This window comes from Phyllobates terribilis, unplaced genomic scaffold (genome assembly GCF_046119375.1).
Source record: "Phyllobates terribilis strain yellow unplaced genomic scaffold, ASM4611937v1 Scaffold_3__8_contigs__length_932513732, whole genome shotgun sequence".
Classification (NCBI taxonomy): domain Eukaryota; kingdom Metazoa; phylum Chordata; class Amphibia; order Anura; family Dendrobatidae; genus Phyllobates; species Phyllobates terribilis.
Window position 1 is genome coordinate 65,670,384 of NW_027362763.1, and position 144,179 is coordinate 65,814,562.

At 43.6% G+C, this 144,179-nt stretch overlaps 2 protein-coding genes across 3 annotated transcripts in view; both read right to left on the reverse strand.

The window, feature by feature from the left end:
* Positions 1-526: 526 nt before the first annotated feature.
* Positions 527-63,757, reverse strand: LOC141258810 (cytochrome P450 2C5-like). Of its 2 annotated transcripts, none has more exons than XM_073673956.1 (10): positions 63,604-63,757; positions 61,063-61,259; positions 57,387-57,549; positions 51,399-51,548; positions 50,102-50,262; positions 49,274-49,450; positions 47,331-47,472; positions 40,864-41,048; positions 25,896-26,037; positions 527-782 (listed from the first exon to the last, which is right to left on the reverse strand). In XM_073673956.1, the coding sequence occupies exons 2-10, from the start codon at positions 61,240-61,242 to the stop codon at positions 604-606; spliced, it is 1,479 nt and encodes a 492-aa protein (XP_073530057.1). In that variant the 5' UTR covers positions 61,243-61,259; positions 63,604-63,757; the 3' UTR covers positions 527-603. The 2 variants fall into 2 exon arrangements, with proteins under 2 accessions (XP_073530057.1, XP_073530058.1); XM_073673957.1 differs by lacking the exon at positions 63,604-63,757 and adding an exon at positions 63,118-63,304.
* A 32,188-nt stretch (positions 63,758-95,945) lies between these two features.
* Positions 95,946-144,179, reverse strand: part of LOC141258811 (cytochrome P450 2C5-like) — a 49,514-nt gene continuing 1,280 nt past the window's right edge. The window contains exons 3-10 of the mRNA XM_073673958.1: positions 116,300-116,462; positions 110,016-110,165; positions 107,855-108,015; positions 105,704-105,880; positions 104,941-105,082; positions 99,147-99,331; positions 97,424-97,565; positions 95,946-96,867 (exon numbers count right to left, since the gene is read on the reverse strand). Coding sequence (XP_073530059.1) covers positions 96,689-96,867; positions 97,424-97,565; positions 99,147-99,331; positions 104,941-105,082; positions 105,704-105,880; positions 107,855-108,015; positions 110,016-110,165; positions 116,300-116,462 — 1,299 coding nt within the window. The 3' untranslated portion in view covers positions 95,946-96,688. The remainder of the gene's footprint in view (positions 96,868-97,423; positions 97,566-99,146; positions 99,332-104,940; positions 105,083-105,703; positions 105,881-107,854; positions 108,016-110,015; positions 110,166-116,299; positions 116,463-144,179) is intronic.

A 144,179-nucleotide genomic window follows, 5' to 3' on the forward strand; every position in this document is an offset into this window, starting at 1 on the left:
AAAGGGAACCTGTTAAAAGAAAAAAACAAAATGAACTTGCTGATATGGGGTTAATCTGCATATTAATTGCATTATTAACATGCCTCGTGCCTGCACAATGCTGCGGAGATAAAATTGACTTTATTTCCCCCAGCGGCATTCCAGTTACGGGGACGACGTCAGCACCGGTTTAGTCATCGCTCTGAGTATACACAGTGACTGCTTTAACCATGCCCGCGGCACTGACTGACTGACACTGGCTCTGCATTGAGGCCGACTGTCAGTCAGGGCTGAGGGCGCTGTTACAGCTGCCTCTATATACTCATAGCAGTGACTGAACCAGCTCCGTTGTCGCTCTCCGTGACTAAAACTGGAAAGCCGTCGGGGGAAATAAGGTTCATTTTCTCCCAGAAGTGTTTGGCTAAGTGCTTGCGCTGGGCGGATTAATAACCTGCAGATTAACCAAATATCAGCAGGTTAATAGCTTTTTTCTGGTGACAGGTTTCCTATAGATATGGATACACATTCTTGATAGAAGTCGGTGAGATCTAGGGAATTGGTTGGTTTATGGTAGTAATCTTTCACCATTGTAAATTATGTTTTACCACAAATCTATCTAGGCAATTATTTAGGAGGAACAGCACATATCTTATGGGCCATTGGACAGGCTGTGAATCCAACTCTAGGGGTGAGGTTTAGGGTTGCTCCAGGGGGAGCCTGGAATGTGAAGTTTTGCAGTAGTTTTACGAAGAACATGAACAGTTCCATTTTGGCCAAGTTCTCTCCAGCGCAACTTCTCTTACCTATAGAAAAAAAAAAATGAAATAAAGGATAAAAACTTTATATGCTTTAAAAGGAAAAACATAAGGTAAAATATTCTTCCAAAAATTTGCTTTTTAACAATTTGGTTGGCATGGTGATACTATATTATGGTTGGACAATCGCAATCTGCCACCATGCAGTTCCTCAGATAAAACCCCAGGCATGCTTTCGGCAGGTGCCTCCATCTGTGTCCCAGATGGTTCCCCTCAGGAGGCTATGATGCCTCGATGCCCTTGGATTGGACTGCAAATCTTCTGCATCTTTACACTTATGTTAGCTTTCACCAAAAGACCAACTTTTATAAAATATAAAAGTAAAATAAGATACAAATCTATAAACATTATAATTGTTGCAAAACATGACTTATTAAAGTTAAGACGTACTTTCATTAACTTTTGAGCATTGTAATATTTACTGAAGATGAATGTACATCATTTTCATATATTGATAAGATTTTATGTATTAACCCATTCACGACATCCGCCGTACATGTACGGCGTAAGTTGAAAACCGTAGTATGGAGCTGGCGCACGGGATGAGCTCACTCCATACCCTGCAGATCATGGCTGCGTATTACAGCCAGAACCTGATGCTAACAGTCTTTGGCGGGGCTGAGCTCTGCCCACGATTGTTAACCTTTGACAGCGACATTTAACACACACAGGCAGAGGGTTGCATCATTCAATGTGCCAAATGGCACACCCGTGACATGACCGCGCATCACCGATGGGTTGTTATGACAGCCAGGGGTCTGCTGAAGACCCCTGTGCTTGTTATTATGGAGCTCCCTTGTTACCCTGCATGTGGCCTGGCTTCAAAGGAGACTGTGATTTTCACTATATACAGCTATGCTGTGGCATCACTGTATATTGCACAAATGATCAGATGATTGCAGCTTCAAATCCCCTAAGAGCAGTAGCAAATACTGTGAAAAGTAAAAAACAGTTTCAAAAGTATGAAAATAAAAAAAAAAGTTCAAATCACCCCCACCCTTTTTCCCACATTAAAAAGAAAGATATGAAAAAAAATCACGTGTGGTATTGCCGCATTCAGAAAAGTGTGATGTATCAAAATATAAAAGTTACTAACCTGATGGGTAATAAATAGTGTTGAGCGAGCATGCTTGACACTGCTCGGTACTTGCCCGAGCATCACGCTACTCGGGATGTTCGGCGAGCACCGAGCATTTCCGGGTTACTCAGGTGGGAGCTCAGGTCTCCGCCCTGCATGTTTGTCGCTCTTTACAGAGCCAATGAACATGCAGGGATTGCCAGCCAGTCACTGTAATGCGGCAGCCATGTTGGTTGTGGGCATTACAGTGATTGGCTGGCCGCACAGCGTCACCTCGAGTATTTAAAACCGGGCGCCGCCATCTTGGACACAGTCGCTCCGGATCAGACAGTATAGGGACAGTGCTGCTGATTTAGGGAGAGATGTATCCTGCGAAATAGTTAGTGTAGAGTCTGTAAAGGCTGCCAGATCAAACAAACAGTCCTTCTCAGGACTAATATCCATCCCAGATATCAGGCAGGCTGGCAGACAGGCTGTATAGGAGACGCAGTGGTTATACCAGCAAACGCTGCATTACAGTCCTGTGTGCTCCTGTTTCTGAATTTGCTGGACTTAGCTCCAGGTCTCGGGGGCCAGGAAAAATCCTTTTTTTTTCATCTAAATCCTCTTTTTTTTTTCCTCCTTCACACTGTACAAATACCCGTCTTATTAACCTTTTAGTGCCCCCCCCCCCCAAAAAAAAGTGTGTCTCTGATTTTTCAGACACAAATATATCTGTTGAAAATAGTGTGGTGTAGGTCAGAGAAATAGAAGTGTGGTTTTGCAGTTCCATGGGCCATTTGTATCTAAAAAAAACAGTTTGAGTGTGTCGCTCACTGTTCAGCCGCAAATATATATATTTAAAAAAGTCTGGTATACACCAGTAAATTATAACTGTGGTTTTGCTGTTCCACGGTAAAAAATCTCTATTATCCTGTTTTTGGCATTTTTTTGCCGTAAAAAAAAAAAAATTGTGTCTCCCTGATTTTTCAGACACAAATATATCCGTTAAAAATAGTCTGGTGTAGGCCAGAGAGACGGAAGTGTGCTTTTGCTGTTCCACAGTAAAAAATCTCTATTATCCTGCTTTTGGCATTTTTTTCCGTAAAAAAAAAAATAATAGTGTCTCCCTGATTTTTCAGACACAAATATATCTGTTGAAAATAGTCTGGTGTAGGCCAGAGAGACAGAAGTGTGCTTTTGCTGTTCCACGGTAAAAAATCTCTACTATCCTGCTTTTGGCATTTTTTGCCGTCAAAAAAAAAATAATAGTGTCTCCCTGATTTTTCAGACACAAATATATCTGTTGAAAATAGTCTGGTGTAGGCCCGAGAAATACAAGTGTGGTTTTGCAGTTCCACGGGTCAAATCTCTGTATTATTCTGCTTTTGGCATTTTTTGCCATAAAAAATAAATAATAGTGTCTCCTGATTGTTCAGACACAAATATAGCTGTTGAAAATAGTCTGGTGTAGGCCCGAGAAATACAAGTGTGGTTTTGCAGTTCCACGTGTCAAATCTCTGTATTATCCTGCTTTTTGCAATTTTTGACGTAAAAAATAAATAATAGTGTCTCCTGATTGTTCAGACACAAATATATCGCTTGAAAATAGTCTGGTGTAGGCCTGAGAAATACAAGTGTGGTTTTGCAGTTCCACGGGTCAAATCTCTGTATTATCCACTTTTAGGCCATTTGTATCTTAAAAAAAACAGTTTGTGTGTCGCTCACTCTTCAGCCGCAAATATATATATTTAAAAAAGTCTGTTATACACCAGTAAATTATAACTGTGGCTTTGCCATTCCATGGTAAGAAATCTCTATTATTCAGCTTTTGGTAATTTTTCCGTAAAGAAAAACAGTAATAGTTTCTCCCTGATTGTTCAGATTGTTTAAAAGAGTCGGGTGTAGGCCAGAGAAATAGAATTGTGGTTTTCCTCTTCCACGGTTCTAATCTACTTTTTATTACCCTTTTTCCATGGATAGTGCGAGTGTAAGCTATTTTACGTCCTTTACAATGGGCAAGGCGCGTGGCAAGGAACGTGGAAGTGGACGTTCTGGTGATGGTGCGTGCAGAGGACGGGGCTGTGACCAAGGTGAAAATGTGCAACAACCAACAGCCACATCTTCTTGCTCCCACTTCTTGACTGAATTACTAGGGAAGCACAGAACAACACCAGTATTGCGAACGGATCAGTGTGAACAGGTTATTAATTGGATAGCAGATAATACTTCCAGTTACCTGGGCACCACCACCTCCGGTCTGTCTTCCACACAGTCGACTCTTAGTAGCCGTGAGTCTCGACCGCATACTCCTCCTCACCCTGATGCTCCTTCCTCCCACAATGCCGAGTGTCATCAGACAGCAACTGATCCCACACATGGACACTCTGAGGGGTTGTTCACGTCACTGGTCCATTTCCAGATTTGTGCCCCTCGCCTGCTCCGCTTGAAGTGGTGGAAGAGGAGATCCCATGTAGCGATGCCCAAATATTTGAACAGCCACGGCCACAGGAAGTCGACGCTGGCAATTGGTCACAAGAGGTGGACGAAGACGAGACATAATTGCCAGGAAGTGAGGAGGAGGATCGTGGTGCGCAAGTGGAAGAGGAGGAGGTGGTGGATGATCTAGTAACCGACCCAACGTGATAGGAGGACATGCAGAGTGAGGCCAGCAGCACACAGGGGGTTGGAGGCAGAGTACCCCAACAGGCAGAAAGAAGCAGTGTGGTGGCTGCAGACAGAAGGTGGGCAACTGTTCCCCGTAACACCAACACGAGGGACGCTGCCAGTACAACCGGTAGGTCTTCCAGAGTCTGGAATTTTTTTAAAGACTCTGCTGATAACCCCAAAAAGGCCATTTGTACCACCTGCCATGCCAGCATCAGCAGGGGTGACAAAACTACCAGCCTGACCACCACCAGCATGATCAGGCACATGGCAGCAAAGCACCCGACTTTGTGGGGCGAACCCCAGGGTCCACGACCAGTGTCAGCGGGTGTCACCACTGCTTCTTCCGCTGTTGTGCGTGCAATAGAACCCCCTGTTTTGTGTGCAAGGCAATCCCCTGTCCATACTGCATGCAAAGATGCCCCCTCCTCTCAGTCTTTACTTGTTATGGCAGTTTATCAAGAAACAGCATCCACGTCCACGTCCCACTGCAGTGTTCATTTGTCCATATCCCAGACCTTTGAACAAAAGCGGAAATTTGCAGCTAACGCCCCACAGGCCACAGTCCTAAATTCACATTTCACGACTGCTTGCTTTGGAAATGCTGCCTTTTAGGCTGGTGGAGACGGAATCCTTCCGCAACCTTATGGCGGTGGCTGTCCCTCGGTACTCGGTCCCCAGCCGACACTATTTTGCCCGGTGTGCCATCCCCGCACTACACAATCACGTGTCCCAAAACATCTGCCATACCCTCAACAACACAGTTACTGGGAGAATCCACCTGACAATGGACACATGGACAAGTGCTTGTGGCCAGGGACGGTACATCTCCCTGACCGCACACTGGGTAAACATAGTGGAAGCCGGGACCCAGTCGGATCTTGGGATGGAACACATCCTCCCCACACCGATGATTGCGGGCCCTATGTCAGTCAGAGTTGCCCACACAGTGTACAGCTCCTGCGCATCATCCTCCTCCTCCTCCTCATGTTCAGCCTCCATCTCAGATATCAACACATCAGTTACAAGCTGCAAGCACTGCAATACTGCCTCCGCCAAGCGGCAAAAGGCTGTGCTGAAACTCCTAAGCTTAGGTGAGAAACCTCACACTGCTTGTGAGTTGTGGACAGCTGTGAAAGAGCAGGCAGATCTGTGGCTGAGACCGCTGAACCTACATCCAGGCATGGTCATGTGTGACAATGGCCGTAACCTGGTGGCGGCTCTGAGGCGAGGCGAGATCACTCACGTACCATGCCTGGCTCATGTTCTTAACCTCGTGGTTCAGCGGTTTCTTAAATCATACCCCGAGTTGCCAGATCTGCTCATCAAAGTACGCCGCCTGTCAGCTCATTTTCGCAAGTCGGCTACAGCTTCCGCTGCCCTTGCTGTGTTGCAACAGCGTTTGCAGCTTCCGTCACACCGACTGGTGTGTGATGTCCCCACACGTTGGAACTCTACTCTCCACATGTTGCAAAGGATTTGTGAGCAGAAGAGAGCAGTTGTGGAGTACCAGCTGCAACAAGGCCATCGATATTTAGGTCAGACTCCACACATAAGACCTCAGGAGTGGACCTGGATGTCTGACATCTGTGCCATCTTGACAAACTTTGAGGAGTCCACCCAGATGGTGAGTGGCGATGACGCCATCATTAGCGTCAGCATTCCACTTGTCTGTCTTTTGCAACGCTCTCTACAGAGAATTAAAGAGGAGGCATTGCAGCCAGAGTTTGATGAGATGAATGAAGAAGCCGTAGCGGTCGATTCACAGAGCCCAGCCTCATCTCATCCCAACGTGCATTAGGGGACAATGAGGGAGAGGAGGAGGAGGAAGAACAGGTGCTGGTATCATGCGCTGTATATGGTAGTACCTGTACAACTGTCATACCATCGGTTCCGCGTGGGTGGCCTGAGGACAGGGGGAGGAGGAGGAGAAGAGCATGGTCAGTCGTCATCTTGGTGAGGACACGGAAGTCTTGCCCGTTACCAGTCTGGCACGCATGGCTGACTTTACGTTACGCTGCCTTAACCGTGACCCTCGCGTTGTCAAAATATTGGGTGACAGTCATTACTGGTTGGTGACACTTTTAGACCCCCGCTACAAGGAGAACTTTTACTCTCTTATTCCTGAGGTGGAGAGGTCTACAAAAATGGGGCAGTACCAGAAAGCCCTTGCTGCAGAACTGTTAAAAAAGTTCCCATCTGAACACGCTAGCGGCTGAGGTCACAGTTCGTTGACCAACCAAGGCGTACAAGCGAGAGAGAGGCAACTCCAATCCAGCAGAGGCAGGGGAACACTGTCAATGTTCTGGGACAGTTTTCTGAGACCCGCCCAGCTTACAGGCCCTGAGGCGGGGGGTACTCTCACAAGGAGTGGAAAGTTTCAAAAGTTGGTGAGGGAGTACCTTGCCGACTGTACCAGCGTCCTCCGTGATTCCTCTGTGCCTTTTAATTATTGGGTATCCAAGCTGGACACTTGGAATGAACTCGCTCTGTACGCCTTGGAGGTCCTGGCCTGCCCTGCCACTAGCATGTTATCGGAGCGTGTTTTTAGTGCCACTGGGGGAATTATAACTGATAAGCGCACTCACCTGTCAACTGACAATGCTGACTAGCTGACCCTTATCAAAATGAACAAGGGCTGGATTGGGCCAGACTTCTCATCACCGCCAAATGACAGCAGAGTAACATAAAGTCAAATCCACTGTGTTTTTCTGGGAGGTGTATTCCCATGCACCGCTTCACACCCACACATGGGTATACGCTTCCTCATTTTGGCTGTTTTATGTTCTTCTCCTTATCCTCAGCCTCCACCACCACTATACCACCAGGGTGACCGTGGTCCGTGTTGCCATTGTTGAAAGTTCCTCCGTCCTTATTTTTGTCAGCTTTTGCTTGGAAGGCATAAGAAAAGACTGCGGGAGACCCACTCCCCAATATTGGGAATAATATTTTTAAGATGCTGTACTGTATGTCTCTTGTAAGGGGCATTGCAAGTTCCTCCATCCTAATTTTTGGCAGCTTTTGCTTGGAAAGCATAAGCAAATACTAGGGGCATTGAAAGTTCCTCCGTCCTAATTTTTGGCAGCTTTTGCTTGGAAGGCATAAGCAAATACTATGGGAGACCCACTCCCCAATAATGGGAATAATGTTTGTAATATGCTGTACTGCATGGCTCTTGTAATGGGCATTGCAAGTTCCTCCATCCTTATTTTTGGCAGCTTTTTCTTGGAAGGCATAAGCAAATACTATGGGAGAGCCACTCCCCAATCATGGGAATAATGTTTGTAATATGCTGTACTGTATGGCTCTTGTAAGGGGCATTAAAAGCGTCTTGTTAAGCTACTGCGAACTCCACCACTTTTCCGAGGGGCATTAAAAGCGTCTTGTTAAGCTACTGCGACCTCCACCACTTTTCTGAGGGGCATTAAAAGCGTCTTGCTAAGCTACTGGGACCTCCACCTCTTTTCCGAGGGGCATTAAAACCGTCTTGTTAAGCTACTGGGACCTCCACGTCTCTTCTTAGGGGCATTAAAAGCGACTTGTTAAGCTTCTGGGACCTCCACGTCTCTTCTGAAGGGCATTAAAAGCGTCTTGTTAAGCTACTGGGACCTCCACGTCTCTTATGAGGGGCATTAAAAGCATCTTGTTAAGCTACTGGGACCTCCACCACTTTTCCGAGGGGCATTAAAAGTGTCTTGTTAAGCTACTGGGACCTCCACGTCTCTTCTGAGGGGCATTAAAAGCGTCTTGTTAAGCTACTGGGACCTCCACCACTTTTCTGAGGGGCATTAAAAGCGTCTTGTTAAGCTACTGGGACCTCCACGTCTCTTTTGAGGGGCCATTAAAAGCATCTTGTTAAGCTACTGGGACCTCCACGTCTCTTCCGAGGGGCATTAAAAGCGTCTTGTTAAGCTACTGGGAACTCCACCACTTTTCCGAGGGGCATTAAAAGCGACTTGTTAAGCTACTGGGACCTCCACGTCTCTTATGAGGGGCATTAAAAGCGTCTTGTTAAGCTACTGGGACCTCCACGTCTCTTCTGAGGGGCATTAAAAGCGTCTTGTTAAGCTACTGGGACCTCCACGTCTCTTCTGAGGGGCATTAAAAGTGTCTTGATAAGCTACTGGGACCTCCACGTCTCTTCTGAGGGGCATTAAAAGCGTCTTTTTAAGCTTCTGGGACCTCCACGTCTCTTCTAAGGGGCATTAAAAGCGTCTTGTTAAGCTACTGGGACCTCCACGTCTCTTCTGAGGGGCATTAAAAGCGTCTTGTTAAGCTACTGGGACCTCCACGTCTCTTCTGAGGGGCATTAAAAGCGTCTTGTTAAGCTACTGGGACCTCCACGTCTCTTCTGAGGGGCATTAAAAGCGTCTTGATAAGCTAATGGGACCTCCACGTCTCTTCTGAGTGGCATTAAAAGCGTCTTGTTAAGCTACTGGGACCTCCACGTCTCTTGTGAGGGGCATTAAAAGCGTCTTGTTAAGCTACTGGGACCTCCACGTCTCTTATTAGGGGCATTAAAAGCGTCTTGTTAAGATACTGGGACCTCCATGTCTCTTCTGAGGGGCATTAAAAGTGTCTTGATAAGCTACTGGGACCTCCACGTCTCTTCTGAGGGGCATTAAAAGCGTCTTGTTAAGCTACTGGGACCTCCACGTCTCTACTGAGGGGCATTAAAAGTGTCTTGTTAAGCTACTGGGACCTCCACCACTTTTCCGAGGGGCATTAAAAGCGTCTTGTGAAGCTACTGGGACCTCCACGTCTCTTCTGAGGGACATTAAAAGTGTCTTGTTAAGCTACTGGGACCTCCACCACTTTTCCGAGGGGCATTAAAATCGTCTTGTTAAGCTACTGGGACCTCCACGTCTCTTCTGAGGGGCATTAAAAGCGTCTTGTTAAGCTACTGGGACCTCCACCACTTTTCCCGACGGGCATTAAAAGTGTCTTGTTAAGCTAGTAGGACCTCCATGTCTCTTCTGAGGGGCATTAAAAGCATCTTGTTAAGCTACTGGGACCTCCACCACTTTTCCGAGGGGCATTAAAAGCGTTTTGTTAAGCTACTGGGACCTCCACGTCTCTTCTGAGGGGCATTAAAAGCATCTTGTTAAAGCACTCTGAACTCCACAGCTCTTCCAAGGGGCATTGAAATGTTGTTTTTAATTAACTCTAACCTCCACGACTCTTTGAACGGGCATTGCATTTCCTCCTAATTTTTGGCAGCTTTTGCTTGGATGGCATAAGCAAAGACTATGGGAGACCCACTCTCAAATAATGGGAATAATATTTGTAGTATGCTGTACTGCATGGCTCTTGTAAGGGGCATTGCAAGTTCTTCCGTCCTAATTTTTGGAAGCTTTTGCTTGGAAGGCATAAGCAAAGACTATGGGAGACACACTCCCCAATAATGGGAATAACGTTTGTAATATTCTGTACTGTATGGCTCTTGTAAGGGGCATTAAAACCGTCTTGTTAAGCTACTGCGACCTCCACCACTATTCCAAGGGGCATTAAAACCGTCTTGTTAAGCTACTGTGACCTCCACGTCTCTTCCAAGGGGCATTAAAAGTGTCTTTTTAAGCTACTGGAACCTCCACGTCTCTTCTGAGGGGCATTAAAAGTGTCTTGATAAGCTACTGGGACCTCCACGTCTCTTCTGAGGGGCATTAAAAGCGTCTTGTTAAGCTACTGGGACGTCCACGTTTCTTCTGAGGGGCATTAAAAGCGTCTTGTTAAGCTACTGGGACCTCCACATCTCTTCTGAGGGGCATTAAAAGCGTCTTGATAAGCTACTGGGACCTCCACGTCTCTTCTGAGGGGCATTAAAAGCGTCTTGTTAAGCTACTGGGACCTCCACGTCTCTTCTGAGGGGCATTAAAAGCGTCTTGTTAAGCTACTGGGACCTCCACGTCTCTTCTTAGGGGCATTAAAAGCGTCTTGTTAAGCTAATGTGACCTCCATGTCTCTTCTGAGGGGCATTAAAAGTGTCTTGATAAGCTACTGGGACCTCCACGTCTCTTCTGAGGGGCATTAAAAGCGTCTTGTTAAGCTACTGGGACCTCCACGTCTCTACTGAGGGGCATTAAAAGTGTCTTGTTAAGCTACTGGGACCTCCACCACTTTTTCGAAGGGCATTAAAAGCGTCTTGTGAAGCTACTGGGACCTCCACGTCTCTTCTGAGGGGCATTAAAAGTGTCTTATTAAGCTACTGGGACCTCCACCACTTTTCCGAGGGGCATTAAAAGCGTCTTGTTAAGCTACTGGGACCTCCACGTCTCTTCTGAGGGGCATTAAAAGCGTCTTGTTAAGCTACTGGGACCTCCACCACTTTTCCCGACGGGCATTAAAAGTGTCTTGTTAAGCTAGTGGGACCTCCATGTCTGTTCTGAGGGGCATTAAAAGCATCTTGTTAAGCTACTGGGACCTCCACCACTTTTCCGAGGGGCATTAAAAGCGTTTTGTTAAGCTACTGGGACCTCCACGTCTCTTCTGAGGGGCATTAAAAGCGTCTTGTTAAAGCACTCTGAACTCCACAGCTCTTCCAAGGGGCATTGAAATGTTGTTTTTAATTAACTCTAACCTCCACGACTCTTTGAACGGGCATTGCATTTCCTCCTAATTTTTGGCAGCTTTTGCTTGGAAGGCATAAGCAAAGACTATGGGAGACTCACTCTCAAATAATGGGAATAATATTTGTAGTATGCTGTACTGCATGGCTCTTGTAAGGGGCATTGCAAGTTCCTCCATCCTAAGTTTTGGCAGCTTTTGCTTGGAAGGCATAAACAAATACTATGGGAGACCCACTCCCCAATCATGGGAATAATGTTTGTAATATGCTGTAATGCATGGCTCTTGCAAGGGGCATTGCAAGTTCTTCCGTCCTAATTTTTGGAAGCTTTTGCTTGGAAGGCATAAGCAAAGACTAAGGGAGACACACTCCCTAATAATGGGAATAACGTTTGTAATATTCTGTACTGTATGGCTCTTGTAAGGGGCATTAAAACCATCTTGTTAAGCTACTGCGACCTCCACCACTATTCCGAGGGGCATTAAAACCGTCTTGTTAAGCTACTGTGACCTCCACGTCTCTTCCAAGGGGCATTAAAAACGTCTTGTTAAGCTACTGGGACCTCCACGTCTCTTCTGAGGGGCATTAAAAGCGTCTTGATAAGCTACTGGGACCTCCACGTCTCTTCTGAGGGGCATTAAAAGCGTCTTGTTAAGCTACTGGGACCTCCACGTCTCTTCTGAGGGGCATTAAAAGCGTCTTGTTAAGCTACTGGGACCTCCACGTCTCTTCTGAGGGGCATTAAAAGCGTCTTGATAAGCTACTGGGACCTCCACGTCTCTTCTGAGGGGCATTAAAAGCGTCTTGTTAAGCTACTGGGACCTCCACGTCTCTTAGGGGCATTAAAAGCGTCTTGTTAAGCTACTGGGACCTCCACGTCTCTTCTTAGGGGCATTAAAAGCGTCTTGTTAAGCTACTGTGACCTCCATGTCTCTTCTGAGGGGCATTAAAAGTGTCTTGATAAGCTACTGGGACCTCCACGTCTCTTCTGAGGGGCATTAAAAGCGTCTTGTTAAGCTACCTGGACCTCCACGTCTCTACTGAGGGGCATTAAAAGTGTCTTGTTAAGCTACTGGGACCTCCACCACTTTTCCGAAGGGCATTAAAAGCGTCTTGTGAAGCTACTGGGACCTCCACATCTCTTCTGAGGGGCATTAAAAGTGTCTTGTTAAGCTACTGGGACCTCCACGTCTCTTCTGAGCGGCATTAAAAGCGTTTTGTTAAGCTACTGGGACCTCCACCACTTTTCCCGACGGGCATTAAAAGTGTCTTGTTAAGCTAGTGGGACCTCCATGTCTGTTCTGAGGGGCATTAAAAGCATCTTGTTAAGCTACTGGGACCTCCACCACTTTTCCGAGGGGCATTAAAAGCGTTTTGTTAAGCTACTGGGACCTCCACGTCTCTTCTGAGGGGCATTAAAAGCGTCTTGTTAAAGCACTCTGAACTCCACAGCTCTTCCAAGGGGCATTGAAATGTTGTTTTTAATTAACTCTAACCTCCACGACTCTTTGAACGGGCTTTGCATTTCCTCCTAATTTTTGGCAGCTTTTGCTTGGAAGGCATAAGCAAAGACTATGGGAGACCCACTCTCAAATAATGGGAATAATATTTGTAGTATGCTGTACTGCATGGCTCTTGTAAGGGGCATTGCAAGTTCCTCCATCCTAAGTTTTGGCAGCTTTTGCTTGGAAGGCATAAACAAATACTATGGGAGACCCACTCCCCAATCATGGGAATAATGTTTGTAATATGCTGTACTGTATGGCTCTTGTAAGGGGCATTAAAACCGTCTTGTTAAGCTACTGCGACCTCCACCACTATTCCGAGGGGCATTAAAACCGTCTTGTTAAGCTACTGTGACCTCCACGTCTCTTTCAAGGGGCATTAAAAGCGTCTTGTTAAACTACTGGGACCTCCACGTCTTTTCCGAGGGGCATTAAAACCATCTTGTTAAGCTACTGTGACCTCCACGTCTCTTCAAAGGGGCATTAAAACCGTCTTCTTAAGCCGCTCTGAACTCCACAGCTCTTACCAAGGGGCATTGAAATGTTGTCTTTAATTACCTCTAACCTCCACGACTCTTCCAACGGGCATTGCATTTCCTCCTAATTTTAGTCAGCTTTGGCTTTTCAATGAAAAGGCAAAAACTAAGGGAGACCCATTCCCCAATAATGGCTGGAAGCTTTTTAGTATGCTGTAATCCACGTCTGTTTCAAGGGGCATTGCAGTTCCTCATAATTTTTGGAAAGCCTTCCATTCACTGCTTAGGCCAACAGTGTACAGGAGATCCAGTTGCTATAAATGGAAAAAAACAGTTTAGTTAAGGCCCTCTGACCTCCATGTCATTTCCAAGGGGCATTGGAGTGCCTCAAAATTTTTGGTAGGCATTGCACTCACTGTATGCCCTATAACTGTGTAGCCAAACCACTCATTTTGTTACAGAAATATATCCTACAAGACATATGTGGTTGACTGGCCTGATATTGATGTGAATGGTCCCTGTTCCTCCTGCTCTTTTTCCTTTGCCACTACCTCATCCATCATTTATCACCTGAAGCTTTGTTTTAACGGGAGTCATAGAACTGGGATAGTAGCAGGAAAACATCCAGCAATCCTCGGAGGAGGTAGGATATGCGCCAAAACACTGACCACCTCAGGCCTAGCCGCTACTACATACATGCCCTTGCATTCCAAGAAAGCAAAGCAGATGCTAACTTCTATCATCATCATCATCATGGTCTTCACCTTGGCACTCTCAACTCCCCTGATGGAGAAGCCAGGGCCCACCGGAGGAGTCTGGTTCTCTGGTGGGCTCGTCCAATGCTGCCCTAAAGCAGGCCGGGCTAAGAAAAGTGTTGGGGGGGGATGTTCCAAGGAGAAATAGGGGCGACTGGGGACCGTTTATGGACACCCGGCTGCCCCCAGGCGGCTGGGGACCGTGTGTGGACACCCGGCCGCGGGGCGGCTGGGGACTGTGTATGGACACCCGGCTGCCCCCTGGCGGCCGGGGACTGAGTATGGATACCTGGCCACCTATGCAGCCATGACGTGGTGGCCAGATTCCGCCTCCACATGCCTAAAAGGCCCAATTTCAAGTGCGAGCAAGCAGTATGTTATTGCTACCTGGGGGTGGATGGGTGGCAGGCTGCATACTTGCACTTGCCTTGCAAGGAATGGGGGAGGTACAATTGAACACTGCCCTGGGACAAGAACTTGCACGGGGATAGTTGCAAGTCTGCATCTTCTGATGCGGCAAGGATGACTTCTGATAGGCACACTTTTAGGCAGTGACCTGGGTGTCAGAGATGCTTCAAGGGGTCTTCCCCATGCTGTTCCCATGTCTTTCCAGCACTGTATGCATGTGTCATACAGCACATGGCCAGATTGCCTTTGGAAGTGCATTGAGCTGTAGGGTGCATTGCTGCAAAAGGGGAAAAAAAAAAAAACTCTTTAAATCTCTTAGTTTGCGAGTGTGAACGAGCTGAGTGTGACCGGAGCGTAAGTGCGAACAAAAGTAAGTGTGTGACTTGTTTTTCAGTGAAGAGGTATTTGGGAATCCTGCAGAAAATACCTGTGTGAATTGCTGTGAGTTGCTGAATTGTGACCTGCTGAGTGCTTTTCTACCCGTTTAGTTTTATTGGGCTTTTTAAAGCCTATTTTCTCATTACAGTTTCTTAGTTTACTACCTGTGTATTTAAGGGTTTACTACATTGCACTAAAATCCTGAGGTGTAGCTATACTCACAAGGGGTTAATTAGGGGGGAGGGGTCATATTTAAGGGTTTATAAGGGGCAGCTGGTTGGGCATCCAGTCCTTTGGAAGTGCATTGCGCTGTAGGGTGCATTGCTGCTAAAAGGGGAAAAAAAAAAACGTTAAATCTCTTAGTTTGCGAGTGTGAACGGAGCGTAAGTGCGAATGAAAGTAAGTGTGTGACTTGTTTTTCAGTGAAGAGGTATTTGGGAATCCTGCAGAAAATACCTGTGTGAATTGCTGTGAGTTGCTGAATTGTGACCTGCTGAGTGCTTTTCAACCTGTTTAGTTTTATTGGGCTTTTTAAAACCTATTTTCTCATTACAGTTTTACAGTTTCTTAGTTTACTACCTGTGTATTTAAGGGTTAACTACATTGCACAAAAATCCTGAGGTGTAGCTATACTCACAAGGGGTTAATTAAGGGGAAGGGGTCATAATTAAGGGTTTAAAAGGGGCAGCTGGGTGGGCATCCAGTCCTTTGGAAGTGCATTGAGCTGTAGGGTGCATTGCTGCAAAAGGGGGAAAAAAACAACTCTTTAAATCTCTTAGTTTGCGAGTGTGAACGAGCTGAGTGTGAACGAGCTGAGTGTGAACGGAGCGTAAGTGCAAACAGAAGTAAGTGTGTGACTTGTTTTTTAGTGACTTTGGATTCAGGGAGTTTGGAAGGGAGGAATTTGGACTGAATTGCTGTCTGTATTTTATTAATTCTTTACTTTTCTTTTTACTTAACATTTCTGTCTAGTGCAATCCCCATAAGGAAATGAGTTCCATTATTGGCAATGCTATCCAGTGTACATCTTGCCACATGTATGCAATCCTTTTACAGCCGGTCGTGGGTGCATACTGCTGTGCGAGATGTGTGCACGTTGTGCGTTTGGAAGCCCAGGTACTGGATCTAAATGAGCAGCTGGCAACACTGAGATCCATTGACAATATGGAAAGGAGTCATCTGCTCACTGAGCAGCTGCTCACTGGGGTAGATGTGGGGGAGGGTGGTGGTAGGGAGCTGCAGGACAGTGAGGCCGCTAGTTGGGTGACAGTTAGAAGGGGGGGTAGAGGGAAGAGTGGCAGGGAGGCTAGTCCTGATCTGGCACACCCCAATAAGTTTGCAAAGTTGGCAGATGAGGGGAGTGACGGTACAGGGGTAGCACTGCTGCAGCAAGGCATGTCCCCTGAAAGCCGGAGGAGTGTCAGCTCCAGTAAAGAGGGAAATGGGAGAGCAGGGCAGGCCAGGCAGGTGCTGGTAGTGGGGGACTCAATTATTAGGGGAACAGATTGGGCAATCTGTCACAAAGACAGGGATTGTCGAACAGTGTGCTGCCTACCTGGCGCTCGAGTCCGGCACATCGCTGATCGGGTTGACAGATTACTGGGAGGGGCTGGTGAGGATCCAGCGGTCATGGTGCACATTGGCACAAATGACAAAGTTAGAGGTAGGTGGAAGGTCCTTAAAGATGATTTCAGGGAATTAGGCTGCAAGCTGAAAGCAAGGACCTCCGAGGTGGTATTCTCTGAAATACTACCGGTACCACGTGCCACACCAGAGAGGCAACGGGAGATTAGAGAGATAAATACGTGGCTCAAGAACTGGTGTAGGAAGGAGGGATTTGGGTTCCTTGAGAACTGGGCCGACTTCTCAGTTGGCTACAGACTCTACGCTAGGGACCGGCTGCACCTCAATGGGGAGGGTGCAGCTGTGTTGGGGGAGAAAATGGCTAGAAGGTTGGAGGAGTGTTTAAACTAGGGATTGGGGGGAGGGTATTCATTTTATAGGTTGGGAAGATAGTGCAGATAGTGACCTGGGCACAAATAAAAAAAATGGGGTGGGGTTAGTACAGTCAACAAAGTAAAAAGGAATAGAGGTACAGAGAGATACATAAAATGCATGTACACTAATGCCAGAAACCTCACCAACAAAATAGAGGAATTAGAATTAATTTTGTTGGAAAATAATTATGGCATGGTAGGGATATCTGAGACGTGGCTGGAAGAGAGTCATGACTGGGCAGTTAATTTACAGGGCTATAGTCTGTTCAGAAATGACCGTACAAACAAGCAAGGGGGGGGGTGTGTTTATATGTAAAATCATCCTTAAAACCCGTCTTGCGGGAGGATATATGGGAATATAATGAAAATGTAGAGTCCCTGTGGGTGGAGATAAGGGGAGGGGGAAAAAATAATTAATTACTGATAGGGGTTTGTTATAAGTCTCCAAAAATAATAGAAGTAGTGGAGAATATCCTCGTAAAGCAAATAGATGAAGCAGCGACTCAAGGAGAAGTCATTATTATGGGAGACTTCAACTACCCTGAAATACATTGGGGGACAGAAACCTGTAGTTCAAGCAAAGGTAATAGGTTTTTGACAACTATGAGAGACAATTACCTTTCACAACTGGTTCAGGGGGGGCACTGCTAGACCTAATATTAACCAATAGGTCAGACCGTATATCAAATATACGAGTTGGTGTTATGATCTGCTACAGGGACTAAGGAAAGACAGGAGATCTGTCCCTACAATAGAACTAAACTAGATCCCTACGATGTAACGGGAAACCTGATCCTGCGATCAGACCCGCTAAAGTCCTCGGCTAGTCTGTACGAAGACCTATAGAAGTGTGGGAGGGATCCCTACAAGAACTAGGGACTGGGATAAGTTGGACACCTCCTAGCATATATAGTAGCAGTCAAAGACAAACACACAACAAAAAGCATAGAGGTCAGAAGACCTAGCAAAACTAACAGAGAACAGCAACAGAGCACCAAGCTAGCTCAAGAGTAGTAAATACAACGAAGTCCAGCAAGGCCAGGAGGGCGGAGCCGGATTAAATAGGCAAAAATGGTCATGTGACCAGCAAACTAAAAAAAACCTAACAGGAGAGTTCTAACAGTACCCCCTCTTCTAAGAGGATCCTCCGGATCCCCTAGGCCCAGGCTTACCAGGAAACCTCCTGTGAAAAGCTCTGACAAGTCTGGAAGCAGAAACATCATCCGCCCTCACCCATAAGTTATCCTCAGGTCCGAAACCCTTCCAAGCGACGAGATACTGCAAACTCCCTCTATACCGTCTAGAATTTAGGTTGAGGGAAATTTCATATTCCCCGTCCTCCACCACCGGAGGAATAGTGGCAGAGGCGTCACCATCCGACACATCAGCTTTTTTCAACAGAGAAACATGAAACACCGGGTTAATCTTCCAGGACGTAGGAACCTCCAACCTAACAGCAGATTGGTTAACTATCTGAAGCACCTTAAAGGGCCCTACGAACTTGGGACCCAATTTTTTAGAAGGAATCCTCAATCGCAGATTCTTAGAGGACAACCAAACCATGTCACCAACAGCAAACAAAACCTCTTGCCGTTTCCAATCAAAGTACCTCTTAGATTTTTTGTTAGCCTCCTGAAGATTACCACGCACATCCGTCCAAACTCTCTCCAAATCACCGGAAAAACTCTCCTCCTCAGGCACAGCCGAAACCAATTTGGAGAATGACCCAAAAGACGGATGTCTCCCAGAACAACAAAAAAAAGGCGAACACCCAGCAGAAGAGGATGTATGGTTGTTAAGAGCAAATTCAGCAAGTGGCAGAAACTTAGATCACCCCTCTTGATTGTCTGCCACAAAACAACGCAAGAACTGCTCAACATCCTGGTTCTTCCTTTCTGTCTGGCCATTAGACTCAGGATGATATCCGGATGAAAACGACAAATGAACTCCCAACCTGTCACAAAAGGCACGCCAAAAACGAGCGACGAACTGAGGTCCCCTATCGGAAACAATGTCAGTAGGAACACCATGTAGTCTGACAATTTCCTTGACAAAGGCCTTAGCGAGTGTCTTAGCACAAGGCAGTTTGATGAAGGGAACCAAGTGACACATCTTGCTAAAACGGTCCACGACCACCCAGATGACTGTGAAACCTTCAGAGGGGGGAAGGTCAGTAATAAAGTCCATAGCCAGATGTGTCCAAGGTGCACTAGGAACCTCCAGAGGGCAAAGCAACCCCGCAGCAGGAGCATGCGAAGACTTGGATCTAGCACACACAGTACATTGGCGCACCCACTTAATGACTTCCTTCTGCCATCCAGGCCACCAAAAACTGCGACCCACAAGTCTCTTGGTCTCAGAAATTCCTGGATGACCTGCCAACCGAGACTCATGACACTCAACAAACAAATCTCTCCTAAAGGTCCTAGGCACAAACAACCTCCCATGGGGAGTGTTAGATGGGGCATTTTCCTGAGCTTTAAGAATCTCATCCTCCAAAACGGAGTCCAAAGCAGCAATCACAACACCTTCTTGTAAAATGCTCTCCTCTTCCTCTTCAACACTGACCATGGGAGAAAAGCTGCGAGACAAAGCATCCGCTTTAACATTCTTGGTACCCGGGATGTAAGTAATGGAAAAATTAAACCGCGAGAAAAATAGTGCCCACCTAGCCTGACGGGCATTGAAGCGCTTGGCAGCATCAAGATAGATCAGATTTTTATGATCAGTGAAAACCTGAATGGGAAATTCAGCACCTTCCAAGAGGTGACGCCAGTGTTCAAATGCGAGTTTAATCGCCAGCAATTCCCGATTACCAATATCGTAATTAAGTTCAGTCTCAGAAAAATTTTTTGAAAAAAAGGCACAGGGATGTACTCCATCCTTGTTTTCCTGAGACAACACCGCACCGACCCCCACCGAAGAAGCATCAACCTCAACCAAAAACGGCTTAGTCACATCAGGCTGCATAAGGATGGGAGCAGAGGTGAACCTCTCCTTTAGAAACACAAAAGCTTCAATGGCCTCAGAAGTCCACTGAACCGCATTAGCACCTTTCCTGGTGAGATCGGTCAGCGGTTTGACAATAATAGAAATTTTTTTTATGAATTTTCTGTAATAATTGGCGAAACCCAAAAACCTCTGTATCGATTTCAAACCAATAGGCCTAGGCCATTCCTGCACAGCTTGAACTTTAACCGGGTCCATCTCAAAACCTTCACTGGAGATAATGTAGCCCAAAAAACTAATTCTCTGTACAGCGAACTCACATTTCTTCAGCTTAGCAAAAAGCGAATTGTCCATTAATAACTGTAATACCTCACGTACGCTCCGCCAATGAGACTCCAGATCAGGCGAATAAATCAGAATGTCATCCAAATACACAACCACATTTTTGTCGATTAAAGGTCTAAGGATGTCATTAATAAGATTCTGAAAGAATGCTGGAGCATTGGTAAGACCAAAAGGCATCACCAGATTCTCAAAATGACCCACAGGAGTGTTAAAAGCAGTCTTCCATTCATCACCCTCCTTCATGCGCAACAAATTGTATGCCCCCCGGAGATCAATTTTAGAGAACCACTTGGCCCCCACTAACTGGTTAAATAAATCAGGAATCAATGGCAGTGGGTAAGGATTGCGTACAGTAATTTTATTAATCTCATGAAAGTCCAGACAAGGACGTAAACCGCCATCTTTTTTTTTACAAAAAAAAATCCAACAGCCACAGGAGACTTGGAAGGCCTAATGTGACCGGCGGCCAAGCTTGTCTGTATGTATTCCTCCAAAGCCTTTCTCTCAGGAATAGTAAGATTAAATAAACGACTTTTAGGAAGAGTCGCTCCAGGGACAAATTCAATGGTACAATCATAGTCTCTATGGGGAGGCAAAATTTGTGACTCCTCCTCAGAAAAAACTCTCCAAAAATCCTGAATAGGTACAGGTAATTCCCCTTTTTCCACCGCAGCAATACGTTCGTTACAACACTTGTCATAACACTTAGGGCTCCAGGACTTAATTTCATTGGTAGACCAATCCAGTACAGGATTGTGCAATTTTAACCAGGGTAACCCCAATATTACTGGAGAAGGCAAATTATCCAATACCACCAAATCCAAATTCTCTTGATGAATACCATTAATAGTGAGGGGAAATTCACAGACCTTATGAGTAACACTCTTCAAGGGAGAGCCATCAACAGAAACCACAGCAATATGGGATGACAAAGTTTTAGGTTCTAATCTAAGTTTTTCCAAGAATCCCCCATTAATCACATTCAGAGTAGAACCACAATCCACAAATACCCGAAATTCAATTAATTCATCCTGAGCAGCGGTAGTAGCAGATAGGAATACTCCCTTAGAATTTAAACAGGCAATACGTGCATGACTGACCATTTTTTTTTCTTTCTTCATACGAAGCACACAGTTCTTAATAAAATGACCAGAATTTCCGCAATAGAAGCACAAGCCTTCAGAAAGCCTGCGGTCTTTTTCCTGAGAGCGGGGTGCCATCGCCCCAATCTCCATCGGCTCTCCATTGTCAGCACAGACCCTCTCAGGACTCGGAGCTGACATAGCAGAGGATTTGCTCTCATTAACCCTTGCACGCAGTCTCCTGTCCACCCGTATAGCTAATTGTATTGCCTCCTGCAAGTTTCCAGGTGTGGGATAAGCAATCAGTAAATCCTTAACCCTTTCACCTAGCCCTGCAAGAAACAAGCTTTTCAAAGCTGAATCGTTCCACCCCACCTGGGCAGACCACCGACGGAAGTGAGAACAATATTTTTCCACATTACCTGATCCCTGCCTCAAACATCTCAATTCAGACTCAGCAGATGAGACACGATCAGGATCATCGTACAACAAACCCAAAGCAGAAAAAAAACCTATCCACTGATCTAAAGCACGGATCACTAGGTTGGAGAGAGAAGGCCCATCCCTGAGGATCTTTGCGCAAAAGTGACATTATGAACCCTATGCACTGTGATTCATCACCAGAGGATCCAGGTCTCAAACGAAAATACAATAAACAAGCATTTTTAAACGAAAAAAAATCTTGTTGTTCGCCAAAAAATAAATCAGGCAGACGTACCTTTGGTTCCACAAAATGTGCTCCAGAACAGCTACTCACGTGTTGTTGGAGCTTGGCCACCTCCAGAGAGAGTCCCTGCAAGCGTTGAGCCAAATCTTGAACCGAGACCATGATGGAAAACTGGAGGTCTATCCTTAGAGAAAATTTTTTTTTTTTTCTTTTTTTTTTTTCTTTTTTTTTTTTTTTTTTTTAGGGCTGGACTTACTGATATGATCTGCTACAGGGACTAAGGAAAGACAGGAGATCTGTCCCTACAATAGAACTAAACTAGATCCCTACAATGTAACGGGAAACTCCTCGGCTAGTCTGTACGAAGACCTATAGAAGTGAGGGAGGGATCCCTACAAGAACTAGGGACTGGGATAAGTTGGACACCTCCTAGCAGAAATAGTAGCAGTCAAAGACAAACACACAACAAAAAGCATAGAGGTCAGAAGACCTAGCAAAACTAACAGACAACGGCAACAGAGCACCAAGCTAGCTCAAGAGTAGTAAATACAATGAAGTCCAGCAAGGCCAGGAGGGCGGAGCCGGATTAAATAGGCAAAAATGGTCATGTGACCAGCAAACTAAAAAAAACCTAACAGGAGAGTTCTAACAGTTGGGGGTCACTTGGGTAATAGTGATCACAAAATAATACGTTTTCATGTAACCTTTAATAAGATGTGTAGCAGAGGGGTTACAAGAACACTAAACTTCAGGAGGGCAAATTTCCAACGGTTGAGAGATGATCTTAGTGCCATAAACTGTGATGATATCCTGAGACATAAAGCTACACAAAGCGAATGGGATACATTTATTAGCATCCTGAATAGGACCTGTGCACAATATATACCCTATGGGAATAAACATGCTAGAAATAGGAGGAAACCACTATGGCTAAATAGAGCTGTAAGGGGCGCAATAAGTGACAAAAAGAAAGCATTTAGAGAACTAAAGCAAGTAGGTAGTGATGAGGCATTAAATAAATATAGAAAAGTAAATAAATTCAGTAAAAACCCAATCAAGGCAGCAAAGATTGAGGCAGAGAGAATCATTGCCAGAGAAAGTAAAAATAACCCCAAAATATTCTTTAACTACATAAATAGCAAAAAACTAAAAAATGATAGTGTTGGCCCCCTTAAAAATAGTCTGGGGGAAATGGTGGATGAGGATGAGGAAAAAGCCAATATGCTAAATGATTTTTTTTTCAACCGTATTTACACAAGAAAATCGCATGACAGAAAACATGATCAGTGATAACAAAAATTCTCCATTAAATGTCACTTGCTTAACCCAGCAGGAAGTACGGCGGCGTCTAAAAATCACTAAATTTGACAAATCCCCGGGCCCGGATGGGATATACCCGCGAGTACTGCAGGAGTTTAGTAACGTCATAGATAGACCATTATTTTTAATCTTTAAAGATTCCATAATAACAGGGTCTGTACCACACGACTGGCATATAGCAAATGTGGTGCCAATATTCAAAAAGGGGACAAAAACTGAACTTGGAAATTATAGGCCAGTAAGCTTTACCTCTACTGTGGGTAAAATCCTGGAGGGTTTCCTAAGAGATGCTATGCTAGAGTATCTGAAGAAGAATAACCTCATGACCCAATATCAACATGGGTTTACGAGGGACCGTTCCTGTCAAACTAATCTGATCAGTTTTTATGAGGAGGCAAGTTCTGGACTGGACCAAGGAAATGCAGTGGATGTTGTGTATATGGACTTTTCAAAAGCTTTTGATACGGTTCCACACAAAAGGTTGATACATAAAATGAGAACAATGGGGATAGGAGAAAATATATGTATGTGGGTTAAGAATTGGATCAGTGATAGGAATCAAAGGGTGGTTATTAATGGAAAACACTCAGACTGGGTCTCAGTTAACAGTGGGGTACCACTGGGGTCAGTATTGGGCCCCCTTCTTTTTAACATATTTATTATTGACCTTGTAGGAGGCATACATAGTAATATTTCAATATTTGCAGATGACACTAAACTCTGCAGGGTAATCAATACAGAGGAGGACAATTTTATATTACAGGAGGATCTATGTAAACTAGAAGCTTGGGCTGATAAATGGCAAATGAGCTTTAATGGGGATAAATGTAAGGTAATGCACTTGGGCAGAGGAAATAAAATGTATTATTATATGCTTAATTGTAAAACACTGGGCAAAACTGTAACTGAAAAAGACTTGGGTGTATTGGTGGACGACAAGCTCACTTTTAGTGGCCAGTGTCAGGCAGCTTCTGCAAAGGCAAATAAAATAATGGGATGCATTAAAAGAGGCATAGATGCTCATGAGGAGAACATAATTTTACCTCTTTACAAGTCATTAGTGCGACCACACTTAGAATACTGTGCACAGTTTTGGTCTCCAGTGTATAAGAAAGAAATAGCTGAACTAGAGAGGGTGCAGAGAAGAGCGATCAAGGTTATTAGAGGACTGGGGGGTCTGCAATACCAAGACAGGTTATTACACTTGGGGTTATTTACTGTGGAAAAATGAAGGCTTAGGGGTGATCTTATTACTATGTAGAAGTATATGAGGGGACAGTACAAAGACCTTTCTACTGATCTTTTTACTCTGAGGCCAGAGACGGGGACAAGGAGGCATCTTCTAGGTCTGGAGGAAAGAAGGTTTAATCATAATCACAGACGGGGATTCTTTACTGTAAGAGCAGTGAGACTATGGAACTCTCTGCCGCATGATGTTGTAATGAGTGATTCACTATTAAAATTTAAGAAGGGCATGGATGCCTTTCTTGAAAAGTAGAATATTACAGATTATATATACTAGATTCCTTGATAGGGTGTTGATCCAGGGAACTAGTCTGATTGTCGTATGGAGTCGGGAAGGAATTTTTTTCCCCAATGTGGAGCTTAGTGTTTGCCACACGGTTTTTTTTTTGCCTTCCTCTGGATCAACATGTTAGGCTATGGGTTGAACTAGATGGACTCAGTCTTCCTTCAACCTTAAAACTATGTTACTATGTAGATAAGGTTGTAAAATGATAAAATGACATTTCCCGGTGAATGCATTTGTCACAATTGAAAGCAATACAAAAGTGCAAAAACGCATAAAAAATGCTACTTGTGAACATAGCCCAAGGTATGGAGGAGTATTTTTTTTGGGTTATTTATTTTACCTTATACACAAGTCTTTACCCTGGAAAGGAACTTCCTTAACATATTTCACAGGAAAGCAGTTTCAGTTTCGTTTTTGAACTTTTTATTGTGAGCCCTTAAAAGTGGCTTAATACCTCTGACCACGTTGTTGACAGCAGTGACCTGGGGGTCATAAATGCTTCCTGGGGCGATCCCCATGCTGTCCCCTTGTCATTTGAGCACTGTCACTATCGTTTTGGGCACTTGTTAGGCTTTTAAAAGACTGCCGGGGGTGCCGCCGCAAAAATGCTCGGGTCCCCCATAGACTAACAAAGTGCTCGTTGCTCGGGTCGAGCACCCGAGTATCACGGCGAGCTCGGCCCGAGCTTCGAGCACCCGAGCATTTTAGTGATCGCTCAACACTAGTAATAAACACCGTAAATGGAAAAAAAAAAAAATTCATTTTCGCTGCAATTCCACAAAAAATACTGTAACGAGCAAACAAAAAGTAACATATATCCCAAAATAGCATCAATAAAACATTGTCTCATGCGACAAAAAATAATCCCTCACCCAGCTACATCGTCCAAAAAATAAAAATGTTACGGTTCTCGGAAAATGGCGACACAACTCCAAAATATTTTTTTCAGATTTTTTTTTCCACCACTGAAATAACTTAAAAAACTGGACATGTTTGTTATTGCTATTATCATACTGAAGAGCAAAATAATTTTTACCAGAAAATCTACACTGTGAAAACAATTTCCAAAAGACAATGTCAGAGTTGTGCTTTTTTCACAGTTTCTCCTCACTTTAATTTTTTTTCTCGTTTTCAGAACACTATGTTGTTAAATGAATTGTATCATTTATAGTACAACTCATCCTGCAAAAAATAAGCCCTCATATGTCTATGTGAACTAAAAATATAAAAGATTTGAGGCTCTGGTAATAAGGGGAAAAAAACAAAACACAAAAACGGAAATTGACCCCACTGTGAAGGAGTTAAAAAATTGCTTTCAATTTGGTGGACTTGTCAGTGTAGAAATTCTCTCATTTCCAATTATTACTACTAAAAAAAGACAACTGAGAGGATCACTTACCAGCTGAAAAAGGTATGAACGCTTCTTTCCTTACAAAATTTCCACCAGAATCCAGAAAGTGTTCTGGGTAGAACTCGTCGGCTTTCACAAAGTGATCCTTATCATAAAGAGCAGAGGTCAGAAGTGGTATAACATATGTCCCCTGAAAGAAGTGATATGTACAATGAAACTTAATTAATTCGATTTATCACTCAGGCTATGAGCAAAATGCTGATTACTATATGAAAAATAGGTTTGCTCTACTGTATTGTAGAATGGGTGCTCAGAAGTAAGACGTAGTCTTCGGATAAGTAAAAAACCTTTGGCACTCTAATTGCAAACAAAGAAGGTAACTTTATTCAATCAACCCATGTGAAAACGGCTTAAGCCCAATATTTCGGCTGTATAAGGCCTTTTCCAAAGTATATCTGTGGGAATTGAACCAAAGGGTCTTGCTGTGCGGATCTAGTCGCTCCTTATACAGCCGAAACGTTGGGCTTAATCAGTTTTCACATGGGTAGATTGAATAAAGTTACCTTCTTCTTTTGCAATTAGAATGCAAAAGGTTTTTTTTACTTACGTACAATGCTGTTAACATCATCAGCTGCCAGTCCTGGGAGATATGATATGAGATTCTCCCCATCCATTGCCAAAAAGTACAATTAAACGTGGTAAACCACTTCACAGTTTAATGGGATCCACCAGGCACCTGTGTTATGGGAGAAATCTGACTAAGAACATATTTTACCTATCCTCAAGTTTGGTGATAAATGTGGGACTGTTTGGGGACTCACTCATGTCGGAAAAAGGGTCTCCAGTTCCCTGATTCTTGAAGCTCCATGGATTTCAAACTGAGCAGCATGCATGCTATCCTGTGTAGAGGTATACTCTTACACAAAAAAAGATGGGCAGACAGTTCAAATAAGGCTTACCGTTAAAAAAAAGAAATACTTCTGCTTGGTGTAAAGGAGTTCTCTGGCTCAAGTCCTGACAGTTCATTATCATGTGTCATTTGAAGCCTACTCAGCTCTGGAGGTGTCAAAGAGTGAAGATGAAACGAACTGCAGGGTGGAATACTGCCAAGACAGATGAGTGATGAGGTGAAGAGAATATCTTTTATTTTTTTAACTGCTTTTAGTTTGATTCTAGCAAACTAAAATTACAAAATATTTGGGTTCTGGTGAATCCAAGCTTTTTTATGTGAAATCTCGAATAGACTTAATCATCTTTCATAATTCAATGTCAATGTTGCTTTTAAAAAAAACAAAACATTTGAACGTTGCGTTAGGAAGTAAGAAAGTCCAAACACAATTACGAGCATGATGTACAGTAGGGAAAAAAAGTATTTAGTCAGCCACCAATTGTGCAAGTTCTCCCACTTAAAAAGATGAGAGAGGCCTGTAATTGACATCATAGGTAGACCTCAACTATGAGAGACAAAATGAGAAAACATCCTGAAAATCACATTGTCTGCTTTGGAAATATTTTTTTTTCAAATTTTGGTGGAAAATAAGTATTTGGTCAATTAAAAAAGTTCATCTCAATACTTTGCTATATATCCTTTGTTGGCAATGACAGAGGTCAAACATTTTCTGTAAGTCTTCACAAAGTTGGCACACACTGTAGCTGATATGTTGGCCCATTCCTCCACGCAGATCTCCTCTAGAGCAGTGATGTTTTGGGGCTGTCACTGGGCAACACAGACTTTTAACGCCCTCCAATGGTTTTCTATAGGGTTTAGATCTGGAGACTGGCTAGGCACTCCAGGACCTGGAGATGCTTCTTACAAAGCCACTCCTTCGTTGCCCTGGCGGTGTGCTTGAGATCATTGTCATGCTGAAAGACACAGCCACGTTTCATCTTCAGTGCCCTTGCTGATGGAAGGAGGTTTGCACTCAAAATCTCACAATACATGGCCCCATTCATTCTTTCATGTACACGGATCAGTTGTCCTTGTCCCTTGGCAGAGAAACAGCCCCAATGTATGATGTTGCCACCCCCATGCTTCACAGTAGGTATGGTGTTCTTTGGATGCAACTCAGCATTCTTTCTCTTCCACACAGTTCTACTTTGGTTTCATTTGACCATAGACAACCATATGGTAAAAAACCCCTAAAAAATAGCATTTAATGGTAAACTCTAAAAGGGACTGTAGGCAATCCATAGACAAACAACAAAGATAATCATAATATTAGGACATCAAAAATACACCAAAAAAGGTGGGAATACAGATTAATTCTGTCCCTATTCTGTCCCTAATTTCTTTCCCTTCCTAGCAGCAGAGGTTGGCACCCTAATTTGTACTTCGTGGCGCCCCGCTCAGACTTTTAACTCCCTCCAATGGTTTTCTATAGGGTTTAGATCTGGAGACTGGCTAGGCACTCCAGGACCTGGAGATGCTTCTTACAAAGCCACTCCTTCGTTGCCCTGGCGGTGTGCTTGAGATCATTGTCATGCTGAAAGACACAGCCACGTTTCATCTTCAGTGCCCTTGCTGATGGAAGGAGGTTTGCACTCAAAATCTCACAATACATGGCCCCATTCATTCTTTCATGTACACGGATTTAATTAAAGCTATTTTTTAGGGGGCTTTTACCATATGGTTGTCTTTGTTTATTTGGCCCCTTTTTTGATATTTTTTCTAGGTGTCTAATTTCATTTGACCATATTACATTTTCCCAATACTCTTCTGGATCATCCCAATGCTCTCTAGCAAACTTCAGATGGGCCCGGACATGTAATGGCTTAAGCAGGGGGACACATCTGGCACTGCAGGATCTGAGTCCCTGGCAGCGTAGTGTTGCTGATGGTAGCCTGTGTAACGTTGGTCCCAGCTCTCTGCAAGTCATTCACTAGGTCCCCCGTGTGGTTTTGGGATTTTTGCTCACCGTTCTTGAGATCATTTTGACCCCACGGGGTGAGATCTTGTGTGGAGCCCCAGTTCAAGGGAGATTATCAGTGGTATGTCCTCCATTTTCTAATTATTGTTCCCTAGTTGATTTCTTCACACCAAGCTGCTTGCCTGTTGCAGATTCAGTCTTCCCAGCCTGGTGCAGGGCTACAATTTTGTTTCTGGTGTCCTTCGACAGCTCTTTGGTCTTCACCATAGTGGAGTTTGGAGTGTGACTTTTTGAGGTTGCGGACTGATGTCTTTCATGCTGATAACAAGTTCAAACAGGTGCCAGTACTACCGGTAATGAGTGGAGGACAGAGGAGCCTCTTAAAGAAGAAGTTACAGGTCTGTGAGAGCCAGAAATCTTGCTTGTTTGTAATTGAACAAATGCTTATTTTCCACCAAATTTTGAAAAAAATTTCTTTCCAAATCAGGCAATGTGATTTTCAGGATTTGTTTTCTCATTTCGTTTCTCATAGTTGAGGTCTACCTATGATGTCAGTTACAGGCCTCTCTCATCTTTTTAAGTGGGAGAACTTGCACAATTGGTGGCTGACTAAATACTTTTTGTCCCACTGTAAATGCTTTTAATAAATAATCCTGAGACGTTCCAAACAAGAGTCCAAATAAAGTGCATGAGCCAGTGGCAACGAGCTGCCGCCCCAGGGAATAACCTATATGAACTATGTACAGTGAGTTAAATCAATGTGCAACAATACGACAGTTCCTCATGACCGATGTCTGAGCTTACCCATGTAGGGTGGTTCTTCCAGGATTGAATTATGTTTGAACTTTGTTCCCTATGCAATGTACAGAGATATTTATCTAATGAATTGTTCTTGTTCTTTATACGGTATTGACATTGAATTGTGATATTATCTCTGCAGTGATTTTACAACTTTGCCATATGACTACGGATGAGTGAACGTGTTCGCCACTGCTCGGTACTCGCCCGAGCATCACTGTGCTCGACGAGCTCGGCGAGTATTTCCGGGTTGCTCGGGTGGGAACTTGGGTCCCCTCCTTGCACTCTTTAGAGAGCCAATGAACATGCAGGGATTGCCTGCTATGCACTGTAATGCCGTAGCCATGTTGGTTGTGGGCATTACAGTGATTGGCTGGCCGCACAGCATCATCAGGTGTTTATAAGACCGGGTGCCAGCCATGCTCATCACAGTCTACTCCGGAAACAGGCAGGGTAGGGAGAGCTGCTGCTACATCAGGGAGAGATTTGCTTGCTTATAGTTAGTATAGGTATTCCACAACATATATCTATAGCCATCTGAACTAACAGTCCTTATGAGGTCTAATCCAACTGCATATAATCAGTGCTAGGCAGGCAGTGTATGTGGCAGACTGCAGTGTATGATACAGCACAAGAGGGTCTGCTGCTGCTGTAATAATTACAGATATTTCTAGCCATAGCCCCAGATTTCAGGGGCAAAGGCAATTTTTTTTAATCTTAATCCTGGTTATTTTCTTTAAAAGCAATCCAGAGTACACCATTTTTCTGCTATATTTGCTTGTTCTCACTGCAGAATAAAGCCAGATCTGTTCCATATTTCAGCGATAAAAATCCAGAAATTTGATCTGAACGTAAAAAATATTGGCTTCCTTTTCCATTCTTTTGCAGTGTGTCGGTGAAGCTATTCACACTAGGTCTTTGTGTAGAATAATATTAGTAAATTACAGGCCTACAATTTAAAGCCATGGTTCTCTGTCAGACATATCACCTATAAGACTGTTCAAAACTCAGCCATTTCTTTCATTTTCATTCTGTTGCAGTGTGTTGGTTAAGCTTGTCACGCTAGGTCTCTGTGTAAAATAATATTAGTAAATTACAGGCCTGCTATTTAAAATCATGGTTCTCTGTCAGACGTATCACATATAACTGCATTTCAAAATTAGCCATTTCTCGTGAATATGGAAACGTGGAAAATATTGTCCTCCATTTAAAATGGAGAAGGTGCGTGGCAAGGGACGGGGCAGTGGACGTGATGGTGATGGTGCATGCAGAGGCCGAGGACATGGCCGTGGGCAAGGTGAAATTGTGCCACAACAAACCCACAGCTTGTCGCTCGACCTTCCTGTCCCAATTACTAGGGAACTGCAGAACACCACTATTGAACACAGAGCAGTGTAAAAAGGTTATTGGTTGGATAGCAGATAATGCTTCCAGTCACTTAGCCACCACCACCTCTACCCTGTCTTCTACACGGTCAAGTCTCAGTAACCGTGAGTTTGGACTGCATATTCCTCACACTGATCCTCCTTCCTCCCACCATGCCGAGTGCCCAGAGACAACTGATCCTACACTTGGACACTCAGAAGAGCTATTCACTATTCCATTTGTAGACTTGGGCCTCTCGCCCAGCCAGCTTCAAGCGATGCCCAAATAATGGAGCAGCCACGACGGTCACACGAAGGCGACAGTGGTTAAGTGCAATTACTGTCAGAAGAGGTGGATGATGATGATGAGACACAATTGCCAGAAAGTCAGGAGGAGGACCAGGGTGCAGAAGTGGAAGATGAGATGATGGATGATACAGTAACTGATCCAACCTGGCATGGGGACATACAGAGCGAGGACAGCAGCTCACAGGGGGAGGGAGGTGTAGCACCACAACAAGCAGGAAGAAGCAGTGTGGTTGCTGCAGACACAAGGCAGGAAAGCGTACCTCGTAACGCCAACACGACGGAAGTTGCCGGTACAACTGTTAGGTCTTCCCCAGTCTTATCTTCAGATAACCCCAAAAAGGCAATTTGCACCATCTGCCAGGCCAGCATCAGCAGGGGTAGCAAAACTAGCAGCCTGACCACCACCAGCATGATCAAGCACATGGCAGCAAAGCACCCGACTAAAGGGCCGAACCCCAGAGTCCAGCAACAGTGTCTGCGGGTGACACCACTTCTTCTTCCTCTGTTGTGCGTGCATGTCAATCCCCTGTCCATGGCGCATGCCAAGATGCCTCCCGCCCTGCACCTGTCGTTGCACACTCTCAAGTAGCACCATCAGCAAGCACATCCATGTCCTTGTCCCAGCGCAGCGTTCAGTTGTCCATACCTCAGTCCCTGGAACGCAAGCGCAAATATGCAGCAAACGCCCCACAGACCTCACTACTAATTTCACACATTTCGCGACTGCTTGCTCTTGAAATGTTGCCTTTTAGGCTCATGGAGAAGGAAGCTTTCCACAACCTGATGGCAGAGGCCTTCCCTTGGTACTCGATGCCCAGCCGCCACTATTTATCCCAGTGTGCCGTCCCCACACATTTCGCGAATGCTTGTGCTTGAAATGTTGCCTTTTAGACTCGTGGAAACTGAAGATTACCGCATCCTGATGGCATCGGCCGTCCCTCGGTACTCGGTCCCCAGCCACCATTATTACTCCTGGTGTGCCATCCCCGCATTACACGAGCACGTGTCCCACAATATTAGACATGCCCTCAACAACACAGTTACTGGGAAAGTCCACCTAACTACAGATACAAGGACAAGTGCTTGTGAGAAGGGATGGTACATCTCGCTGACGGCACACTGGGATAATATGGTCGAAGCTGGGACCCAGTTGGACCTTCGGACGGAACACATCCTCCCGACAATGAGGATTGCGGGCCCTAGGTTAATCAGGGTTGCCAACACATTCTACAGCTGCACCTTCTTCTCTTCAGTATCCATCTTGGCCAAGCAGCAGCAGGCTGTGCTGAAGCTAATATGCTTGGGTGATAAACCACACAACACTGAACAGTTATGGACAGCTATGAAAGAGCAGGCAGATCTGTGGCTGACACCGCTGACCCTACAACCAGGCATGGTTATGTGTGACAATGGCCAGAACCTCTTGGCGGCTCTGAGGCGAGGCGAGCTCACACACGTACCATGCCTTGCCCATGTGCTTAACCTCGTGGTTCAGCGATTTCTCAAAACCTACCCGGATCTGCTGGATCTGCTTGTCAAAGTACGCCGCCTGTGTGCCAATTTTAGAAAGTCAGCTACATCGTTTGCCGCCCTTGCCGTATTTCAGCAGCGTTTGCAGCTTCCAGCTCACCGACTGATCTGCAATGTCCTTGGAAGCTTACATTGCAGATGTTGGGAAGGTTTTGTGAGCAGAAGAGGCAGTTGTTGACTACCAGCATCAACAAGGCCGTCATTCAGTTCAGACTCCACAAAAAAGACCTCAGGAGTGGACATGGATGTCAGACATATATACCATCCTCCAAAACTTTGAGGACTCCACCAAGATGGTGAGCAGCGATGACGCCATAATTAACATCATCATCCTGCTTCTCTGTCTTCTGAAACTCTCTGCTCACAATTAAAGAGGATGCATTGCAGGCAGAGCACAATGAGATGGAGCAAGGAACCATACAGGGTGATTACACACAGGCCAGCCTCATCTCATCCCAACATGGATTAGGTGACAATGAGGAGGAGGAAGAACAGAAGGTAGTTTCCTGCGCTATAGAGGGTACTACCTGCACAACTGTCATACCGTCTGTTCAGCATGGATGGCCTGAGGACAGGGAGGAGTAGGATGAGGAGGAGAGCATGGTCAGTCGTCCTCTTGGTGAGGACACGGAAGTCTTGCCTATTTGCAGTCTGGCACACATGGCGGAGTTTGTTATGCTGCATTTTCTGTGACCCTCTCATTGTCCAAAGTTTCGGTGACAGTCATTATTGGTTGGTGACACTTCTAGACCCACATTACATGGAGAACTTTCTATCTCGTATTCCCAAGCAGGACAGGCCTAATAAAATGGGGCAGTATGAGAAGGCCTTTGTAGTGGAGTTATTTAAAAAATTCCCATCTGAAAACGCTGGCGGCAGAGGTCACAGTTCATTGGACAACCAAGGAGTACAAGCGAGAGAGACACAAATGCAGTCCAGCAGAGGCAGGGGAACACTGTCAAAGTTCTGGGACAGTTTTCTCAGACCCTCCCATCTCACAAGCTCTAATGCGTGGGGTACTCTCTCAAGGAAGGAAAAGTTTTGCAAGATGTTGAGGGAGTACCTTGCCAACCGTAGCAACGTCCTCCGTGATTCCTCTGTGCCTTATAATTATTGGGTATTCAAGCTGGACACGTGGCATGAACTGGCTCTCTATGCCTTGGAGGTCCTGGCCTGCCCTGCTGCTACCGTTTTGTCAGAGCGGGTTTTTAGTGCTGCCGGTGGAATTATAACTGATAGGTGCATCTGCCTGACAGCTGAAAATGCTGACAGGCTGGCTCTTATAAAAATGAACAAGGGCTGGATTGGGCCAGACTTCTCAACCCCATTGAATGATAGCAATGTAACATAAACTCAAATACAGTGTCTTTTTTTTGGGAGGTCTAACTCTATCCCCATGCACCTCCATCTTCACAACCAGACAAGGGTATATGCTTCCTGATTTTCTCTATTTGCTCTTGTTCTCCTCCTTCTCCGCATCCTCATCCTCCACCACCATATCACTACCATATGTACCATATTAACATATCTACGTCTCTTGCAAGGGGCATTGGAGTTCCTCCAGTTTTTTGGCAGCCGTTGCATTCACTGTATAGGCAATCAGTATGGGAGACCCGCTTCCTAATAGTGGGAACATTGTTTTCAGGAGGTCCTCCAACCTCTACGGCTCTTGCAAACGGCATTGAAGTTCCTCCAAATTTTTGGCAGCTCTTGCAGTCACAAAATGGGTATTACCACTATAGGAGACCTGCTCCTTTATAATGGGAACATTTTTTTTACTGAGACTTTCCTCTATGTCTCTTCAAAGGGGTATTGGGTTGCGTACAAATTTTTGGCAGCCCTTGCAGTCATTGCATATGCAATAACAGTATAGGAGACCCACTCGTTAATAATGGAAATAACAAAGCATAGCCGGCTGATGGCTCTCTAACAATAGCGAGGGCTGACTGCAGGCCCTTTAAGAATAGTAAGAGCCGACTGATGACCCTATAAAAGTAGGCTTTGTAACTTTCAGAATCCCTCCATCATAAATGAAACAGAATGTGTCTGATGATGTGTCGCACACCACATGACCAGATAAGGTTGTAAAATGTTAAAATTACATTTCCTGGTGAATGCATTTGTCTGAAAAAATAACATAAAAATAAATAAATAAAAACACAGTAGGGTCTTTGTTTAGTATAAAAACCAGACTCTCCAATGTAATCTCAATGTAATCACAATGTTCAGCTCCTGCACCTCCTCCTCCAGTTTGGCCTCCATCACCGAAATGACATCAGTCACAAGCTGAAAGCACTGCAGCACTGACTTGGCCAAGTGGCAACAGGCTGTGCTGAAGATAACATGCTTAATTCTTAGGTGACAAACCACCCAGCGCTGCAGAGTTGTTGAAAACTTTAACACAGCAGCCTGATCTGTGGCTTTCACCGCTGAACATACAGCCAGGCATGGTTGTGTGTGTCAATGGGTGGAACCTGGTGATGGAAAAATGACAGCCGGAGAATATACGGTTTCCCTCTATGCCAGTCCTTTCACCAAGCTAAAGAATATGGCTGTCGTGAAATACAACTCCCACTGAGAAGCAGTTTCAAACTGAAAATATTGTGTCCACCAGAGGATTTGATTCTGAGGACTCACCTTTCTCCTCCATTCAAGAGCCCCATAGCTGCTGCAAAGTTTGCGCTATCATGAACTCTCCTGATGGAGAAGCCAGGGCCCACCCGAGGATTCTCAGTTGGGCCAGTCCAACACTGCCGAGAAGCTGTCCTGGCTAAGAAAAGTTTGTGGGAAGGCTCCCGGACACTCTATGGCTGCTTTTTTACTGATGTGGAAACCCACGCAAACACGGGGAGAGCATACAAAGTCTTTGCAGATGTTGTCCTTGCTGGGATTTGAACCCAGGATTCCAGCACTGTAAGGCTTCAGTGCTAACCACTAAGCCAATGTGCCCTCTGATATCTAACAGGCTGGACAAACTTGCACCTACTTCCACGCTATCTTCAGCTCCTCTGTGAGAATCAAATGTATTTGGGCAGCCACTCAGTCTACCAAATAAAATTCCTGAGAGGGAAATTGGGGATGGCTTCACTACTGGTACTGGGGGCATTGTTAATACCATGGCGTCGTACCATAGTTCACTGGAAATATTCCAGGCTGGTAGGAGGCAAGCAGATTCCCACAGAAAAGTACCAGCAGTAATGTTCAGGGACCCTTGCTTGTGGAAGTCGGAGATGATACCGGGAGAAATAGTGGCGGCTGGGGACCAAGTATGGACACCCAGCCGCCGACATGAGGTTGTAGATAGCTTCCTCCTCCATGAACCTAAAAGGCCACCTTTCAAGTGCAAGCAGCTGCCCAGAAATCTGTCATTTTACTATTGCGGCCAGTGGATGGCTGGCTGCATGCTTGCGCTTGCATTCCAAGTAACAGAAAACTAAGAAGATGGTGGCCTCTATCATCATCATGGCCTCCCCTCGGCACTATGAACTCTCCTGATAGAGAAGCCAGGGCCCACCGGAGGAGTCTCCGGTTCTCTGGTGGGTCCGTCCAACCCTGCCGAGAAGCAGCCATGGCTAAGAAAAGTGTGTGGGAAGGTTCCCGGACACTCTATGGCTGCTTTTTTAATGTGTATTGGACGTGCTTATGCATGTTGTCTCTCTAACCGCATTGCAGATCAGGCCATTGCTCAACTCTGTAGTCATGAAATTAAAGGACAAAGAAAGATGTTTGTGTGGCGAAGCACCACCAACAAGTGTGAGCGTGATGTTGGAATGCCTATGCGACAAGCTGCATTAGAGGACTTCCTGAGAGAAATGACACCCAAAGTAGATACTGTTTCCCTCTATGCCTGTCCTTTCACCAAGCTAAAGAATATGGCTGTTGTGAAATACAACTCTCACTGAGAGTTGTAGACAGGTGGTAGACAGCTTCCGCCTCCAAGAGCCTTAAAGGCCAAATTTCAAGTTCAAGCAGCAGTCCAAAAATCTGGCAGTTTAATATTGTCACCTGTGGGAGGGTGGCTGGCTACATACTAGCGCTTGCTTTCCAACAAGCATTGCACTGGGACAAGGACGTGGACGGTGATTGCTGCAAGTCTGCAATGACAGGTGCATGGCGGGAAGCATCTTCGCATGCGCCAAGGATCACTTATGATGGGCACAGCTTTAGGCAGTGACCTGGGAGTCACAGATGCTTCCAGAGGTCTTCCCCATGCTGTTCCCATGTTTTTTCAGCACTGTATGCATGTGTCTGATGACGTTTCACACACCACATGGCTAGATAAGGTTGTAAAATGTTAAAATGACATTTCCCAGTGAATGCATTTGTCTTGGTTGAAAGCCATGCAAAAGTGCAAAAATGCATCAAAAACACTACGTGTGAACATAGCCCAAGGTGTGGAGGAGCATTTTTGTTTTTGGTTATTAATTTTGCCTTATATGCAAGTCATTACCCTGGAAAGGATGTTCTTTAACATGTTTCCCAGAAAAATCCATTTTGGTTTCGTTTTTGCATGTTTTTTTGTGAGTCTGTAAAAGTGGCGTAATACCTCTGACAACGTTGTTGACAGCAGTGACCTGGGAGTCAGAAATGCTTCCAGGGGTCTTCTCCATGCTGTTCCCATGTCATTTGAGCACTGTTCCCATCGATTTGGGCAAATTTTAGGCCCTCTGCAGACCACCGGGGGAGCCGCCGGAAAAATGCTCGAGTTCCCCTTAAACGTACATTGGGCTCGTTACTCGGTCCGAGCACTCGAGCATTCTAATTTGCTTGACTCGAACAACGAGTACCCGAGCATTTTAGTGCCGCTCATCACTACATATCACTCCTTTCTAAAGTTTGTCCCTTTGGTATTCTATAAAGTATTTATTTCTTAACAGTAAGGTTTACTTGCATTTTTACCAGTCTGCTTTTCTGTAAAGGTATAAATTTGTATTGGGAGATAAGTTATCCATATCATGCAATCAAAACTCAAAATGTGTTCACAAATAAAACAATTAAATAACAGTAATTATTTTTACTGTTTAAAAAAAGTAAACAGTTTAAAAGCTGTTCAAAAAAATAATATAGAGCATCACCATAATTTAAAATGACTCATAGAAATTGAGTGTTGAATTAGGAGGCTTTTTTTGAATTCATATTTTATTGCATTATTTTGAAACTGAATAAAGTCACTATAAAAAAAAGAGAAAAAATCCTACACGCATACATCATCCCCTTATATCTAAATTTTGATTGTAATATATTTTATACAGTGCAGCTCGCCATTATTGGCACCCCTTCATTTTTTTCATAGACATCAGAAATAAATGGAAATGTACCAAATTTATATCCTCAGGATATTTTTATTAGTGGTCCACAGTAATACAACAATAAAACATTGTTTTTTAAATTCCATGTTGCAATTTCAAAGAAGAAACAGAATGAACAGCATGTGCAGCAATAAAGGCACCCTTAATTAATACTTGGTTACACACCCTTTGGCATTGCTGACAGCCTCCAAATGTTTCATGTAGCCATATATAAGCTTCTTGCACTTCTCAACTGGAATTATCTCCCACTCTTCCTTTGCAGTTTGTTTAAGCTCTTGAATGTTTGCAGGGTTCTTTTTCCCAATGTCAGATTTCAGCTCACCCCAAAGATTTCAAATGGGATTGAAGTCAGGACTCATTGCTGGCTATTTTAAATCAGTCCATTTTTAATTTTTCATCCATTCCTGTGTACTTTTGGGTGTGTGCTTTGAGTCATTGTCTTGTTGGGGGACCCATGATCTTCGACTCAACTCAAGTTTTCTTACACTGGCAAGGACATTTTGCTCTAAAATCTCTTGAGATTTATCGGATTTCATGATTCCTGTGAAATGGACAAGGCCTCCATTACCACATGCAGCAATGCAACCCCACAGCATTATGGATCCTCCAACATGCTTAACTGTTGGTAAGGTGTTCTTTTCCTAATAAGCTTCATTGCACCTTCTGTAAACATACTGTTGCTCTCCATTGCCAAAAAGCTTTATTTTTGTTTCATCTATCCACGGAACATTTTCCCAGAAGGATTGTGGTTTGTCAAGGTACTTTTTGGCAAAAATCAGTCATTCCTTTTTAGATATTTTCTTCAGCAATGGTTTCTTCCTTGGCCTTTGCCCATAAAGCTCTGCTTGGTTTAGTGTGCGGCATATGGTACTTGTTCAAACCATGACCCAAGACTCTTCCAGGTTGAACTTCAGGTCTTTGGATCTTTTCCACTATTTGCACCAACCTTCGAAGACATCTCTTGTCAATTTTCCTCTTTCCCCCACGTGCAGGGAGGTTCTTGACAGGTCAATGTTGGCAAATGTCTTAATAACATAGCGCACTGTTGAAACTGGGATATCAAGGTCTTTGGAGATGGCCACATAGCCTTTGGAAGTCTTGTGTTTACTAATAATATCAGTTCTGATGTCCTCAGGCAGCTCCTTTGTCTTTGCCATTGTGACAAAGGAACAGGGCCTACCATGTGGCTTTTAAAAAGACTGATGTCATTGGCTAATTCATGTCACATGGGCACTGACAATTAATCACAGGAAAATCCCTTTTGTGATTGACTACAGGCAAGTTAAAATATATTTCCATACTATATGATTGTAAAGGGTACCAATACCAGTGACACAGCAAGCTTTAGGTTTTTCTTTTTTTCCCTCCCATTGTTTTTTGTTTTAAATTATTGTTTATCATTTGCTCCTTTGTATTTAACATGAGTGCTCTATACAAAAAAACTGTTTCACTTGATTATTTTTTTTAGGGGTTATTCTACATTATCTACTTAAACGTCATGAGTGCCAATAATAATGAGCAGGACTATAAATACTGTAGTGTACAGTACAAGCGATTAAATAGGTTAAAATCTCCTAAAGGGTAAAAAAAAATCAAGAAAAACATGACAATTTTTTTTTTAAAAATCCCAAAATGTAAAACTTTAAATCAATCCCATTTCTAGTTATTTAAAAAAAAAACTAAGACATAAAAAAATGCTATTAATGCATCCATAGCTGTCCGAACTAAAACAATTTTAGAATATTTTTTCAGAGAGCAAAATGTTGAAAAGATAAAAATTTAATTGAAGAATTGCGATTTTTTTCTCCTTCAGAAAAAGTGATCAAATTTAAAATGTACCCTAAAAGGTTCCAATAAAACCTTCTGCATGCTCCTAAAACACAAAACCTAACACAACTCTATTGTCCGAAAAATATACAGTAAGTTAGGGGATCTGCACAAGATGTCTTAATTCTGAAGGCCGAAAGAATTAACCTACAGGGGTATATGCACACATTGTCTTTTTCAGGAGATTTATGCCTGAGAGTAGCCTGAAAAAGTGCTGCAAAACAACAGCATAAAATGATTACAATCCACAGCAATGTGAAAAACTAAGTTCAGGTTCAGTAACCGGGATGACGCTAGTGCGGTTTCGAGTACCGCTCTGTGTATAGACAAAGGTGGCTTGAACTACATCCCCGGCACTGACTAACAGCCAGCCCATATACAAAGCTGCAGTCAGTCAGACTCTGGGTGTGGTTGCGCTATACTAAGAGCGGTTACGGAACCCATGCTGGTTCTGCCCCATGACTAAAACCCTAAGGTTATCGGGAGGAATAAAGTTTTTTCAGAACTCTATTACCCTGCAGATTAACCAAACATCTGCAGGTTAATAGCGTTTTCTTGTGACAGATTCCCTTTTATGCTACTCATGATGATAAACAGTAGAAGAAATGCAAAAAAATTAAGGTAGAATTGTTGTAATAAAAACCATCAATATATTACATGTATCCCAAAAAGTTTCCATTGAAAAATAAAAATCATCACACAAAAACAATCTGTAAAACAGGTGAATTGCTAGAAATAATAAAGAGTTACGACTTTTGGGAAAAAAAAGAGAAACAAATGCTTGGTCCTTTTGACCCAAATATGTGAAGAGCAGTTTTGTGACTGTAAGTTTATCCTGTTGCTTTAGTGTATGGGTTTAACTCTGAAGAGTAATGGGCAGTATGGGCCTATATGTTCTATGGCCACTGAATATGACCATGTTCAAGTAGCCTTGTTTTACATGCCAAGGTAGAGCACACGTGTTCCCAAAAAAACAAGAAGACTAATAAACCTCTATATCTATTATTCTTACTTTAGGTATTCGATATCCTCTAAAATTGACATCTTGAGTGGTAGCGTGGGGCACATTGGTTGGAACAATGTTTCCAAAACGTTGAATCTCATGGATGACGGCATCAGTATATGGCATGTCTTTACGATGACTAACTTGGGGTTCGGCCAAACCAATAACTCTCTCAATTTCACTTTGGACCTTTTCTATTTCACAAGTTTAAAAGAAACATGAAATCATATGTTAAAATAGTATTTATTAAACAGTTTTTTCATCATGTTTTTCATCTGTTTTTCATCTGTAATCAGTTTACGTTGCAGATACTGCCTGTGAGCGGCACTATCATTGGCCGCTCACAGGCATCATGTGACCTCTGGCTGCAGCCGGCTCTGATATCTGCTGACGTTTTGGGCGGTGTTCGAGTCGTTCGACGAACGCGAACGATTTGCAAAAAATTCGGCTGTTCGAGGTTATGTTCGATAACTGTTCGTGCACCAAAAGCGTGTCCTGCATGTCTGGCGCTATTTAGAGCACCAATCATGCAGGGATTGTCTGCCACTCACTGTAATGCCACAGGCATGGTGGTTGTGGCATTACAGTGGTTGCCCAAATCGATGGGAACAGTGCTCACAGTGAAACATGAAAAGCCGGCAATTCAGCAGCGGCATACACCGATACCCGACAATTTAGAACAGAAAGAATAGAGTATCACACATAGATTACATAGATAGAAACATGTCAGTCACATATATAAGAAGTACAGTGACAGTGTTGCTTACTGTACTTGTCGTTTAGTGTTAAAGGATTTATTAAAAAAAATATTAGTGTTTTCATGCACCGTCTCTTTAAAAAAGCCGGCCGGCAATTCAGGATCGGTACCCGACAATTTATAACAGAAAGAATAGAGCATCACACATAGATTAGATAGATAGAAACATGTCAGTCACATATATAACAAGTACAGTGATAGTGTTGATTACTGTACTTGTCATTTAGTGTTAAAATAAAGGATTTATTAAAAAAAAAATTGGCTTGGGTTCCCTGTAATTTTAGTCTCTAGAGGAGGTTAAGCAGACGGCTGGGGCAGATGTTTGAAGCCTGGGAAGGGGGTAATACCCACGGAGCTTCCCATGCTACTAATATCAGCTCCCAGCTGAATACCTAGCCTTTACTAGCTATTAAAATGCATGAGGTGAGCTGAGTTCATTGGACATGACCTCGGCTCATCTTTATGCCGTCACAGTCAGACACTGCACAGCGCAAGCATGCCTGCGCTTCTCAGTGTCTGCCGCATGGCAAGCTGGACGGCAGCGTTCTGCTGCCATCCAGCCTGTCATGTGAATGTAGCAGAGCTGAAGCTCTCGTGGGAACCATGGAAAGGTAAGGATGATGTTGCTTTATTATTTTACTTTTATTGCAGGAGATCGTTGGCTTCAGCTGGAATGGGCGTGATGGTAAGTATGGTTTAATTTAGAACAATAAAGAATTGTGTGTTTATTTCAATTAAAGGACTTTATTCTGGGTGTTTGTGTTTTTTTGGAACTTTGACGATGGGGTTAGTAATGGGGGTGTCTTATAGATGCCTCTCCATTACTAACCTGGGCTTGATGTCAGCTGACATTATAAGCTGACATCAACCCCAACCCTATTACCCCACTGCCACCGCTACAGGGCAGTGGGAAGAGCAAGGCTAAGTGCCAGAATTGGCGCATCCTATGGATGCGCCATTTCAGGGGCGGCTGGCGGCAGGTGTTTCTAGCCTGGGAGGGGGCCAATATTCATGGCACCCTTCCTGGGCTATTAATATCAGCCCCCAGCTGTCTGCCTAGCCTTTGCTAGCAATTAAAATAGCGGGGACCGCACATCATTTTTTTGGGGGTCCCCCATTTTAATAGCTAGTAAAGGCTAGGTATTCACCTGGGGGCTGATATTAGTAGCATGGGAAGCTCCGTGGGTATTACCCCCTTCCCAGGCTTCAAACATCTGCCCTAGCCGTCAGCTTAACCTCCGCTAGAGACTAAAATTACGGGGAACCCAAGCCAATTTTTTTTTAATAAATCCTTTATTTTAACACTAAATGACAAGTACAGTAAACAACACTATCACTGTACTTCTTATATATGTGACTGACATGTTTCTATCTATCTAATCTATGTGTGATGCTCTATTCTTTCTGTTATAAATTGTCGGGTACCGATGCTGAATTGCCGGCCGGCTTTTTTAAAGAGACGGTGCATGAACACACTAATTTTTTTTTTAGAATTCCTTTAACACTAAATGACAGGTACAGTAACCAACACTGTCACGGTACTTCTAATATATGTGACTGACATGTTTCTATCTATCTATTGAGCTTAAGGAAGCGGGAGGAGAAGAAGGATATGGCTGCTAGATATGCTGGGAGTCTGCACAGCAGAGACGTGATGTCTGGGCCAGAGAGTTAGCTCTTGGTGTCATCAGTGTACAGATGGTTCTGGAAGCCATGGGATTTTATAAGCTGTCCAGGGCCAAGGATATAGATTGAGAAGAGTAGCGGTAATAGGACAGAGCCTTGAGGTACTCCAACAGAGAGGGAGCGGGGTGAGGAGGTAGTATTGGAGTGGGAGTCACTAAATGTGTGGTTAGAAAGGTATGAGGAGATCCAAGTTAGGGCAAGGTATTTAATGCCAAAGGAAGAGAGGATCTGTAGTAGGAGGCAGTGGTCAACTGTTTCGAAAGCAGAGGACAGGTCAAGAAGAAGGAGTACAGTGAATTGTCTGTTAGCTTTGGCTGTAAGTCATTGGTGATTTTGGTAAGGGCAGTTTCAGTGGAATGGTGGGTGTGGAAGCCAGATTGTCAGTTGTCAAAGGGAGAGTTAGATGAGAAGTGAGAGGAAAGTTCAGTGTGACCGTGTTGCTCAAGGAGTTTGGAGGCAAATGGGAGCAGCGATATGGGGTGGTAGCTGTACAAGGCGGTTGGGTTGAGGGATGGCATTTTGATGATGAGCATGATTGTGGCATGTAGAAGGTACTAGAAGTTAGTGATAGGTTGTAGAGATGGGTTAGGGATGTGATGAGTGTGGGGGTGAGGTTTGGGAGGAGGTGGGATGGGATGGGGTTGAGTGCACAAGTGGTGAGGTGTGATTTGGAGAGGAGACAAGTAAGGTCTCTTTCCGTAATGTTGGGAAGTGAGGTTATGGGGGAATGGCAATTGTCTGGAAAACAATGGGGTTGTGGTGGTTGGACAGTAAAGACTTGCCTTGGTTAATCAATCTTGTTTTTGAAGTGTGTGGCAAACTTCTCAGCAGTGATGATGGACGTTGGAGAGGGCAGTGGAAGGCAGAGGAGAGAGTTAAAAATGTTGAATAGCTGTTTGGGGTTGTGGAATAGGGAAGATATGAGGGTTGTGAAGTAGGCCTGTTTTGCCGAGTTGAGGGCTGATTTGAATGCGAGTGTTGCTTGTTTGAATGCAGTGAAATCATCTTGAGAATGTGCTTTCTTCGTGTCGTGGAGTGAAGATATGGATCTCAGGGGTAGAATAGAGTCAGAAAGTGTGTGGGTGTCTAGATGTGCAAGGTTTCTGGGGGGGTGTGCTAGTTGCTGGACATGGGTGACAGGTGAGGAGGACAGGGATGAGAAAGTGAGTAGATCGTGGTCAGATAGGGATAGGTGGGAGGTTGTGAGGTTAGATAGGGAGCAGAGTTGGGTGAAGATAAGGTCTAGTGTGTGTCCATCTGTGTGGGTGGCTGAGGAGGACCACTGAGTAACTCCAAAAGATGAAGTAAGTGACAGAAGTTTGGATGCTGTTTACTGGCGAGTGTCGGTGGGGATGTTGAATTCACCCATGATGATTGTGGGAATGTCAGCAGAGAGAAAGTATAGAAGCCAGGTCGAGAATTGGTCAATAAAGGCAGTGACTAGGCCTGGGGTCAGTATATGACAGCCTTTTGGAGGTTGGAGGGAGAGTAGATGCGGACAGAGTGGACTTCAAAAGAAGGGAGAATAAGGGAGGGTTGAGATTGGGTAGGGCTAATGGTGCAGTTGTTAGAAAGGAGAAGACCCACTCCTCCACCATGTCTGTTACCAGGGCGAGGAGTGTGGGTGAAGTGCCAGCCACCGTAACACAGCCCAGCAAGAAAGGCAGTGTTCGAGGGTGTCAGCCATCTCTCTGTGATGCCCAGGAAGGAGCGATTGAGAGAGGTAAAGAGGTTGTGAACAAAATTGAGCTTGTTGCAGATAGAGAAGTCATTCCAGAGTGCTCTAGAGAGAGGGAGCAGGGGGATGGGCGTCTGGGGAACGGGTTTTACATAGGAGAGGTTGCGGTAGTTTTCAGTTGTTTTGAAGCGATAGATGGGGGAATTAGTGGAAGGTGCAAGCTGTGGGGGTCCAGGATTGGGAGATATGTTGCCTGCAGTGAAAATAAGCAGAGAGAGGGAGAGCAGGTGGGAGAAGGAGAGTGTCCTGCTTGTGTTATGCTTTGGTAGGATAGATCTGAGGTTGTGGAGCAGGTCTGTAGATGAGATCAGGTGGGGAGGTAAGAGGGAAAGAGAGATGATTATATGGTTACAAGGTGCTGGGGTTTGGGGATAGCGAAGGAGAGTGAGGATTAGTGTGGCAAAAACAGTATGGGCATATGTAACATAATGAAAGTTAAGTGTGATTGAGAAAGAGAAGCTAAGTACAATTAGTAAATAGTTACTCGTACCTTCTGGTCACTTCTGGCCCCTTTCTGGCATATTTCATTTTTAGACCCTTAAAAGCGACCCTTTATAGCCAGCGCAGTCTGTGCCAGATCTGGCTCGTTGGATTTATGGAGCTCTGAACGGCACATGGGGTGGGTCAGGTGTGTGCAGGAGTGGAGGAGCCGCAGGAAGTATGCTTAAAAAATCATGGTTGGAGGGGGGGAGTAATTATTACACAGAGGCTAAATGTATTCGGGAAACAGACAGCTAGGGACCAGTGTGTATTGGGATGTGTATTGGTATATCTGTGTGTATTGGTATATCTTTTGTGTATGTGTATTGGTATATCTTTTGCAGCTGCTTCTCTCATAGAGAAACACTGAGGTTATACTTGGACAAAAAGTTCTTTGAAAGCCGTAGACATGAAACATAGGTTAGTGCTCAATTAGGCACACATTTCTGTTACGTTAACTCCTTTTTCACCTTTAATGAGATTTAATGTGACCATAGTGGCTAGTAGACCAGAAAAGGGCCAAGACTGGGCACTGCAGTATCACTCCAATTTTATCCTTTCACATAAATCACCATTAACAATAAGTGAAGGAGACAGCTCCTCCTCCTCCCTCTCGCAGTGTAGTGACCTCTGAGCATGGTAACTGTGATGAAATGGCAGCAGAGAGACCCTGCAGAATCCCACTGATGCCACCAATGTGAAGAAATGGCAACAGAGAGACCCTGCAGAATCCCACCGCTCCCACCACTTGTGATGGATCCACACCCCGCCACCTGCCTGACGTCACAATTATGTCAGATGGAGCACATGGTATTAGATAGAAACCAGCCCAGTAGCGTGTTCATTAGACCAAACAACGGACGTGAGAGTTTGTGTATCGAGATAAAAGAACAGCCCAGGTTTAAACTATATATTTAATTGCTTTAAGGGCACACTAGACATTACACTATATACATAAGGGTTATACATACACAATGATCAGCGTTGCAAACACAATAGTAGGGGTACAAAAGATATCAAGCAGATATTACGAGTCAGTTACCGGTCAGATGGACGACCTGGCTTTTGGGGGAAGAACTGCCACATGGGAGGCTTGTGGGCCCTCTCTTGGTTGACGGACTGCTTCCACATGACGTGACTTCACAGGCTCCCCAGGAAAAAAGACACTGGGCTCTATCTGCGGGGACCTTCAAACTCTCTGGGTCACTCCAACTACTGCCCTCTGGTTGCCCCCAAGTCTCCACCCCGGTCTAAACTCCAAAAAACTACAATGGGCTATACCTCCTTAATGGACGATCCCAGAGGGTCGGTATTGGAGTCATCGGACCAAGACGGCACCCTGCTACACGTGGATGCCAAGCATCGGAGCCCAAGGGGCCTCTGCAAGGCTGTGCCTGATATCTCCCCATCCATACGCTCTGGACAGTGCTGAAAGCACAGGGATTATCTTGAATATTCTTCACAGTAACCAATATACATATATTGGTTATCTGGTAATCTCCCTTCAGCTTGTGGTAGCTGCTTTTATCTGCTGCAGGATTGAGTGTACCTCTTATCAGCGCCCCCACCAATATATTAGAAGTCAGAGAGCATGCCTACTACATTCTCCCCTAGATGTCATTGGTTTTTCTGACTTTGTTATTTTCAATGTAGCTGCTGTAAAGAAAATTTCTTAACTGCAGTTCACAGTTGAGAGCAGCAGCTCAAACACTATGGAGGCCACCATAATGATGAGCAGAAGATAATTAGAGACAGAGAAGTAGATAATATGTACTTTACATGATATAATCCCACACATAAAGGCAGGTCTCTTACTTTGGATTTCTGGATATTTCATCATCAGTAGAAGGCCCCATCTCAGGGTGGTTGAAGTGGTCTCCATGCCTGCAGAAAAGAGGTCCGCAACCAGCACTGTAAGGTTTTCATTGGTGAAGTATAATCCAGGATTTGGCTTTTCCTAAGAAGTAAAATATATCACATATATCGCATTACAATAATGTGATTATTCTCATTGTTTTACACTATTATTTCAGCAAACTTTATGGTCAAATCTCTGGATTTTGCTTGTCAGCTTTTTTTGTAACCCACACTGTACTGTGTCGGCATTTAGAGATGTGTTTTTATGTGCTTGTATATTATACCATGTAAAAAAAATTTAGGTAATGAAAATTCTCATCTCCACAGTCCAGCCTGTGGCTCACTTTTTGAATTGTTGTCTTCTAAATATATTCTATATATTTTGTCTTCTTGATTCATGAAATATATCAGGCTGTGTGTTAGGCTGAGTTCACACGATGCGTATTTAATGCTTTCCGCGGCGTTTTTGCAGTTGCGTAAACGCCGCGGAAACGCATGAAAAACGCATGGTAGAAGGGAAGCAATGTTCCCCAATTGAAATCCGCATGTGCTGTGCCCATGATGCGGATTTTTCCGCAGCGTAAACGCTGCGGTCAAAAATCCGCAGCATGTCAATTAATTTTGCGGAAACGCTGCTCTTTTGCCGCCATTGACTTGCATTAGACCGCATGGAATCCGCATCACTGTATATGTTGATGCGCTTTTCATGCGGTCTAATGTGCGGATGGTACCCGGGTGTGGATGAGAGGAGTCTCATCCAGACCCAGGTACCATTAAAAAAAAAGAATAAAATAAAAAATATATATATTCTCACCTTCTGACGGCCCGCGCAGCGCTCCTGCTTGGTTCGCGGCACTTCGGGGTTGAATGAAGAAGGACCTTCGCTGACGTCAGAGTCATGTGATGGGTCACGTGACGCTGACGTCGGAAGGTCCTAAAGTCTTCAATGCCGGCAGCCGGGACCGTGCGAAGCCGGACACCGGGGGCCATCAGAGGGTAAAGTATATATTTATTTTTTATTTTTTGACATTCACACACTATATAAATCCATGCCGTTTGCATGGATTAATATAGTGTGACCAAGTTGACAAGCACTTTCCAAGTGATGCTAAAATCGCTTGGGAAGCGCTTGTCAACCCGCATGCGGAAATGAAAGTGAAGAACGCTTCACATCCGCATGTCCCTGGCAGGAAACCGCATGTACAATCCGCATGCGTTTTTTCCTGCCAGAGAGATGCAGAAACGCTCAGGAAAAAATCCTGAGCATTTCTGCATCGTGTGCACATACCCTTACTGTTTCAAAATAATCAGTGTTTTATCAACATGATATTATTACTACAAGACAATGTGACACGTGTCTCCTAGTCAACTGCACTATATAACCCTGTCCACTCCACTGAGTAGCTGCTTTCTGTCAATGTACAGTGTAAACAGGAAGCTGCCAGTAGTGGTTTGGGCAGGGTTATACACAGCTCAGCATTCAGAGAACTGCTAGATCTGCAGGAAATAAAACTGTGATTTTATCACAATTGCTGCACCCAGTAAACTAAGCGATAAATCTCTGGAATCAGAGTCTCAACCTCTATATTTTTTTTGCTGCTCTCAGATTACAGAGCAAAAACCTGATGACCTGCATTGCTCAATGAACCTCATTATCGTGACAGTGGGGTCATTTGGATCTGCTGAGATGGTCATTGTTTATATAGAACAAATAGTTTTGCATGAAGCACTATTTTTCACTAAGGAAACATTGGATGTCGCAGAAGAAGGCTCTAACTGAGTGCATACACAAAATCCATCTATATATTTGGGAAAATGAGGAAGAAAAGACACTTGATCATTGGTTATGCCAGATAACAAACTCGGCTCTGCCACATACGTATCTGTTCGTATATTAGTACCTCTCGTTGTTTCACCAGGAATGAGTCGATAAGATTCCTCTGGTCATTTACATCCAGTTGTTTCCTGTGGCTGGTGAAGGTCTCTCGAATGAATGCGTGCAATTCATCCACATTCCTGGTCACTGTTTTTTGCAGTCTGGAACACCAGCGCATCACAGATGGAAATGCGTTATAAAGCTGCAGTGAATATAAAAATACAGTAGATGTGTAGTCCTGCAAATTAAAGAGGTAATCCTACAAACAACACTTGTCATATGTATACTGAATGGGATTGCAATTGTATGATTGATGCGAGCCAGACCGCTGGAACTCCAACAAATCCATAAGTCCTGTGTGAATTGAACAGTAGTACTCATCCATGGAGTAGGCAAACAATAGCAGATTGAGTCTCAGTTTCCATTGTGGTCTTCTATGTTGCAATCCGAGTAAATTGCTTCTAGGTTGATGCAAGGCTCTAACGAGCACCAGCAGTTTTCTTTTTTGATGATCTGTGGGGATCATAAAGATGTGTCCATACACATTAGAGGAAAGTCAGCTAAACGTTTTACTATTAGCAGGACTTACCAAATAATTCAACTGTTTTGGTGTGTTCCAACTCTCTGCCAATGAGATATATTGAGGAAAGTAGGATTAGGTATGTTGGATTTCAGCATGTCTGATCCACTGTTGCCAGTGGAGTTAAGTTACTGCCAGAGGATATGCCTCCTCACTCCATCTCCAGTCATCCGAGTATGTACTGTATATAAAGATTGTCTCTCCTAAGGATTGTCAGTCAACAATATTTCCCAGGGAACCCATTTAAATACGATATGGAGTTCAATTGCTCACCATGGCTTTTGAGGATCCAAATAATTGGACATTTTCATTAACGATCTTCAACAGCTTCAGAAGTGTGGGATCTTCATAATCAAATCGATTACTCAGTAAGACGGAGATGATTATGTTGGCTACAGCAGCATTTATAATCATGGTGTTATCAAATGGCTGACCTGGAAATACAATGACTAGATAAGAGCCATAAGATATTACAGCATTAAAGTGTGTGAAACTCAATATATTAAACACAATGTGTTCTAATGTATAGAGTAAGTGCACATAATAAAGCCAATGGTCGACCATGTAGCCCCCAAAAAAAGTTGAATAGCCACAGATCTTCCAACTCTGTTTGTGAATCTCATTTTAAAAAATTATTCATGTTCTAATATATAGAGTAGGTGAACAATACATAACCAATACTTAGCCAAAAGCCAACCATGCAGCCTCCAAAATATGTTGAATGACCATGACTCTTTCCAGTCTTCAACTCTTTTCCTCCTTGCAATCAGATTCTCGTTAACACCAGAGGAGTCATGGATCATGATGTTACCTAGCATCAGGATGTTTTTTGTAGAGTCATATACAATTATTGCAGTATCAGGACATAGCATGGTGGCACCCAAAGCAGAAGAAGACCCGATTGGGAAGCAGAGATTGCTCCGATCAAGGTAATGGTGCTAACCACTCAGCCATTAAACAGTATATGGTGTTGTGTGTGATTCCATCTAAAACATTTATATCAAGTTGCCTAAATCAAGATCCCTAAACAATTAGAAAAATATTAACGTTTGAGAGTCCTCAGTGGTTGGTACCTTTCAATGGCTAACTAAATAGATGGTAACAAACTGCAAGCATTCGAGACTACTCAGGTCTATATATATTTTTCCTGTTAATAATTTTTGACATTTACTTATTTTTCAAATATAAAATATACTCATAGACTACAAACAAGATTGAATTGGTCCACCAGAGGAACAAGGGATCATACAATGGTTGGAGACCAGCCATGATAGGACCTCTGAGATCTAGCAGAAGACGACACCATCTAAAAGTGACTATAGAACCGATCCTGTGTTCCTGGGTGGTTATGACATTTTGAATTATTCAAGAGTAGTCCTTATTATAAATGGGTGCAATAACATATTTAGGTTATATATTGGTAACCAAGAAAAAAGAAGTCAAGGATGGACCTTAACTGGAGCTCAGACCTTCAGAATTATGTCCAGCATAGCCTACCACTTATAATTATAGTATTTATAGTTTTCACCCATGATTACATAAGTTTGGTACGATGGAAGCATTCACTAACCTTTGTAAGATTTGAGCTTCTTTACCAGAAAATCACTTTCCTCAGAAATCTTGTTTTCAATGGCTTCCTTGCCCATTCCAAAATCTCGAAGGGTTGATATAGTAAATCGTCTCATCACTTTCCAGTTATCATAGTTGGTAAAAATAATTCCTGAGGACATGTTTCATAATGAGGGAAAGATAATAGACATACAAGATGGCTACCAACATTTCTTTTTCAGTGGCCAATTCATAGGTAGCACTTAATAGATCCAAGAGTCAAAAATTATCCTAAATTTAAAAATTCTATTATGATCAATGAAGTGTCTCCTCAGGATGAGACATTTTTGAAGAAATGCCCAGTGAAGTTACGTGGAGTAGCAAGTGTTTCTTTAATGTATCCTCCATGGACTTAATAGTCTTCGATTGTATGATAGATTTTTAAAATAAAATATATTCCACGTCAGGAAAATAGTAGTTTTTTAAGAAGTTGGACATGAAATTATCTTAGTATACAGTATGTGAATGAATTCACTGTAATTTTAACTAGTAATATTGAACTGGTATGTAAAAGGAAGCAAAGGTCAGAAAAATGACCGATTGTTTAAAGGGGTATTCTCAATTAGTCTCTTGAGCAGCAAAGAACAGTGCAGTCTCCTTAGTTTCCTTACTTCCTGGTTTCTAGTAGGGTAGGCGCTCCTCCTTGAGCAACATTTCTGGTGAGTATCAGAGCTATGGTATTAGCAGAACTATAAAGCTCTGCACAAGTTCTGCTGTTACACGTTCAGCTATCAGTGGTTTATTCTAAGTCTACACTGCTATGACTATATTTATATGCAGAGATCATTGGATTTTGGTGCAAGTACACTTCTCCTGACAGTGAGAGCTATGATTAGGAGACCAGCTCTGAAGGCTGTGGGGTTGGTGATGTTGCAAGAGAGGATGGGTGAGGGGAAGGAAGGGAGAGGGAGGTGAGCAGAAAAATGCTGTATAGAAATTAATAAGCTGGAGAGAGCTGATTGGGATGTTAGGAGTTAACCTCTCTCCAGGAATATACTACTGTGCATTGTCTGCCAGAGTCTGCGCTCCATGGAAACGTTCCATGAAAACCAGCTCTACACTATAAAAGATAAAAGCTCTCATTGCAGGAGAATGACAGCAGGTAGAAAAAGAAAGTAAAAAAAGCAAAATTGTTTATTTTCATGCTGTCTACCTTATTAAAGCAATTTAAGAACTTCAGAATATCTCTTTAAATCAGTTTTTATGCTACATACATTTTTAAAGAGAACCTGTCAGCACTACACTGTGTTCCGAATTATTATGCAAATAATATTTTCTCAGATTTTCCCAAATTACCTATATGAATTGCAGTCATTGTAATTTTCCAGTCAAATAACTATTAGAATACAATTGAAAGGTTTTTGTACAAACTGCCTATGATAACAGTATATTTTTTAAAAAATAAAAAACTCAAACTGCACTCAAAATGCATGTTCCAAATTATTATGCACAGCAGAGTTTTCAACCTTTTCATTTTAATAAAGAACAAAAAAATTTTCATTTTTGAAATTATAAGCATTAGCAGCTTTTTACAAACTGAAATCAAACAGTTTTCAACTCAAAACTTTATTCTAGGTGATGTTACATTTGCACATTGGACCGCTTGTTCGAAAGGAGCTTCTGAACTCTCTCGTCCATTGAAATTGTCAGGTTATGAATGGTTTCTGCTTCAATTGTTTTGCATGAGGACAGAATACCCTCCCAGAGCTGTTGCTTAGATGTGAACTGCCTCCCGCCATCATAGACACTCCTTTTGATGATGGTACAGAGGTTCTCAATGGAGTTGAGGTCAGGGGAGCATGGGTGCCACACCATAAGTTTGTCCCCTTTTATGCCCATAGCAGCCAGAGATGCAGATGTGTTATGTGCAGCATGAGACGGGGCATTATCATGCATGAAATGATCTTGCTGCGGAATGCACGGTTCATCTTCTTGAACCATGGCAGGAAGTGCTGTTTGAGAAACTCAACATACATTATGGAGTTCATCTTTACCCCTTCAGGGATCCTAAAAGGGCCGACAATCTCTCTCCCCATGATTCCAGCCCAAAACATTACTCCACCTCCTCCTTGGTAGCGCCGTAGCCGTGTTTTCATCGGGTGTCCATCAACCAGCAATCCTCCACTCCATCCATCTGGACCATCGAGATCATTTCATGCATGATAATGCCCCGTCTCATGCTGCACATAACACATCTGCATCTCTGGCTGCTATGGGCATAAAAGGGGACAAACTTATGGTGTGGCATCCATGCTCCCCTGACCTCAACCCCATTGAGAACCTCTGGAGCATCATCAAAAGGAGTGTCTATGATGGCTGGAGGCAGTTCACATCTAAGCAACAGCTCTGGGAGGGTATTCTGTCCTCATGCAAAACAATTAAAGCAGAAACCATCCAAAACCTGACAAATTCAATGGACGAGAGAGTTCAGAAGCTCCTTTCGAACAAGGGGTCCTATGTGCAAATGTAACATCACCTAGAATAAAGTTTTAAGTTGAAAACTGTTTGATTTCAGTTTGTAGCAACCTGCTAATGCTTATAATTTCAAAAATGACAAAAATATCTGTTCTTTATTAAAATGAAAAGGTTGAAAACTCTGCTGTGCATATTAATTTGGAACATGCATTTTGAGTGCAGTTTGAGTTTTTTATTTTTTTAAAAATATACTGTTATCATAGGCAGTTTGTAAAAAAACCTTTCAATTGTACTCTAATAGTTATTTGACTGGAAAATTACAATGACTACAATTCATATAGGTAATTTGGGAAAATCTGAGAAAATATTATTTGCATAATAATTTGGAACACAGTGTAGTGATGAGCGAGTATATTCTGTTATCCCTTTCAATGAGCATACTCGGGTGTTTTCCGAGTATCTTCAGCGTGATCGGGTGTTATGTTTGAGTCACTCCGTGTGCATGATTTGCGACTGTTTGATATCTTTAATACATGTGAGGAATGCCTAAGAAACAGGCATTCCTCACATGTATTAAAGCTGTCAAACAGTTGCAAATCGTGCACACGGAGTGACTCAAACATAACACCTGAGCATGCTGAAGATACTTGGAAAACACCCGAGCATGCTCGTAAATCTCGAGTAACGAGCATGCGCGCTTATCACTAGTCAGCACCATTTTGTAATGAAAAGTATGGACATGGCTTTAATAGCTCTGTAATACTGATAAATTTATATATTTACTGAAGGAATTTGCTTTGTTATTCTTCTCTAATTAGCATTCCAAATTTTGACTAATTAGGTTTCAATAAACAGGAGCTGAACTGTGTGTTAGAACCCTCCTGTTTGTTTTTTTCCATCTTGTGTTTTGTGGTCACGTGACCATCTGCCTTTATATTCCAGCTCCACCCTTTTGGCTGTGCTGGACTTTAGTGTTTGACTGTTTCTCTAGCCAGGTGCTTCGATGCCTTTCTCTATCAGTTTACTTGGTCCTTCTGGGACCTCTAGTACCTTTTTGTCAGTTTGTCTTTTTGTGTTCTGCAGCAACTTCTCTGTTTAGGAGGTGTCCCATTTTTGTCCCAGTCCTTAGTTCTTTTAGGGACCCCTCCCCTTATGCTATAGGTCTTCATTCAGACTAGCCGAGGACAAAGGCGGGTCTGTTCGCTAGGAACAGGCAGCCCGCTGCATCGTAGGGGTTCAGCTTAGTCTTATTGTAGGGACAGCTTTCCCCTATCTTTCCTTAGTACTTGTTGCAGATGATAACAGTGGGCACTATCTGCAATTACCCGACCCCTCTTCCTGTTTCTGGTGTTTGAAGAGCAGATTTCAAATGGAGGACGCAGGTCACTGAAAAAGCATTGAACTGTTATTCAAAGACCAGGGGCAGACAGAGGGGTGAAATTACAGACAGTGAGGAAAAGATCACAGTCCAGCCCCCATGCACCGATATCTAATTAGCAGAGAATTTCAAATGCTGAATACAGAAGTGCCACAGAGCAGATTCCTTCACCAAAGGTGTCAATTTCATCAGTGTTACAGTGTCATTACAGCCATGCCTTTACTTTACATTGCAAGATTGTGATGACAGGTTCTGTTTAATACAAATGTGGATTTTTTTTTCATATCACTATATTTATTAAAACACAAAATTCTTGCAGTTTTCACAGTGATCATAGAGGCCTTTATAGACTCACATTTCCTCTCTTTTCAGCAGGCTCCTTATCATCAGAGCAAGTATTACAATGACAAATAACATCTTTATACACAGCTTAAAACACAGGATTCACCAATCGTAATAGGCGATATCATAACTTTCCTTGTTCCCCCTCCCTTCACAGTGATCTTTGCACATGCTCATAAGGATGCTTCAATAAAAAAAATATGTTCGGGGTATGATCATGGAAGCTATGTACATGTGTTGTTTCCTGAAACAACTGGAAGTTGGAGTCCAAAAAAAAGCCCCAGTTGTCAGTGTGAAAATAGCAAGATTTCTATTTTTAATTGAGATTGTTATATGGAGAAAAATATATATTAAATATATGACAATATTTTTCTTAAATTCATTTAACCTAAAACCTTATTTAAAACTAGGTCATTTTTTAATTTTTCCTTAACATAATTATAAAAAAAGAAAAGACTAAAAACAGTCCACACACCTATTGGTCATTTTGTTGGACCTTATGTAACCTCTTGGATTCCTATAGTTGTGTAGAAACCTAGCCAGGAAAGGTTTTTTTCTCTCATAATTCTTACTCTGGTGGGTATTTTAGATTGGGAAAGGCATAATTGAGTAGGTTCAGTAAGTTTTGATCTCAGCAGTATGAGAGACAGAATACCTCCAAACTAACATGTTGCCTAAGGCTTCCTGATTGAATTTCTTGCTCATATCATCTAAGCTTGGGAAAGAAGAAAAAAATTCAGAAAAATGCAGAACACTTTTTACCTATTGATTTTTAGTTTTTTTTTAGTCCTTGTACCGCACAAGTACAGTACACCAAGGAAAATGTTGATTTTTCTGTCATTAAGGGCCCTTTCACACAGTGTTTTTGTCCACGTTCATTGTGCCAATGGTGCTTGCGTCCAAACCTCCCCCCATATAATGGTGCTGACATTTGCTCTGTTGTGCATCATTTTCAGACGTATACACCTACTGGAAGCAGACATCCAGACGTAATATACTACATCTTGGTGTCCACACATTGCCTCCGTCATTTCATTTTACATCATTTGATGTCTTCCGCAGCGCAGTTAAAGATCCATCCTCTATGGTTTTTCTCTCCTTCTATGTATCCTGGATCTTCAGCAGCCATTTTTTCTGAGATTTCTATGGTTTTGTGGTCCTACAACCCTTCCAGGTGAGCACATCCCTTCATCCATCATTCTCATATCCTCTATCTGGGTAAGACCCTATTTTGTGCCATTGTCTTCCAGTTTTCTCCTATTGAACCTGATGTAGGAGAATCCTAACCTTGAGCTCCCTACGACCAGATTGTTTATTGGGAAACGCAAAAATTAAGCTGAGGTTTTCCAAAGCAGAAAACCTATTTAATACTGAAATGAAGAAGGAGTAGAAATTAAGTGATCAATGGTGTAAAGTCTATACAAGAAAAATGTGAGAAGCCTCACCGTGCTGTTATTGCTGCTTATATGAGTGAGTACATCAATCCATAGTGCTGACAAACAGTGTGCGATAGCCAAAACTTTTGGTACATCAAAAGATAAAACTGTCTTCTATTTAATCTGTTTAAAATGGAGATATCCATAGTTAAAAATGAGAACGATTCTGACGCGGTTTTTGTATAGCTCCCCCTAAGTCATTAAATATGAATTATTCTACCACTAAGTGAAGATATGCCAGAAACGCTTCAGAATCATTCTCTTTTTTAGCTATGGATATCCCCGTTTTAAACAGATGAAATAAAAGACAGATTAATCTTTTGATGTACCAATCCTCCTTTCCTTTTGGCGATCAATGGTGTAAGTTTATCATCTTTACCTTTTCCTTTAGTTACGTCAAGAAAAATTGGCACGCTTGGTCTGCCTGAAAATTCATCTGCATGATTGACCAGGGCGTCTTTTATGGCGTCGTATCCACATAAGACAACAACTTTCTCTACTCCTAATTTTATGGTGTACACGGGTCCATACTTCTTAGACAGCTGCAAAGTACAAGATGTTATTGATAGTGTATTTCGTAATGATACGTCTCCAAGTGTTTGTGATAAGCAACTTTTAACAGAAGAACAAAATTTCTTATAGAGGTTTTCCCATTTTATGTTCGTAAACCTTAAAGGAGATGAATACTTTGGGGGATTTTTCTTCTACTTAATGAGGACCTGTCATCAGTTTTTGCTCTTATTTTATCACCACTACTCCTCTGAGTATTCCACTTTTTGTTTTATATTAATCCACCTTATGGTTTCAGAAATATGGGCCTTTTTATATAGTGCTAATTTTTATGGTCTATATCCAAGGGCCATGGCTCAAAGGTTAATTATGCAGAGCAGCCTAAAGGCACGCCCCTGAGGATCCTGAGAGCCATGACCAATTTGTAAAGACTATGAAAATTAGCAATAAATAATAAAGCGTCACATCTCTGGAAACATATCTCATATTTAGGACTTTGGGGAATAGAGGGAATAAAATAATAGAAAAACTGGGCACTTTTCCCTGGTGACAGGTCCGGTTTAAATGAATATAGTTTTGGCTAAAACTAATTTTTGCAAATGTGACCTATTTAAAATTTACACTCTTGCCTTATATAGCCTTTCTGTTGCACTTTCTATTGCTTGCTGCAGAATGAGTTGCCTGAGAATCTGTCAGTGAGATGGTTCTGGAGAGACAGTATGTAACATTTATCTTTAATTTTCTGAGCTCTCCCAAGATGATTTATGAAGACTTGAAAGTTGAGCTGAGCTTTGTGGTCATAAATCAGCAGAGGAGCTCAGAAGAGCAAAGATGAGCAAAGAATGAGCTCACTGACGGTTTCTCAAATAACACATTCTGCAGCCGACAATAGACAGTGAGTCAGAGCAGCAAAGAAGCTATGGAAGGCAGTCAGGGCAAAATTATTAAAAAAAGCATGATTAAAAAAAATGGTTTTAGACCAAAGCACATGCATTTAAAGGGAACCTGTAATCTCCCCAAAGGCAATTAATCTGCAGAAATAGGGTCAATTAGCAGATTGCTCAACACAAATTTGCTGTGAGGCTGGCTGTCACTTAAAGCGCCGGTCACGCCTCTATGACGACTGAAAGCCGGTGGCTCCTGAGGGGAGAGAAGTTAATTTTCTAACAGTAACCGCGCTTTCAGAAAGGCATCAGCGTTGTAACGTGATTAACCCTATATATGAAGGTTAACAGAGTTTGAGGACATGACAGATTCCTTTCTAGTCTTGATGAAGAGTATGCGGGGAAAGATTTTCCAAATTTATTAAGAGCACAATTCTGATGTAACTTATACTATTTTTGTAGAGTATGATGAATTTATCAGCCACGCCCATCCTGCTAAGCTCCTCTTCCTCTTTTAAAAGAGTTGTTGTGCTGGCCAGGAGAAGTGTAGAACTATCAAAAGATACAAAATGTTTCCACAACTGCCACAACTGCAAACTTTGCAACATTTCAAGCAGTTTTGAGACAGAAAAGTGGTGAAAATTGCTCAAGAAATCAGCCCCTTTATGTTTCACATCCTCAACATTTTCTCATAAGGCAGCAAACCTTAACTCCTTAGCATGATGGTCTTTTTTCCATTTTTCATTTTCGTTTTTTACCTCCCCTTCTTCCAAGAGCCTTAACTTTTTTATTTTTCAGTCAATATGGCCGTATGTGGGCTTTTTTTTGCAGGACAAGCTTTACTTTTGAATGTCACCATTGATTTTACCACATAGTGTGGTGGAAAATGAGAAAAAAATTCCAAGTGCAGTGAAATTGAAAAATGTAAAAAAAAAATGCAATTCCACAATAATTTTTAAAAAAAATTTTATTTACCATGTTCAATATATGGTAAAACTTATCTGGCAAAATTATTCCCCAGGTCAGTATGAGTATGCAGATACCAAACATGTATAGTTTATTTTTAATTAAGTGGTGAAAAAAAAATTCAGAAATTTGCATGAAAATTTTTTTTTGCCTTTGCCGCCATTTTCCGAGACCGATAACATTTTCATTTTTCAGGATTTGGGGCTGCGTGATGGCTTATTTTTTTGCACCTTCAGCTGACATTTTAATTTATATCATTTAGGTGTAGATGCAATATTTTGATCGCCTCTTATTGCATTTAATTGCACTGTTACGTCAGCCAAAAAAACACAATTCTGACATTTTGGTAGATTGGACATTTCGGAATGAAGCGATGCCAAATATGTGTATTTTTAATTTTTTTTACATTTTTTTATCTTCATTTGGGCATATTGAGCTTTTGTATTTTTTTTATTTTTTCACATTTTTAAAAACTTTTTTTATATATATTTTTACTGTATTTAATAGTCCCCTCAGGAGAATTGAAGCTGTGATTGTCCCGCGATCATGTCACGGATGAACAGATGGAAGCGTGGAATTATGTGTGCCCCTGTCAGCACATGTTAAATTCCACTTTCGGAGATTGACAGCGGGCTCAACTGATGACCCCCATACTTGCCATTACAGAGCTCCTTTGAAACCCGGCCTGTGGCTGGGCTTCAATGGATACCAGAATTTCTGCTATATGCAGCGATGCTCTGGCATTGCTGTATATAGTACAAGCGATCGCATGATCGCATCTTCAAGTCCCCTAAGAGGGCTAACAAAAACAGTAAGAAGTAAAAAAAAAAAGTTTTTTAAAAATATGAAAAAATAAAAAATAACTAAATGTTCAAATCACACCCTTTTCCCCCATTGAGAATAAAGATATTAAAAATAAGTAAAAAATACAGATATGTCTGTATAGCAGCATTTAGAAATGTCCGATCCATCAAAATATAAAAACAATTAACCCTATCGGTAAACACCGAAAACGGGAAAAATTCAAGAACGTCAGAAATACGTATTTTAGTCACAGCAATTCCACAAAAAATCCTGTAACAAGCGATCAAACAGTCACATCTATTTCAAGATAGTACTAGTAAAATTGATGCTTCACAATGCAAAAAATAAGCCATCACACAGCTCCATCAGCCAAAAATTAAAAATGTTATGGGTTTTGGAAAATGGCAACAAAACCCCCCGATTGTTTTTTCAAACTTCAGATTTTTTTTCAGCCATTAAAATAATTAAAAAACTGGACATGTTTGGTATAGCCATAATCATATTGTTGAGGAAAATCATATTGCATGGTTATTTTTACCACAAAAAGTACACTGTGAAAGCAATTCCCCCAAAATTTTGTTTTTCACAATTTTGTCGCATTTGGAGTTTTTCTCCTATTTTTGAGCAAACTATGTGGTAAAATGAATAGTGTCATTCAAAAGTACAACTTGTCCCACAAAAAACAAGCCCTCAAATGTCTATGTGGACAAAAAAATAAAAGAGTTATGGCTCTGGGAAAAAAGGGAGAAAAAAACAGAAACATAAAAACAGAAATTGGACATGTTGTGAAGGGGTCAGATATCTGCACTATATGTAGCTTATTCATTAAACCTTCCAAGAAACAGAACCAAAACCCTTCAGGATAAAATAATCATACAATCTGAATGTTACCTGATGCATTGTCTGATAAGGTCTTTTCCGGTCTAGAATGTGCAGATTTCCTATGATTGGAAGAGGCCGCGGTCCGGGGGGCAGGTTGTAAACATTTTTTTTCCTTCCATAGAAAAACAGGGCAAAAAAAACACAGAGAATAATGGACAGAACCAGTGTGATGGGATCTGAGATGTTCATGGCGCCGGGAAACGTTTCTACGGGAAGACAGATAAAAACTTTTAACCTGATTTTTTATTGAGGATTTTCTTTTTTGTCTTGTGGTATTAGTTCATGTTTTTTTGCACCAAAGTCATCAAATTGCTAACGAGGTTCAATAATTTTGTACAAAATAAAAAACATTCCTTTTTTTACATTTCCTGCCTTTTTGTGAGGTTTTAATGCAAAAAAATGCATATTTTGGTGAAAAAAAGGGGCAAAAATAGCACAATTCTGACAGAACAGCTTCTTATCTAATCAGCCAGACGTCTAGATTTGTTAAGCCAAGAGAAATGCACTATTGTATGTGTGTTGACTTTAGAACTTGCGTCTGTTTCTTTGGTGGATCAAGAAGGACAGACCAGTATTTGTATAACCCTGAATGTTGTCTTCACTTGGTTCTGAAACAATGATGTTTGTTACTATGCCAATTGCATATTGTACTAAAGCCATCTAGATGTTTATTTACAAGAGCCCCCTGCTTTACCAACTGTGAAAAATGATTAAATGCTCAAACAATGAAACCTGAGCCCTGTGGAATAATACCTTCCCTAACCCTTGAGCTGTGGACGTGTACTTGAAAAGACCGTTTTAACTATTTAAGGGACATATGCCTCTGTAGCAGCAGAATTTAAAGAGAGAGAGAGACAAGGAGAAAAAAAATCAGACAGATTCTTCAGGACCATTAGTCTTGGTAGCATGGCTCAATCCAGAGAGACACAGATTTGGATTCTACATGATTCTGGCCTAAGGGTATAAGGCCCTGACTAGAAAGATATGGATCTGCTTCATTGACCATAAGAGAGCCCATGGATGCATTTGGGGATACTAGGTTGGGACAATGAAGTCACCTGGCCCCTGTTGCCAGGTGTGACCCTCCCATCACCTGGAACCCATGGAGACATTCAGAGAAGCCAGATTGGGACCAGCCAGTCATCTGGCCCCATGGAAACTCTCAGAGAGGCCAGGATGGGACCCTTGGGTCTCCCGGCCTTGTACCTCAATGGACTGTCAGCTTCCTAAGTTTGCCACTACCTTCACTCTGTGGGGGCTCGCCAAAAGTGGGGGCCCACTAGTTGAGGTTTTTGGCCCTGAAAGTCCTAAAGTCACAGCTGTTCTATCCCAGGTGGACCAGCAGAAGGGTGAGACTGTGTAATGTTTTACCATCTTGGGTATTTGCTGCGACTGTTCTGTGTATCTATTGTTTCATTTAGTTATTCAATAAAGTATTACCACACTGTTTTACCCTCACCTGGTGTTGTCTGGGTAGTATTATGCCCACAGAAGACCCTCTTTCTTCACATCAATAAAGTCTGATGTACATGAAATCACTACAGGAGATGGGACTGGAGTACATTAGTGACAAATGTTGTGAATTTTCAAAAAGTTGCAATTAATGAGTAAGGAAAAACATCAGAAAAACTTTAAACCTCACCAACTAAACAAAAAAAAAAGAAAAACCACCATCCAAATACATGTAAAATAGACTTAAAAAAGGCACAAATGGAAAGATAATTTTGGTGCAAAAACTAAAGGTGCAAAATACCCACAGAAATTCAGCAAAAACAGGTGCAAATGTAATAATGAATAATGTCCTTCATGTCAGACAACATTTGATGCACCGTATGTAGAGGTGAGTGTCATTTATTTATATATACAGTATATTTATTTTACTCGCTTAAAAAGCACCATAATAGTCATCCTGACTTTACAAACATCATCATGACTGTCTCGATTGAGGCTCACAATGTAAATTCCCTATCAGTATGTCTTTGGAGTATGGGAGGAAACCGGAGAACCCTGAGGAAACTCACGCAAACACTGGTAAAACATACAATGGACTTCAGATAAACTTACTACATTGCCTTCCTGAGTCACAGTTCCTTGCACACAGGTATTAATTTCCTGGTCGTGTCTGGCATGGCACCCTCTTTTCACACTTAGGGATTAGCTTACAGTCTCCTATGATCTCCTTCACCCTCACACTTGGTTATCCCTTGACCCCTCATATATGATACAGGAGCCATGAGAACTGAGAATGTATTCGTGGTTGATTATTTGCTGTCCCATTACTAGGTCATCTCACCATCAGCCTAGTGCACATTCAAGAGTGCAAGCCCCTCACCCACTACATGACTCCCGCTAATTATAAAACAGAGGTGTACACGAAATGTTGGGACTTTTTTTGTAAAATAGTGATGGATTATTCTTCACCTCACTTTCAAGCTTTGCTCTTTAAAGCTATTCTTTCAAATGTGTTCTATCTATCGTCTATTTATCTTCTATCTATCCATCTTGAAGTGACTCTAGTAAATGTAATGTTTCTGCTCTATCTTATCTTACCTTTTATCTTTGCAGTGGACAGAGTAAAATCTCCCTTTTAGCCCCCAGTAATGTTTAGATTGTAGGCGGAAGGTCCAGGACTGGATCCTGCTCTTCTGTGTGATTTCGCAGTTCTGATAACATTGCCTCACACCAAAGCAGTTATCAGATATTTATAAGCCTCTCAGATTCTCAGCTCATAAAGACTGCAAAGGTGTAATACTGATATGTGATCACTGTTCTGTGTGAAGTTTTACTTCATTTAATTATAAACTAAAATATTTCAGTTGAGTTTTACATTAGAAAAAAATCCATTGTTCGGATCCTCCACTATTATCCAGAACAGAGGGATAGTAGAAATAGTTTCTCTCTGTCTGGAGGACCAACAGTCCATAGTGGTGGAGAAGAGAAATCACAGATTGTGGCTCTTGAGTTATAATCCTCTCCCTCTCTGAAGAGACAATTTGCATATTTAATTTCCCAGAGGAGCATGCATTGCTTTTAAGTCTCCTCACTATTAGTGATGAGCGAGCACTAAAATGCTCGGGTACTCGTTGCTCGGGTTGAGCAAATTGGAATACACAGGTGCTCGACCCGAGCAATGAGCCCAATGTAAATCTACGGGAACAGTGCTCAAATGACATGGGAACAGCATGGGGAAGACCCCTGGAAACATCTCTGACTCCCAGCTCACTACTGTCAACAACGTTGTCAGAGGTATTACGCCACTTTTACGGACTCACAATAAAACATACAAAAACGAAACCAAAATGAATTTTCCTGGGAAACATGTTAAGGAACATCCTTTCCAGGGTGATGACTTGTATATAAGGCAAAATAAATAACCAAAACCAAAAATACTCCTCCACACCTTGGGCTATGTTCACACATAGTGTTTTTGATGAGTTTTTGCACTTTTGCATTACTTTCAATGGTGAAAAATGCATTCACCAGGAAATGTAATTTTAACATTTTACTACCTTATCTGGCCATGTGGTGTGTGAGACAAGACCAGACACATTCATACAGTGCTGAAAAGACATTAAACAGCATGGGGAAGACCCCTGGAAGCATCTCTGACTCCCAGGTCACTGCCTAAAACTGTATTCATCTCATCAGACATGATCCTATATTACTGCGGTAATGATACAAACATTTTTGTCAACGTTGCAAATATTAATCTCTATTTTAAAAGGGCAAGCTGTGTATCAAGGGACGGGGAAGTGGACGTTATGGTGATGGTGATAGTGCACGCAAAGGCTGAGGGAGCACAACAAACACCCACGTCATGTCGAAGTACCTTCCTGTCCCAATTTCAAGGGGGGCCACGGAAAACCACTATTGAAGCCAAAGCAGTGTGAAAAGGTTGTTGGTTGGATAGCAGATAAAGCTTCCAGTCAGTTTGCCACCACCCCCACTCTGTGTTCCACATGGTCCAGTCTCAGTAGATGTGAGCTGGACCACATTATTATTATTACTTTATCACCATTTATTCCATGGTGCTTTACATGTGAAATCCCAAAAACAATTGCAATAATCTTGAACAAAAATGTGACAGTGACTGGAACAATAGAAGAGAGGAGAAGACCCTGCCCACAAGGGCTCAGTCTACAAGTGATGGGTAAAGATACAGTAGGTGAGCATACAGCTGGTCGTGCCAGCGGTATGGTGGACCGAGGGTTACTGCAGGTTGTACGGATGTCGAAAGAGGTGGGTCTTCAGGTGCTCTTTGAAGGTTTCAACTGTAGGCGAGAGTCAGAAATGGTGGGGTAGAGAGTTCGAGAGAAGGGGGGATGCACAGGAGAGGAAATAAGAGGGGAGAAGAGAAGGAGATCTTATGATGATTGGAGGTTGCGTGCAGGTAAGTACCAGGAGACTAGGTCACAGATGTATGGAGGAGACAGGTTATGGATGGATTTGCATGCCAAGGTTAGGGTTTTGAACTGGAGTCTCTGGGCAATGGGGAGCCATTTCTGACATTTAAAAAAGAAAACGCAACCACCAATCTAGCGATAAACATAGAGGAATCGCTTTTCTGTCCACTGCTGGGATGATTCAGTCTCGCCTCTTGCTCAACCACCTCCTCCAGCACCTTGAGTAAGATTTATTAACTGAAATTCAGTGTGGCTTCCATGCTGAATGTAAGAAGGCTGATATGCCTTTAGCTACTTCGAAGCCGAAATCCATGTCAGGTACAAGACTGACTGTATGCTATTCAACCAAAGGGGCCAGGGGCCTGAAGACTGTTACAAACGTTCATGCATCTGTCATCCATGATTACTTTTTCTTTTCTGCTGACTGCACACTCAAGGCCAGCACAGAGCAGCACATGCAATGTGAAATGGTCTGTTCTTCACAAACTTGCGACAACTTCGGTCTCTTTGTCAATACTAGAAAGACCAAAGTTATATATCAACCTGCTCCAGGAAAACAATATGAGGAAACATTATGCTGAAGTAACAAAACCTCAAAGTAATCAACAACTTCACCTACGTGGGCAGCACACTCTCCCGCGTAGTGACCATAGATGCTGAGGTGAACAACAGAATTGCTATGGCCAGCACTGCCTTCGGGAGACTCTATAAGAACATCTGGATCAAAGGGGACTTAGCCTTACCATCAAGCTAGTCGTTACCACACTTCGCTATGCTAGTGATATTTAGGCTGTCTATAGCCGGCATGCCAAACAGCTCAATTGCTTTCACAGTAGTTGTCTCTGCAGAATTCTCTACACAGATGGCAAGAAAATGTCTCCGACATGGCAATCCAGAACAAACTGGCCTCTGCGGCATCTATACTGTCCTGCTGAAAGCCCAAGCCAGGTCGGCTAAACGCCAGACAGCCAATGGCCTAAATTACTGCTGTATAGAAATCTCTGTCAGGGAAAGAGATCAGTTTGGGGGCAGAAGAAATATTACAAAGACTGCCTTAAAGCGTCCATCAAAATCCTCAGAGTCTACATCAATGATTGGGAGAAGCTTGCCTTGGACCATCCAGCTTAGCGAGACAGGATCACCCCAGGAGCACATGCAGCTGAAAACAGGAGAATTATTGAGACGAAATAAAGTGAGCTTTGCGCAAGGCGCAAGCAGTATCTACTATACTGACTGTGGAGACACGAGGGTCAGTGGGTGCTCTCGTCCGCTGGCCTTGCTGTCTTTAGAAAGACCATACAGAGCAGTGCTCATCCTACTGAAATTCTGTTCTCCTTCCCCATGGGCAGAACACTACTCAACAAAACACACAGTGAGGGTACCACACTCTGGTAAGACTTTATTGGATCACCAACAGTTATCAGCATATAGCACATTCCCAGCAAGGACACAAGATGATGCAAGAGACAGAGTCTCCACCTTCTGCTGGCTCACTAAGGATAAGAACCTCCATGACTTTGGGTATCCAGGGCAAAATACCCAACCAGCAGCACTCTACTTTTGGTGGGCACCCACTGAGATGAGGTAGCAGCAAGCTTAGGAAGCTGACCGAGCACACAAAGGCCAGGTGAGCAGATTGTCCCAACCTGCATTATCCAAACAAATTTGTGGGCTCCGTGTCGGGCAGTGTAGCAGTTTTGCAATCCTTCAGCTGGAACCATGGTCCCTAGGCTGAAGTCCTGTAGAGTCACACCAGTGACAACAGTAGGCCCCTTTTATTATCCCTTAGCTCCCATTTCAGGGCTTTGTACCCCACAGGATTGGGGTAAAGATTATCATGTCTGTTCCCTCATTGTTCTCTAGTTCAAATAGACTGCATAATTGTCCTCCAAATGATGCAGACTAGCACACCTCAGGGGGCTGATGCAATCAGTAATCAGTAGGAATTACACAAATTAGCATATAACAAGGGGCACAGGACAGTTTCACATGAAGCAATGGCTCATGTCCATTAACTTACTAAAGACAGGAATAATACATCTGGCATAATTATGCATAACTCACTACTGGGCCAGATTTTCCTCATTGATGCTGAGTTGTCACACTGACTACATCTACTTATGTCACATATGTGGGTGAGCCTTCAGTGTCCGGATTGGCCTCATCAGTCACCTCTGGACCCACAGCCACTCATCCTCATCTAAACCATGAAGTCTTTGTCATCTTCGACTACGAAGGACGAGCAACAGCTTCAAACAAAGGAGCTGTTAGTCAAGCAGAAAGCAGCACTGGACAGGGAACAAAGCTGGGATGACAGAGGATTAGGAAGTGCTTCTATACTGCAAAAAGCCAGTTGGCCTTATTAACAAATTGATTCAAATTTTGATTTCTTAGTAATGCAGGAATGAACTGTCAATGTAAAGGTAGGACTGAACTTGACTTTTCGATAAATACAGGTACATATAAATAATTTAGGGGATGACATCCTGTTGACAGGTACGTACTCTTTAAATAAGTCTACTGTGTTTATCCAATAGTGCTGATTTTGAACAAAAGGCAAATATATCTAAGATCACAGTGCAGTTTTCAATTTTCAAGAGCAGATTACAAAATATAAATTTGATTTGTTGCTTTTGAAAACCAAGGAGATTTTTCTTTTGGACAATTTTATAAATCTCCTGCAAGAATTTCCAAAGAAGTTAACTGCTAATAAAAGTTGGAGATTAAAAGTTAATTATTGCATAAAGAGATGTTCTATGTGTTTGGATCATGTTGCCAAAGCAAACAAAAATAGATAAAAAAAAGAAAAAAGTCCATAAAGGGTAAACGAGGTTACAGAACAAATGAGTTCAAAACTTTTTTTTTTACTTTGTCTAAAGATACATTAATTCTTTCCTCTTAGCCAGTAAGCTTGTCTAGAGTCTGGTTCATACAGGCCTTAATTGTGTTTACCCAAAAATGGTGTGTGCGGGCTACATCTACTGTAAGTTTGCCATCACCTAGAGGAATTTCATTGCATTCAATTTCTTTAGGCATCTTTTAAGCAACTGCAGGTTACAGTTTCCCTGCATCAAGAGACGTCCAAAGTACTCAAGCTATATGAGCCTATGAAGGAGAAATGCGACTTTTAGAATTTAGACTCTCCTTTCGTTTTCTTTACAAAAGACTTTGAAGAAGTCTCATTACTACCAGTGGCAAGATTACAAAGACAGGTAACACCTCTGCACACAGTTGATAACATATGATCCATCATTCACAAGAGGCAATGTCACAGCTGACCCTGCCCCCAAAAAGTCACAGAAACCAAACAGAAATTTGTTTTGGAAAGGATACTTATATTTTTTTTCCAGACCTGCGCAGGGTCCTACATGGGGAATTCACCTCAGATGCTTCCATCCAAAAAATTATTTTCTCTAAAATTGAGGGGGAAGCAGAAACGTACAGGTAGTTTGAGTAGGAAGAAGGAGAAAATTCTATTTTGTGACCAGACTTGGCAGGGGCTCAATACTGCACACGGTCCAACCCCAGATGCTGCCCCACAAATTGCCATTTCAATTAAAATGAGGATGAAGATGAGACATATTAAAAATTTGAGTCAAAGAAGACAAAATATACAGTTAAAAAAAAAGTTGTGCCAGCCTTTTTTTGTGTCATTCCATTTAATGCTTATAAAATAGTGATCTTTCCTCCAAGCACAGATGAAAGTAGAAAATAGCAGCCATTGAAGAGCATTCCTTTTTGTTTTATTAAATTATTAATTTTTTTATTAAATGACTTTATCCTATCTTGCTAGGGAAACTTGGATGGTAACCAGAGGAAACCAATAACATATTTAACAGAACATTGAAGTATCCATTCATCCAATTTTTGGGGTCGGTAGCTGGTTTGCTAATAAAACAAAATCAGGCAATTGCATAGGTTATTTTTATCAATGTTTTTAAAGCCATCCAAAAATTATCCCTTTTTTTTCAGGAGACAAAACTGTTGCACTGTTTTCAGCATGAAAAAGTTAAGCTGTCATTAAGGCTTTTTAAGAATTAGCTTGAGAGTTTGAGAGCTGTTTTTTGGGGGGAGTGCACCAGCAACATAAAACACTCTGTGCAGCCAAGAGGTCTATGGCTGTCTTGGCTGTGCAGGTGATGCGGCAGGAGCAGTATGGTAGAGAGTTTTAACAGGGTAGTGATGGAGATGTTTGACAGTTTAGGGCCAGCAATGGAACCCCAGCACCATCAGTACAGTTTAGGAGTATGAAACACAGTGGACAACCTTGAGATGTGTGTGAGCAGCACGATAGAGCGTTAAGATGGAGCAAGCAAGGACATGCTTGACAGTGTAGGACCAGCAACGGCTGTCGTGGCAGCATAAGAACTACAGTATAGATAACATGAAGGACAGAAAGCAGATGCCCAGCAGAGTGTGGTCTATCAGCAGAGCGGTGTAACGAAAGTTAATGTACAGTCTGGCAGGCAGACAGATTTTAGGGTCGATTAAGTCATTATATTGACTGATTCATTTTAATAAATGTTAGGTTTTCTATGCCTCTGGCAGATATCTACTGGCAGCATTGAATACTCTGACAAGGCATTATGAGCTGGGAAAGATAGCAATCATAAAAGAAAATGGACTAGCTCTTGACACAGGTCCATTTTTTTTACCCAGAAATCAATTGGATCAGAGTTCAGGGCATTTTCCTAAGAAAGGAGTAGGTGTTGCTGCTACTTGTTGTAGCCATAATGCTGGCACAGACACATTGAGTCTGCATGGATTCCAGAGGAGTCTGTTGACTAGTTGTGCGGGCGGTTGGCATTTTCTCAGCAACAACTTTGCAGAGCAGCTAACAGAGCCAATTTGGACTCCCTTTCAGTAACTGGAAACATTTCCCCATTTTGCTTTTAAAGCAAGTGCCTAAAAGAGTGGCTATCAAATAGTTATCACTTGCATTCATGTTAATAATATGTCCATATTGCCGCATATTGCTTGTCATACTGTACATGCCAGCACATCATAGAGCCACATTGTTTCATTGTCATAACCTTACTGCGCAGTGGCGTAATGAAAGTCCGATGGGCCCCTGGTATATATATTTTCCTTAGTCTGAGCCACTTCCTGGTATAATTGCATGGGCAGCACGGTGGCTCAGTGGTTAGCACTGCAGCTTGCAGCGCTGGGGTCCTGGGTTGAAATCCCACCAAGGACAACATCTGCAAGGAGTTTGTATGTTCTCCCAGTGTTGTGTAGGTTTCCTCTGGGTTCTGCGGTTTCCTCCCACACTCCAAAGACATACTGATAGGGAATGTAGATTGTGAGCCCCAATGGGGACAGTTCCCATAATGTCTGTAAATTGTCTGAATTGTAAAGCGCTGCAAAATATGTTGGCAGTATATAAATAAAAAGATTATTATTTTATTATTATATATATCACCCATCCTGGTATGTATGTTCCCAATTCTGGTATATTTATTCTCCATCCTAGTATATATCTCTCCTTCTAGTAAAGATATCCCCCATCCTGGTATATATCCCTTATCCTGGGCTTCAACCTGGTATATATATCTCCCATCCTAGCATATATGTCCTTCATCCTTGTCCCCATCCTGGTATTTATACCCCCCCATCATCGTATATATGTCCATTATCCTGTGTCCTTCCTGGTATATATATATTGTAATGCAGCGACTTGCTGGCATTACGGTAATGGTCTAGGATGTGTTTTACCTGACCATATACCTTCCCCCTCAGGTGACTGGTCACATGACTGTGACATCACACAGGTCCTGTATGCACAGTAAGGTCTGTACACATGACTGGGACAGCACACAGGACCTATACACACAGCTGACTGATCACATGACTGTGACATCAGCAAGGTCCTGTCAGTATGTGTGTGTGTGCACAGGATATATAAACCCTGGTAATTTGAGACAGGTGTGTTCGGTGTGAGGCGTGAGGCCTGTGCTCCGTGTGTGTGGGACACCGTTTGTGAGAGGCCTAGTGAGGCCGAGAGTGAAGCCTGGCAGCCTGGAAGGCCGAGCCTGGATCCGGTGCGTGGATGTCAGTGGCCTTTGAGGGAGAGCCGGCTTGGTGCAGAACCCTGAAAGGCGCAGGCTGGATGTCAAGTGTGGAAGACATACCAGTAGCCTACGAGGGGACGACGGCTAGAGACCCCCACCTGGGAAAGCCGCAAAGCCACAGTGGTGGCGGAATAAACGGACTGTAGCAGCCAAAACCCGCTAAAGGTAAAAACACTGCGTTATATGGACATTTATGTTGTTGCCTAGCCGAGGGCTATAACGGGAGCCAAGTGGACGTATCTGTCGCTGGAAAGGCTCCCGAGTGTGATGTATGTAATATGCCGGTCTGCCACTTGAGAAGCTCCCGGAGGTGATAACTGTAAACATGCCGGGCGTATACTAAGATGGACTGTGTGATTAGCGGTTTATGACGAAATAATAAACTGCATTGTGAAATATCGGAAGGACATTGCTTTTGTGCCTTAATTGACCCGGTGCAGCAAGTATCCCCCACTATGATGACTAGCGCTGCCTTACAATATCCCCCATCCTGGTATATAAGTCGCTTATCCTGCGTCCTTCCTTGTATATATATATCCCCCATCCTCATGTATGTCCCCTATTCTGCCGCTTTTCTTTAGTGCATAGAAAAAAACAAAACAATTATACTCACCTTATCTCCACTCCCCCACCGTGCGGTATCCTCTCCAGAAGCCGGTAGCTGACTTCAGCATGCAAGCGACGTAAGTGCATGATACCACTGCCATGTGCCCCCAGTCATGTGCATGCCAACATCAGCTGCTGGCCTCTGATTGGCCGGAAGCGTGTATTGCCATGCACGAACTTGACGGGTCTCTTCACTGCAATACACTTCAGCTGAATGTGCGCCCAATGACACCAATCCAGTTGAAGATTGTGCTGACGTAGGCGAGCCCTTAACCCCATCGTGGTTGTGACATCTGTGACCTCAGTCTGATTAGTCCCCTGCCTGTGTCAAGTCTTTGTCCTCTTCTACTTTCACCTTCTCCTTCTCCTCTTCCTACTGTTCCTTATCCTCCTATAAATCCTACAGAATGTGACATGGACCTTGAAAGTCCACAATAGGCACAGGGCAGCACTGAACAAGTGCAAATTGGTGTTCTTCCTCTATCCTCACTTGCATGTTGGTGAATGTTTTTTTTTAGAACTTCCAAAATGAAGTCTAAATTGGCTTACTTCCAGGATAAGCTGTGTTATCTGCTCTGCAAAGCTATCACTGAGCAAATGCCGGCTAACAGCATGAATGACCAGCAGACTTTCTGAAATCAATACAGACTAGTGATGAGAGAGCACTAAAATGCTCTAGTACTTGTTGCTCAGGTCGAGCAAACTGGAATGCTCGATTGCTTGGTCCGAGTAACGAACTCAATGGAAGTCTATGGGAAACTCGAGCATTTTTCCGGCGGCTTCCCCCGAATGTCTGCAGAGGGCCTAAAAATTGCACAAATTGATGGGAACAGTACTCAAATGACATGGGAACAGCAAGTGGAAGACCCCTGGAAGCATTTATGACTCCCAGATCACTGGTGTCAACAACGTTGTCAGAGGTATTACGCCACTTTTGCGGACTCACAATAAAACATACAAAAACAAAAGAAAAATGGATTTTCCTGGGAAATATGTTAAGGAACATCCTTTCCAGGATAATGACTTGTATATAAGGCAAAATAAGTATACAAAAACAAAAATGCTCCGCCACACCTTGGGCTATGTTCACATGTAGCGTTTTTGATGCGTTTTTGCACTTTTGGATTGCTTTCAACCAAGACAAATGCATTCAACGGGAGATGTCATTTTAACATTTTACATCCTTATCTGACCATGTGGTGTGTGACATGGGAACAGCATGGGGAAGACCCCTGGAAGCACCTCTGACCCCCAGGGCACTGCCTAAAACTGAGGTCATCTCATCAGACGTGATCCTATATTATTGCGGTAATAATACAGACAGTTTTCGCAACGTGACAAATCTAAAACCCCATTTAAAATAGGCCAGCTGTGTGTCAAGGTACGGGAAGTGGACATTATGGTGATGGTGATAGTGCATGCAGAGGCCGTGGGCAAGATGAAACTGTTCCTGCTGAGGGAGCACAACAAACACCCACAGCATGTCAAACTACCTTCCTGTCCCAATTTCTAGAGGACCGCGGAACACCACTATTGGAGCCAGAGCAGTGTGAAAAGGTTGATGGTTGGATAGCAGATAAAGTTTCCAGTCAGTTTGCCTCCACTACCACCCTGTGTTCCACTTGGTCCAGTCTCAGTAGATGTGATTCTGAGTCACATTATTGTTATTACTTTATCAACATTTATTCCATGGCCCTTTACATGTGAAAAAGGGGTATACATCGCAAAAATAATTACAATAATCTTGAACAAAAATGTGACAGCGAGTGGTACAGGAGAGGACCCTGCCCGTGAGTGCTCACAGTCTACAAAGCATGGGTGAGGATACAGTAGGTGAGGATAGAGCTGGTCTTGCAGCGGTATGGTGGAGCAAGGATTACTGCAGGTTGTACGCATGTCGCAAGAGGTGGGTCTTCCGGTGCTTTTGAAGGTTTCAACAGTAGGCAAGAGTCAGAAATGGTGGGGTAGAGAGTTCCAGAGAAGGGGGGATGCATGGGAAAAATCTTGTATGCGATTGTGGGAAGATGTGATAAGAGGGGAGTTGAGACGGAGATCTTGTGAGGATCGGGGGTTGTGTGCTGGTAAGTACTGGGAGACTAGGTCACAGATGTATGGAGGAGACAGGTTGTGGATAGCTTTGCATTCCAAGGTTAGGGTTTTGAACTGGAGTCTCTGGGTAATGGGGAGCCAGTGAAGGGATTGACAAAGTGGAGAGGCCAGGGAATAGCGAGGGGACAGGTAAATAAGTCGGGCAACAGAGTTTAGGATAGATTGGAGAAATGCGAGATTATTAGAAGGGAGGCCACAGAGCAGGAGGTTGCAGTTGTCAAGAAGGGAGATGATAAGTGCGTGCACTAGGATTTTTGTAGATTCGTGGTTGAAGAATGTGCAGATCTAGGAGATTTTTTTTACTTAAAGTTGGCATCTTCCTCACCCTGATCCTTCTTCCTCCCACCATTCCGAGTGCCCTGAGACAACTGATCCCACACTTGGACACAGATCTGTTTTGTCCATCTTTCCATTTATAGTTTCTGGCCACTCACTCGGTCCTCTCACAAGTGGAAAGAGCTTGGATATGTGGTTTGAAGGAAAGATTAGAGTCCAGGGTTACCCCAAGAGCTGTTCACTTTTCCATCGATAGATTCTGGCCTGTCGACAGGCCTGCTTTGAGCAGGGCAACAGGAGATTGCATGTAGAGATTTGAGCAGCCATGGCCAGCTGAAGGTGATGGTGGGAAAGTGTAATTACTGTCCCAAGAGGTGGATAATGATGAGACACAATGGATAGAAAGTCAGGAGGAGGACCAGGGTTCGGAAGTGGAAGATGAAGCAGTGGATGATGAAGTCACTGACCCAACTTGGCAAGGGGACATACAGAGCAAGGACAGCAGCACAAAGGGGGAGGGAGGTGTAGCACCACAACAGGCAGAAACAAGCAGTGTGGTGGCCACAGACACAAGGTAGGCAACTGCTCCCCAGAACACCAACATGACGGAAGTTGCCAGTGCAACTGTTAGGTCTTCCCGAGTCTGGTTGTTTCTTAAAGACTGTTTAGATAACCCCAAAAAGGCCATTTGCAACATCTGCCAGGCCAGCATCAGCAAGAGCATCAAATCTACCAGCATGCTCAGGCACATGACAGCAAAGCACCTGACTAGCTGGGCCAAACATCAAGGTCCAGAAACAGTGTCTGCGGGTGACACCACTGCCTCTTCCACTGTTGTGCATGCACGCCAATCCCCTGTCCATGGTGCATGCGAAGATGTCTCCCGCCCTGCACCTGTCATTGCAGACTTGCAACCATCACCATCCACATCCTTGTCCCTTTGCAGCGTTCAGTTGTCCCTACCACAGTCCTTGGAATGTAAGCGCAAGTATGCAGCCAGCCACCCACCCAACCACAGGCCGCAATACTAAACTGCCATATTTCTTGACTGCTTGCACTTGAAATGTTGCCTTTTAGGCTAATGGAGGCAGAAGCTTTCCAAGACCTCATGGCGGCGTCCGGGTGTCCATACTCGGTCTGCAGCTGCCAATATTTCTCCCGGTATTGCCTCCGCCTTCCACAAGCGCAGGTCCCAGAACATTACCAGTGCACTTAAGTGGGAAGGACCGCCTAACCACAAACACCTGGACAAGTGAATGTGGCCAGGGACGGTTCATCTCACTGACGCATTCCACTGGGTTAATATTGTGGAAGCCGGGACCCTGGGACGGAACACGTCCTCCCGATGCAAAGGATTGTGGGCCCTTGGTCAATCAGGGTTACCCCTACATTCTACAGCTCCTGCAACACCTCCTCCTCCTCTTCAGCCTCCATCTCCTTCACTTGATTCATTTTTTCAGAACATATTCCAGATTATTTACTTAAACTTCGTGTGTGCCAATAAAAATAAGCAGGACTGTATGCTTAGGTGACAAACTTCACACCATTGCAGAGTTGATGAAAGCTTTATCAGAGAACCTGGTGGCGGCTCTGAAGCTAGGCAAGCTCGCACATGTACCATGCCTGGCCCATGTGCTCAACTTAGTGGTTCTGCAGTTTCTCAAAATGTAATGAATCTGCCAGAGCTGCTTGTGAAAGTGCACCGTGTGCCCATTTCAGAAAGTCAGCTACAGCTGCCACCGCTCTGGCAGGGCTTCAGCAGCGTTTGCAGCTTCCAGCTTACTGACTGGTGTGCGATGTGACTATGCGTTGTAAATCAACATTGCAGATGTTTGGAATGATTTTGAGCAGCAGAGAGCAGTTGTTGAGTACCAGATTAAACACGTCCGTCAGCATTCAGGTCAGCATCCGCACATAAGAGCTGAGGAGTGGGCATGGATGTCTGACATCTGTGCCGTCCTCTAAAACTTTGAGGACTCCACCAATGGTGAGCGGCGATGAAGCCATAATTAGTGTCACCATCCTTCTCTGTCTGCTGAAACGCTTGCTGCTCACAATTAAAGAAGAGGCATTGCAGACGGAGCAAGGAACTATACAGGGTGATGCGACCCAGCCCAGCCTCATTTCATCTCAACGCGAATTGGATGATAATGAGGAGAAAGAAGAGAACATAGACAGTCATACTCTTGTTGAGAACAGGGAAGTCTTGGCTGTTGGCAGTCTGGCACAAAAGGCCGACCTTATGTTCCCCTGCCTTTACCATGAGCATCGCGTTATATGCATTATGGGCATTAGAGAAAAATGGCACGGCACGAGAGAATTCTTGGAGAAGAAGGTGTGAGGTTTTGATTAATGAGGATGTCTGTCTTAGATCAGTTGCAGAATGGAGGGCACAGGAAGGGTGATGCACAGAAATGAGGGAAGAGATATAGGCCGCTGCAGAATTGTGGACAGCTTGGTGGGTGAGAGAGATGAGTTTGTATTGTATTCTATAAACAAACTGTGGCCCACATAATAAGTAGTGCAGGTTGGGGGTCTGGAAAAAAGACTCATCCCCCATCCCCACACAATAGTGCCTACTCAAAAATATATATAAACAGGAGAACCAATGAGTATAATGGCATAAGAAACTTTATTTGATAAATAATTCATTAAAATTAGTGTATCACATCAAATATATAGGATATTGCAAAAATGGAGACATGCAAATAGGTGAGCCATATTCCATTGCTGGCCTCTGCAAGGGCCCCCCAAGGGGGTAATAGTGTACAGTGGTATAGTGACAGAGAAAGGATCTGTCATCAGTTAGTAATCAATACTGATGACAGAAAGCCAACCTAAATTCACCAAAAATGCAGATTCATGCTACTGCTGTTAAAGTCACCCCTTCCCATAAAACCCATTTCCTTCCTTTGTCAACCATGACTCAGTCCATAGGGCTAATTTTTACAAACCCTATGCACACTGTGCAGTCGACAAACCAGTACAGTATTCCTACTCCAGCCTTACTACTATTTGTGATTGGAGGCCCTTGGGATGGTGGCTTCCTGCATCAACTATGACTCAGCCCATAGGGCTAATTTTTACAAACCCTATGCATATTGTGCAGTAGACAAATCTGGAATGTATAGTGGTCCTACCAAACTAATATTTGTCATTGGAGGCCTTTATCACAGGTTGTGCCACATTGTGACTGAGATAGGGAATACAAATTCAATAGAAATGTACTGTCAGTCACCTTATTTGGCAAAAAAACATGCCTGGCATGTGCCACATTGTGACTGAGATAGTGTAAATTTCTATAGAATATGTATCCCCTGACTGTTGATGACCGACTGATGGCCCTCTGAAAACTTGAATTGAGGGCCACAACTACTACAGTACTCCATCGTAGATAATGTTTTTCAAGGGAGGCCCTTGTCATGGAATCTTCCTGCACCTATGACACAGCCCCCAGGAGTAATTTTTGGAAATACGATGCACATTCTGTACTTGACCAAGTAGTACAGTATCAAGAAGTTTTCTCTTGCTATATAATCTGGGGAATTTTGACAATCAAAATCTCTGAGCCATTTATAGAAGCTTCTCCAACCCATCCTCAAGGAGGGGCACCATATATCCTTTGTCCATTGACTTGCACTTGTGATATATTTGAGATCGTCATCCATTTGACTAGTACAGCTTTATTTTTCCGGTTCACAGAGTTCCGCAATACTTGAAGATCGCAGGCCGCACTCACTCCTACTTTCTAGTACTCCATGTCTCTTGGCCTTTTCCTCTGTAGTCTCTTAAATGAGTTAAATAATAGAGTGAGAGCCCTACAATATGAATTAGTGAGGGCACTTTCAAATGTACACAAGAGAGACCTCCAAAATTTCTAGGAGAGGGCACTTCAAAATGTATGTTACAGGGCCACACGAAGGCTCTCACAAAACTCAGCTTTTCTGCCTACTGCAAGCCCTCTGAACATTTGAATTTAGGGCCGAAGTATCACATGGTGGTGGAGGAGGAGGAGGGTCAAGCCCAACGCTACAATGGGCACATTTTAAACTGCTATGGAATATGTATTCCACTATCTGAGTGTCAATGATGGAGGGACTGCCCAAATGTCTAAGTAACAGCTGTCCCTCCAAAACGAATGTTACAGAGCCACCTGAGGCCTCTCAGGTTAAAGATCAACATACCTATTGGTGCATTCTAGCTGTGCTTATAAAGTGCTGGGGAATAGCGAAATAAAAATAATGTATGACTGTAGCATTGGGGTCTCTGCCCCCTGCCAGGCAGAGACACCGTCCGCCTTACCGCCGTGGTCCTGCTCCAGCGTCTTCCAGCCTCCCTGCAGCTGCTGCTGGTGCATGAAGCTTCCCTGGCTCTGTGCTTAGGGGGCGCGCGCACTCCCTCCCTCTTAAAGGGGTCACGAGCGCCATCCTAAAAAGTCCCCGGCCAATCACCGGAGGGCTTTCCCTATAAGAGGCACCTCCTCCAATATGAAGGTGCCCGTGAAAGGTTGTTGCTTTGTGATTCTTACTTTGCTTCAGCCCCCAGGTCCTCTGCAAGTCAGTCCTGTTCGCCAGTCTGATCTTCTGCTCAGTCCGCTAGCCTGACTTCTCTTTTGCCTGACAGTCTGTCTACAGTCCAGTCTGCCAGCCTGTCTATGGGCTCTGCCCACCTGCTTACCTGGAAGCACCTGCCTGTTACCTGCCGTGCCTGCCTGCCCGCTTACCTGGAAGCACCAGCCAGCTACCTGTTGTGCCGCCAGCTTGCCTACCCGGAACACTCGCCTGACTATCTGCTTAATCAGCCTCTTTGTCTACCCGGACCATCCGTCAGCCTGCCAGCCAAAGCTCATCCGCTGTACCGGTCAGTTCCTGCCTTCTGACCCGTGGGAGTCACCTGCTCTCATTCAAGGTCGGTCCTAGAGTGGCGCCTGGTCCCTCTGCTTGGTTCCCCCCTGGTTCACGGAGTCAACTGAGCTGCCGTGCGACCTTCGTCGGACCGAGTTGATACTTAGTCACGCCCCTCTGGCCCCTCCTTGCACCGCAGCACAGAGCTTCCACCACCCAGATCCATAACAGTTTGCATGGGCCATGGAACCCGGTGGCCCCCAGACTCCTTTGCTTGCTGACCTGTACCAGGAGGTTTCTCATCAGAGATCCCAACAGGAAACCATCCTGACCTACCTGCGGCCTGTCAACTCCCGCCTGGACATGCTGTCCGTCCCACCTGTGTCCGCCTTGAGCCGAGCGGCACCAGCTCCAGCGGCGCCTCAGCCTACTGGTGCCATGGCATCCAGCTCTGGACCCTGCTCTCTGCGCCTCCTTGTTTTGGGGGTGACCCCGTTTTATGTTGGGGTTTTCTGAACCAGTGCATGCTGCACTTTGAACTCCTGGCACATCAGTTTCCCTCCGACCTGGCCAAGGTGGCGTTCATCATGTCTCACCTCACCGGGGAAGCATTGGCATGGCTAAACCCTTTATGGGAGAGAGGGGATTCCCTGGTGTCCGATCTTCCGGCTTTCCTCACTGCCTTCCAGAAGGTCTTCGATGAGCCCAGACGAAGGACTTCTACTGCCTCCTCATTTCTCCGTCTCCGCCAAGGGAGTCTCACCGTGGGCCAATATGCCATACAGTTCCGTACCCTCGCATCTGAGCTTGCCTGGAACAACGAGGCCCTGGTGTCCACCTTCTGGGAGGGTCTTTCCGGATGGAACAAGGACGAGCTAGCTGGCCGGGACATGCCTACCACCCTGGATGACCTGGTGTCAAAAGCGACCCGGATTGACATCCGTTTCATGGAGCTAAGGAGACTACCCGGGTGAGAAGATTTCCTCGTCTTGCTCCTGTTTTCCAGAAACCTGCCTCCCAACCGGCAACTCCCCGGGCACGCTCACCTGAACCCATGCAAATCGACCAGACCAAGATGGTCAAGTCTCGCCAAGAAACACGCCGTGCCGAGGGGAGCTGTTTCTACTGTGGTAGTAAGGAGCATCTGATCTGTTCCTGTCTGGTGAAGCCGGGAAACTCCAGTGTCTAGAACAGCTCGGAGAGGTCATCCTAGGCAGGAGTAAATCCTCTCCGTCCTTGACTCTATCCGTTTCTATTTACTGTGGAGAGACCCGCTTCTTTGAAACTGCCCATCTGGATTCCGGAGCCCCTGGGAATCTCATTTCTCAGTCCCTTGTGGAGAAGTATCAGATTCCCACCAAACATCTGGCTGAACCATTGGCAGTCGCTTCCATGGATGGAAGACTCCTTCCAGTGACCATCTTGCTCATCACAGAACCTGTAACTCTTCAGATGGGAATGCTGCCCTCGGAGAGGATCTCCTTCCATGTGCTATCCAGACTCTCTCACTCCCTTTTGCTAGGTCTACCTTGGCTACAGAAACATGAACCCGTTCTGAATTGGCGACCGGTGAGGTGCTCCGTTGGGGGCAGGATTACCATGAGACCTGCCTGGTTATGGTTCGCCCGGCTCGACCTCCGTCTACTCCGGCTAATCTACCCGGTCTGCCAGCACCCTACTGGTCCTATGCGGACGTCTTCGACAAGAAGGAAGCCGAGACACTACCACCTCATAGGCCGTATGATTGCCCCATCGACCTGGTACCTGGCGCTTCACCTCCCAGCGGGCGTATCTACCCCTTGTTGCTGGCTAAAACCCAGGCTATGGCTGAGTACATTGAAGAGAATCTTGCTAGGGGATTCATTCAGAAATCTACTTCCCCGGCTGGAGCAGGATTCTTCTTCGTTAAAAAGAAAGACGGCTCGCTACGGCTGTGTATCGATTACAGGGGGCTTAACCAAATTACCATCAAAAATAAGTACCCCCTACCTCTCATCTTGGAGCTGTTCGACTGCCGTAAAGGTGCGAGGGTCTTCGCTAAGCTCGATCTACGTGGGGCGTGCAATTTGGTCCAGATCCGCCAGGGAGACGAGTGGAAGACGGCATTCAACACCCAGGACGGTCACTATGAATACCGCGTGATGCCCTTTGGTCTCTGTAATGCCCCAGTCATCTTCCAGGAGCTAGTTAACGACATTTTCCGTGACCTCTTGTATTCTTGCGTAGTGGTGTATCTGGACGATATCCTGGTCTTCTCTCCGGATCTTCCCTCACACCGGAGGAATGTTCGTCAGGTTCTGCTTATGCTCTGGCAGAATCGTCTCTATGCTAAATTTGAAATATGTCTCTTCGAGCAGACTTCCCTTCTGTTCCTGGGATATATTATCTCCGAGACTGGTCTTCGGATGAATCCCGATAAGATTTCTGCTGTCTTAAAATGGCCCCGACCGGAGGGGTTGAAGGCGATTCAGCGATTCCTGGGCTTTGCAAATTATTTCCGCCTCTTCATTCCTCATTTCTCCTCCCGGACCGCTCCTATCTCCGCGCTCACCCATAAGGGAGCAAATCCCAAGGAATGGACTTCCCAAGCGGAGGAGGCCTTTGTCTCCCTAAAACAAGCTTTCTCCTCCGCCCCTGTGTTGCACCGCCCGGATTGCAACAAGCAGTTCTTCCTGGAGGTTGATGCTTCCTCCTCCGGAGCCGGAGCGGTGCTCACCCAGAAATCCCCATCCTGGAGAATGGTAACCTGCGGCTTTTTCTCCAAGCTCTTCTCCTCGTCTGAGCGCAACTACTCCATAGGAGATCGTGAGCTGCTTGCCATCAAATTGGTGCTGGAGGAGTGGAGCTTCCTGCTGGAAGGGGCTCTGAACCCGGTGATCATCTACACAGATCACAAAAACTGGCCTATCTACAAAACGCCCAAAGACTCAATCCACATCAGGCCCAGTGGTTTCTGTTCTTTGCCCGATTCTGCTTTTCTCTACATTACCGCCCTGCTGACAAGAATGTTAAACCCGACGCTCCCGCTCATTCCTGTCCTCCGACCAAGAGGAAGAGCCTCTGCATATCATCGACCCCTCCAGAGTAATGACCGTGGCCCCGTTTGATCTGTCTCGTCTTCCACCCGGTAAGACTTTTGTTGCGGTTCTGGATCGTAAGAAGGTTCTTCTCTGGGGTCATTCATCCAAACTAGCAGGCCATGCTGGCCAGAGGAAGACCTTCCTGCTCATCACCCGGCATTACTGGTGGCCTTCGCTACACAAGGATGTTGCAGATTTCGTCTCGGCTTGTTCCTCCTGTGCCCGTAACAAAGTTCCTAGGCATCTGCCTGCCGGCCGTCTCCTGCCTCTACCCGTACCTTCCGCCCCTTGGCAACACATTGCTATGGACTTTATTATGGATCTCCCTGTTTCTGTACCGACATTTGGGTGGTTGCTGACCTCTTTTCTAAAATGGCCCACTTCATCCCTCTGCCTGGTCTCCCATCCGCACCTGTGCTGGCTAAGGACTTCATCCTTCACATCTTTCATCTCCACGGCCTACCCCTCCACATTGTGTCTGATCGTGGGGTCCAGTTCACTTTGCACTTCTGGAGAGCTTCGTGTAAGCTGTTGGATGTCACCCTGGATTTCTCCTCTGCTTATCATCCTCAGTCCAATGGTCAAGTGGAACATATCAACCAGGTCCTTACCAGCTTTCTCCGGCATTTCGTCAATGCTCACCATAATGATTGGGTTGAGCTCCTACCTTGGGCTGAGTTCTCCTATAACACCATGAGAGTGAGTCTTCTTCCAAATCCCCGTTCTTTGTGGTCTATGGTCAACACCCCCGGATCCCATTTCCCGTCTCCACTTCAGTGGACAATCCTGCCGTGGAGTCTCTGGTCAGCGAATTTTCTACTATTTGGCAAAACACTAGATTCGCACTTCTTCAGTCCTTTGAATGGATGAAGAGACATGCTGATAAGAGACTTCTGGATCCGCCTCTTTTTCGTCCAGGAGACATGGTCTGGCTCTCCTCCAAACATGTTCGGCTCAAAATTCCATTGTATCAGTTGGGTCCGCGGTTCATCGGTCCTTTTGAGGTTCTCAAACAAATAAATCCCGTGGCTTACAAGCTAAAACTCCCGGCCACCTTACGGATTCCCAACTCCTTCCACGTATCTCTCCTCAAACCAGTTGTTCTTAATTATTTTTCTGACGATCCAGGTACCACTCCAACTCCAGTTTCTGCTGAGGACGTCTATGAGGTAGAGAACATTTTGGCCACCAAAAGGGTAAGAGGAAAAACCTTTTTTCTGGTGGATTGGAAGGGGTTTGGCCTGGAGGCGAGGTGTTGGAAACCCAGGGAGAACATCCATGCCCCTCTTGTTCCTAAAAAATTTCTTGCTGGCCTGAAAAAGAGGGGGCATAAAAGGGGTGGGGCACTGTAGCAACGGCGTCTCTGCCCCCTGCCAGGCAGAGACGCCATCCCCCTTACTGCCGCGGTTCTGCTCCAGCGTCTTCCGGCCTCCCTGCAGCTGCTGCTGGTGCACGCAGCTTCCCTGGCACTGTGCTTAGGGCGCGCGCGCTCCCTCCCTCTTAAAGGGGCCATGCGCGCTGTCCTAAAAAGTCCCCGGCCAATCACCGGAGGGCTTTCCCTATAAAAGGCACCTCCTCCAATGTGGAGGTGCCCGTGCAAGGTTGTTGCTTTGTGATTCTTACTTTGCTTCAGCCCCCAGGTCCTCTGTAAGTCAGTCCTGTTCGCCCGTCTGATCTTCTGCTCAATCCATTAGCCTGACTTCTCTACTGCCCGACAGTCTGTCTACAGTCCAGTCCGCCAGTCTGTCTATCGGCTCTGCCCGTCTGCTTACCTGGAAGCACCTGCCTGTTACATTCTGTGCCTGCCAGCCCGCTTATCTGGAAGCACCTGCCTGTTACCTGCCGTGCCTACCTGCCCGCTTACCTGGAAGCACTAGCCAGCTACCTGTTGTGCTGCCAGCTTGCCTACCCGGAACACTCGCCTGACTATCTGCCTAATCAGCCTGCTTGTCTTCCCGGACCTCCCGTCAGTCTGCCAGCCGAAGCTCATCCGCTGTACCGGTCAGTTCCTGCCTTCTGACTCGTGGGAGTCACCTGCTTTCATACAAGGTTGGTCCCAGAGTGGCACCTGGTCCCTCTGCTCGGTTCCTCCCTGGTTCACGGAGTCAACTGAGCCGCCGTGCAACCTTGGTCGGACCGAGCTGATACTTAGTCACGCCCCTCTGGCCCCTCCTTGCCCCGCATCACAGTGGTTCCACCACCTGGATCCGTAACAATGACAGAGGGGCCTACAAAATGTATAAGTCAGGGCCCTCCCAATTGTAAAAGGCGAAAAAAAGGCACAACAGTATGTGTGAACAAAGGCTAAAAGGGATATTTTTTTGTTTCTCAGGTTTATTTAGCCTTATATACAAGGGATTATACAGGGAAAAATGTTTCTTAGCCTTTTTGGCCTATTAAATGCAATTCATGTTAGGTTTGGTAGTTGTTCGTGCGTGTCTGTAAAAGTGGCATAATACTGCGACAAATTTATTCCCAGAAACCATATGTGAGTCAGAAATGCATGCAGGCATATTCTCCAGGCTCTTTCCATTCTGTTTCATCACTTTCCCATCCATTTCAGCCTTTTCCTCAGGCCCCCAGACCACTTTGTAGGCTCCAGCCGAAAATTACTCGCATTTCCCATTGACTTACATTGTACTCGCTATTCGGAACAAATGCGCGATTATTACAAAGTACTCGTTCCGAGTATAGCGATTACGAATATTACGGTATTCGCTCATCACTACTTGTGGCTGATGTGGTCATTTCGAAGATGGAGGTCGTACTGGAGGAGGAGGTGCAGGAGCTGAACAATGTGATTACATTGAGGTTACATTGGTGAGTCTGGTTTTTATACTAAAGAAAGATCCTACTGTGCTTTTATACAGTTATATGAAAAAGTTTGGGCTCCCCTATTAATCTTAAGCTTAATGTTTTATAAAAATTGGTGTTTTTGCAACAGCTATTTCAGTTTGATATATGTAATAACTGTTGTACACAGTAATGTTTCTGCCTTGAAATGAGGTTTATTGTACTAACAGAAAATGTGCAATCTGCATTCAAACAAAATTTGACAGGTGCATAAGTATGGGCACCTCACCAGAAAAGTGACATTAATATTTAGTAGATCCTCCTTTTGCAAAAATAACAGCCTCTAGTCGTTTCCTGTAGCTTTTAATGAGCTCCTGGATCCTGGATGAAGGTATTTTTGACCATTCCTCTTTACAAAACAATTCCAGTTCAGTTAAGTTTGATGGTCGCCGAGCATGGATAGCCCTCTTCAAATGATCCCACAGATGTTCAATGATATTCAGGTCTGGGGACTGGGATGGCCATTCCAGAACATTGTAATTGTTCCTCTGCATGAATGCCTGAGTAGATTTGGAGCGGTGTTTAGGATCATTGTCTTGCTGAAAGATCCATCCCCTGCGTAACTTCAACTTTATCACTGATTCTTGGACATTATTGTCAAGAATCTGCTGATACTGAGTGGAATCCATGCGTCCCTCAACTTTAACAAGATTCCCGGTGCCGGCATTGGCCACACAGCCCCAAAGCATGATGGAACCTCCACCAAATTTTACTGTGGGTAGCAAGTGTTTTACTTGGAATGCTGTGTTTTTTTGCCGCCATGCATAACGCCTTTTTGTATGACCAAACAACTCAATCTTGGTTTCATCAGTCCACAGGACCTTCTTCCAAAAAGAAATTGCCTTCTCCAAATGTGCTTTTGCATACCTCAGCCGACTCTGTTTGTGGCGTGCTTGCAGAAACAGCTTCTTTCGCATCACTCTCCCATACAGCTTCTCCTTGTGCAAAGTGCGTTGTATAGTTGACCGATGCACAGTGACACCATCTGCAGCAAGTTGATGCTGCAGCTCTCTGGAGGTGGTCTGAGGATTGTCCTTGACTGATCTCACCATTTTTCTTCTCTGCCTTTCTGATGTTTTTCTTGGCCTGCCACTTCTGGCCTTAACAAGAACTGTCCCTGTGTTCTTCCATTTCCTTACTATGTTTCTCACAGTGGAAACTGACAGGTTAAATGTCTGAGACAGCTTTTTGTATCCTTCCCCTGAACAACTATGTTGAATAATCTTTGTTTTCAGATCATTTGACAGTTGTTTTGAGGAGCCCATGATGCCACTCTTCAGAGGAGATTCAAACAGGAGAACAACTTGCAAGTGGCCACTTTAAGTAGCTTTTCTCATGATTGCATATACCTGGCTATGAAGTTCAAAGCTCAATGAGGTTACAAAACCAAAAAAAGTGCTTTAGTAAGTCAGTAAAAAGTAGGTAGGAGTATTTAAAACAAGAAAATGATAAGGGTGCCCATACTTATGCACCTGTCAAATTTTGTGTGAATGCAGATTGCACATTTTCTGTTAGTACAATAAACCTCATTTCAAGGCAGAAACATTAATCTGTCCAACAGTTATTACATATATCAAACTGAAATAGCTGTTGCAAAAACACCAAATTTTATAAAACATTAAGCTTAAGATTAATAGGGGTGCCCAAACTTTTTCATATAACTGTATATTTATTTTACGTCTCTTCAAATGTGTATTGGAGTGCGTCCTAATTTTTGGCAGCCCTTGAAATTGTTGCATATGGAATCACAGTATAGGAGACACACTCCTTAATAATGGGAAGGACAATTCAAATAGATTCTATATTCTAGAATATTAACTGTCTTATCTGAAATCCTTTTTAGGGTGAGATATCGCAGTATGGGTAGCGTATTACATCGACCCAGCCAGGTATTATTGCCTTATACTGCGTGCTGTTGGTGCTGCCCTAAAAAATTTTAAATCTATTCTATTCCCTATCGATAATGCTGTTAGATGCATTTACAGTAGGAACAGGTGCTGCTGCTAGGTGGTATCATCACCAGCTACAGATGTGTGTTCTTTCTGGTCGCATAAATGTCTTCCATAACTTTATTCTTTTTTATTTCTTTGGCCTTATATACAAATCATTACCCTGGAAAGAATGTTTCTTAACATTTTTTCCATTCTAGCTTGTTTTTTGTATGTTTTTTTTTGTCAGTCCACAAAAGTGGTGTAATATTCTAACAACATTGTTCACAGATATGCTATATGTCAGCGGCCAACTGAGAATAGGTTTGCACCCATAACTGCAATACTTTAAATGGAGTGTAATATTTGACACGCTCACAATAATTGATGGATTATTAGGGCAGTCATATGGGATAACATTTGATAGCCACTGTTTCAGGCACCTAATAGTATGGTATTTGTCAGCGACCAAGTGTCAATTAGTTCAACAAAACACAGGTGGCTGACTTTAAAAGGCGTGGAATATTTGGCATGCTCCACAAATTTTCTGTATTATTACGGCAGTCATATGGATCACGTGCGTCTGATCATTGAAAAAACTTCCTCTGCTTCCACAATACCGTAATATGAATAAAACTAAAAAAATCTGGCTGTATTCTGCAAACAAGCAAATGGAGCAGTAAAATGGTGTACACTGACACACTGCTACAATCTATAAATGGAGGACAATATTTTCCACGTTCACTACAAATGGCTGGATTTGACCGCAGATATATGTGATACATCTGACATAGAACCACGTTTTTAAATAGCAGGCCTGTAGTTTACTAATACTATTCTTCAGAGACCTAGTGTCAGTAGCTTGACTAAAACACTGCAACGAAATGGAAGGCTGAAATGGCTGATTTTGGAACACTGTTATATGTGATATGTCTGACAGTGAATCACGGTTTTAAATAGCAGGCATGTAATTTACTAATATAATAATAATAATAATTTTTATTTATATAGCACCACCATATTCCACAGCACTTTACAATTAAGTGGGGACATGTACAGACAATAAATTCCATACAATGTAAGACTGTTTAAACAGTCAAATTAGGAGTGAGGTCCCTGCTCGCAAGCTTACATTCTACAATACTACTGATATTATTCTACACAGAGACCTAGTATGATTAGCTTGACTGACACACTGCAATGAAAGGAAAATGGAAGAAATGGCTGATTTTGGAACACTGTTTTAGGTCATATGTATGACAGAAAACCATGGTTTTAAATAGCAGGCCAGTAATTTACTAATATTATTCTACATAGAGACCTAGTGTGAATAGCTTGACCGACACACTGCAACAGAATGGAAAAGGAGGCCAATATTTTTCATGTTCAGTTCAAATTTCTGGATTTTTATTGCTGAAATATTGAACAGATCTGGCTGTATTCTGCAGTGCTAACAAGCAAATGGAGCAGAAAAATGATGTACTCTGGATTGCTTTTTAAGCAAATGACTAGGATTAACTTAAAAAAAACCCTTTGCACTGGCCCCTGATATCTGGGGCTATGTCTACAAATATCTGTAATTATTACAGCTACAGCAGACAGGATCAATGGACCTTCTTGCGCTATATGCACTGCAGTCTGCCACATACACTGCCTGCCTGCCTAACACTGATTATATGCAGCCGGATTAGTCTTCAGAAGGACTGTTAGTTCAGATGGATGTATATACTGTATATATATATATGTTGTGGAATACCTATACTAACTATAAACAATCATATCTCTCCCTGACTCAGCAGCACTTCTCCCTACTCTGCCTGATTCCGGGGTAGACTGTGATGATCATAGCAGCGCCATATCTTATATAGACTTGATGATGCTGTGCGGCCAGCCCATCACTATAATGCCCACAATCATCATGGCTACGGCATTACAGTGCATGGCAGGCAATCCCTGCATGTTCATTGGCTCTCTAAAGAGTGGCAAACATGCAGGGAGGGGGCCTGAGTTCCCACCCGAGCAACCCGGAAATGCTCGTTGAGCACCGAGCTTGTCGAGCACCATGATGCTCGAGCGAGTACCAAGCAGTGGTGAGCACGTTCGCTCATCACTTTTGCAGTCACAACATTCTCCACACTGTGCAAGCATTAGTGCTTAACAAGTAGCCAAGGCAGCAGGAGCATCATCACCTACATTATATTTGACACAATGGGCCTGATGTTTTTCCTGCAATTGTGATAACCTGGTGCAGTAAAGCAAACACAGGAGTACCATTGGAACAACCAGGTCAGTCATACCTCGACTGTGTCCTTTCTCAGGTGGATACCCAGAGCTCCTATCCCATGGTTTTCTGGGAAAACAAATAGAACCAGTGGCAAGAACTGGCCCAGGTTGCTGTGGGAGTTCAGTTGTGTCCAGCCTCCAATATCGTGAAAGAGAGAGTATTCATTGCCGATGGTGGATTTGTCACACCAAAGCTAACCTTAAGCTAAGTTATCTGCCACAAACCTAAAATGTGTCAAAATAAATTAGGCATGGGTCAGTGTAGACTTTTATGCACTGACGGCACTGTTGATAATTAAATCATACATACCATCTACAGTGGTGGCCAAACGTATTGGCACCCCTGGAATTCTGTCAGATAATACTTAGTTTCTTCCTGAAAATGATTGCAATCACAAATTCTTTGGTATTATTATCTTCATTTAATTTGTCTTCAATGAAAAAACACAAAAGAATTGTCCTAAAGCCAAATTGGATACAATTCCACACCAAACCTAAAAAAGGGGGTGGACAAAAGTATTGGCACTGTTTGAAAAATCATGTGATGCTTCTCTAATTCGTGTAATTAACAGCACCTGTAACTTACCTGTGGCACCTAACAGGTGTTGGCAATAACTAAATCACACTTGCAGCCAGTTAACATGGATTAAAGTTGACTCAACCTCTGTCCTGTGTCCTTGTGTGTACCACATTGATCATGGAGAAAAGAATGAAGACCAAAGAACTGTCTGAGGACTTGAGAAACCAAATTGTGAGGACGCATGAGCAATCTCAAGGCTACAAGTCCATCTCCAAAGACCTGAATGTTCCTGTGTCTTCCGTGCGCAGTGTCATCAAGAAGTTTAAAGCCCATGGCACTGTGGCTAACCTCCCTAGATGTGGACGGAAAAGAAAAATTGACAAGAGATTTCAACGCAAGATTGTGCGGATGGTGGATAAAGAACCTCGACTAACATACAAACAAGTTCAAGCTGCCCTGCAGTCCTAGGGTACAACTGTGTCAACCCGTACTATCCGTCGGCGTCTGAATGAAAAGGGGCTGTATGGTAGGATACCCAGGAAGACCCCACTTCTTACCCCGAGACATAAAAAAGCCAGGCTGGAGTTTGCCAAAACTTACCTGAGAAAGTCTAAAACGTTTTGGAAGAATGTTCTCTGGTCAGATGAGACAAAAGTAGAGCTTTTTGAGAAAAAGCATCAACATAGAGTGTACAGGAAAAAAAAGAGGCATTCAAAGAAAAGAACACGGTCCCTACAGTAAAACATGGTGGAGGTTCCCTGATGTTTTGGGGTTGCTTTGCTGCCTCTGGCACTGGACTGCTTGACCGTGTGCATGGCATTATGAAGTCTGAAGACTACCAACAAATTTTGCAGCATAATGTAGGGCCTAGTGTGAGAAAACTGGGTCTCCCTCAGAAGTCATGGGTCTTCCAGCAGGACAATGACCCAAAACACAGTTCCAAAAGCACTATAAAATGGTTTGAGAGAAAGCACTGGAGACATCTAAGGTGGCCAGCAATGAGTCCAGACCTGAATCCCATAGAACACCTGTGGAGAGATCTCAAAATGGCAGTTTGGAGAAGGCACCCTTCCAATATCAGGGACCTGGAGCAGTTTGCCAAAGAAGAATGGTCTACAATTCCAGCAGAGCATTGTAAGAAACTCATTGATGGTTACCGGAAGTGGTTGTTCGCAGTTATTTTGGCTAAAGGTTGTGCAACCAAGTATTAGGCTGAGGGTGCCAATACTTTTGTCTGGCCCATTTTTGGAGTTTTGTGTGAAATGATAAATGATTTGATTTTTGCTTCATTCTCTTTTGTGTTTTTTCCTTGCAAGCAAATTAAATGAAGATAATAATACCAAAGAATTTGTGATTGCAATCATTTTCAGGAAGAAACTGAATATTATCTGACAGAATTGCAGGGTTGCCAATACTTTTGGCCACCACTGTATGTGCCTGCTTGACTGTTTGATAACTGTTTGATACCATTCTGCTTTTGCCAGAGCACCATAATCTGCTGGGAATCTACTCCCTGTCTATCATGTTATCTATACCGTTGTACTGCAACTGCCGATGCTGCTATTTCTGACCCTAAATTGCCAAGCATCTCCTTGCCTGCCCCATAGTAACTCTCTACCATGCAACTCCTACTGCAGCCACTGCACAGTCATGGCAACATCACATCCTGGCTGCCAACTGAATTTCATAGCGCTAGATTGCAATGCTGCTGATGTTCTGCTACTGCTGCTAGCATTGTCGGCCCTAAACTGCCAAGCATCTCCTTTAATTGCCCCATCTTAACTCTCTATCATGCTGCTCCTGCCACAGCCACTACAACCACACACCTTCTAACTGCCCACTTATTTAAATTGTGTTTGGCTATGTGCCCACGTTGCGGAAAATCTCCGGATTTTTTCCTGAGCGTTTCTGCATCTCCCTGGCAAAAAAAACGAATGCAGATTGTACCTGCGTTTTTCCTGCCAGGGACAAGCGGAAGTGGAGCGTCCTTCACATGCATTTCCGCATGCGGGTTGTCAAGCGCTTTCCAAGCGATTTTATCATCACTTATAGTGTAACCGAAAGAATGGTAAAAAATAAAAAATAAATATTATACTTACATTTTGATGGCCCCCGGTGTCTTTATCCTATGCGCCTCGGCTTGCCGGCAGCTCGCGGTACACTAAAGGACCTGCTGACGCGTGACCCATCACATGACTAAATGACATCATGGCAGGTACTTGAGTCCACCGCTATCTGCCGGCAAGCCAGGACAAACAAGTCCGGCAAGTATAATGTTTATTTTTTATTTTATTCTTTTTTTTACAGGTACTATGGTACCCGGGTCTGGAGGAGAGTCTCCTCTTCTCCAAGCCCGGGTACCATCCGCACATTGAAACACATGGATTCCGCATGTACAGATGCAGTGATGCAGATTCCATGCTTTCCAATGCAAGTCAATGGCGGCGAAAATGCAGCGCTTTCGCAAAATAATTGGTAGTGCTGCGTATTTTTCCGCAATGATAATCCACAGCGGAAATTTCCGCAGCATGTGCACAGCACATGCGGATTGTCATTGGGGAACATGCCAGACCTTCTACCAAGTGTTTTTTAAGCATTTCTGCAGCGGAATTGCTGCTGCGGAAACGCTTAAAAAACGCATCGTGAGCACACAGCCTTTGATAGTACTGCTGATGCAGGAAAATATACTCCCATATTTGTGTTCACTCAAGAAACAGCTCTAAAAACAGGGCTAATTTTTGAAAGGCTTGGTATCAACAAGCCATAATGTCTTCACGTTAAAAACACTGTAACTCTTTTGTTTCCAGAAAGAAGAGGATAATTTTTGGACTGCTTGATAAAAAGCCTTTGTAATTGCCTAATCATTTTTTGATTAGAAAACCTCTTATGGACCCTAAAAAGGGATAATTTTTTCACTTCTAGTTGAGAGGCAATTACTTTTAACACATTCAAAATCGTACGGTACACGTGTTTGAGCTCAGTATCACTGAAACACCAGCAATTGAAATAGGTACTCAATTTATATTAAAAAATACAGTCATTGGTCCTCTGGAAAAGTAGAGGTAGGTAATAATTATTGATAAGTGATCATGTGCTTTAACAAATAGTCTTACATCTTCATAATCAAATTTAAACCAACAATATATCCCTGAAATGTGGTCATAGGAATTGTAATGGCCCATTTATATGTGCCAACAATTGATGAATGAGTGTATGTAGAAAATTCTGTAGAGGTCTCTAAACAGCCTGGTGATCACCTGACAAATGAGCAAATGGACTGTGCACATCAGCAAAGGGAAATCCTATTTATAAAGCTTCCCTGGGCTGGTGCCCACAGTTTGGGAACTGGTCCATTGTCTGCCCTTATTCACACACTGAGGTCAACTTTGACACATGGTAAGGTTTTAAATATTAGACAGAGTAGGACCATCCCGAACATGGGGTTACCATGTCATGGTGGGATATTTTTTATACTATTTTTGATCAACAACAGTGTTACTAAGAACCCTATGTTATTTGAATGCATTTTTGCTTTTTATTTTTTTACAGCAGGGTTTTTGTTAATTTTTGCTTCTTGTAGGTTTTTTTCTGAATTATGGCCAGTTTAAACGTGCATTTATGTAGTGCATGCATACCAACTTAAACCAAGCTCAGTTTTTGTGTTTTTTTTCTTTGTATCTTTGCAATCTGTGCAAGTCAGAGTGTGGCCTCCCTTCCTTGAGCTGGAAATCACATTTATATTGCTTCCCTGGGTTGGTGTCCACAGTTCAGGACCCGATCCATTGTCTGCCCTTATTCACACACTGAGGTCAACTTTGACACCCGCGAGTACTGCAGGAATTAAGTAACGTCATAGATAGACCATTATTTTTAATCTTTAAACATTTCATAATAACAGGGTCTGTACCACAGTACTGGCGTATAGCAAATGTGGTGCCAATATTCAAAAAGGGGACAAAAACTGAACTTGGAAATTATAGGCCAGTAAGCTTAACCTCTACTGTGGGTAAAATCCGGGAGGGTTTCCTAAGAGATGCTATAATAGAGTATCTGAAGAAGAATAACCTCATGACCCAATATCAACATGGGTTTACGAGGGACCGTTCCTGTCAAACTAATCTGATCAGTTTTTATGAGGAGGCAAGTTCTGGACTGGACCAAGGAAATGCAGTGGATGTTGTGTATATGGACTTTTCAAAAGCTTTTGATACGGTTTCACACAAAAGGTTGATACATAAAATGAGAACAATGGGGATAGGGGAAAATATATGTAAGTGGGTTAAGAACTGGCTCAATGATAGGAGACAAAGGGTGGTTATTAATGAAAAACACTCAGATTGGGTCTCAGTTAACAGTGGGGTACCACAGGGGTCAGTATTGGGCCCGCTTCTTTTTCACATATTTATTAATGACCTTGTAGGGGGCATACAGAGTAATATTTCAATATTTGCAGATGACACTAAACTCTGCAGGGTAATCAATACAGAGGAGGACAATTTTATATTACAGGAGGATCTATGTAAACTACAAGCTTGGGCTGAAAAATGGCAAATGAGCTCTAATGGGGATAAATGTAAGGCAATGCACTTGGGCAGAGGAAATAAAATGTATAATTATATGCTTAATTGTAAAACACTGGGCAAAACTGTCACTGAAAAAGACCTGGGTGTATTGGTGGACGACAAGCTCACGTTTAGTGGCCAGTGTCAGGCAGCTGCTGCAAAGGCAAATAAAATAATGGGATGCATTAAAAGCGGCATAGATGCTCATGAGGAGAACATAATTTTACCTCTATACAAGTCATTAGTGCGACCACACTTAGAATACTGTGTACAGTTTTGGTCTCCGGTGTATAACAAAGACATAGCTGAACTAGAGAGGGTGCAGAGAAGAGCGACCAAGGTTATTAGAGGACTGGGGGGTCTGCAATACCAAGACAGGTTATTACACTTGGGGTTATTTACTGTGGAAAAAAGAAGGCTTAGGGGTGATCTTATTACTATGTACAAATATATGAGGGGACAGTACAAAGACCTTTCTACTGATCTTTTTACTCTGAGGCCAGAGACGAGGACAAGGGGGCATCTTCTACGTCTGGAAGAAAGAAAGTTTAATCATAATCACAGACGGGGATTCTTTACTGTAAGAGCAGTGAGACTATGGAGCTCTCTGCCGCATGATGTTGTAATGAGTGATTCACTATTAAAATTTAAGAAGGGCATGGATGCCTTTCTGGAAAAGTACAATATTACAGGTTATATATACTAGATTCCTTGATAGGGCGTTGATCCAGAGAACTAGTCTGATTGTCGTATGGAGTCGGGAAGGAATTTTTTCCCCCAATGTGGAGCTTAGTGTTTGCCTCATGGAGTTTTTGCCTTCCTCTGGATCAACATGTTAGGCTATGGGTTGAACTAGATGGACTTAGTCTTCCTTCAACCTTAAAAACTATGTTACTATGTTACTTTGTTACATGGTAAGGTTTTAAATATTAGACAGAGTAGGACCATCCCGAATATGGGGTCACCATGCTGTGGTGGGATATCTTTTATACTATTTGTGATCAAAAACAATGTTACTAAGAACCCTATATTATTTGAATGCATTTTTGCTTTATATTTTTTTTACAGCAGGGTTTTTGTTCATTTTTGCATCTTGTAGTTTTTTTATTTTCACTATGTCTGAGTGTTTGCCTCCAGTAGGCGTATATGCTCAAAAATTCTGCACGAAATAGCACACGTTGACTCTGTTGGCATCATTATAGTCTATGGCCCCATAGGCGCATACTACCAAATCCCATTTTGCGGGGGAGTTTGGATGCAAACCCCGACTGAACAAACTGGTGTCTGAATGCAACGTGAAAGCACCCTGAGAAAATAAAAAACATGCCAGGTGGTACAATAACCAGTAGAACCAATATTTACACACAAGAGCATTTTTTATTTAAATTTTCCATTTGAAAAAATTGTTATGTAATGCATGATTTTGAGAAATTAATATTGATTTGTGACACAATTCTTTTAATTAATATATCAATGAATAGATTATTTTAATTCATTTTATTTGTAGCTGAATTTTATTACAGTCATACCAGATACACGTAAATTTCAGCATATATTACAATTTTATTCCACTTTATACTAAATATACAAACTGTTTTTTGGTGGACATGAAAAATTTTAAAGTAAACATTAAACATGTCCTATCTGCAGACAGCATATTATAAGGCAGAAGGATCGAATACTTGCCATTTATGTTACTTGGTGTATACAATGGGTGGCCCTACTCAGTGATTGACAGTTATTTCTGTATGCAGGCCTATGAAAGTAAGGCTGTCAATCACAGAGTAAGACCACTCACTGGACTCTAAAGTCTTTACGTTTATGATCTTGAGTTTTTAATAAAATTAATTCTCATACAGCTTAAAAAATGTGCTCTTGCATACAGTGTAATGGATTATGGATGAAACCAGGCTAAACTTTTGTTTCTGAGGAACAAATTGTTCAGTAAAGAAGGAAGATGTTCCTTCATTATCTAAAACATTGTTCCTCTGTATGTATTTATAGAGTTCAACTCTCAAGACTTTCTAAGGAAACCTTCATAAATGATGTTTTACAGCAAATCTATCTAGTCAATTCTATGAATTTTAGGTGACTAATAGGTTACACACGAGGAATAGCACATATCTTATATGCCATTGGACTGGCTGTGAGTCCAACTCCAGGGGTGAGGTCTAGGGTAGCCCCAGAAGGAGCCTGGAATGTGAAGTTCTGCAGTAGTTTTATGAAGAACATGTATAGCTCCATTTTGGCCAAGTTCTCTCCAGCGCAACTTCTCTTACCTAAAACAAAAAATGAGGTAAAGGATAAAAAGTTCATATTCATTAATGCAAAAATCACAAGGTACTGTATACTTCCAGCATGGGCTTTTTAACACTTCAGTGGACACAGTGATGTTATATTATGAGGGGAATATTCAAATATTCCCAAATTAAGGGGTTCTTTAGATAAACTCCCAAGTGTGCTTTCCACAGTTCATTCCACCTGTTCCCAAAATGTTCTTGAGCTGGAATGAAAATCTTTTGCATCTTTACACTCATGGTTAAAATGGCCATGCCACAAACAGGACAACTTTTATAAAATTTAAAAATATAATAATATACAAAATAGAATAAGTAAAAAAAGTTTAAAAATTATAATTGATGCAAAACATGCCTGATTACAATAACTGCATACTTTGATTTACTAAGCATTGTAATATTTATTAAAGATGACAACAGATCAATTTAATATGTTGATAAGATTTCATTGCTTTCCATTTGGTACGCATAACAGTGGAGAAATTCTCTCACTTCTACACATTACTCCTAAAAGATGATATCTGAGGGACCCACTTACCAGCTGAAAAAGGCATAAATGCTTCTTTCCTTACAAAATTCCCACTGGAATCCAGAAAGTGTTCTGGGTAGAACTCGTCGGCTCTCGCAAAATGATCTTTGTCATAAAGAACAGAGGTCAGAAGCGGTATCACATGAGTCCCCTGAAAAGTTCAAGATTTGCACAAGTTACTTCATTATATTTATCATTATGCCGATTACCATCCATCTCCAGTCCTAGGAGATATGATGGGAAATTCTACCCATCAATTGCCAGAAACTACAACTGAATACTTTGAATCACAATTCATGTTACTGAGATCCATTAGGTACCTGTGTTATGGGATAAATATGGATAACAACATATTTCACCTATCCTCAAGTTTAGTGATAAATGTGTGACTGCTGGGGGACTTCTATTGTTGGGATGCTCACTGATCGCAGAAAAATGGGGCCCCAGTTATCTTTTCCTTCACATCATATTTGTTTCTGGAAGCCTCATAAATTTTGAATAGAGAAGCAGCATGCTTGTTATTTTGTGGATAGATGTTCTCCAACTCAGAAAAGTAAAGCTGGTCAAAATAAATATTTTATTGTATCCAAAATTGACAAATTTTAAAATAAATCCCATGTAGATATCTCCACAGACACAGAGGATTTGAAAAGTAAAATAAAAATTATACTTATTTCACCCCTCACCTGCCCTGGTGTCAATTGTCCGTGCCCGTCCTCTGCTGGCTCACTTTCTCTCTCCAACTCCAGTCTTCTCTTCGCTCTTCAGTCTTCTTCACTCTTCAGCACTCACTAGATCTCACACTACATCATGTTGTCACTTGAGGCTTAGTTAGCACCGGAGAGGTGCCCTAAAGAGTGAAAAAGACCGAGGGGAAGCTGGACCTAGAGGGAAGAAACGAGTCAGTGGAAGACCAAGCTGAGCTGAGGCACGCTAAAACGCCATTTTGATTGAAGCAAATCGAATTGTAAAAAATTCTGGTTCTGGCAAGTCCAATTTTTTTGTGCCATGGATTGCTATTCATTAAAGCACCATGACGTCTGACTATTTAATGCCTTAAATGCTGTGGTCAAGAGTAACTATAACATCGAAGAAGCATCACAAGGGAGGTAGCTCTTTCTGTTTGTTAATTACTGTGATGAGTTGCAAAAGATTTTACTGCCTAAGAATAGTAAGCAGTAACAAAAAATATGTGGGGCATTGTGGCAAATTAGGAATTACTCAAACAAAAAAGGCATGGAATAAGATTATTTTTTAAATTCATATTTTATTGCATTTTTTTGTAATGGAGTACAGCTACCATAAAATAAGACACAAATAAAAAGCAGTAACCCCTTAGCCATATCTAAAATATATATTAAATAGATTTGTGCACAAGATTTATGGAGCAGGCTCAGGATTTGAATGTTCTGTAGTTCAGCAAGAGTTTAACCCATAGATTCCACTGTCATACTTGGATATGGGGGTTGTCACTTCAACCACTCATTACACTACCACTATACAATAAGGAGGTGCATATTTGGTTACCATGGCTGCAATGGGCTTACTCAAGTCTCCTTTGGCTTCAATATTAGCTCTCTTATGCTGCCGTGTGGCAGAGTTTCATAAGAGTTCTGTACAATGATAATACACGGCAGTATAAAAGTATTGCAGTGCATTGTACAAGTAGTCAAGCAGGTTCAAGTATCCTACACCAAGAAGATTAATAAGCATGAATTTCTATTTTTCTTACTTTGGGTAGAAGATATCCCCTGAACTTGACATCTTGAGTGGTAGCGTGGGGCAAATTGGTTGGAACAATATTTCCAAAGCGTTGAATCTCATGGATGACAGCATCAGTATACGGCATGTCTTTACGATGAAACACTTGGGGTTCGGTCGAACCAATAACTTTCTCAATCTCACTTTGGACTTTTTCTATTTCACAAAATTCACAAAAACATAAAATCAGAAGTAAAAATACAGTTTTTTTTACACAGTTTTGTCATCATGTTTGATCACACCTGGGCTATGGTTTTTGGTCTTAAGATGATCATGGTTAGAGATGAGTGAACCTTTCAAGGTTTGGTTCAGTTACGATTGGCAAACTTCCCGACGTTCGCCAAACAGTTTGCCGAAGATTTCAGAACCCCATTGAATTCAATAGGGGGCAAAACCAAACGCATAGACAACACCTTCATGGGGGGGCCAAAAGCTGCCAAAAGAGCTCAAATTGTGGTCAGACACCAGGAAAAGTGGCATAAATTGACCAAGAGTTCAAATAGTATAATTATTATTATTTATTATTATAGCGCCATATATTCTATATTGCTTTACATGTGAAAAGGAGTATACGTAGTAAACACCAAGTACAATAATCTTGAACAAAAAATGAGTACCTGACTGGTACAGGAGGAGAAAGGACCCTGCCTGCGAGGGCTCACAATCTAAAAGGGATGGGTGAGGATACAGTAGGTGAGGGTAGAGCTGGTCATGCAGCGGTATGGTGAAGCGGGGGTTACTACAGATTGTATGCTTGTTGGAAGAGGTAGGTCTTCAGGTTCCTTTTGAAGGTTTCCATAGTAGGCGAGAGTCTAATATGTTGTGGTAGAGAGTTCCAGAGAAGGGGGGATGCACGGGAGAAATCTTGTATGCAATTATGGGAAGAGGAGATAAGAGGGGAGTAGGGAAGAAGATCTTGTGAGATTCCGAGGTTGCGTGCAGGTAAGTACTGGAGACTAGGTCACAGATGTATGTAGGAGACAGGTTTTGGATGGATTTGTATGCCAAAATAGGGTTTTGATCTGGAGTCTCTGGGCAATGGGGAGCTAGTGCAGGGATTGATAGAGGGAAGAAGCCAGGGAAAAGCGGGGTGACAGGTGGATTAGTCTAACAGCAGAGTTTGGGATAGATTGGAGGGGTGCAAGAGTGTTAGAAGGGAAGCCACAGAGCAGGAGGTTGCAGTAGTCGAGGCGGGAGATGATGAGTGCATGGAATAGTGTTTTTGTAGATTCATGGTTGAGGAATGTGCGGATTTGGTAGATATTTTGGAGTTGAAGTCGGCCTGAAGTGGAAAGTGCTTGGATCTGAGGTTTGAAGGAGAGATCAGAGTCAAGGGTTACCCTGAGGCAGCGAGCCTGCAGGACTGGGAAGAGTGAGCAACCATTGACTTTGATGGATAGGTCAGTTGGGGGGGTTGAATGGGATGGTGGAAAGATGATGAATTCGGTTTTATCTATGTTAAGTTTAAGAAATCTAGCAGAAAGACAGTGATGATATGAGAGATGACAAGTAGGTTTGTTTTGCTGCAGTGAGTAATTTCGCAGCATTTTGACAACTTCTGTTACTGGATGGGCTACTCCACTCCCTTTCTTTGGCAGCCACACAGCGGTATGCCTTGTAGATGAGGGCCAGAAAGAGCATGTGCTCCAGTGTATAGCAAGCGCTGCATAAAGTGGCCTCTCCTCCTTCTTCCACCTTAATATTACACACAGTACAGTCCTCAGAGGTGGCACCCCAATTACCCTTGTTTCCCCGTGTCACAACTCTTCAACCAACCAACTGACTGTGGGGAACCACAGATGGGTGAGTCTGCAGAGCTGGTATCAGAGGTCTGATGCAAAGATTCACAGATTCAAGAGAAAGAAAGCATCTGCACCAATGCCCAAAATTTTTTTCAGGTGGATCCGGGGCCGGACAAAGTAGGCTCCAAGCAGAATACAGACCCTTGTCACCAAACATTAACTCCCGGGGGGTGGAGGTGATTCTAATGAGACTCAGATACATTAGGTTCACGCGGACTGTACTGTGCTCTCAGGGCAGGAAGAAGAGGCGGGTGACTCTCAGGGCGAGGGGTGGAAGAACAGAGAGGGTTACTATGAGGTTGTAGATCCCACTTGGTGTGAACCTAGCTGAGTAGCTCAGCAGAGGAAATGTAGGAGGAGGAAAACAAAAAGGTTACATTGCGGCTTCCCGCAGAAACACAGAGTGATGCAACCACGACAAGCACTGCATCCTTAACCACAACTCTGGCTGTAGCCAGCAGTAGTCTTGGGTGTGCAGTTCACAAGGGTGGCAAGGGTTGCTTAGCCTGGGCTTTTTTTGAGATCATAAAGGATGATCCAACTCATGCTATCTGACACCTTTGTAAAAACTGCTCAGTAGAGGCAAAAATTGCAATAATTTGACTACTACATGCATGGACCGGGCCTCTCCAACCACTGACCACTTCATCAACTACACCGGCACCTTCTTCCTCCTCCGTCACTGTGGCAAGTGTTCTCACACAGGTATCCGAATGCAGAACCTCCACTTGTTTACCCGCTACAGTCAGGATGAGTGAGAGCCCGTCAGCTGTTATGGAAGTAGACACCAATCTCAGACACCAAGCACATCACATCTTCCTCAATCCATCATAACATTTCCATCTCACTCACAGTCCAGCAGTTTGTCATGTTCACCCTACTCCACCCTCTATCAGCACAGCAGCCTGCCCTCAGTCTCCCAGTTGTGGGCACGTAAAAAATTATTTCTTCCTTCACATGCCAGGTAAAGAGCTTCAACTTCACCATCTCCAATCTGTTGGCATGGAAATGCTGCCTTTCCGCCTAGTGGATATCGATGGTTTCGAAAGCAGATGGCTGTCGAAATCCCCCAGTACCAGTTGCCCAGTCACCATTACTTCTCTAAGAAAGCTTTGCCTACACTAAACCAGCATGTCTCAGACAACATCACTTGATCCTTGAAAAAATCTATGTCTGACACCTGGATTAGCAAGCATGGCCAGGGGTGTTACATTTCACTGACTGGGCACTGGGTAATTCTGGTGGCTGTTGTGGCATGCGGGAAAGGGGGCTACTCCACAAGTCTTGGATCCCCAAGGCTTGCAGGGCCCTTGGGAATGGAGAACTAAACCACTACACCAGGGGATGAAGAACTAAACCAGTAGACAACACAGGATGGGGAACTAAACCACTAGACATTAGGGGATGTAGAACTAAACCACTAAACACCAGGGGAAGGAGTACTAAACCACTACACACCAGAAGATGGAGAGATAAACTACTAGACAACAGGAGTTGAGAACTAAACTACTAAACACCTAGGATTGAAGAACTAAACCACTACACACCAAGGTATTGTGAACAAAACCTCTAGACACCCAGGTGTCACTAGATACCAAGTCTTGGCATCCCCAGGGTTTGCAGGACAAATCTCTGTATCTTAAGGCCCCATCACACATAGCGAGATCGCTAGCGAGATCGCTGATACGTCACGGTTTTTGTGACGCAACAGCGATCTCGCTAGCGATCTCGTTATATCTGACAGGTAGCAACGGTCAGGCCCCTGCTGTGATATCGCTGATCATTACAGAGCTTCCTCGACCATTCCTTGGTCATTGCGCTCCCGCTGGGCAGTGTGCATCGCTGTATTTGCCACCTTATCAATGACCTCGTTAGCGATTCAGAACTGAGATGCGTAGGCGTGCATAAATTGGACTTTTCCGTGCCCCTCGTCCCTGATTGGTGGTCGCTACAGCGTTCTCATTTTCCGCCGTGCATAAAGAAGGCAATAGAATAGCGATTCCATCCTTTGTTTCTGACCTCCTGCTGGATTGCAGATCTTAGCAGAATTCTCCGGCCTGTTGATAGCCGGTCATTCGACTGAGTCCTGATTTTGCGGATCGTTGTAGCGTTCTCCAGCTGTGACTGGTCGTACATCTGGTCTTGTTCCTGACTGCGTCCTTGTTTTTTCGGATCCCACCAGCGTTCTCCGTTCACCAATCGGAGATGAGGGGGCGCGGAAAAGTAATTTCATGCACGCCTTTGTGACACAGTACATTCCCTATCAAGGTGTGGATCGTTGAAACAGCTGCTGTGTGAAAGCGTCCCAACGACCGCCGAGATCGTTAGTTAGATCGCTGGGGTGGCCGAAATCATTGGGAAGTTCTGCATGTTTGACAGCTCCCCAGCGATCACGAAACGACTCTCCAACGATCCCAAAACCGTGACGTAATAACGATCTCGCTAGCGATCTCGTTATGTGTGACGGGGCCTTAACACTTTCTCCACTGCTTCTGCTTCCTCCACCTCCTCTAGGGCCTCCACCTGTGTCCTCAACCTCTCCCTTAATGAGACACACATTCCATCAGTGCAGAGACAATCCCCCCCACCTCCGTACTGCAAAGCCAGAGCTCACAGCAATCAGGCAGTGTTTAACTGCTTCCTGACGTGGAGCGTAATAGTACACCCCACATCAGATCCCTCTGTTTAGTGTGGGCCCCGGTGCTGAGCCCGCACCTTTCCGGGTACATGTCAGCTGATCTATACAGCTGACATGTGCCCGCAACAGCCGTGGGTGGAATCGCGATACACCCGCTGCTGTTAACTAGTTAAATGCCGCTGTTGGCAACCCTGTCACATGATCTCGGGTCACCGATGGGTTAGCATGACAACCTGGGGTCTGCAGGAGACCCATGTGGTTGTCATTTCCAGATTGCTCTGAGTGCCGCTCAGTGGTCAGTGCTCATAACAAGAGAGAAATTCTGATACACACAGGCGATCTGATCATCGCCTGTGTGTAGCAGAGGGAATCAGACAACTCTATGGAGACGACTGAAGTATGTAAAAAGTGTTAAAAAAAAATGTAAAAATACAAAAAAAATTGAGAACTCCTGGCTAAAGCACACTATTAGCACAAAAGATTTTTATCCTGAAATGTGACCTGGTTTCTTAACCACTCTATTAGCAGAAAGGGTTTAGATTCTGAAATGTGGACTGGTGTCTGGACCACACAATTAGCACAAAAGATTTTTATGCTAAAATGTGGCCTGGTTTCTGGACCACACTATTAGTACAAAGAATTTATATTCTGAAATGTGGACTCCTGGTTGGACAAAAATATTAGCACAAAAGATTGGCCTGGTCTGGCCTTGTTTTGGGATGTTGTGGATGGTTTCTGTGCCCTGATTGGCTGCTGGAGTGTCCACACATTAAGTTAATTAAAAAAAAAAAAGAATGAAAGTCTGCACACCTCTGACTCCCCCCCCCCCTCCCCCACCCCCCGCTCATCATACAGCACCACTATCCTAGCCAAAGTCTTAACAAAAGCATTAGTGGAAACTCGATCATTTACCAAACTTTGGCCAAATTTTGCAGATTTTGAGTAAAATGCTCGGGGATCAGCACACAAATCCGAACGAGCAATGTTCGTGCCAACTTTAATATTGGCGAATGTTTTCTGAACAAGTTCGCTCATCTCTAATAATGGTAAACTTGCTGGTAACTGCAATCATCATGAATGATACCTCAATGCCTACCTGTGATTGGACGTTTTGCATTTGCTACAAATTTTTTGTGACTATTTCTCCCATAGAATAACCTTGAGATTCAAAGAAGCAGTTTAGGCAATAATGTGGCCACCATAATGATGCATAGAAAATAAAATTAAGGATGAAAATAGTCACTATATCACTATCCGGCATAAATTACTAAAATCAAAATAAAATGTACATGATAAATTGCCAGACATAAAGGCAGGGCTCTTACTTTGGATTTCTGGATATTTCATCATCAATAGAAGGCCCCATCTCAGGGTGGTTGAGGTTGTCTCCACGCCAGCAGAAAAGAGGTCCGTTACCAACATTGTTAGGTTTTCATTGGTGAAGTATAATTTAGTATTTGGGTTTTCCTAACATATAAAAATATATTCCATGTATCACATTACAAAAATTGTATTACTTTCATTGTTTTTGCATCATTTTTTTTTAATTTGCGGAAAATTTTCAGCTTCTATTTTCTTTATTTTTTTGTTATTTTACACACACTGTACTATGTTGTTACACATATATGCATTTCTATCTACTGGCATGTTATGTCTTTAAAGAAAAAAATAATTTTGATTTTTAGGCAGTGAAAATTCTCTTTTACGCCACAAAGCAGATTGTAGCTTGTTATTTAAGTTTCTTCCATCCAAGCTCGAGGAATTAAATATGAGCCCCAAAAATGGCTAGTTACTAACTGCTACTAGAAAAAAACAATTAATAAATTAAATATATAAAAGATAAATAACTCAAAACTACAACATGTCCTGCAAAAAATAAGCTGGTATACGGTTATGCCGGTTGAAAATTAAAAAAAGATGGGACTCTTGGAGATTGAGGAGGAAAAAACTAAAAATGGACAAGTAACTGAACAAAAAAAAAATCTAAATATATTTAGGGAAGTTAGAAATTGGAAGAAACATGTTAATTGATTGTTCCAGATAACAAACTCGGCTTTGTCACATAAGTACCAGCTTATATGGTAGTACCTCTCGCTGCTTCACCAGGAATGAGTCGATAAGATTCCTCTGGTCATTTACATCCAGTTGTTTCCTGTGGCTGGTGAAGGTCTCTCGAATGAATGCGTGCATTTCATCCACATTCCGGGCCACCGTTTTTTGCACTCTGGAACACCAGCGCATCACAGATGGAAATGCGTTATATAGCTGCAGTGAATAAAAAAAACATATCAATGGTCCTGCAAATTAAATAGATAATCCAACAAAAAACTCTTGTAATTATACAGAATAAGTAATCTGGATGATGGCAATGTTGCTGATATGATTTATCTCGACTTTGAAAAGACACTTTATACTGAACCACATAACAGCCTTATACTGAAGATCCAGTAGCAGGGACACTATTTGCAGGTGGAAAAACACTGTTTAACCCCTTCGCAACCTTGGGTTTTGTCGTTTTTGCTTTTTTGTCTTTTGCTCCCCTTGTTCCCAGAGCCATAGCGTTTTTATTTTTTGGTCAATATGGCCATGTGAGGGCTTATTTTTTGCAGGATGAGTTGTACTTTTCAACGCCATTACTAGTTTTACCATATCGTGTACGGGAAAACGGAAAAAAAATTCCAAGTTGGGTAAAATTGCAAAAAAAGTGCAATACCACAGTTGTTTTTTATTTATTTTTTTTACCACGTTCACTGAATGCTAAAACTGACCTGCCATTCTTATTCTACAGGTCATTACGAGTTTATAGACACCAAACATGTATAGGTTATTTTATATTTAAGTGGTGAAAAAAAAATCCAAAATTTGGTAAAGAAAAAAAAAAATAGCGCCATTTTCCGAGACCTGTAGCGTCTCCATTTTTCGTGATCTGGGGCTGGGTGAGGGCTTATTTTTTGTGCGCTGGGCTGACGTTTTTAGTGATAATATTTTGGGGTAGATCCGATGTTTTGATCACCCGTTATTGCATTTTATTGCAATTTTGCGGCGACCAAAAAACTTAATTCTGGCGTTTGGAAATTTTTTCTCGTTACGCAGTTTACCGATCGGATTAATTCTTTTTTTATATTGATAGATCGGGTGATTCTGAACGCGGCGATACCAAATATGTCTATTTGGGTTTTTTTTTTTTTTATATATATATTTTATTTTGAATGGGGCAAAAGGGTGGTGATTTAAACTTTTAGATTTTTTTAATTTTTTTTATATTTTTAAAAACTTTTTTTTTTCACTTACTGCATGCTTCAATAGTCTCCATAGGAGACTAGAAGCAGCAGTTGTCTGATCGGCTCTGCTACATACAGGGGACCAGCAGATCCCCTGCATGCAGCAGAAATGGTCCTGTGCGACCAGATCATGACAACCACAGGCGTCTGCTGCAGACCCTGGGTTGTCATGCCCACTCATCGGTGACCCGCGATCACGTGACGGGGTCGCCGATGGGTGGGGCTTATGACGCGCTACCCAGAAGCGCGCGTTAAATGCCGCTGTCGGAGATTGACAGCGGCATTTAACATGTTAACAGCCGCGGGTGGATCGCGATTCCACCCGTGGCTGATGCGGGCACATGTCAGCTGTAAGAATCAGCTGACATGTGCTCGGTTCAGTGAGGGCTTAGTGCAGCAGCCCTCACTGAACCAGGGGATCGCAAATGTGCGTACTAATACGCCATGGGTTGTAAAGGGGTTAAGGGAAAGAAATAAAGATTATTAATGGTACATTCTCTAAATGAGAGAAAGCAGTGGGGACCACAAGGATCTGTACTATGAGCAGTGGGCACCACAAGGAGCTCTACTAGGAGTAGTGGAGACATCAGGGATCAATATTAGGTCCAATTATTTTTAATCTTTTTATTAATGACCTTGTTGATGGGATTGAGAGTAAAATGTCAGTCTTTGACACAAAACTATGTAGGATAATAAAAACTGAGCTTGAGAGTTTTAACTAGTGGAAAAAGGTTGAACTGGATAAACTTGTGTCTTTTTCAACCTATATAACTATGTAAGACACTGTTGTCTTTCATCATGCCTGATCCTTTGTTCCAAGAGGAGATAGGTTTCTGCTAGAGCATATGCTTCCTCTCTCAATTGAATGGCAGCTCATCCTAGTATTCATATATAGATTGTGTCTCCTGTAATTTCCTGGGGAACCCCTTTAAATATAACATAGAGTAGAGCTGCTCACCATAGCCATTGGGCTTCCAAGTAAATGGATATTATCATTAACGATCTTCAACAGTTTCAGAAGTGTGGGATCTTCATAATCAAATCGATTACTCAGTAAGATTGAGACAATTATATTAGATACAGCAGCATTTATAATCATGGTGTTATCGAAGGGCTCACCTGGAAATACAATAACTAGATAAGGGTCATAAAATATTACAGCATTAAAGTCTATAAGCATTTTAAATACTTTGGCCCCAATTCATTAAGACTGGTGTTTCATAGGAATAAGAAGCAGATAATTCCTTAAGAGGCGCAAACCACTTGAATGAGAGGCCTCTTATCAGTGGCATGAGTTTTGCTAGAAATATTACTTCAGTCACGGTCAAATTCAATGAATTTGTAGAGCGATCATTGTCACACCTTAGCCTGCTCCACCTTCGCTCATTTTAACAGAGCTGGCTAAAAGTGAAGTGAGACTGGCAAAAGTTTAACATTTTTTGTGGAACTTCAAAAATGTTCATAATTTCATGTCGCTTTATGCTAGAATTCTGTGGTAACCATCATGTTGAATTGTGGCCTTTGTCTCAGAACGTATAAAGTAACTGCACATAGCCGATGGCTGACCATGTAGCTTCTGAAAAAAAGTTGAATAGCTATTCATCTTTCAAGCCTCCAAAAAAGTATGAATGGCTAACGATCTTGCTATCCTTCAACTCTGTTTGTGAATCTCAATCTATAAATTCTTTCAAATTTTAATGTATAATGTAAGTGCACAATTCGTAAGTGCACAATACATAGCTAATGGCTGACCATGCAACCTCCAAGAAAAATTGAATGGTGATGGCTCTTTCCAGCCTTCACTCTTTCAGTTACTTTTTCTCTTTGCTACCAGACTCTCATTAACACCAGACAAAATCACATGGTCATGAGTAATCATGCTGTTTATCATCAAGACATTTTATGTAAAGCCAGATATAAAATGTCTACCGCATCAGGACATAGTGTGGTGGTACCGAAATCAGAAGACCTGACCAAGGAGCAGAGATGGCTCTGATCAGATATAATGTTAAAAAAATAATAACTACGAGGCAATTGTGATAAGTTTAACCACTGTGCCACTAAGCAGTACATGGTCATGAGTGTGAATCCATCTAGATACATTTGTATCAAGTTACTAGAACTGCAAACAGAGACATTTTCTTATTTTCCAAATGTGAAATTATACTCAAAGGCTACAAACAAGGTTGGATTGGGCCACCAGTGGAGCAGTGGTCAGAGACCAAACATAACAGAGCCTCTGAGATGTAGCAGAAGACAATACCATCTATCAGTGACCATAGGACAGATCCTGTGCTACTGTGCTGTGCTACTGTAGGTTATGACTTATGAGTAGATAACTAAGCAAATAGAAGTTAATAATGCACCTTAGCCGGTTATCAGACCTTCAGAATCATCCAAGTCCAGCTTAGGCTACCACTAAAAATTATAGTAATTATATTTTTAACTCATGAACACACAAATCCAATCCATCCTAAACTCTGCTGTCCGACTCATCCACCTGTCCCCCCACTATTCCCCGGCCTCTTCTCTCTGTCAATCTCTTCACTGGCACCCCATCGCTCAGAGACTCCAGTTCAAAACCCTAACCATGACATACAAAGCCATTCGCAACCTATCTCCTCCATATATCTCTGACCTAGTCTCCCGTTACATACCCGCACGCAACCTCCAATCCTCACAAGATCTCTTTCTCTACTCCCTTCTTATCTCCTCTTCCCACAATCGCATACAAGATTTCTCCCGTGCTTCCCCCCTGCTCTGGAACTCTCTACCCCAACACATCAGACTCTCGTCGACCGTGGAAACCTTCAAAAGGAGCCTGAAGACCCACCTCTTCCGACAAGCCTACAACCTGCAGTAACCACCACTGCACGACCAGCTCTACCCTCACCAACTGTATCCTCACCCATCCCTTGTAGATTGTGAGCCCTCGCGGGCAGGGTCCTCGCTCCTCCTGTACCAGTCGCTGTCACATTGTGTTCAAGATTATTGTAATTGTTCTTGTATGTATACCCCTTTTTCCCATGTAAAGTGCCATGGATTAAATGGCGCTATAATAATAAATAATAATAAATAATAATAATAATAAATAAAGTATGATGGAAGCATTCACAAACCTTTGTAAGATCTGAACTCCTTTACCAGAAAATCACCTTCTTCGGAAATCTTGTTTTCGATGGTTTCCCTCCCCATTCCAAAATCTCTAAGTGTCGATAGAGTAAATCGTCTCATCACTTTCCAATTATCGTCAAAAGCAAAGATAACTCCTGGGGATATGTAATATAACATGGAAAAAATAAGAAACATGCAAAATGGCTACTAACAATTTCCTCTTCAAAGGCACCCAAGAGTAGTGTTGAGCATTCCAATACTGAAATATCGGGTATCGACTGATATTCGCGGTATCGGAGTTCCGATACTGAGTTCCAATACTTTTAGAATATAAAATACCGGAATCGGAAGTTCCCATAATGCCTGCGCTCTGCAGTGTCTCTGAAGGATGACAAGCTGGATGGCAGCGCTCAGCTTACTGTACTTGTCATTTAGTGTTAAAGGATTTATCAAAAAAAATAATAGTGTTTTCATGCACCGTCTCTTTAAAAAAGCCGGCCGGCAATTCAGCATCGCTACCCGACAATTTAGAATAGAAAGAATAGAGCATCACGCATAGATTAGATAGATAGAAACGTGTCAGTCACATATATAATAAGTACAGTGATAGTGTTGATTACTGTACTTGTCATTTAGTTTTAAAATAAAGGATTTATAAAAAAAAAGTCCTTTAATTGAAATAAACACACACTTTTTTAATGTTCTAAATTAAACCATACTTACCATCACACCCATTCCAGCTGAAGCCAATGTCTTCTGCAATAAAAGTAAAATAATAAAGCAACCTCATCCTTACCTTTCCATGGTTCCCAGGATGGCTCCAGCTCTGCTACATTCACATGACAGACTGGATCGCAGTCGAAAGCTGCCATCCAGCTTGCCGTGCCGCAGACACTGAGACATTGGTTTCAGCTGGAATGGGCGTGATGATAAGTATGGTTTAATTTAGAACAATAAAGAATTGTGTGTTTATTTCAATTAAAGGACTTTATTCTGGGTGTTTGTGTTTTTTTTAAACTTTGGCTATGGGGTTAGTAATGGGGGTGTCTTATAGACGCCTTTCCATTACTAACCTGGGCTTGATGTCAGCTGGCATTATAAGCTGACATCAACCCCAGCCCTATTACCCCACTGCCACCACTACAGGGCAGTGGGAAGAGCGAGGCTAAGTGCCAGAATTGGAGCATCCTATGGATGCGCTATTTCTAGGGCGGCTGACGGCTGGTGTTTCTAGCCTGGGAGGGGGCCAATATTCATGGTACCCTTCCTGGGCTATTAATATCAGCCCCCAGCTGTCTGCCTAGCCTTTGCTAGCTATTAAAATAGGGGGGACCCCACAACATTTTTTGGGGGGGTCCCCCATTTTAATAGCTAGTAAAGTCTAGGTATTCAGCTGGGGGCTGATATTAGTAGCCTGGGAAGCTCCGTGGGTATTACCCCCTTCCCAGGCTTCAAACATCTGCCCCAGCCGTCTGCTTAACCTCCGCTAGAGACTAAAATTACGGGGAACCCCACGCCAATTTTTTTTTTTAATAAATCCTTTATTTAACACTAAATGACAAGTACAGTAATCAACACTATCACTGTATTTATATATGTGACTGACATGTTTCTATCTATCTAATCTGTGTGTGATGCTCTATTCTTTCTATTCTAAATTGTCGGATACCGATGCTGAATTGCCGGCCGTTTTTTTTAAAGAGACGGTGCATGAAAACACTATTATTTTTTTTAATAAATCCTTTAACACTAAATGACAAGTACAGTAAGCAACACTGTCACTGTACTTCTTATATATGTGACTGACATGTTTCTATCTATCTAATCGATGTGTGATTCTCTATTCTTTCTGTTCTTAATTGTCGGGTACCGGTGTATGCCGCTGCTGAATTGCCGGCTTTTCATGTAATACATTCTACATTATTCTTAGTTGTTTTCCTTCATGTAGAATTAACCTACAAGGAAAGAAAGGGTTTATTTTCATTCCGATATTTGTGTCCCATTGACTTGCATTGGTTTCCGGTATCGGAATCGGCGATATCCGATATTTTTTGGGTGTCGGTCCGATCCAATCCGATCCGATATTTCCAGATATCGGAAGGTATCGCTCAACACTACCCAAGAGTCCAAAATTCTCAATGATTCAAAAATTATGTCATGATCAATTTCCACTGATGTTACTTGGAGTTTGGAAATTTCTATATTGTATTCTCCATCGACTCAATAGTCTCTCAATATATGATACATTTTTAAACAAAAATGTGCTCCAGGTTGGGAAAGTAGCAGTTTTTGAAAAAGTTGAGTAACATGAGACAATAATCTTAGCATTTGGTATGGGAAGAAAATCACTGTAGTTTTTGTAAGTAAAATTGACCTTGAGCTTATAAGGAAGTGATCACAAGAAAATGACCCATTGTTTAAATCAGTTTGTTGTTACATGTATTTTTATTTTGGGGGCAATTTCTTGATTAAAAAACAAAATTAGTAATCTTGCAATTTTTATACTGTCCACAGGGACTTTTTTAGACTCACACTTCCTGTCTTTTCAGGAAAAAAATTAAGCAAGCCCCTTATCATCAGAGGCAGGATTACAATGATTACCTGTATATACAGCTGATACTAAGGATCCACCAATCACAACAGCTCATTAGATGTGTCAATAAAAAACAGGGTCAGAGTGTGTTTATTGTGGCTAATGTACATCTATTGTTTCCTGAAACAATAAAAATCTAGAGTCTAAAAAATTCTCAGTGGCCAAGGTGACAGTGAAAAGATTTCTTTTTTTATTGTAACTGTTATATGGATGGAAAAACACTGTAAAAATAAAAAAAAATAACACAGAAATACGATTTAAACAATAGATCATTTTCTGATGAAAGCTTCCTTTAAAATAGTTACTAGTAATCCAAGAAAAAAAGTAAAGAATGAAAACAGTGCACAAGCTCTTGCCTATTGGTCAATCTGCAAGTGCTTGTGTAAGATCTTGATTCATGTAGTCTTGTACAAACTGTTTTTCTCCCATAGTCTATGCTCTTGCTATGCTCTTGCCAGTATATTTTTATGGGCAAGGCTAAATTGAGTGGGTTATGTTTATTTTGGAAGTCAGAGCAGTATGGTAGATCGATTTGTAGGGATGATTGAACGTTTTCAAACTCAGGTTTGGCAAATTCTGCAAATTTTTCAAACAAATTAAGTTTATTTCACATGTATTTGTGACAAAACTAAAGTAATCCAATTCATCATAAAGGTTTGTAGAACAAGTGAGTAGAACGAGAGAGAGAGAGAGGGGGTGTCATCGACAGAGAAAGAGAAAGCGGGTGGGAGTGGCCATGGGCAGAGAAAGAGAGAGAGGGGGGTTCTCATCAACAAAGAGAGAGAGGGATCTCATTTGCAGAAAGAGAGGGAGGGCTCTCCTCGACAGAGAGAGATAGTGAGAGGGGAGGCTCTCATTGACAGAGAGAGAGAAAAAGTGGGGATCGCTTCGACAGAAAAATAGAGAGCGTGAGAGGGGCTGTCATCAAGAGACAGAGAGAGGGTTCTCTCATCAACATTGAGAGAGGAGGCTCTCATCGACACAGAGAGGTCCCTCATCAACAGAAAGGGCTCTCATCAACATAAAGAGAGAGAAAAAGAGAGAGAAAAAGAGAGAGATAGGGGTCTCTAATCAACAAAGAAAAAGAAGGGGTCTCTCATTGACAGAGAGAGAGAGATGACTCCCATCAACAAAGAGACAGGGGGCTCTCATTGACACAAAGAGAGAGGGAGGTTTGCATTGCCAGAGAGAGAGAGAGGGAGCTTTCATCAACAGATACAGAGATAAGGGGTTCTCATCGACAGAGAAGACAGATGGGAGGCTGTCATTGACAGAGAGAGAACGTGGGTCTGTAATCCACAGTGAGAGAGAGGGGATGCTGTCATTGACAGAGAGGATAAGAGTGGGGGTTTTCATCACCAGAGAGAAAGAAGCTATCATCAACAGAGGGAGAGAAAGAGGAGGCTGTCATCAACAGATAGAGAGGTGCTATCATCAACAGAGGGTGAGAAAGAGGAGGCTGTCATTAACAGAGAGGCTAAATTGAGTTGGTTAGATTTATTTTGGATGTCAGGGCAGTGTGGTAGATCGATTTCTAGGGATGATTGTAGTTTTTGAAATTCAAATTCGGCAAATTCAGCAATTTTTTCCCATAAATTAAGTTTACTTCACATGTATTTGTGACAAAACTAAAGTAGTCCAATTCCCTTGGAAAGGTGTGTAGAACAAGAGGGAGAGAGAGGGTGTCATCAACAGAGAAAATCCTCCTCCTCCCTAGGCCTCAGTCTGCACTACCAAGAGGTGAAGTTCTTGCTGTACACAGATGACATCCTGCTACTCTCCCCAACGGAGAGAGGCCTCCAAGATAGCCTGGCAGTGCTGGAAACATTCAGCACCACATGGGCGCTGCCCATCAACCAAATGAAGACCAAAGTCATGGTGTTTCAGAGAAGGAACAAGGACAAAACCCCCACTCCCTCTCTCACATTAAATGGCTACATGCTGGAGAAGAGCAGCAGCTATACCTACCTTGGTCTGGAGCTAAGCCAAACTGGGAGCCTCAAGCAAGCAGCAGAAACCCTGAAAACAAAAGTGTGCCGAACCTTCTAAGTCATCAGAAGACAACGATACCACCGGTGAGAGTCTGGCTCAAGATATTTGACAGTGTCGTCACCCCTATACTGCTGTACGGTAGCAAGGTATGAGGCCCAGGGACCTACCCAAACCAGACAAAGTGGGATCTCAGCCCAACTGAAGTCTTATACTTGGAGTTCTGCAAATATCTCCTCCTGGTCCATCGCAGCACCTCAAACATAGCCTGTAGGGCAGAGCTGGGCCGATTCCCCATTTGGCTCACTATACACAAGAGGGCGCTATCACTCCAGGCACGCATACAGAGCAGCAACCCCAGCTCCTATCATTCTAAAGCCCTGCTGAGCCGGAGCCCAGAGCAAGCCAGGAACCCCAACTGCCAGTCCAGCCAAAGTCAGCAACACACCCTGACAAAAGGCCAATTAAAGGGGACCTCAGAGACTTGCAAGAAGCATTACATAAAGAGATGGAAAAGTGAACTAGAGAAAGCCCAGAAACTCACAATCTACCGGGCACTGAAGAGGGAGTATACTTTGGCCCCATATCTGGGGAGGTTACATCACCCCAAAGACAGGCAGACCCTGAGAATGTACAGACTGAGTGCACACAGCCTAGAGGTGGTAACAGGGTGGCACCGTCAGACATACAAGCCATGGGAGAACAGACTGTGCCAGCACTGCCAGCAGGGGGCCCTGGAGGAGGAGACACACTTCCTGCTGCACTGCAGCAAATACTGAGCAGTGAGGGCCTCTCATTTCTAGAGACTCTCCACTCACATCCCAGACTTCCCATCTATGGACAAGGAAAGGAAACTCTGCATCCTACTGGAGGAAGAGGAATCAACGGTGGAGATTGCCGCCCAATATGTCACCACATGTCATAAACTGAGAGGAACGTAAGACCCCCGAATGGTCTATTACTGCCCAAATTGAACCCTCAAACATTCCATCCCCACAAGCCCCCTCCCCTGTGACACTTACTTTTTCTTGCTTTGGCAGCACTATAATTGTATTTTGGTCCTGCCAATAAAGCCTATTTGTATTGTATTGTTGTATTGTATTGAGAGAGAGGGTGGGATCTGCCATGGACAGAGAAAGAGAGAGAGAGGAGATTCTCATCAACAGAGAGATGCTTTAGCCTGCTTTACGATTATTCAGCAGGGTGTGAAATGGCACTGGGCCTTATTTGTTTTGGACGATCTGTGCAACTCAAATTGCAACTGTCCTGATTCACAAGCACATGTGAATTTCAGTACATTCTACTGGGATCTAAGGGGTAACGTTTCTCCTTGTGGAGAGTGACAAGCCTGGCCTGGCAAGTCAGAATCAGGAGACTTATATGCCATGCATGCTCCTCAGGGAAACTAAATATGTAAATTGACTCTTCAGAGAGGAAGAGGACTAGAACTCTAATGCCACTTATTAGAGGGAGCGTTCCTAAATAGTCAATATCAACCCTTTAACGAGCCTTGCCATATGACTTAGGATAAAAGCCAAACCACAGTCTCAATTTGCAGACACAGTGCTTTGGGGTTTTGACCAATTCTGTGTCTGAACTTCCAGCTACATAAAATTTGAGCTGAGGTTTTCCAAGCCGGACGTCTTATTTAGAATTGAAAGGAGCAAGGAAGAAAAACGAATCTAACAATAAGTCTATAATCTTTACCGTGTCCTTTAATTATTTCATGAAAAATTGGCACTTTTGGTCTGCCTGAAAATTCTTCTGCATGATTGACCAAGGCATCTTTCACGGCATCGTATCCACATAAGACAACGACTTTCTCTTCTCCTAATTTTATGGTGTACATTGGTCCATACTTCTTCGAGAGCTGCAAAGTACAAGGTGTTATTTTGTAGTGTATTTTTAGTGATTTTTTTCCCAGTGTCTGCGGTAATCATTTTATAATGGAAGAACATTCTCATTGCGCTCATGCTGACGTTAATGAGGTGAACAAAGTTCATCAGCTATGAACTCAGCTCGCCTTATTTCCGTCTCTGATGGATGTTAGGCTGAACGGTCGCATTATGCTAGATGTAGCAGAGCTAGACTCGTCAAGGGAAAAATGGATTAATCTTCTGGTCGGACAGGTGAGGAATATGGTCGTTTATTATTTTTGGCTTTTTACATGGGGCCCATGCGGTTCATTGGAATATGATCTTCAGGTGAGTATAAGTTTACTTTTTTATTTTTCATTTTTCTGATTAAATGGGTAAAAGAGGGATGGGGAGTGTTTATTTCAATTAAGGAGTCTATATCATTATTTCAAATAAAGGACTTTTTTTTCTGGGTGTTTTTTATTTACAATATGAATATGGAGTTAATAATGGGGGCGTCTTATAGACACCTCTTCATTACTAACCCTTGGGCTTCATGTCAGCAGCCAATACAAGGCTGACATCAACCCTAATACTATTACCTCACTTGCAAGTGGGAAGAGTGTGGGCTAAGTACCAAATATGGCTTTCTCTTATGAGAATAAACTATTGAGGCGTGTCCTGATAGAATGTCCACTGCAGCCTTATTAATCAAGGCTATATACTGCATTGATATATTATGACCATTATGAATGTGTTTTGGGTGATATTGATCTCACATTTTCTTATATAGTAGCATCTCATAAATGCCCCCATGCACATAATACTCAACTGAACTTACAATACTGCAGCAGGAGACCTTGTCATCAATATAAAGGGACTCTGTCAGCAGAGAATGACTGCTCGAACCAAGTACAGGGTGGGCCATTTATATGGATACACCTAAATTAAATGGGAATGGTTGGTGATATCAACTTCGTGTTTGTGGCACATTAGTATATGGGAGGGGGAAAACTTTTCCAGATGGGTGGTGACCATGGTGGCCATTTTGAAGTAGGCCATTTTGGATCCAACTTTATTTTTTTCAATGGGAAGAGGGTCATGTGGCACATCAAACTTATTGAGAATTTCATAAGAAAAACAATGGTGAGCTTGGTTTTAACGTAACTTTATTCTTTCATGATTTTTTTACAAGTTTATGATCACTTATAAAATGTGTTTAAAGTGCTGCCCATTGTGTTGGATTGTCAATGCAACCCTCTTCTCCCACTCTTGACACACTGATAGCAACACCGCAGAAGAAATGCTAGCACAGGCTTCCAGTATACGTTGTTTCAGATGCTGCACATCTCGTATCTTCATAGCATAGACAATTGCCTTCAGATGACCCCAAATATAAAAGTCTAAGGGGGTCAGATCGGGAGACCTTGGTGGCCATTCAACTGGCCCACGATGACCAATCCACTTTCCAGGAAACTGTTCATGTAGGAATGCTCGGACCTGACACCCATAATGTGGTGGTGCACCCTCAACGGATACTGGAAACCTGTGCTAGCATTTCTTCTGCGGTGTTGCTATCAGTGTGTCAAGAGTGGGAGAAGAGGGTTGCATTGACAATCCAACACAATGGGCAGCACTTTGAACACATTTTATAAGTGGTCATAAACTTATAAAAAACTCATGAAAGAATAAAGTTACGTTAAAACCAAGCACCTCATTGTTTTTCTTATGAAATTATCAATAAGTTTGATGTGTCACATGACCCTCTTCCCATTGAAAAAAATAAAGTTGGATCCAAATGGCCGCCATGGTCACCACCCATCTGGAAAAGTTTCCCCCCTCCCATATACTAATATGCCACAAACAGGAAGTTGATATCACCAACCATTCCCATTTAATTTAGTTGTATTCATATAAATGCCCCACCCTGTACAGGCACTTGGTGCACAAAGGCATGGCCAAACATTTAAGAGCACCCACCAGGCATCACAGTGGCTCAGTGGTTAGCACTGCAGCCTTACAGCGCTGGGGTCCTGGGTTCAAATCCCACCAAGGACAACATCTGCTACGAGTTTGTCTATTCTCCCCGTCTTCTCGTGGGTTTCCTTCCACATTCCAAAGATATACTGATAGGGAATGTATATTGGGGACAGTGTCACTAATGTCTGTGAATTGTAAAGCGCTGTGGAATTTGTTGGTGCCATATAAATAAAAGATTATTATTATGCTTGTATTACAACAATCTCAACCCTTCTCTGGCTGTAGAGCCAGAGTTGTCAATCAAAGAAGAGGGAGGGGAGGAGATAGAGGGAAAACAAACAGGTGAGAATTTGGTTTAAACAGTCTTTCTGTGCTGACAGAGTCACTTTAAAGTGCATATTCAGACCTACTTATTTTCCCTTTTTCAACACCCCCCTTTTTTGAATGACAGCTCTGGTTTCATAGATCCAGAGAATGGTGGAGATAGATGGAAAACAAATAGTAGGGTAGGTACATTTGAGTGATTGTCCCCGCCATGAAGGACTGAGCACCTGTACTTGGTCATTGGGAAAGCTCAACATCTTTAGGAATGTTTTGTCTTTGTCTTTGCTTAAAGGGAATCTGTCAGCAGGTTTTTGATACCTCATCTGAGAGCAGTATAATGTAGAGAAAGACACCCTGGTTCCAACTATGTGACACTTAAGTTTATTGGGTGCAACAGTTGTGATACAATCAGAATTTTCCATGCTGTAGATGCTCAGACCATGCCCACACCACTGATTAGTAGTTTTCTATATACATTCTATATTGACAGTAAGCAGTAGAGATGAGCGTTGTTCTACTCGAACTGTTCGCCAATCTCAAATTCGAGCTGTTTTGGGCGGTGTTCGAGCTGTTCGGCGAACACGAACAATTTGAGAAAAATTCGGCTGTTCGAGGTTATGTTCGATAACTGTTCGTGCACCAAAATCATAACTGGATTTTTTCTCAGTAATGATGAAAATTAATGTTAATACGCAGTTTGAGTGTACAGCGGGGTGGGGGGAGGGGCAGGGGATGGATCTCTGCAGGAACAATGAAGATCTCCATTTTTTTTTCTCTTTCCCGCATTTGCAGTGGGGAGGTGCAATCTGTCAGCCTATCAGCAGCGCACACACGGAGCGAAGTGCTTTTTTTCACACAAGCAAGGGCATGTGTCATTGGCAGTGTATGTCACATGTCCTTGCCCTATAAGACCAAGCCATTTTCCCCGTCGCCACCATTTTCTCACTGCTGCAGCTGCGTGTTAGACGGCACCGCTGTTGCTGTGTGTGCTATACCTTGTTAATTTCAAGCCAATTTTCGCACAAATATACAGATAGCTTGGGAGTAGGGAATAGTTGTGATTGCAGTCCTTTTAAGGACTAGGTTACAGCATTTCCTACGACTTTTATCAGGCAGGTCTGTGCTCTTAAATAGATAGGTTGTGGGAGTAAAGACTAATTGTAATTGGAGTCCTTTTCAGGACTAGGTTACATCAGTTCCTATCAGTTTTTGCCAGGCAGGTCTGTGCCAGTGCTGTGCAAGTTTTTTTCACAGCATTTGGCTGAATCTAGCAAAGCTAATCCTTTTTGGCCTATTGCAGAGTGTGTTAGTCAGTGGAGTAGCCTATCTGTGTTGCAAGATATACCACCTGTGTATAGAATACCAATTTTTTTACTGCACCTAGTGAAGTAAAATCTTTTGGGCATAGCATCATTCTATTAGTCCATCTATACTGACCTCCATCAGGTTGCAAACTGAATCTAATTTTTTTCTGCATCTAGCTCTGAAAAAATATTTGGCCTTCTAGCAGTGTGTGGGACTTGTTCTATTAGTCCACCTATACTGACCTCCATCAGGTTGCAAACTGAATATATTTTTTTCTGCATCTACCTCTGAAAAAATATTGGGCTTCTAGCTGTGTGTGGGACTTGTTGTATTAGTCCATCTATACTGACCTCCATCAGGTTGCAAACTGAATATATTTTTTTCTGCATCTACCTCTGAAAAAATATTGGGCTTCTAGCTGTGTGTGGGTCTTGTTCTATTAATCCATCTATACAGACCTCCATCAGGTTGCAAACTGAATATAATTTTTTTCTGCATCTAGCTCTGAAAAAATATTGGCCTTCTAGTAGTGTGTGGGATTTTCTCTGTTAGTCCATCTATACTGACCTCCAACAGGTTGCAAACTGAATATATTTTTTTCTGCATCTACCTCTGAAAAAATATTGGGCTTCTAGCTGTGTGTGGGTCTTGTTCTATTAATCCATCTATACTGACCTCCATCAGGTTGCAAACTGAATATAATTTTTTTCTGCATCTAGCTCTGAAAAAATATTTGGCCTTCTAGTAGTGTGTCGGACTTTCTCTATTAGTCCATCTATACTGACCTCCATCAGGTTGCAAATTAAAAATAATTTTTATCTGCATCTACAGTACCTCTGAAAAAATATTTGGGCTTCTAGCTGTGTGTGGGACTTGTTGTATTAGTCCATCTATACTGACCTCCATCAGGTTGCAAACTGAATATATTTTTTTCTGCATCTACCTCTGAAAAAATATTGGGCTTCTAGCTGTGTGTGGGACTTGTTGTATTAGTCCATCTATACTGACCTCCATCAGGTTGCAAACTGAATATATTTTTTTCTGCATCTACCTCTGAAAAAATATTGGGCTTCTAGCTGTGTGTGGGTCTTGTTCTATTAATCCATCTATACAGACCTCCATCAGGTTGCAAACTGAATATAATTTTTTTCTGCATCTAGCTCTGAAAAAATATTTGGCCTTCTAGCAGTGTGTGGGACTTGTTCTATTAGTCCACCTAAACTGACCTCCATCAGGTTGCAAATTCAAAATAATTTTTTGTATGCATCTAGCTCTGAAAAAATATTTGGCCTTCTAGCAGTGTGTGGGACTTTCTCTGTTAGTCCATCTATACTGACCTCCATCAGGTTGCAAACTGAATCTAATTTTTTTCTGCATCTAGCTCTGAAAAAATATTTGGCCTTCTAGCAGTGTGTCGGACTTTCTCTATTAGTCCATCTATACTGACCTCCATCAGGTTGCAAATTAAAAATAATTTTTATCTGCATCTACAGTACCTCTGAAAAAATATTTGGGCTTCTAGCTGTGTGTGGGACTTGTTGTATTAGTCCATCTATACTGACCTCCATCAGGTTGCAAACTGAATATATTTTTTTCTGCATCTACCTCTGAAAAAATATTGGGCTTCTAGCTGTGTGTGGGTCTTGTTCTATTAATCCATCTATACAGACCTCCATCAGGTTGCAAACTGAATATAATTTTTTTCTGCATCTACCTTTGAAAAAATATTGGGCTTCTAGCTGTGTGTGGGACTTGTTGTATTAGTCCATCTATACTGACCTCCATCAGGTTGCAAACTGAATATATTTTTTTCTGCATCTACCTCTGAAAAAATATTGGGCTTCTAGCTGTGTGTGGGACTTGTTCTATTAATCCATCTATGCAGACCTCCATCAGGTTGCAAACTGAATATATTTTTTTCTGCATCTACCTCTGAAAAAATATTGGGCTTCTAGCTGTGTGTGGGACTTGTTGTATTAGTCCATCTATACTGACCTCCATCAGGTTGCAAACTGAATATATTTTTTTCTGCATCTACCTCTGAAAAAATATTGGGCTTCTAGCTGTGTGTGGGTCTTGTTCTATTAATCCATCTATACAGACCTCCATCAGGTTGCAAACTGAATATAATTTTTTTCTGCATCTAGCTCTGAAAAAACATTTGGCCTTCTAGCAGTGTGTGGGACTTGTTCTATTAGTCCACCTATACTGACCTCCATCAGGTTGCAAATTCAAAATAACTTTTTGTATGCATCTAGCTCTGAAAAAATATTTGGCCTTCTAGCAGTGTGTGGGACTTTCTCTGTTAGTCCATCTATACTGACCTCCATCAGGTTGCAAACTGAATCTAATTTTTTTCTGCATCTAGCTCTGAAAAAATATTTGGCATTCTAGCAGTGTGTCGGACTTTCTCTATTAGTCCATCTATACTGACCTCCATCAGGTTGCAAATTAAAAATAATTTTTATCTGCATCTACAGTACCTCTGAAAAAATATTTGGGCTTCTAGCTGTGTGTGAGACTTGTTGTATTAGTCCATCTATACTGACCTCCATCAGGTTGCAAACTGAATATATTTTTTTCTGCATCTACCTCTGAAAAAATATTGGGCTTCTAGCTGTGTGTGGGTCTTGTTCTATTAATCCATCTATACAGACCTCCATCAGGTTGCAAACTGAATATAATTTTTTTTTGCATCTACCTCTGAAAAAATATTGGGCTTCTAGCTGTGTGTGGGACTTGTTGTATTAGTCCATCTATACTGACCTCCATCAGGTTGCAAACTGAATATATTTTTTTCTGCATCTACCTCTGAAAAAATATTGGGCTTCTAGCTGTGTGTGGGACTTGTTCTATTAATCCATCTATACAGACCTCCATCAGGTTGCAAACTGAATATATTTTTTTCTGCATCTACCTCTGAAAAAATATTGGGCTTCTAGCTGTATGTGGGACTTGTTGTATTAGTCCATCTATACTGACCTCCATCAGGTTGCAAACTGAATATATTTTTTTCTGCATCTACCTCTGAAAAAATATTGGGCTTCTAGCTGTGTGTGGGACTTGTTATATTAGTCCATCTATACTGACCTCCATCAGGTTGCAAATTGAATATAATTTTTTTCTGCATCTAACCCATCCAATAGTTTTGGCCTAATACCACAGTTTGGCCACTCAGCTCTGCTCGGTTACCATCCATTGTTTTTTTGTGCAAACAACTCCAGAGTTGTGAATTAGTTAACCACCAAAATGAGTGGAAAAAGGCCTGCTGCTGGTGGAAAGGGGAATAGGCGTCTTGGGAAGGGGAAAAAAAGGTTGTGTCCGTGGGGTAGGTGTTAAAGCAACAGTAACATCTGCAGAAGAAAGACCATCTTCCAGCCAAACTAAAATGTCTACTTCTTTTAGTGGACAATGTGATAAGATCCCTTTCTTACGGCCACGCCAATCGCTACAAATTCCAGATGAGGCACAAAAACAGCAGGTGCTTCAACGGATATCAAGTGCTCCTTTAAGTGGGCTCTCCTCCACATCAACTTCAACATCACAAATACTCCAGTCCTCAAAGGTGTCACCCAAATCGCACTTGCTTCCTCACAGCTCCCAAATCTCCAGCTGCCCGTCTGAGTATGAGGTAGAACAGATGGTTGAGTCTGCAGAGCTGTTTACTAGTGTTGAGCCACCCCCGTAGTGTTCGAGTTCGGTTCGGTTCGTCGAACATCCGTGTGTTCGCCGAACTGTTCGTCGAACTGTTCGTCGAACACCTTCGAACACCATTAAAACCAATGGCAGGCAAACAAAAACACATAGAAACACATAGAAAACACCTTCAAAGGTGTCCAAAAGCTGACAAACTGCTCAGAAGACACAACTAACACATGGAAAAGTGACAAGTACATATAGTCATGCGAAAAGAAAAGAGGTGGAGGAGTAAAAGGAGGGGGAGACACAGATATAGGCATGTCATGCCCTTCTAAAATCCAAAAAGTGAGAAGCCGAGACGGCCAGTCCGCTCCTGCCCGTGCCACCTCCGTGTCGCCGGGTTTGTGCCAGAGCCGCGGTGAACCCTGACGGCCAGCCCCCCTCTCCCAATACTGGTGCCTGTCCGCTGGTGGGTCGAGAGAGCCCCCCTGTGGTGGAGGCAGCTCTAAGCTTTTTAATTTAAATTGTCCCTCTAATTTGAATGAATACACTTTAAATCCATTTACAAGGATCTATTGGAGGGCAAGTCTCATGCCAGCAGCCGCGTAATTCCAGCTCCAGTAGCGTCCACTAAAGCTGCTGCAGTTAAAAAGCTTTTATAAAGATCGAGCTCGGCTGTCCACCGCAAGGCATCCTAGTGCCAGTCCCAGCCCCTATGCCTTGGGGTGCCTCCTGATGCTCTTCACTAAGTATCCCGTGGTCCCGAAGCATTTCCTTTGAAAAAATTAAGCGTCCAAACTACAGGTGGTGTAGCTTGCTTAACAGCCGGGATAATCCGCTGACTAGCAGACACTGCTACTAGGCACAAAGTATTTCCTGGGCTAGATGCAGTTAAAAATTTGTAAGTAGATACTCTCGTTGGATGCTGAGAAAGCATTCCATAGAGTCTCCTGGCACGCCATATATGATTCTCTTAAAAAGCTTGGGGTAGGGGTCTAGGGGACCCTTTTATAGCCAAAATCACGGCCCTGTATCACAATACGTCACCTAGGCTGAAGATAAATGGAACTGTAGCACCAAGGGCTCGGTTGCTACAGACGTATTGCACCTCACCCAGAGGTGTGATATCTCACTCTCAGATAAGGATGGAGTGTGGATCAGGACCCGACACCTGCATGCATTACACCACATTGCCGTGGGGCAGGGCGACCAATATGCCCCTGAGATGGGCACGACAGTCCCTGTCCCTGGCTGGAGTGGGGGGAGGGAACACTGAGGAAGGGGAACCCTGCAGTGCAGGAGCAGGGAGGAAGCAGTTCCTGGGTGCATTGAGAAGGGAGTATAAAAGGTGGGCACCATCTTAGTTCAGTGCAGAGAAGTCTGAGCAGAGGTGGCAGGGAGCAGGGGCTCTGCATGAGCTCTGCTCCGGAGGTGGGCCTAGTAACAGAGGCCCAGGCCTGCAAGAGGGAGAAGGAAGGAAGAGGAGCGGAGAAGGCTCCAGGAACGAGGAATGAAGGGATCCCAGGGGTGCGGACGGGCGAGTCGCCACCGCACGCCCGAATCCACCTGCGTGGAGGGGTCAGGCCAAAGGGGGAGACCGGTCCCCGAACTAGTGGAGGCAGGAAACGACCCTCAGCTAGAAACCGGAGGCTCTGACATTTTATGTGGCGCAGCCCCTTGCTCCACCCGCTAGGAAGGCACCACATAGGGTCAGGGAAACTGGCGCCAAGTTTACCAAGAGGAGGCCCGAGGCAGCCGGACAGAAGTGTTGGTAAGAAAGGTCAGACAAAGGACACACAAAGGGGGTACTGTGAAGCGCTCCAAAGTTATCTGGGAGTTGTCTGAGCCCCTCACCTGGTGAGCACAGTACGACGTGGGCAGCCGTTACCTGCAGACGTGGTCTGGATAATAAGAACTGTGAGTAAAGGCCCTGAACTGCATCACTGACTCCGTGTCGTTACTGCTGCTGCCCTGCACCATCACCCCCATCCTCCGCATACACTGCCCTGAGGCTATACTCCTCCCGTGGGGAGTTATGCTACGCTCTGCTGCACCCACAACACCAGCCTTAGCGGTCTGCCCTGTAGCGGCGGTTCACTCTGACCGCAATCCACGGGTGGCGTAGTCGGACATTTAAACATCAAAACCACATAAATAGTTCCGCCACTGGTTTGACCGCCCTGAGCCACGGAACCGGATCGCCGCCACGAAGACTACAACCACCAGCATCCACCAAAAAGGGTCCGGCTCCGGGTGTCCCAAGGCCCAGGGGGTGCGTCAGAACATTTTCATCACCTTTCACAATCACCAATGGGACAAGGCAGGGATGTCCTCTGTCCCCTCTCTTATACATCCTAGTGACGGAGCACCTGCTCTCATCAATTCGCCATAACCCCAATATTAGGTGGATTGAGGTGGGAGGCACCGAGTACAAGTGCTCTCTATTTGCTGATGATGTCCTAGTATATATCACTCAATCACATATATCCATCCCTGCTGTTATGGCTGAAATAGATCACTTTGTTACATGGTAAAATTTTAAAATCAATGCAGCGAAGTCTGAGGCCCTCGATGTCTCCCTCCCTAAATCCATATAGGATTCCATCCAGTCCAACTTTCCCTTTGCCTGGCCCTCACAGGGTATCAAATACTTAGGAATTCCTATTCATAGAGACCTCTCCCATCTATGTTATCTTAATTTTGGGCCCTTTATTGAACAATTCCATACAGACCACGGTTGGCAAGTTAGAACTGTAAGATTCACTACGTGAACCACTGGTGTTTTGTGGAAAAGCACATGTACACCGCGTTCCAAATTATTATGCAAAAAGTGTTTAGGAGTGATAAGGGAAGAATTTGTTTGTTTGTCAGTTAAACTCATTGATGGTGATGTGTGTCAGGGCTCTTTATATCACTGTAAGCAATTGCAGACACCTGTGCTAATTAGTTTGGCAGGTGTGTCCAATGAAAGGCAAGACTACTTAAGAAGGCTCTCTCACATTATTAAGCAGCCTACATTTTCTGCCAAAATGGGAAAGAAAAAGGATGTGTCGGCTGCTGAGAAGCAACAAATTGTGGAGTGTTTAGGTCAAGGCATGACTACAATCAACATTGTGCGATGATCAGGATGAAGTGTCTTGGCAATCAAGAAGTATGTAGCTGATTCACAGTACACACGTGTGCGTGCTGATAAGGGCAAATTGAGGACTCTTTCCTACAGGCAATTACGTCAGGTTGAAAGAGCAGCGGCAAAAAAGCCTTGTCATAGCAGCAGACAAGTTTTTGAAGCTGCTTGTGCCTCCAACGTCCCCCGAACAACAAGATGCAGGGTCCTTCAGAGGTTTGCAGCTGTGCATACGCCATCCTGTCGACCTCCTCTATCCACTTCACACAAGCAGAAACGGCTCCAGTGGGCCAAACATTACATGAAGACTGATTTCAAAACTGTTTTGTTCACGGATGAGTGCCGTGCAGCGCTCGATGGTCCAGATGAATGGAGTGGAGGATGGCTGGTTGATGGACACCCCACGCAAACACGGCTACAGCGCCAACAAGGAGGAGGTGGAGTAATGTTTTGGGCTGGAATCATGGGGAGAGAGATTGTCGGCCCCTTTAGGATCCCTGAAGGCGCTAAAGATGAACTCCATAATGTATGTGGATATTCTCAAACAGCACTTCCTGCCATGGTTCAAGAAGAAGAACCGTGTATTTCACAGCAAGATCATTTTTCTGCATGATAATGCACCATCTCATGCTGCACATAAAACATCTGCATCTCTGGCTGATATGGGCATAAAAGGGGACAAACTTATGGTGTGACCCCCATGCTCCCCTGACCTCTACCCCATTCAGAACCTTTGGAGCATCATTAAAAGGAGTGTCTATGATGGCGGGAGGCAGTTCACATCTAAGCAACAGCTCTGGGAGGGTATTCTGTCCTCATGCAAAACAATTGAAGCAGAAACCATCCAAAACCTGACAAATTCAATGGACGAGAGAGTTCAGAAGCTCCTTTCGAACAAGGGGTCCTATGTGAAAATGTAACATCACCTAGAATAAAGTTTTGAGTTGAAAACTGTTTGATTTCAGTTTCTAACAACCTGCTAATGCTTATAATTTCAAAAATGACCATTTTTTTGGTCTTTATTAAAATGAAAAGGTTGATCGAAAAGTTTGGGGGATCTAAGAGTGTGGCAACCCAGTAGTCATGATTACTTCGAATTCTGACAATATGAGGGTCATGCTGCAGGTAGTGCAGCAAGAAGGCACTTATGTGTCTTGCGCATCTCGGAGCCCCAAAATTATTTTCCGGGCTAGATGCAGCTAAAAATTATTTTTAATTTTAAATCTGGTGAAGCTTATTATAGATGGCCTAATAGGATCAGTGCTGCACACTGCTACAAAGCCCAAATTATTTTCCAGTCAAGATACAGATAAACATGATTAGTAATTTGAAAGCTTAAAACGGTTGGTAGGGTGATTTTAACCAATCATCAAGCTTTTACTCTCCCCAGGATGACACAGGGGTAGAAAAGTCGTTTCGGATCCATGATTTGTTCATCTTTATGAACGTGAGTCTGTCTACATTATCAGTGGAGAGCCGCGTGCGCTTATCTGTCAGCACACCACCAGCAGCGCTGAACACACGTTCAGACAGAACGCTGGCTGCGGGGCATGACAAGATCTCCAAGGCGTAAGTGGCTAGCTTCGGCCATTTATCCAGATTGGAAGCCCAAAAAGAGCAAGGGTCCAGTGACACAGTCGTGGCTTCAATGTTTACTTGGAGATACTCCTGTACCATCGTCTCTAGGCGTTGACTATGTGTCAGACTTCTTGTCTCCTGTGGCCTTGCAAAGGATGGGCTAAAAAAGTGGTGAAATGATTCCGCAAAATTGATGTTACCAGCAGATACTGTGGTTCTGTTACGGTTTGAGTGCTGAACACTTGACGGTCCCACGGTTGGCAAGTTGGAACTGTGAGATTCACTACGTGCACCACTGGTATTTTGTGGAAAAGCACATGTAAGATTCTGCAACAGTCTCTGCTGATACTCCTGCATGCGTGCATCCCTTTCTATGGCAGGAATAATTTCTGCAAATTTACTTTTGTACCGGGGATCTAACAGTGTGGCAACCCAGTAGTCAGGATTATTTCTAATTCTCACAATTCGAGGGTCATGTTGCAGGTAGTGCAGCAAGAAGGCACTCATGTGTGTTGCGCATCCAGGAGCACCAAGTCCCTGTTGTGTTGGTGGCGAGGTAACAATCATGCTTCCTTCCTCTGTCCTCTCCCCCCAACCTCGCACAACAGAAATGTGATCAAGGTCTCCCTCATCTGATGAGTCTTCCATCAGTTCGTCCTCCACTTCTTCCTGGGCTCCTGCACCTTCCTCACTAGTGTGGCTGCTACCATGCGCCCTGGTAAAATCATCTCCCGCACCCTCACATGCCTGCCGCCCTGGTGCTGCCGACCGTCTGGACCTTGCAGATGTTAGCCCTTCCGCATACAACTCCTCCTCCTCTACTTCCTCCACCTCCTCTTGTGCCACCACCTGACTCCGAATTCTGTTTAACATGTGCTCCAGCATGTAAATCACCGGAATAGTCATGCTGATAATGGCATCGTCAGCACTAAACATCTTCGTCGCCATTTCAAAACTGTGCAGAAGGGTGCATAGGTCCCTGATCTGAGACCACTCCTCCAGCGTGATTTGCCCCACCTCTGAATCTCGTTGGCCCAGGCTATACGTCAGAACGTATTGCACCAGGGCTTGTCGGTGCTGCCACAGTCGCTGCAACATGTGCAGAGTTGAATTCCACCGGGTAGGCACATCGCATTTTAGCCGGTGAAGTGGCAGGCCCAACGACTTCTGTAGAGATGTAAGTCGCTGAGCTGCGGGATGCGAACGGCGGAAGTGAGCACACAGCGACCGTGCCCTCTGCAGAAGGCCATCTAGTCTGGGATAGTGGGCTAAAAATTGCTGGACAACCAGGTTCAACACGTGAGCCATACAAGGCACGTGTGTGACATTGCCCCGGCGAAGGGCCGCACCCAGGTTTGCAGCATTGTCGCACACGGCCTTCCCTGGTTTCAGGTCCAGTGGAGACAACCATTCATGAAATTGGTTCTCCAGAGCTGACCACAACTCCTCAGCTGTGTGACTCACATTTCCCAGACATTTCAATGTAAAAACCGCCTGATGACGTTGAGCCCTACTGCCAGCATAGTAAGGAGGTGTGCAGGATCCCTTCTGCGCAGTTAGAAAGCTTGTGGCATGACCAGACAGGCTTTGGGTGCAGGTGGAAGACCGAGAGGAGGTTGAGGAGGCAGAAGCAGTGGAGGAAAAATGACATAAAGAGGATTGACGCACAACTCGTGGGGACGGCAAGACTTGGACAGCAGCCCCTTGTCCTGCTGTCACCATAGTTACCCAGTGCCCAGTCAGCGACATGTAACGCCCCTGTCCATGCCTACTCGTCCAAGTGTCTGTGGTGAAATGCACCCTGTCACACACAGAGTTTCTCAAAGAAGCGGTGATGCTGTGTGCGACATGCTGGTGGAGCGCAGGCACACCTTTCTTTGAGAAGTAGTGCCGACTGGGCATCTGGTACTGGGGCACTGCGACGGACATAAGGTCTCGAAAATCCTCTGTGTCCACCAGGCGGAAAGGCAGCATTTCTGTAGCCAAGAGCTTGCAGATGGTGAAATTCAACCTCTTAGCTTTCTCATGGCTAGGAGGAAATGGTCTTTTACTTGTCCACATCTGAGGGACCGAGGGCTGGCTATTGTGCTTAGACGGGGTTGATAAGGGTGTCCCCGGCAAACTGCCGGTCTGTGAGGAAGATGCAGGCGGACATGTTAGGTTGCCTTGATCCAAAGGTGGTGCTATCGATGTCGGACAGCGCTCAAGACCAGCTGGTGTTACCACCTCCAAAGAAAATGATGACCTGCCAATCACGCTGGCTGTTGCGGGTAAAGAGGTGGCAGGTCTGCGCCCCAAAACAGGTGTGACTGCTGTCCCCCCAGTCACAGAGGATGAAGAGGCCGCGGATGCACAAGATATGGCAGACGGTGGTTGGCCCGGCCGGCTAGACCGCATTGTAGCACACTGAGCTTCCCACTGCAACTTATGCTTCATGTCCATGTGCCGGTTCATGCATGAAGTACTCAAACTATGTATTTTTTGGCCTCTACTTAGCTTTTGCTGACAAATGTTACAGATAACACGAGTTGGGTCATCTTTATCGATCTGAAAAAATGCCCAGGCTATGCAAGGCTTAGCACCCATGCGACCTGAAGAGCCACCACGACTTGTGGTGAGAGGCAGAGTTGTGTTTGAGGATGCAGTTGTTGACGTGCTTCCAGTACTACGTCTCTGTCCAGGAAGGCGCAACCTGACCTCGTCGTCACTAGCATCTTCCTCCACCTCCTCTGCTGACCTCATCTCTTGGCTGACTGTGGGTTGACAGTAAGTGGGATCTCCGACCTCATCATCATCACCCTGTGCGTTATCACACCCGTCGTCCTCAGAGCCAACCTGTTCCTCCCCTGACAAAAAACTAAAGTTGTCGCTCCAATCAGGTATTTGAGTCTTATCATCGTCTTCCTCATTGTCTCCACCAACAGGAGTTACAGTTTGGGAATGAGGGTCTACATTATGGTCAGAACCTTCTGCGTCTGGTCCTGGATCCGACTCATAAAGATTCTGGGCATCAGTGCAGATCATTTCCTCGTCTGGATTCACAGAAGCGCTGGAGTCGACCTCTGATTCCCAGGCTATAGTATGAGTAAACAGCTCTGCAGACTCAACCATCTGTTCTACCTCATACTCAGACGGGCAGCTGGAGATTTGGGAGCTGTGAGGAAGCAAGTGCGATTTGGGTGACACCTTTGAGGACTGGAGTATTTGTGATGTTGAAGTTGATGTGGAGGAGAGCCCACTTAAAGGAGCACTTGATATCCGTTGAAGCACCTGCTGTTTTTGTGCCTCATCTGGAATTTGTAGCGATTGGCGTGGCCGTAAGAAAGGGATCTTATCACATTGTCCGCTAAAAGAAGTAGACATTTTAGTTTGGCTGGAAGATGGTCTTTCTTCTGCACCTACCCCACGGACACAACCTTTTTTCCCCTTCCCAACACGCCTATTCCCCTTTCCACCAGCAGCAGGCCTTTTTCCACTCATTTTGGTGGTTAACTAATTCACAACTCTGGAGTTGTTTTCACAAAAAAACAATGGATGGTAACCGAGCAGAGCTGAGTGGCCAAACTGTGGTATTAGGCCAAAACTATTGGCTGGGTTAGATGCAGAAAAAAATTATTTTTAATTTGCAACCTGATGGAGGTCAGTATAGATGGACTAATAGACCAAGTCCCACACACCGCTAGAAGCCCAAATATTTTTTCAGAGCTAGATGCAGAAATTTTTTTTATTCAATTTGCAACCTGATGGAGGTCAGTATAGATGGACTAATAGACCAAGTCCCACACACTGCTAGAAGCCCAAATATTTTTTCAGAGCTACATGCAGAAAAAAATTATTTTTAATTTGCAACCTGATGGAGGTCAGTATAGATGGACTAATAGACCAAGTCCCACACACCGCTAGAAGCCCAAATATTTTTTCAGAGCTAGATGCAGAAAAAAATTATATTCAATTTGCAACCTGCTGGAGGTCAGTATAGAAGGACTAATAGAACAAGTCCCACACACTGCTAGAAGCCCAAATATTTTTTCAGAGCTAAATGAAGAAAAAAATTATTTTTAATTTGCAACCTGATGGAGGTCAGTATAGATAGACTAATAGACCAAGTCCCACACACTGCTAGAAGCCCAAATATTTTTTCAGAGCTAGATGCAGAAAAAAATTATTTTTAATTTGCAACCTGATGGAGGTCAGTATAGATGGACTAATAGACCAAGTCCCACACACTGCTAGAAGCCCAAATATTTTTTCAGAGCTAGATGCAGAAAAAAATTATTTTTAATTTGCAACCTGATGGAGGTCAGTATAGATGGACTAATAGACCAAGTCCCACACACTGCTAGAAGCCCAAATATTTTTTCAGAGCTAGATGCAGAAAAAAATTATTTTTAATTTGCAACCTGATGGAGGTCAGTATAGATGGACTAATAGACCAAGTCCCACACACCGCTAGAAGCCCAAATATTTTTTCAGAGCTAGATGCAGAAAATTTTTTTATTCAATTTGCAACCTGATGGAGGTCAGTATAGATGGACTAATAGACCAAGTCCCACACACTGCTAGAAGCCCAAATATTTTTTCAGAGCTAGATGCAGAAAAAAATTATTTTTAATTTGCAACCTGATGGAGGTCAGTATAGATGGACTAATAGACCAAGTCCCACACACCGCTAGAAGCCCAAATATTTTTTCAGAGCTAGATGCAGAAAAAAATTATATTCAATTTGCAACCTGCTGGAGGTCAGTATAGAAGGACTAATAGAACAAGTCCCACACACTGCTAGAAGCCCAAATATTTTTTCAGAGCTAAATGAAGAAAAAAATTATTTTTAATTTGCAACCTGATGGAGGTCAGTATAGATAGACTAATAGACCAAGTCCCACACACTGCTAGAAGCCCAAATATTTTTTCAGAGCTAGATGCAGAAAAAAATTATTTTTAATTTGCAACCTGATGGAGGTCAGTATAGATGGACTAATAGACCAAGTCCCACACACTGCTAGAAGCCCAAATATTTTTTCAGAGCTAGATGCAGAAAAAAATTATTTTTAATTTGCAACCTGATGGAGGTCAGTATAGATGGACTAATAGACCAAGTCCCACACACTGCTAGAAGCCCAAATATTTTTTCAGAGCTAGATGCAGAAAAAAATTATTTTTAATTTGCAACCTGATGGAGGTCAGTATAGATGGACTAATAGACCAAGTCCCACACACCGCTAGAAGCCCAAATATTTTTTCAGAGCTAGATGCAGAAAATTTTTTTATTCAATTTGCAACCTGATGGAGGTCAGTATAGATGGACTAATAGACCAAGTCCCACACACTGCTAGAAGCCCAAATATTTTTTCAGAGCTAGATGCAGAAAAAAATTATTTTTAATTTGCAACCTGATGGAGGTCAGTATAGATGGACTAATAGAACAAGTCCCACACGCTGCTAGAAGCCCAAATATTTTTTCAGAGATAAATGAAGAAAAAAATTATTTTTAATTTGCAACCTGATGGAGGTCAGTATAGATGGACTAATAGACCAAGTCCCACACACTGCTAGAAGCCCAAATATTTTTTCAGAGCTAGATGCAGAAAAAAATTATTTTTAATTTGCAACCTGATGGAGGTCAGTATAGATGGACTAATAGACCAAGTCCCACACACCGCTAGAAGCCCAAATATTTTTTCAGAGCTAGATGCAGAAAAAAATTATATTCAATTTGCAACCTGCTGGAGGTCAGTATAGAAGGACTAATAGAACAAGTCCCACACACTGCTAGAAGCCCAAATATTTTTCAGAGCTAAATGAAGAAAAAAATTATTTTTAATTTGCAACCTGATGGAGGTCAGTATAGATGGACTAATAGACCAAGTCCCACACACTGCTAGAAGCCCAAATATTTTTTCAGAGCTAGATGCAGAAAAAAATTATATTCAGTTTGCAACCTGATGGAGGTCAGTATAGATGGACTAATAGAATGATGCTATGCCCAAAAGATTTTACTTCACTAGGTGCAGTAAAAAAATTGGTATTCTATACACAGGTGGTATATCTTGCAACACAGATAGGCTACTCCACTGACTAACACACTCTGCAATAGGCCAAAAAGGATTAGCTTTGCTAGATTCAGCCAAATGCTGTGAAAAAAACTTGCACAGCACTGGCACAGACCTGCCTGGCAAAAACTGATAGGAACTGATGTAACCTAGTCCTGAAAAGGACTCCAATTACAATTAGTCTTTACTCCCACAATCTATCTATTTAAGAGCACAGACCTGCCTGATAAAAGTCGTAGGAAATGCTGTAACCTAGTCCTTAAAAGGACTGCAATCACAACTATTCCCTACTCCCAAGCTATCTGTATATTTGTGCGAAAATTGGCTTGAAATTAACAAGGTATAGCGCACACAGCAACAGCGGTGCCGTCTAACACGCAGCTGCAACAGTGAGAAAATGGTGGCGACGGGGAAAATGGCTTGGTCTTATAGGGCAAGGACATGTGACATACACTGCCAATCACACATGCCCTTGCTTGTGTGAAAAAAAGCACTTCGCTCCGTGTGTGCGCTGCTGATAGGCTGACAGATTGCACCTCCCCACTGCAAATGCGGGAAAGAGAAAAAAAAATGGAGATCTTCATTGTTCCTGCAGAGATCCATCCCCTGCCCCTCCCCCCGCCCCGCTGTACACTCAAACTGCGTATTAACATTAATTTTCATCATTACTGAGAAAAAATCCAGTTATGATTTTGGTGCACGAACAGTTATCGAACATAACCTCGAACAGCCGAATTTTTCTCAAATTGTTCGTGTTCGCCGACCGGCTCGAACACCGCCCAAAACAGCTCGAATTTGAGATTGGCGAACAGTTCGAGTAGAACAACGCTCATCTCTACTGTTTACTCATACTATAGCCTGGGAATCAGAGGTCGACTCCAGCGCTTCTGTGAATCCAGACGAGGAAATGATCTGCACTGATGCCCAGAATCTTTATGAGTCGGATCCAGGACCAGACGCAGAAGGTTCTGACCATAATGTAGACCCTCATTCCCAAACTGTAACTCCTGTTGGTGGAGACCATGAGGAAGACGATGATAAGACTCAAATACCTGATTGGAGCGACAACTTTAGTTTTTTGTCAGGGCAGGAACAGGTTGGCTCTGAGGACGACGGGTGTGATAACACACAGGGTGATGATGATGAGGTTGGAGATCCCACTTACTGTCAACCCACAGTCAGCCAAGAGATGAGGTCAGCAGAGGAGGTGGAGGAAGATGCTAGTGACGACGAGGTCAGGTTGCGCCTTCCTGGACAGAGACGTAGTACTGGAAGCACGTCAACAACTGCATCCTCAAACACAACTCTGCCTCTCACCACAAGTCGTGGTGGCTCTTCAGGTCGCATGGGTGCTAAGCTTTGCATAGCCTGGGCAATTTTTCAGATCGATAAAGATGACCCAACTCGTGTTATATGTAACATTTGTCAGCAAAAGCTAAGTAGAGGCCAAAAAATACATAGTTTGAGTACTTCATGCATGAACCGGCACATGGACATGAAGCATAAGTTGCAGTGGGAAGCTCAGTGTGCTACAATGCGGCCTAGCCGGCCGGGCCAACCACCGTCTGCCATATCTTGTGCATCCGCGGCCTCTTCATCCTCTGTGACTGGGGGGACAGCAGTCACACCTGTTTTGGGGCGCAGACCTGCCACCTCTTTACCCGCAACAGCCAGCGTGATTGGCAGGTCATCATTTTCTTTGGAGGTGGTAACACCAGCTGGTGTTGAGCGCTGTCCGACATCGATAGCACCACCTTTGGATCAAGGCAACCTAACATGTCCGCCTGCATCTTCCTCACAGACCGGCAGTTTGCCGGGGACACCCTTATCAACCCCGTCTAAGCACAATAGCCAGCCCTCGGTCCCTCATATGTGGACAAGTAAAAGACCATTTCCTCCTAGCCATGAGAAAGCTAAGAGGTTGAATTTCACCATCTGCAAGCTCTTGGCTACAGAAATGCTGCCTTTCCGCCTGGTGGACACAGAGGATTTTCGAGACCTTATGTCCGTCGCAGTGCCCCAGTACCAGATGCCCAGTCGGCACTACTTCTCAAAGAAAGGTGTGCCTGCGCTCCACCAGCATGTCGCACACAACATCACCGCTTCTTTGAGAAACTCTGTGTGTGACAGGGTGCATTTCACCACAGACACTTGGACGAGTAGGCATGGACAGGGGCGTTACATGTCGCTGACTGGGCACTGGGTAACTATGGTGACAGCAGGACAAGGGGCTGCTGTCCAAGTCTTGCCGTCCCCACGAGTTGTGCGTCAATCCTCTTTATGTCAAAGTTCCTCCACTGCTTCTGCCTCCTCAACCTCCTCTCGGTCTTCCACCTGCACCCAAAGCCTGTCTGGTCATGCCACAAGCTTTCTAACTGCGCAGAAGGGATCCTGCACACCTCCTTACTATGCTGGCAGTAGGGCTCAACGTCATCAGGCGGTTTTTACTTTGAAATGTCTGGGAAATGTGAGTCACACAGCTGAGGAGTTGTGGTCAGCTCTGGAGAACCAATTTCATGAATGGCTGTCTCCACTGGACCTGAAACAGGGAAGGCCGTGTGCGACAATGCTGCAAACCTGGGTGCGGCCCTTCGCCGGGGCAATGTCACACATGTGCCTTGTATGGCTCACGTGTTGAACCTGGTTGTCCAGCAATTTTTAGCCCACTATCCCAGACTAGATGGCCTTCTGCAGAGGGCACGGTCGCTGTGTGCTCACTTCCGCCGTTCGCATCCCGCAGCTCAGCGACTTACATCTCTACAGAAGTCGTTGGGCCTGCGACTTCACCGGCTAAAATGCGATGTGCCTACTCGGTGGAATTCAACTCTGCACATGTTGCAGCGACTGTGGCAGCACCGACAAGCCCTGGTGCAATACGTTCTGACGTATAGCCTGGGCCAACGAGATCCAGAGGTGGGGCAAATCACGCTGGAGGAGTGGTCTCAGATCAGGGACCTATGCACCCTTCTGCACAGTTTTGAAATGGCGACGAAGATGTTTAGTGCTGATGATGCCATTATCAGCATGACTATTCCGGTGATTTACATGCTGGAGCACATGTTAAACAGAATTCGGAGTCAGGTGGTGGCACAAGAGGAGGTGGAGGAAGTAGAGGAGGAGGAGTTGTATGCAGAAGGGCTAACATCTGCAAGGTCCAGACGGTCGGCAGCACCAAGGCGGCAGGATGTGAGGGTGGGGGAGATGGTTTTACCAGGGCGCATGGTAGCAGCCAAACTAGTGAGGAAGGTGCAGGAGCCCAGGAAGAAGTGGAGGACGAACTGATGGAAGACTCATCAGATGAGGGAGACCTTGATCACATTTCTGTTGTGCGAGGTTGGGGGGAGAGGACAGAGGAAGGAAGCATGATTGTTACCTCGCCACCAACACAACAGGGACTTGGTGCTCCTGGATGCGCAACACACATGAGTGCCTTCTTGCTGCACTACCTGCAACATGACCCTCGAATTGTGAGAATTAGAAATAATCCTGACTACTGGGTTGCCACACTGTTAGATCCCCGGTACAAAAGTAAATTTGCCGAAATTATTCCTGCCATAGAAAGGGATGCACGCATGCAGGAGTATCAGCAGAGACTGTTGCAGAATCTTACATGTGCTTTTCCACAAAACACCAGTGGTGCACGTAGTGAATCTCACAGTTCCAACTTGCCAACCGTGGGACCGTCAAGTGTTCAGCACTCAAACCGTAACAGAACCACAGTATCTGCTGGTAACATCAATTTTGCGGAATCATTTCACCACTTTTTTAGCCCATCCTTTGCAAGGCCACAGGAGACAAGAAGTCTGACACATAGTCAACGCCTAGAGACGATGGTACAGGAGTATCTCCAAGTAAACATTGAAGCCACGACTGTGTCACTGGACCCTTGCTCTTTTTGGGCTTCCAATCTGGATAAATGGCCGGAGCTAGCCACTTACGCCTTGGAGATCTTGTCATGCCCCGCAGCCAGCGTTCTGTCTGAACGTGTGTTCAGCGCTGCTGGTGGTGTGCTGACAGATAAGCGCACGCGGCTCTCCACTGATAATGTAGACAGACTCACGTTCATAAAGATGAACAAATCATGGATCCGAAACGACTTTTCTACCCCTGTGTCATCCTGGGGAGAGTAAAAGCTTGATGATTGGTTAAAATCACCCTACCAACCGTTTTAAGCTTTCAAATTACTAATCATGTTTATCTGTATCTTGACTGGAAAATAATTTGGGCTTTGTAGCAGTGTGCAGCACTGATCCTATTAGGCCATCTATAATATGCTCCACCAGATTTAAAATTAAAAATAATTTTTAGCTGCATCTAGCCCGGAAAATAATTTTGGGGCTCCGAGATGCGCAAGACACATAAGTGCCTTCTTGCTGCACTACCTGCAGCATGACGCTCATATTGTCAGAATTCGAAGTAATCATGACTACTGGGTTGCCACACTCTTAGATCCCCCAAACTTTTCGATCAACCTTTTCATTTTAATAAAGACCAAAAAAATGGTCATTTTTGAAATTATAAGCATTAGCAGGTTGTTAGAAACTGAAATCAAACAGTTTTCAACTCAAAACTTTATTCTAGGTGATGTTACATTTTCACATAGGACCCCTTGTTCGAAAAGAGCTTCTGAACTCTCTCGTCCATTGAATTTGTCAGGTTTTGGATGGTTTCTGCTTCAATTGTTTTGCATGAGGACAGAATACCCTCCCAGAGCTGTTGCTTAGATGTGAACTGCCTCCCGCCATCATAGACACTCCTTTTAATGATGCTCCAAAGGTTCTGAATGGGGTAGAGGTCAGGGGAGCATGGGGGTCACACCATAAGTTTGTCCCCTTTTATGCCCATATCAGCCAGAGATGCAGATGTTTTATGTGCAGCATGAGATGGTGCATTATCATGCAGAAAAATGATCTTGCTGTGAAATACACGGTTCTTCTTCTTGAACCATGGCAGGAAGTGCTGTTTGAGAAAATCCACATACATTATGGAGTTCATCTTTAGCGCCTTCAGGGATCCTAAAGGGGCCGACAATCTCTCTCCCCATGATTCCAGCCCAAAACATTACTCCACCTCCTCCTTGTTGGCGCTGTAGCCGTGTTTGCGTGGGGTGTCCATCAACCAGCCATCCTCCACTCCATCCATCTGGACCATCGAGCGCTGCACGGCACTCATCCGTGAACAAAACAGTTTTGAAATCAGTCTTCATGTAATGTTTGGCCCACTGGAGCCGTTTCTGCTTGTGTGAAGTGGATAGAGGAGGTCGACAGGATGGCATATGCACAGCTGCAAACCTCTGAAGGACCCTGCATCTTGTTGTTCGGGGGACGTTGGAGGCACAAGCAGCTTCAAAAACTTGTCTGCTGCTATGACAAGGCTTTTTTGCCGCTGCTCTTTCAACCTGACGTAATTGCCTGTAGGAAAGAGTCCTCAATTTGCCCTTATCAGCACGCACACGTGTGTACTGTGAATCAGCTACATACTTCTTGATTGCCAAGACACTTCATCCTGATCATCGCACAATGTTGATTGTAGTCATGCCTTGACCTAAACACTCCACAATTTGTTGCTTCTCAGCAGCCGACACATCCTTTTTCTTTCCCATTTTGGCAGAAAATGTAGGCTGCTTAATAATGTGAGAGAGCCTTCTTAAGTAGTCTTGCCTTTCATTGGACACACCTGCCAAACTAATTAGCACAGGTGTCTGCAATTGCTTACAGTGATATAAAGAGCCCTGACACACATCACCATCAATGAGTTTAACTGACAAACAAACAAATTCTTCCCTTATCACTCCTAAACACTTTTTGCATAATAATTTGGAACGCAGTGTACATGTGCTTTTCCACAAAACACCAGTGGTTCACGTAGTGAATCTTACAGTTCTAACTTGCCAACCGTGGTCTGTATGGAATTGTTCAATAAAGGGCCCAAAATTAAGATAACATAGATGGGAGAGGTCTCTATGAATAGGAATTCCTAAGTATTTGATACCCTGTGAGGGCCAGGCAAAGGGAAAGTTGGACTGGATGGAATCCTATATGGATTTGGGGAGGGAGACATCGAGGGCCTCAGACTTCACTGCATTGATTTTAAAATTTTACCATGTAACAAAGTGATCTATTTCAGCCATAACAGCAGGGATGGATATATGTGATTGAGTGATATATACTAGGACATCATCAGCAAATAGAGAGCACTTGTACTCAGTGCCTCCCACCTCAATCCACCTAATATTGGGGTTATGGCGAATTGATGAGAGCAGGTGCTCCGTCACTAGGATGTATAAGAGAGGGGACAGAGGACATCCCTGCCTTGTCCCATTGGTGATTGTGAAAGGTGATGAAAATGTTCTGACGCACCCCCTGGGCCTTGGGACACCCGGAGCCGGACCCTTTTTGGTGGATGCTGGTGGTTGTAGTCTTCGTGGCGGCGACCCGGTTCCGTGGCTCAGGGCGGTCAAACCAGTGGCGGAACTATTTATGTGGTTTTGATGTTTAAATGTCCGACTACGCCACCCGTGGATTGCGGTCAGAGTGAACCGCCGCTACAGGGCAGACCGCTGAGGCTGGTGTTGTGGGTGCAGCAGAGCGTAGCATAACTCCCCACGGGAGGAGTATAGCCTCAGGGCAGTGTATGCGGAGGATGGGGGTGATGGTGCAGGGCAGCAGCAGTAACGACACGGAGTCAGTGATGCAGTCCAGGGCCTTTACTCACAGTTCTTATTATCCAGACCACGTCTGCAGGTAACGGCTGCCCACGTCGTACTGTGCTCACCAGGTGAGGGGCTCAGACAACTCCCAGATAACTTTGGAGCACTTCACAGGACCCCCTTTGTGTGTCCTTTGTCTGGCCTTTCTTACCAACACTTCTGTCCGGCTGCCTCGGGCCTCCTCTTGGTAAACTTGGCGCCAGTTTCCCTGACCCTATGTGGTGCCTTCCTAGCGGGTGTAGCGAGGGGCTGCGCCACATAAAATGTCAGAGCCTCCGGTTTCTAGCTGAGGGTCGTTTCCTGCCTCCACTAGTTCGGGGACCGGTCTCCCCCTTTGGCCTGACCCCTCCACGCAGGTGGATTCGGGCGTGCGGTGGCGACTCGCCCGTCCGCACCCCTGGGATCCCTTCATTCCTCGTTCCTGGAGCCTTCTCCGCTCCTCTTCCTTCCTTCTCCCTCTTCCAGGCCTGGGCCTCTGTTACTAGGCCCGCCTCCGGAGCAGAGCTCATGCAGAGCCCCTGCTCCCTGCCACTTCTGCTCAGACTTCTCTGCACTGAACTAAGATGGTGCCCACCTTTTATACTCCCTTCTCAATTCACCCAGGAACTGCTTCCTCCCTGCTCCTGCACTACAGGGTTCCCCTTCCTCAGTGTTCCCTCCCCCCACTCCAGCCAGGGACAGGGACTGTCGTGCCCATCTCAGGGGCATATTGGTCGCCCTGCCCCACGGCAATGTGGTGTAATGCATGCAGGTGTCGGGTCCTGATCCACACTCCATCCTTACCTGAGAGTGAGATATCACACCTCTGGGTGAGGTGCAATACGTCTGTAGCAACCGAGCCCTCAGGGTGCTACAGTTCCATTTATCTTCAGCCTAGGTGACGTATTGTGATACAGGGCCATGATTTTGGCTATAAAAGGGTCCCCTAGACCCCTACCCCAAGCTTTTTAAGAGAATCATATATGGCGTGCCAGGAGACTCTACGGAATGCTTTCTCAGCATCCAACGAGAGTATCTAATTACAAATTTTTAACTGCATCTAGCCCAGGAAATACTTTGTGCCTAGTAGCAGTGTCTGCTAGTCAGCGGATTATCCCGGCTGTTAAGCAAGCTACACCACCTGTAGTTTAGACACTTAATTTTTTCAAAGGAAATGCTTCGGGACCATGGGATACTTAGTGAAGAGCATCAGGAGGCACCCCAAGGCATAGGGGCTGGGACTGGCAGTAGGATGCCTTGCGGTGGACAGCCGAGCTCGATCCTTATAAAAGCTTTTTAACTGCAGCAGCTTTAGTGGACGCTACTGGAGCTGGAATTACCGCGGCTGCTGGCATGAGACTTGCCCTCCAATAGATCCTTGTAAATGGATTTAAAGTGTATTCATTCAAATTAGAGAGACAATTTAAATTAAAAAGCTTAGAGCTGCCTCCACCACAGGGGGGCTCGCTCGACCCACCAGCGGACAGGCACCAGTATTGGGAGAGGGGGGCTGGCCGTCAGGGTTCACTGCGGCTCTGGCACAAACCCGGCGACACGGAGGTGGCACGGGCAGGAGCGGACTGGCCGTGTTGGCTTCTCACGTTTTGGATTTTAGAAGGGCATGACATGCCTATATCTGTGTCTCCCCCTCCTTTTACTCCTCCACCTCTTTTATTTTCGCATGACTATATTTACTTGTCACTTTTCCATGTGTTAGTTATGTCTTCTGAGCAGTTTGTCAGCTTTTGGACACCTTTGAAGGTGTTTTCTATGTGTTTATATGTGTTTTTGTTTGCCTTCCATTGGTTTTAACGGTGTTCGAAGGTGTTCGACGAACAGTTCGACGAACAGTTCGGCGAACACACGGGTGTTCGACGAACCGAACCGAACTCGAACACTACGGGGGTGGCTCAACACTAGTAAGCAGCTAATCAGTGCTGGGGCTGTGGCTGGACCAGGAGGCACAAGGGCAGCTAGTTCGGCAGTGATAATCTGGTGCTGATAAAACACTTATTGTATTGAAATAACAACACACAGCCTAATAAGTGATATATCTCTGGAATCAGGGTCTCAGGTACTACATTCTGCTGCCCTTTTAATCTTAGGTGAACCACCCGAGTTTTTCAAGCAGAAGACACTTCAGAAATTCTGGTGTTGTTTTCCTGTGTAGTTTAGATCACCAACATTTTTTACAGGGTTTTTCATGGTTTTTGTGATTTTTTTTCTTTACTATTGTTTTCTCATTTTTTTTCACTCCATTGAATAAAGAAGGTGAATAATGGCAAAACACTCCAAAAGACATCTAAAATTTTTCTGAGGCGTCTTTTGGGTTTTCCCATTAAGTTGTATTGTAAAGTTTAGAGTGTCTCCTGATCGGAAAAAGTCTGAGGGTATCACTTCTTTTAACCACTTGCCTTTTTTAGAAACTTGAAGTTGTTACAAGACGCTCAAAAGCCTAAACATCTACACAGCAAGTAGTTTTTACATAAAAAGGCATGGGCTCATTTTATTTAGCATTTTCTTATCTCTGGTTTCTGCAGCAAAATCAGCCTGGAAAAGATGTTGTGTTCATATACCATAACAAAACGTCTTGAACAAGGAAGGTTTACACTCAGGCTTGGACTGGCCCACAGGAGAACAGGAGAATCCTCTGGTAGGCCGCCCCTTTGAAGGAGTGCTAATGAGCAGTGCTATTATAATAATAATAATTTTTATTTTTATAGCACCAACATATTCCTCAGCACTTTACAATTTTAAATTGCACTTGATACACAATTTGCAGAAAAAAGTGGAATTTAATTATTCATTAAACAAGTTAGCCAAATTAATATTACATAGAAGCAAATGTAAATGTGTGCACTAGGGTCAGGTTATTTTTCATGTAACTGAACAGTGGGCCCCAAAAATCAATGTTACTGGTGGGCCTTTGTTAAACCAGTCCACCACTGTTTGCACTTAACATTTTTGCCACTTTTTTCAAGGCAAGGGAAAACCCAATAAATATTTTCTCTATATACGTAGTTTACTCTATAAATCCTCCAGT

Bases quoted from the DNA above. Each gene is read 5' to 3' on its own strand.
- LOC141258810 (XM_073673956.1), bottom strand. From the start codon at position 61,242: ATGAACATCTCAGATCCCATCACACTGGTTCTGTCCATTATTCTCTGT. The intron at 41,049-47,330 runs GTAAGAGACCTG...CTTGTGAAATAG, and splicing joins GAAATATCCAGAAATCCAAA to AAAAGGTCCAAAGTGAAATT. The intron at 26,038-40,863 runs GTAAGAATAATA...CACTTCTTTCAG, and splicing joins GAGGATATCGAATACCTAAA to GGGACATATGTTATACCACT.